Source organism: Eumetopias jubatus, unplaced genomic scaffold (genome assembly GCF_037043125.1).
Source record: "Eumetopias jubatus isolate StellerSeaLion01/CBP00866 unplaced genomic scaffold, mEumJub1_p1.0 scaffold_17, whole genome shotgun sequence".
Lineage (NCBI taxonomy): Eukaryota > Metazoa > Chordata > Mammalia > Carnivora > Otariidae > Eumetopias > Eumetopias jubatus.
This window is the reverse complement of record NW_028274823.1, coordinates 8424338-8556264: the sequence shown is the minus strand read 5'-3', so window position 1 is coordinate 8556264 and position 131927 is coordinate 8424338. Positions and strand designations below refer to the sequence as shown.

Below are 131927 nucleotides of genomic sequence, written 5' to 3'. Positions count from 1 at the left end.
AGGTGCTCCAGACCCACGCAATAGAACAGAAGTGCCCTTCCCGTCCACAGCTCCCCCGCTAAGCCCTCCCTGTCTGACGCTCAGGCCAAAGCCTCCCTCCCTCCGCCCGAATCCAAGTCTCTGGGGTCCCTCTCCCAAATGCATCCAAGTGTGGCCTCCTTCCCTGGCTGCCCTGTTCCCACCCTTGTCCAAGATTCTAGAACTGCAGTGTTCATACGGAGCCTCTAGCCACATGTTGCAATTTAAATTTCCATGAATCAAAATAAAGTGAAATTTAACACCCAGCTCCTCAGTCACACGAGCCGGGCTGCAGTGCTCAGTGGCCACAGGTGGCCGGTGGTCACTTTCCCGGACAGCACGGGTACAGAACATCTCCACCCTGGCAGAAAGTCCTGTGGGAAGCGCTGCTCCAGGACCTCCCAGGGAATGAAAATGGCCAGGATCCCTGCCTGCTCCTGGGTGTACCGCCTCCACCCCAGTCCATCTTCCACATGGCAGGCAGGGTTCTTCCTAAAGCATAAATCCGCTCGCATCACACTTCTGCTTAAACCCTCCTATTGCCGATTGCAGTGGCCAGAAAAAAATTCAAGTTCCTTCCGTGGCCAACCAGGGCTCAAGTTCACCCAACGGTGAGCAGCATCTATGGAGCACAAACTATGTGTCAGGCACCAATCTGGGAGCTTGCAAGAGGAGACATAGAGGGCAAAACCTCAGAACTTCCTATGTCCCTGGAGCTATTCAGGGGGAGGTAGGAAAACAATAAGCCAACTGAATAAGTAAATGATAATTGTATAGAAGATGAAAAGTACCGTGAGAAAAAGAAGAAGAGCAGGAGGGTCAGAGTGGCTTCCTTGCCAGGTGATGGGAGTGTCCCAGGCAGGAGCATCCCAGGGCAGAGGCCCCCAGGTGGGGGCAGGCCTTGGGTTTGAGGAACAGAGAGGGTCTTGTGGGACTGGAATGAGGGAGCGAGGGGACACGGCAGGAGCCAGGTCACAGAGGATGAGAGCAGGCCGTGTAGGGCCTTGGGAGCCGCGGCTGGGACTCGGCGTCCATCTGAGTAGTGGAGAGTCTGGGCAGGGTTTGAGCAGAAGGATAGCCTCTAGCTCGCATTCAGAATGCCTCTTCTGTAAGGAGTCCGGGGTGAGGGCTGAGGGCGTGGATACCATTGTCCAGCCACTCACCAGGAGGATGGAGGCGTGCATTTGGATAGCAGCCACGGAGATGGTGAGGTGGCCAGAGTCCGGATTTAGTTGTAGGATGCACCTACAGAATCCCAGCCAATGGAGTGTGGGTGAGAGCGCCGAGCCGAGGATGGCTCCTGGCCAGGGACCCAGGCCTGGGGGAGGACGGAGGCATCGGGCCCTAAGGCAGACAAGGAGGTGGGCAGCAGGTTTCCAGAGGTGGTGAAGGTCAGCCGGGTCAGGAGTGTGAGGTGCTCACTGCACATCCTAGCTGTGAGGGCAAACGGCTGCTGGATGTGACAGTCAGAGCTTTGCAGAGCAGTCTGACCAGGAGAGTGAGCTGAGGTGATGCCCCCTCCTCTCTCACCCTCAGCATTACCACCCCTGCCCATGCTCACTTCCCACCCTGGCCTCTCCAGGCAGCACTGCCAGCCACCCCCCACCCACTACCCTGTCTCACGCTTTCCATGGCCCAGACCGGCCCTAAAAGGACCTCGATTGGTTCTGCATTGTCCAGCCTCGTCAGGAGATGCCCGGAGCTCCTTGAGGACAGACACTCATCTTGCTCAGGGCTACGCTCCCAGCACTAGAACAGTCCCCGGCCCTGGTGGGCACTCAGTATCTGGAACACGGCTGACCAGCCCCCCACGGGCCTCTTCTGCCCTGGGCCCCCCGCAGCCACTTGCGGCTCTGCTAACACACTCCGAAGGTGGCGGGGAGGCCCCACTACCCGGGGGCCAGGGATCCAGGCGCTCTCTGCTGTTCTGGGGGACCCTAAGGGAAAGGAGCATCCTTCCTGCACCTTGCAGGACCCAACCCTGAAGCCTCAGGGTACAAGATATTTACACACGCACGCACACGCGCACGCACACACACGTGCGCATGCACACATGCACGCAGACGCACGCGCGTGCACGCACACGTGCACGTGCACACACACATGCACGCAGACACACGCGCGCACACACATGCATGCACGCACACGCACACACACGTGCACACTCACACGCATGCACGCAGACACACGTGCACACATATGCACGCACGCACACAGACACACGCGCACACACGTGCACACTCACACACATGCACGCAGACACACGCGCACACACACATATGCATGCACGCGCGCGCACACACACATGCATGCACGCACACACACGCATGCACGCACACACACATGCGCGCACACACACACGCATGCACGCACGCACGCGCACGCACACACGCACAGAGGGTTTGACTCTTTTTCTCCTCCCTCCTCCCCCCATCCATTCTTGGCTGAGAGTTTTAGGCAGGGAGCCCAGGAAAGCCTGAAAAACCAACTATGCCTGACTATATATACTTTTTAAAATGTCCTGCAGTATATTAAGTATTGATTATGAATATGATTTGTGATGAGGAGCGACTCTGAGACTTCCTTTTTAAGCAGCAGGACCAATCAAAAGGGATATAAGGGAAAGCACAAGCTTAGCTCATAGGAAGCACATCTTGTCCTGATTCCAGAGCCAATCCCGCGAAGCTCTCAAGTTGTCAGGAAAACGCTGAAAAATGCTGATAAGTACCATAAGGCACAGTGGCAAGGTGGATCAACCAACCTCTTTGGGGGTGGGGGGAGTGGAAATGACTTTCCTTTTGGTGCTAAGTTTCGGTGTCCTGGCCTCACTGCACACCCCTGGCCAGGCAGGGAAGGAGGCACAGCGCCCAGGAGTCCCGCTCCCAGGGAAGGAGCACTCCCTGGAGGAAGCTCCGTGCCCCTCAGCTCCTCCCCAGAGGTCCCGGGCCATGCTGTAATAGTCTAGTCGGTTGCTCCGTAGAGCCCTGAGGTCGGTTCCCTGCGGAGAGTGGCCTGGTTGGAGGACAGCTGGCGTCTTCATCTTCTCTGCGGAATATGGATAGATGGTCAAATCGTTTGTGTGCTATTTTAATATTTTTAACAAATGCCCTCTAATTCCCAGTCTAGGAAGCAGGGTGGGGGAGGGGCAGTCAAGAGAAAGAGGTCTTCACCATCCCCCCCCAGTCCGTCCTGTCATGCAGGCACGCTGGAGCCGCAGTTGGGGGCAGGGGCGGCTGGCACGGGGTGCAGTGGGGGGTGCCAGGCTCCCCACCATCAGCTGCACCTGGGGAGGGGTCTTGGCTGCAGACCCCCAGCCCTTCTCGCTGCCTCTCTGTGTTTATGGCTGCTTCCCATAACGTTCCTGTCCCTCTGAATATACTTGGGGGCCACAAAGATTTTCCTCCAGGTGTCAGATTGGAAACGGCAGGCCACAAGAAGGGTAACCTCTGTCTCCCGCACTCCTCAGGGACCAGGCTGGCCCCCGGAAGACACTGCAGGTGACCCCAGCTGTGGGGTCTGCACGGAGGCCTCACCCTCGCCTCCCGCCCCACAGCGCAGGTGAGCAGGACTCAGCAGAGGGACAGAATTCAGGGCCCCAGCTTCTGGCTCACCCTGCAATTGCAGCCCACCTGGCCAACTGCGGAGCCCAGGACCGGGGGGGGGGGCGGTGGGTGCAGTTTCTAGAAAGCAAGACTTTCAGTGCTGAAATGAGGGAAGTCCTACGTAAACCAGGACCAGTGGGTCACCCTGATAAGGTCAGCCCCACCTCCAGTCACCCCGACGGCAACTCTCTGGAGGTCTTAGTTCCTTCTCTCCTTGTGTGACTGTTTCTGGATCTTGACATACTCTACGGGTGGCGGGAGGGGGGGCAGGAATACGATTTTGATTCTTGTAAACCCAGAGTTGCTTATAAATTCCTAATCTGGGGGCCAGCGGGTCTCCAGGGCCGCTATTGGCACCAGGCCGGTTCAGCACCTTGAAGGGCAAGGTCACCGCAGACGGTGAGGGACAGCCGCGGCCCCGGGCCTTCTTGCTGCGTTTTGGCAAGTTCTCAACCGTGCTTCTCCCGAGTGCCACACACCTTGTCACCATACAGATGCTGCTGCTACCTTTTGTCTTCAGTGCTTTGGCTGATGCACTTGGAGAAGCTGAGGCTCGGTCCATGAGCCCCTGCTCCCCACTCAAGCTCTGCTGTGGCATATTCCTCACCCCATGCCCCCCAGACGCTCTGCTCCTGGCCATCTGACTTTGCCTTAGCTGGAAGGAAAGGTACTGTTCATGACGGAAAACATTTTTGCAGAGCCTTAGGAATCTTTTGTTTAGCATTAGACCACAGCTCTTGAAGTTACAAGCCGGGGACAGGCTACCTTCCAACTTTGTTTAATTTGTGACATTCTCCCCCACTGCCCCAGAATGTGGTGGTCCTCCTAATGAGCAACCCAGTTAAAGGGTTTTGTGGAATTAGAAGGAGCCCATCAGTTCATTTTTCCCAGGTCATCCTGCAGGGTTGAGGCAGGTGGATTCTGCTTTGTCCGCCCTCCTGGCTAACTGGATGGTTTATGTGTCTTCTCCTCCCTGAAACAGACCAAGCGCATGGATGTTCCCCTTCCTGACCTTTCCTGTACCCTCACCCTCTGCCCTGAGACCTTCAGGGCCCCTCACCGTGCACACAGCATTCTGATTTAAAACATAGGTAGAATTAAAATGCTTCACAATAACAGAAAAGGGTGGGAAAATACAGTGTTCTAAGATCTTCACATTGTGTGGAAGAAATAAAAGTCTTAAATTATATTAGATGGTAATAAGTAGGGGATATATATTGTAATATCCAGGACAATTATGAAAATACAAATAAAAGTATAATTTAGTGCCAAGTTCATACAGGGAAAACAGAGTGACAAAACTATTAACCCTTAAAGAAAACATGAAAACAAAGGTGTGGAAAAGCAACATAAAATAGGTGCAACAAATAGAAAATAAATAGTAAAATTGTAGCTTAAAAAATCCCAATATATTAATAATTATGTTAAATGTAAATGGACTAAATACTCCAAGTAAGACTAAAATTGTCTTATTGGATTTTTAAGAACTTGATTATAAATTAGTTACAAGAGATTCAAATAAGAGCAAAAGATGATAACACCAAAAACTATGCCAGAGAAGTACGGAACAGAAAGGAGGAAGAGACAAACAAACAATAATTTTAGCAAACATTAGCACAGTCCTCCCAACAGACACAGAAAAGCAGTAAGGATAGAAGGCTGAACAGCACAATTAGCTTGACCTAATTAACACTGTATCCAACAATGACAGAAGACACCTTTTTAAGTGCACATTTAATAAAATGAACCATATGTTGAGTTGTAAAGCAAACGCCAACGCGTTTTAAGGGAGTTACATCATTCACAGTTAAGTCAGTCCTCGGATCTCCGCGGAATTAATCTAGGAATTAATAACAGAAAGTCAGTTCCCAAAATTTTGATCACCTCTGCCCTGCTGATCATCTCTGCCCCCAAATCTATGTCAAGTTCTTTGTAAATCAGAGGCAAGCTTGAAAGAAGGAAAGCGAGTACTTCTCGAGCCAGACATAAAGTAGGAACTACAAGTCAGAGGGATCATTCATGAGCCAAGACCACCTACGCCCAGGGAGGCAGGAGATGCAAGTGTGTGTCTTTAGGGCTGGGGGTTATTTATTTATTTATGAAGATCTAATCAGCTTTATTAAACAATTCATGAATCACGCTGCATCTCATTTGACAAGTAGAGGGGACCTCCCTGGGGCTGGGTTTTAATGCTCGTAGGAGGGGAGATAGAGCTCTTGACATACAAGAGACGGAGGTGAACTGAGAATTCTGAACAAAGCCAGGACCCTGGAAGCCTGGCCCTTCTTTCTAAGAGAGACTAGGAAAACCAGAGCTAAATCTCAGGAACAAAGCTTGACAGCTCAGAAAAGGTGAAGGTGGAAAAAGGCTCCCATTTGAAACCGAAGCTCCAAACCTACCCCACCCCAGTCAGATGGAAAGTTTCAATATATCCCAAACCAAAAAAGTCATCACAACATTTGGTTTCAGAAATGTGACCTCTTGGATCCAGGCCAAAGCAAAGACAAATGCTTTCCTGGAGACATTTTCCACCGCAGAGAACATGAGGCCCCCGTAGCAAAAACTGGTAACACCAGCTGAAGAAAGACTCACAATAATTTCTTTAAATCACAAACTACACAAGGAAGCAATATAGATAATAGACCAGTTCAAATGAAATTATAAATCATACTTAAATTTATGACTTACATTTGATAATGTGTGAAACTACAAATCATATTTAAATCACACATAAATTTAAATCACTTATAAATCACATTTAAATAACAGAAGAGTTCCGTTGAGATTATAAATCATACTTAAAGCATGTTTAAAATGATTATGTAAAGAAGAAATAAAAACCATATGGAAGGAACAAGATTCTGTGAAAAAAAACGAGATTTGAAAATGAACCACATTGAAGTCTCACAACTGAAAATGATCCAAAAAAAAAAAAAAAAGTCATTTAAAGCCCAAAAGCAATAGTTGAGCTCGCAGAACTGGTGGTTTAGACAAGCAGCAAGATTTGGTGAGCGGGGAGATAAATGTGAGGATATTTCACAGAGTGTGGTGCAGATATAATGTGGGGTGCTGCTAGAATCTGGAAGGGAGGAAGGAATGGGGAAGGCGGTGAGTAGGGCCAGGCCGGGGGCAGATGGGCAATGAAATGACTGACAGGTGCTCGCCAGCAATGGGCCTCCATCCGGGCACTTGCTAGACCACCTGCCCCACGTGGGCTCTGGCCACCGAAACATCAGCCAACTGTTCTCGGCTCACTTCTCAGAGGATGCAGGGGTGAGGTCTCTCCTCTGATACCCAGCCCAGAAGCTCGAGTGTTCCAGAAACAGCAGCCCCCAGCTGGCGAGGGAGGAGCCCTGGAGCTGCTGGGATTGTGTGAAAGCCCATGAACCCGAGGAGCCAGAGGAAAGTGTCTCTTAGCAGATGCTACTAAACTGGGATCATTTCCTTTGGTGGTTGGACTCTTTCTTTGAAAATCTTGGTGATGTGGAGCATGGGGATTTATCTGGTTCATGATCTGCCCTTCGGAACCCCAGCTCAGCGGGGCGCCTGGGTGGCTCGTCATTAAGCGTCTGCCTTCGGCTCAGGTCATGATCCCGGGGTCCTGGGATCGAGCCCCACATCAGGCTCCCTGCTCGGCTGGAAGCCTGCTCTCCCACTCCCCCTGCTGTGTTCCCTCTCTCGCTGTGTCTCTCTCTGTCAAATAAATAAATAAAATCTCTTAAAAAAAAAAAAAAAGCACCCTAGCTCAGCCCAGCCCAGCTGTGCCCAGTCTAACCCAGCCATGCTCAGTCCAGCCCAACATGCCCAGTTCAGCTCAACATGCCCAGTCCAGCAAACTCCTTGCTGCTGGAGGGACAGCGAGTGGGGAGGAAGGGGGGAAAAGGGAGGGAGTGGGAGAAGGAGCAGAAAGAACTCAAAGGCACGGGGTGGGGCGGACAGAGGGGAGGTCAGGTCTGTTCTGTTAGACTGGCTCAAGCAGGATGAGTTCCTGCTGCCACACGGAGGTTCCAGACCCCATCAGGTCTAAACTGGAGGCAGGACAGGTGCTCAGTTAGCGCAGGGAGGCCCTAGGAAAGGAAGCCAGGGCTGGGAGCCCAGTAGCCCCCTGGACCCCCTGAGCGCCTCCCTCCCCATCTAGGAAGGGTTGGTCCGAGGCCAGGGGTAGCAGAGTCTGCCTGCTGGGGCCAAGAGATCACAGACACAAGACTTAAGGAGGTGGGGCCTGCAGCCAGGCAGGCCTTTTGGAGGGAATAGAAAGGAGAGCCCCAGCCAGGAGACGATGCAGGGGAGGAGCGAGAAGGTGGAAGCGGGACAAGGGTGGGCAGGGATAGAGTTCTGTACGTCTGCGGGCAGAAGCTGCGAGCCCAGGCCCTCCCCATCTCCTACACCCCCACCTCCGAGCCTGCTGGGGTAGGTGATGGCTCCCTCAGGGCCCTCCTTGGCCAAGTGCAGGCTGGCTTGGGACTGGGTGCTTGGACGGGTGGGTTGGGAGTGAGGGTTGGGAAGAGGAGGCATCCCAGACGGCAGGACCAAGGTGGGGAGGGGCTGGGGAGGAGGTGTCTGCACCACGGTCAGGTACAAAGAGGCCTCCCTCACTCCCATCAAGAGCTGTGTCCTGGAGTCTCCAGATGGAGTGGAGGGAGCACTGGATGGGGAGTCAGGCCGGCTCCCGAGGAGCCTCAGCTCTGCGACTGGCCCTCTCCCAGCCTCGCCTTCCCTGTGGACACTTGGGGTGTGATCATGCCTAAAAGCCCGGAGGCCAAGAAGCAGGCAGGGTGCACCTCCAGGGACACCCAGGACCACCCCTTCCTTCCACATCCAGGTGCCTTCAGGACAATGCTCCTAATTGGCTGGACTGAGACCTTGAGTCCTTCCGCCCTTGGACGCCCTGTTGCTGGGGTTACTCTTGGCTCCCGGGAGCTCCCTGGCCTTCGTAAGAGGTGAGTGGGGGTCCAGATGGGTGATGGACATGGCCAGGGCCATCCTCGCAAAGACTGGCTGAAACAGGCGTCCTAGCTGCAGTGCCCGCGCGGCCACACGGGGGCAGCACGGGGCTGCGTTTCGGTGCCTCCCGCGCCCCAGGTGAGCTGTCCGCAGAACCCCAGAAGGTTGGGGAGCCGGTTGCCAGACCCCACCCTCACCCCTTTCTCCACCTCCTCTCCACACTCTAATCTGCAAAACGCCTGAGGATGTTAAGTGTCATGGGGAGAGCGGCAGGTTTTTAAACAATAAAAAGATGAGCAGATCTGAAAGGCCCCCTGACATCCTCCAGGCCCCGACCCTGGTCCGCAGCTGGGGAAACTGAGGCTCAGAGAAGTTAAGCCACTTGCCCAGTATCGTCCAGCTCCCGGTTCGGTTTTCTCTCCAGGCACCTGCTGCCTCCCTCACTCCACTGCTGGGTATCAGGGGGCGGGGGGGGGGGTGGTCCCCAGGCTTCGCTGTCTGGATGGGAGCTGGGAACACACAACTGGCCACAGGGTCAGGTAGAAAGCCATGAATGCCACACTAGGTGGGAGAGGGACCTCGTCATGCTGGTGGGAGGAAGGGTGGAATCCAGGAGGCCATCATGGAGGAGGTGACACTTTAACTTGTCCTTGGGGTGGAGTAAGACGGTGACTCAGTTGAACAGTGGGGAGGGGGGCACTGCTGGTGGAGTAACAGCTTGGGCAAAGGCAGGGAGGGAGAAAATGAGCAGCAGCGAGATACATGCTCTTCGGGGAAGGAGGAGATTAGAGGCAGGACAGAGAAGTTTGCCCACATCCTGATGTCTCTGCCGGCTGCCTAGGTCTCTGTCTTTAGAATTGGGGGTTGGCTTGGCTTTGGAATTTTCCTGAATTCCATTATGTTGAAAGTACAGAAAATGGCAGGTCTCCAGATTATCTCATTTGGAGGTAGGAGTAAATAAATGGTCTCCATGGCGACTGTGGGGCCTAACTTGAGATGTCTGGCTGCCCCCTCTGAGCTCTGGAGGCCAACCCTGAGGAGGAAGGCAGCCACTCCCCATTCCTCAGTCGTGACTCGAACTCACAGCGGAAGGAGCTACTGCTGGCCGCGGGGGGCCTCTTCCTAACCTCAGAACTGGCTGCTGGGACAGCCCAGGATTCCGGGGCTCGGAGAAAGCCTCAGACTGAGGTGGCGGGGGGGCCCATGGAGCAGGCAGGCCCTCCTGCTCACCCTCCCGAGAAGGCAGGGGCTCCTCAGCTCACTTCCCCCGGTCCAGGTGGATGCAGGACACAGAAGGCGATGCAGGAAGTGGGGGCAGGAGGCCAGGGTTGAGTCTCTGCCTCAGTGTCCCCAGGAAGGCTGGGCATCAGGGGGCGGGGGGGGACGTAGAGAGAAGGGGGGCTGTTGTGTGGATCCATTCAGCTGTTTCCACAAGGAAGTGACCTTGAAGATGCCCCCTGGGCCTGCCCACAGCCCCAGTGCCCGCATCAGCCTCCCAGCCCAGACTCCCGAAGGCCATGTGACCACCCCGTTCCACCAGAGGCTCTGCCCTCTCCACCCACCTCTTTGCAAACTCAAAGTTCAGGGACTCAGAACTGGGGTGGGCAGGTAAAGACTCAGGTCCTGGAGACCAGCAGACCTGCGGCCAAGGACCACCTCCGCTGCTTAGTCGCTGGGGGCCCTGGGGCTCCTTATCTGGCCCCTCTCCTGGCTCCGTTGCCCCATCCGTATAATGGTAGGCCGGAATGATGACAGGACCTCCCTTCTGGGGTGGAGGTGAGGATCCAAAGGGCCTCGCGAAGGGGCACTTGGCGCAGGGCCTGGCGCTGGGCATGTGCTCAGTAAACAGCTGGTGCCACCACTACTCTCGCCACCGCTACCTACCCGGCCTTCCCAGGGACAGATGTCTGTCTCTGACTCTCTACCCCCCATCCTGGCAGATGCTCAGGGCAAGCTCAGTGCTCCTGGCCATTCTGCAAAGTGCCCTCCAGGACGTTTTGTTTACCATCAATCAGTCACGTCTGTTCCCAAATCTGTCCTCGGCCGCTTGGGCCTGACCCCAGAAACGACGATCTCGTTAAACAGACAAAGCAGCAGTTCTCAAACTGTGTTGGCTTAAGACTGCTTTGCACTCTTAAAAATTATGGAAGATCCCAGAGAGAGTCTGGGGACGTGGTTTCCGTCCATCCCTATTTACCGCATTGGACATGGAGGCGGACGCCTCCGTAAAGCCTGTGCGTGCTTGAGCCTCAGCTGTAGGAGGACCTGGGGGCCGCGGGACGTCGTCCCTTGGACATTCCAGAAGGCCTGGGAGCGCAGGAGGGCAAATGACACCTTGGCAGGATCAAGACACCGGTTTGGATAGGGGGACCTCCTGAAAGGGTTTCGAGGGTCCCCAGCACGCGGACCCCTGGGGAACCCCTGCTGCAGACTAACCACGTGCGAGAGCAAAACATGGGCTGCTCTCCGCACACCAGCCCGGAGGCTTTGAGAAAGTCGTAGCACAGATGAGGGAGATAATTTGAGAACAAGCACATACGCGAGGAAGGACTTCCCATTGCCCGGGAGCTGCCTCCCAGGGCCCGCACCCCTTTGGGGAGCCCGAACCAGAACCCAGCACTGATTCATCATGAAGCTGCTTCTGCAAGTCCCGGCCCTGAGCTCCTGTCTGCACACTCACGTGTGCAGGAAAGGCTCTGGCCCTTTTACTAAAGACAGACAAATTAATGCGCTTTAAATAGTGTAAGTAAAAACAAAATGTTTAAAAATGCTTATATGGCTCAGTAGGATTTCCCACTGATCCAACTTGCCGGATTAATTCCACAGTTACAGATGCTGCCAGAATGTGGACCCCACCCAGCCAGCCCGTCCTCTCCCACCGCCGATTTCGAGGAGGTGAAGATGCCAGCCTTGCCAAGGCCCGGAAGAGCGTGCCCCGGGCAGGGGACAGGGAGGGCACGGGGTGCAGGGCAGGGCTCGGCATTGGTGAAGGATGGCTTCAAGGTCAACGCTGGCCCGGAGGGGTGAGTGGGGGTGGGTGGGGGCTCAGGGGTCAGTCAGCAGGGCGGGTCAGGGAGGGCCTCGGGGGCACTGGCAGGGCTCCGCATTTTATCCTAAGCGAGCTGGGAGGTTGAGGAGGGTTTCCTGGCAGAGAGGGACATGGTTGGAGGGATGTTTTAAAAGGTTGCCTTGGCTGCAGACTGCAGGGAAAGAGTTGCAGTGGGGGGCCTGGGAGGCTTGGCAGGGCTCCCACCATTGGGGGTGGGATGTTTTTACATGTAGGTGGTTTTTTAAAAAAAGATTTATTTATTTACTTGAGAGAGAGAGCATGCATAGGGAGGGGCAGAGGGAGAGGGGGAGAGAAGCTTTAGCAGACTCTGGCCCGATCCCATGACCCTGAGGTCATGACCTGAGCCGAAACCAAGAGTCAGATGTTCAACCAACTATGCCACCCAGGTGCCCCTTCATGTAGGTGACAGAGTGAGGCCCACAGACCAGGAGATAAGTGCCACCGAAGAGTTTGTTATTCACAGCTCCCAAGAGGAGGGGGCACACATGCCACGCAGGGCCACGTGGGGGACCACCAGGTGGGCCAGGAAGAAGTGGTTTCCAGGGAAGAAATGGGTGCAGAAGGTGATCAGGCTAAGCAGGGTTGGGACCGGCCAGTTTGATGACTTGGCTGGGCTCCAGGCTAAGGGCTGTCCTGGTTGTCTGGCACCTGGCCCTGGGGTGACCCATAAAGGAGGTGGTCTGGAGGAGGGGGCTTCGACTGGCTGGCTTGCATATCAGAGGCTCACGCAGAAGGGACTTGTTTGCCATCTCTAGGACATAGCTGCCCCCTGGAGGGTCAGCGAGTTCCCCAAAAGTCACAGCATCATGAAATACAGAAATTGAAACCATGATTAATACAGGGCTGGGGGCAAGGAGTGGTCAGGATCGGAAGGCAGAAGCAGCAGAACGGTGGCTTCTGGGAAAGAGGAGAGGAGCAACCCCTGGGGGAGGGGGAGGGAGTGGCTGTTCAGTCAAGCTGGTCAGGTAGGTTGGGACACAAGGGAGGATCTGAAGGAAGCAGCCAAGGGGCAGAGCCTTCTGTGCAGGACAGACAGTAAGAGCTGGAGTGCAGGGCAGGTGGGCTCCAGGGTCCATGGGAGACACAGCAGTGACTGGACAGGAGCTCAGAGATTCGGTCTACACAGGCTGGCCACTGTGACTGAGGCGGGACGCGGCGGGGGATGGGGGGGGCAGTGGGGCGGGGTCAGACCCCAAGGGCTCTGGGTCGCTCAGTTAGTTTGGAGATGCTGTGGCCCGGTGAGACACACACCAGCACAGGGCCGGGGTCTGGGAGTCATCGCACAGAGGTGGCAGTTGGGGCCATGGACTGGGGTAAAGTGAGCTCAGAGGGCTGAGGGACTGAGTGTGGGACACCCCCCAACATTTCAAGGTCAGAAACAAGAGGCGGAGCCAGGAAGAAACTGCTCTGGAGGCTGGAGTCTAGTGTTTCCCAAGTGGAGGGTAGCAGCAGGGCCAGGAGACGAGCTAGGAACAGTCTTTACGGATGAACTTCCACAAGGGATGTGACAGGGTACATGAACTTTGAATCTCATTAAGTGAAATGTTACTCCCAAAAAGAATTCCACCTTCTCACAAGTGGACCTGTATTACCAAAACACTGGTATTATAATACTGAATTATTGTATGTAAAATCCGGTCAGGAAATGTTTGTGGAAATTTGTTTTTTCTGCTGTTAAACAGGAACTTGCGTAATCTCTTCTATTTTGCTGGCTCCCATGAGGATCAGGAACCCCAGCCTGGGGGCGCCCTGGCCAGTCGGAAGCATGCTGGGATTGGTGCCCATGCCATCTGGGGGAAGCTGGGTCACCCATTCCAACTGGGTTTCTGCCACTGATGGGGAGGTCACACAGGGTATGCAGTGGCCTCGGGAGCGGCAGAGGTCACAGCAAGAACAGGTCACTGTCCTCAGCACCTCTCCTAGGTGGCACCCGGAGCTGCTGCAGTTTGGCATTGCTTGGGGGGACGCTCCGATTCGTACGTCTGCTGCACAAGATCCCAGGTCCACACGGACAGGGACCAGGTCTGCTTTCCTGGGAGCCTCCGGTGCCGGGCACCCAGGCAGCACTCTGAAAACACTTGGGGAATGAACAGGTGAAAAGCAGCCCCCAGCCCAGCCCACCCCAATGTCTGGCCCAGTGCCTTGCGCCAAGTAGATGTTCAGGAAACATTGGCTAAAAAATTAAATTTTGGCTCTTGCACACTTTCTAGCTGAAGTGTGTCCCTTGGTGCCTTTGAGACAGAGGGGCAGGGCTGAGCCCAAGGGTGGGCAGCGCACTTCTGATGACTCCGCTGGCCCCTTGAGCCAGCCCCCAGGCCTGCCTCAGCCTGTAGGTGGGAGGTCAGGTGACTCCACTGCCAGACCCATTGGGCAGAACAAAGTCATGTTCATTTCCCTTTGTTTTTCCCAAGAAGTTCCAGTCACCACCCAGAGCTCCAGATCGGGAGGTCTGCGGAAACCATGGCCCCATCCCTGAGGGCCTTCCAAATGCGGACTGAGAGGGGAGAAGAGGAGTTCTGGTACGTGAAAGGTGGACAGGCTGGGGAGGCCTGCTGGGGGGACCGTGGGTATACAGCTGGCACAGCAGGTAAAAGCACTGGCTTTGAAGTTAACAAGTAAAAAATGAGTTGCCCTTCTGCTGTCTCTGGGGATCAGAGCTGTGTGACCTCGGGCAGGTGGGCAGCCTCTCTGATCCTGTTTGTATTTCTGTGTACCAGTGTCTTACTAACTCTCACACCCACGCATGAGGCCCCCAGACCTGTGGGTGGGGGAAGGGCCGGTGGTGTCCCCGAGGTGATGATGGGGTGGGTGCATCTCAGGCCCTCCACTGGAGGGCCCAAGCCTTGAACCCAGCCCATCTGGCTCCAGGCTCAGGGCTTTTCCTCCTCCCACACTGTCCCTCTCTGGGGGCAGAGTTTGGTGGGTGCGAGTCGGCCCATCCCTTCTGGTGGCAGAATGGTGAAGAATGGCTCATGACACGGGGAGAAGCTGGACGCTGTCCCATCATGACGCCCTGGACCCGGCCTTTCTCTGCTCCACTGGGTCCCTGCTGTTATGTCACCACGTGGCCCTGGGAAAGCCATGCTACTCAGGGAGGCCCAGGAGTCAGCCTCAAATAGACCTCCCTGCTTCTAGAGCCTTCCTTAAAGGGGCCTTTCAGAGCAGGCAGAGCAAGGGTGCCTGCCAGAAAGCCACAGGGGCGCCAGTGGCCTCCCTGCCAGCCCCATGCTGTGCCCCAAGTAAGGAACCCCCCACTGTGGGAGAAGGGGGTCCCCTTCAGTGTCTCGGCTCCTTGCCTAGCCCTAAGTGCAACAGTGGAGAGCGTGGGGGCGGGCCTGAGTCCCGTCAGGGGCCCGTGGCCCAAGGGTGCAGCCACTCTCAGGAGGGCCAAGTGTTGTCCCTCACGGGCCGGCTGCAGCCGCCCAAAGCGCCACCATTTCAGCTCGGTGCTCGGCCCTGGCCCGTGGCTCTGGGGCAGCAATGTGCACAGTGCTAAGAGACCCAGGGGAGACACAGCCCTCAGAGAGGCTGCGCTGGAGCAGGTCATCAAAAGAGGGGGTGGAGGGCGGCAGGGGAATGGCAGGGTGGGAGGGCTGGGGACAGGGTCCAGACTGCCGGGGGCTTCAGGAGCAGCGACAGAGTAGAGGTCGTGGACTTGAGTCCAGCGTGGGGCCAGGAGGCAGGGCCGAGGAGAGAGAGTCTGGAGGTCAGCCGTCCCATGCAGCCTCTGGAGCATGGACCCACAGAGGTCATGGCCCCCCAGGCTCTCACGGGGACCAGAAACCATGCAAACTATTTTTGTAGCTTTCAGAAGCTGCTCCCCTCGAAGCATGACTAACTCAGAAACAGCTGAACTTCAGAAACTCAAAGCTGCCCACATGGCTGGTGTGGGTCCCCTAGGGAACCGAGAAAGTAACTTTAAAGAAAAAAAAAAAACTCATAAGCCCTCAGAAATCACTTCTACCCAGAGAGGGAGAAACGGTTCTATCTGGGGCTGGGGTGGCCCTGGGCTCACTTGGAGAAACACACAAAAGAATGACTTGCAATGTGACTTTGGGAGGAAAGTGGGTCTTTGGCTCTGCCTGGCCTCCCCCTACCCTACTCACCACAGCCACAGGATCCTGCTGGACAGGAAGATGCACCATCTCAGGACGGACATGTCACGAAGCTCGGTGCTCTGCTAGGCAGCCGCCTGCCCACTCACATCTGCTTGGGCCCCACAGGGGACAGCTGCAAGGTACAGGCCAGGGGCAAGACTCCCCTGACTGCCTGACTGGCTCGCAGGACCACCCTCCTAGGGGCGGCTGAACAATCACCCCCGAAGACGTCCACACCCTAATCCCTGGAGCCTGTAAATAAGTCACCTTACGTGGCCAAAAGGCCTTTACAGACGTGACCCTGATATGGGGAGAAGACACTGCATTATCCGGGTGGGCCCAGAGTAATTACCAGAGTCTTTCTGAGGGGAGGGAGGGAGACAGTCAAGAGAAGGGCGATGTGACCACAGAACCAGAGCCAGAGAGAGATTTGAAGATGCTACACTGAGGACGGGGTCAGTGGCCACCAGCGATGGAAAGGGGAGGCCTCCAGAAGCATCTGCAGAAGGAACAGAGCCCACACCTTGGCCTTGGCCCCATGAGACTGATTTTGGATTTCTCATCTCCGGCACTGCCAGATGATCAACTTGTGTTGTTTTAAGGCACTAAATCTGGCATGAGGTGCTCCAGCAGCGGAGGGGTACTAATCCGGGTCCCCAGGGCCACTGCTGCTCACGCTGCCGGGGTCCTGCCCTCTCCCCGCTACTCAGCAGGAGCCTGGCCCTGGGAGGTTCTGGGAAGGTGATTCTTCCTGCAAGTCTTAACAGGATTTGCCTCACCCACAAGCAGAGTGGCTACCCAGAGGGTGAGATTTCTGGAGCAACAGGGTAACACCCGCCTACACCCGAGACCTCTCTCCCTCCCTGCTGGCTGAGGCCCGAAATTCCTCCGGAGCACAGCCCTTGCTTCGGTTCCCACATAGGGGCGTTTGGGAAGAGGTCGTTCCAAAGGGAGGGTTACGTTAAGATGTAGATGATCTGCATCATATGTTCCCTGTGAGCTGGTTCCTGAGTAGGGGTGGGTGTCCACGCAGGAGAGAGGGTTTCTGGAAAGTCTCCTGGGACAGGGACTCCATCAACCCTCCAGACTCACACGTCCCTCCTGCCCCTCATGTCTCGGCCATCCCCACGTTCTCCTCTCAGGCCCATTTTCTCTGCTGAGCCAAGCTGTTCCTGGCTCCCTCATCAAGAGATGGGGTTCCTCCTCTTTCCAGGCCTGGACTCACTAGCCCCCGTCACAGAACACACCACTACGGGGTGGGGGGCGGTGCTGGGAGAGAGACTCTCCCCAGGGGGGGGTCTTTGCAGAACTAGGGGACCAACCCATGGGCCACACTGGCTCCAGGATCGCCCAGGCCTCCAGAACCCCAAACTTGAGACCCCAGCTCCTCCATCCCAGTGCAGCCAGGGGACCCCGGGTGTCTAGGACAGTGACACACACCCAGTGACACCAGGAATCTCCAACTCACTGCCCCCGGGGCCAGGCCTGGCCCCAGGAATGAGGGAAGCAGCCAGGCTGAGCGCAGCCTCTGGGAGGAGCAGGGTCTGTGATCAGTCACCCCAACCTTCTTCACAGAAGTCCATCTTCACACGCACATACCCACGTGAGGCAGGCTGCTCGTGCAGTCACCGGTCACGTTAGAGCCCTTCTTTCTCTGCTCTTCTCTCTCCCGCCCCGTATGCGGGAGGCCCCCTCAACCAGTGCACGCAGAGTCCACAGGTTAGATCCTGAACGATTTCCCAGACTCATCTGTACGTGGCAGACGCCATGCAGAACCTACCACAGGTGCTCAGGAGGGCAAGGAACAGCATGCGCTCCCGGGACAGGTCACAGGGGTCCACATTTAATGTTAAATATGAATAAAAGTACAGCGTGACCATGGCTCATGTAACATGCCTGCCACTACTAAGGGTGTACAACTGAACACAGTCCAACACGCAACTTTGGGGACACAAAGTCACTTCGATACCAGGTCGTGAGAAATGCTCCCTTTCACTTTGGTTTTGGACAACAGGCTCGAGGGCCGCCATCTGGAACGGTGCCCGGGCCGTCAACGAGAACTGGGCCTGAACGCGACAAAGTAGAGGTGACAGATACGCCCTCCAGAGATGGCTCCTCGAGAGAAACTGGATGGCACGGATGGGCGCGAAGGGCTGGGCCTGCATATACAAAAAAATTTGTAGAATAAACCAAATAATATTGGAAATAATAGCTCCGGTAATACTTCTGTAAGAAGCAGAATTACACTACATGTTATTCACATGCATAGGAGTGTGTAGGAAAAATCCTTTGTCGTCGCGGTGGTTGGAGTAGAATAGCAAAACGTGTACTGGAAGTGACAAGTTTGTAGGCAGAGAAATTAATCCACAAGAAGGCTGTGTCCAGAGCGGAGGCGCCTCATCAGCAACAGAAGCGGAAGGGAGCCCACTCAGAAGAGGCACCCACGCGCGCGCACACACCCTCCACTGCAGATAAATACACATGCACGCTGGAGTGGTATCTCCCGCGGCCCCCCGGGCTCAGGCCAGACTCCCCCGCCAGCCCCGCTCCACCTGCTGGCTGTGAGGGAAAGGGAAAGGGGGCATTGTCCCACAAAGCGGGTCTCAGGGCACACAGCCCCTTCGGGAGCAGAAACGGCTCGGCCGTCCATATGGCCCTCTGCATGCTGTCAGATGGGCTGCGTGTCCCACCTCCTGATGGCAGAAAGACAGTGGTGCCAGGGCTGGACAGCTGAGCGAACCCGCATGTCTGCGAGCGATGGCGGGACACGAAGACACCTGCACTTTCTGACTTTGGCGTTAAGGGACCTTGACCAGAGGGCTCTGGTTCGCAGGAAGCTTCCCTTGAAAACACTCCAGGGCGAAGTCTCATCAAGGTCCCACCTGGGGCTGGGTGCCAAGTGCGCTCCAGGGTCCTCTTCAATCTCTCCCCTTCACTTCCAAGAAATGACGAGAACTTTACTCCATCTATTGGGAAACCAAATTGCCGAAGGGCCCAGAAATTGCCATTAAGAATCCCAGCATACCATGCTCGGCCCACGTATAGCTCGCTCACTGTGTTTCTGAGACAGAACACAAGCATCTTGTAGTCTGTGAACACAGTAAGGGCCTCTGGCCACATGTGGTGGAGAATGTGGTAAAGAGCTCACTCGGGGAAAGCAGAGCAACGGAGTGTGTCTGTGGCCAGAACTAAAACTTAAAACACCCTCCAGGCCTGGTAGTGACCTTGAGTGCATGAGGAGAGTCCAAGATACCCAGATTTCCCACAAAGAGTTCAATTCTTGGAAGTTGCTCAGTCTAGAATTAACAGCAAAAACTTCCCTTCCAATTATAAACTGAAAAAACTCTGGAGGAAACACATTAAGAGGCAGAAAAGAGAGCTATGCCTAACGAAATGCAGAAAGTGGTTTTAAACATTCATTTTCTAGTTAAACCTAAGTAAAGCAAGGACAGAATGGGAGATGGTCCGAGAAACGAATGTGCTACCAAAGTTCGACTGCTTTTTCTCTCTCATACAAGTAAAGGGAACAGGGTTTACATCCGAAGAGAATAAAGGGTGGACTTTGGAGTAAAAGGAAAAAGGGAAAGAGCCTCCATTCTCTGCCCAAATGAAGGTACTGATCTGAATGGTGTTCCAGAACTGAATGGAAGTGCAAGTGACCTCTAGCGTGGGGGCGTGACCTCCGGCATGGTGGCGTGACTCCAGCATGGTGGCGTGACCTCTACCGTGGTGGCGTGACCTCTAGAATGGTGGTGTGATCTCTACCATGGGGCATGACCTCCAGCGTGGTGGCATGACCTCCAGCATGGTGGCATGACCTCCAGTGTGGTGACGTGACCTCTGGCATGGTGACATGACCTCCGGCATGGTGACGTGACCTCTGGCATGGTGACATAACCTCCAGCATGCTGACATGACCTCCGGCATGGTGGCGTGACCTCCTGCATGGTGACATGACCTCCAACGTGGTGGCGTGACCTCTGGCGTGTTCAATCGGATCCCAGCATCATCAGCCCCCAGCCATGCCTCCCCTGAAGCCCCCCGCCTGGCGCCGCCCGCCTCACCCCCGCAGCCTGGCCGCTCTGGTGCAGGAGGGATCAGTTTCCCCAGTGGAGTTTCCAGTGGCCTCGGATGGGGGAGCTCCATGAAGGGTCAGTTGCCAGGTTATTTCACACCACAAATGCTTACACTAAACACGTGCCTGGGAGGGGAAGAAGAATCTCAGGGTTTTCTCCACGCTGTGAGTAAAAGGGCCCCCCACCCTCAAAGAGACTCTTCTGTCATGGTACAGTGGAACCTGCCGCAGGAGCTCGGCCCTCAGGTCTTCCTCCAGGCGAATGCCTCGTCGGCGAGCACCTGTGCCAGCCTGGTGTTGAAGGGCCCGTAGAAGTCCTGCAGGATCCTCTGGGTGACCGGCCACATGGGCCCCAGGTTCCGGTCCTCGGGGCGCCGTGCATTGGATGCGGGGCTCTTTGTCATCAGGGTCTCTTGTTTCTCACCTAAGGGCCCTGGAACACAGAGAAAAACTCCCATGAGGCCGGAGGCGCGGCAGGAAGGAACTCTGCAAAACTCCCAGCCATGCTTCGTGTTGAGACAGGAGCTCCCCTGAAGTGCTGGGAGATGAAAATTGTTTGGCTGGACCCCTCCTGGAGTTGCTGGGGGTGGAAAGTGGAAGCGCCTTCATGAAAGAGCAGGGACTCACCAGCCTGGGGTTGCACACCTGCCCTCGGAAGTGTGGCGGGATCTGGGGGGTGCAGCCTCACCCGAGCCTCACCTCCTGCTTTCGTGGCCACATCGCCACAAAGGGCTGGCTCTCGTGGCCACCAGCCTGTCCCTGGATAACTGTCCGACCTGCCTGACATGGTCCGTGTGCTTAGATTTTCCTGCTAACCAGCCTACCCGAATTCTGCCAGTGTCATTTCTGCTTCAGGCTGCTGATGCAAAGGGCATATGGCTGGGCCCTATTTCACCTTGCGTATTGTGCTGTATGGTAGCCATGGGGGCTGGGGGGAGGCCACCTATGCTCAGAGACCCCATGAGCTGAACCTCCGTCTGCAGCAAGGGGATCGGTGGGGAGTGAGGCCCAGAAACAAGGCAGCCACCCCTATCCCCAGCCCTCTGGACCACAGGCCTCTCATTGGCTTAACCAACCAGATCACTGCTCAGGCCCTTGGGATTTGGCCAAAGTCCTGAGCCTTTACACAGAAAACCCTATTCCAGTGTCCTTGGGTTAGGTGTAATAGAAGGAACAGAACTGGTCTTCACTGTCTCAGGGACTAAAGACAAGCTCATCAATGCAACAGAATCCACCAGTGGCCAGATCAAAGAAAAATGGTTCTGGGCCCTCAAAGGGAAAAGTAATCACACTCCCTCATATCACCAGCTCACCCATGACAAAAGAGTTCCAAGACCAGTGGTGGGCAAATATACTTCAATCAAGAAATATTCCAACAAAATTCCCAGGCCAGATCATTAGACGGGGCCATGGGAGGAATCCTGGGAAGGAATCTGAACTCTGCTCTAGACTTTCAACAAGCAGTCCACGGGTGTCCACCCGCATGGGCAGCACTCCATGTCCACGTTCCCACCCCTACTGGCCATCGCCATGGCCACGAGCAGCAGACCTACCCCGACGTGCCACTCAGCTACGTGGCCCCGACTCCAGGGGTCCCCAAAACCCTGAGACGATACGATGACCAGTCCATTCCCTCCTCCAAGCCTGGGCTTCCGCAGGATTGTTCCAGCCACACACTGACATCTCACCCTCCTCAGGGCTCAGCTCACAGACCATTCTTTCCATGAAGCCTTCCGTTCCACCCTTCAGCAGCTGGGACCCCAAGTCATGTGTACGAACCTACGGTGAGGGCACTACCCTTCCCCCATGTCATACTACCAGTTCCTTGGTTATTTGAGCGGCGCCTTTCCCCTCTCCCTCTGCTGGACTCAAAGCTCCCCGATGAGGGACCCCCTCACCACCTCGGCACCAGGCCCTGTGCTTGGCGAACAGCTACTGAACAAGCGGCCCACCTCAGCCTGGCCTGGCCCAGTGCACGGAGTCTGCACGTGACTCAGCGAGCACCTCGGCCGGCCAGGGTGCACGGGGCCCATGCCAGCTCCATGGTCTCCCGCGTGATATTCCTACCGAGGTTGAGAAACTGGAAGACCCTGTGCATGGTGTATTTGACGTTGGATGCGTGGTCTTCCAGGCGAAGAATGAGGAACTGTTCTTTGTTAAAGACAGTGAGCCAGTCCAGAAGGTACACAGCATACAGACCGACCTGGAGCCTCACCTAGAAACAAAGAAGAAGGTAGGCGTTACTTCAGGAGTCATTCCCCCAACACTTTCCCAAAGTATTATGGCATGTGCACGAGCCAACACCAAAAGAGCTAACCGAGTGAACAGCTGCCTTCAAAGGACGGATTTTAAACGCCATGCATTCTTGAGTCCTCATGGAGGGTTCTGAGCTCCCCACACCAAAGGTTCCTACTACTCAGAGTCGCATGGAATCCTCATGATGACCCTGTAACTAGCGGCGTGACAGGTTTTGGAGCGAAGACTTGGGCGAAGGAAGAGGCTGAGAACGCACGCATGAACAGTGCAAACGTTCTCTGCACAATGACCTGGCTGTTTCAGCTCCTACGCCAGCACACGATGGCCATGCAAAACGCCTCGGGCACAAGCCAGGTGAGTGACCCACCGAGTGCCTGGGGCCACCCGAACACCTGTGACCAGGCAGCTGTGTGGATATCCAAACAGCAGTGTTTGATGTGGCCACTACATGTCCGGGGGTCCCCGTCCTCCTGTGCCTCCTCTCACACCCAGCTGCAAGACTGCACACTGAAGAGTTAACCTTACCCAGAGGGAAATCTGGCCCCTGTCCTTGGCTCCTGGGAGGTGACCTCTAGGTCACCTAGGATGTCCTACCTGATAAGTATCTTTGCTCACCTGGGGCATCAGGCCACCCAACAGTAAACGGTTGAGTTATGATGGGGACTTTGGGTGACACAGGATACAGTGTGACCTGTGGCAGGGGCTGGACAGTAAAGGTGGTATGTGACTGAGCCCCAGGAAACAGTCTGGCCACCAAGGCTTGGCTGGGCTTCCTTCATTGGCCAGGCTTGGTGCGGATCGTCTGCTTCTTCCCTGTGTGGGTTTTAACGGGTCCCCCTTCCCTGCTGTAAGTTGTAACCACGAGTACCATAGTCTTCAGTGTGCCCCATGACTCCTTCCAGTGACTTACTGAACCCCAGAAGTGTTTCTGGGGACCCCCGACTTACAAACCAAGTGAGAGCGGTCTTGGCACATCCCGGCTAACTTCACAGTTGCTGCTAAGCTATTCAGAGCTTCAGGAGAGAACAGCTCTCTCCCCTTCTGCCCTGAGGCTCCTTCTCCCGCCCTCCCCAAGTCCTCGGGACCCTGCTCCCCTTCCTGTCTGCTGTTCTGCCTCTGTGGCCTTCCCAAATGTTTCCCTCTGCTGCCTCTGCCTCGCTTCACGCCAGCTCCCCCGGCAGGCCCCGCTGTCACAGCCTCCTGGGCTCCGGTCTAGCCTCCGAGCAGCCAGCCCTCGCCTGCCACCGGTACAAATTGTCCCCACCGGTGGTCTGGCCGTGCTGCCCCACGCCCAGCCTGCCTGCTGTCCCAGCGTGGAAAGCTCGAGGTCTGGCTTGTGCTCAGCCCCCAGGCGCCCCCTCCGAGCCTCGCTCCTTAAGCTGAGGGCTCAGGCCCCTCCGTCATCCCCTGCCGCACAAGGCCAGCCAGGCTCCGACTACCTCTTTTCCTCTCCTGCTGTTCTTTTCCCATTTCATTATTTTTCTAATCATGTGGGAGGATGCAGAGGAAGGAAAACAGTGAGAGGGGATAAGCTGTCTCCAAAACTGATGAGCTGCCGCAAGCCCCCAGGTTGTCGCTTCCTTGTGCACCAACCCATAAAGACGACCGCAAGCTGGACCAAAGCCACAGAGAAAATGAGTATGTGCCAGCCTCAGAAATCCTGTGTGTGTCGCCTCTAACACAAACAAACTGTGATGAGAAGACCTTCTCGAGCCATCAGCCTCACAGAGCATTTCAATTCTCTGTCAGGCTCACGGGCTCCCTCAGCCTCATGAAGGTCATCTCTTCCAGAGAACCTGCCTTTGGGGCTTGAGAACTTTCTAGAATGAAAGAAGCTGGTGTTGGTGACAGGGCAGGGCCCTGTATAATTGCTGGGAACCCACTCCTGACCTGGCCACAGGTGACAGACTATTTCTCTGCAAGCCTGTTTGTGCCCATCATGGGCAGAGCCCCCACCGCTGCTCCCTGGAGGAGGAAGACCTGCTGGCCGAGGCCCTCCTGCAGTGGGGTCTTCCCTCACGGGCGGCGATGGCCCCAGCGGGGGAGGGGGGCTCTGCAGGGGAAGGGAGGTGGGCTGGCTCCCACAGCTGCAGGCTCCCCAGTCCCCTTGAACACCCCCTCTTCTGACCCGCCTGCCCCTTTACCACTCCAGGAAAACTCTGACCGCCCCGAGTGACACTCCCTGGTGCACACAGCATCACTACCACAACTGGGCACCATTAAGACACACGTAGGACAGGCCCCCTCAGAGTTGTTCGACTTTGCCTTTCCCCCGCAGAGGCCGGAGAATCAAAATGGACTAAAGATAAAAAGGGTATTTAGGAGAAGAGTCTGGTAGATTTAAAATTACAAAACATCAGAGCTGAGAGAAGCCTTTGCAATGATCCACCCCAGCCGACTCTTGATGGAGAAAGGGAAGCCCAGGGAGGAGTGGGGGCCGGCCTGGGGTCAGCTGGCAGCACCACAAGCAGGAGGAGCTGGGCGCCAGGGTCCCCGCCACCGGGGCTTCCCCCCACGTGGGGACAGAGCCAAGGAAGGGTGGCTACAGGGCTCTTCCCAGATAGGTGCCATGCCAAGCCTCTCCGTTCCCAATCGGGGGTTCAGGTGGAGCTCCCCACCCAACCCATCTACTATCTGCTAGTGTTGAAAACCCGTTTGTTGTTCATTCATTCATTCTGCAAATAACTGAGTGCGCGTGGCACGCCAGGTGCCCCCCAAGCCAGTGGAGATGCGCTGCCATGTAACCAACACGGCTCCTAGCCTCCTGGAGCCTGGAGCCTCGTGGGGGACACAGAGCTAAGCTGCTGAAGAAACCAACATCAGGAACCACCGGCTGTGGCCCATGCTACAGGAAACAAGCAGGGTGGGGACAGAGAACAGAGGTCAGAAGAAAGAAAGACCCAAAGAATGAGAAGCCCTGCCACACCCAGGGGAAGGAAGTGGGAAAAGGCACTAGAACCTGTTTCTCCAACCTAAGGGGACAACAGATCTGCCTGGAGGGGGCTGTTAGATAGATTGATGGGCCCACCCCCAAGGTGCTCATTTCTGGGGTCTGGGGTCAGCCTGACGGTTTGCATTTCTGACAAGTTCCCAGGGGACGCTGACGCTGATGCTGCTGGTCCAGGGACATGCTTTGCAAACCCCGGCTCTGAGGCAAGAAGCTGGCCTGAGGACCTAGGAGGAGAGCGTGTGGCTGCAGAATAGCAGGGGAGGGGGGCGGGGAGGAGGAGGCCCGGCTGGCTCATGCCTTCTGGTGCCATGGGTAGGCAGTGAATGTCTGCAGAAGGGTAGTACCAAGGTCCACCTATGTTTGAAAAAGATCGTCCTTCCTGTGCTGTGGTTGAGCTGGGATTCACAGCTGGAGGGAAATCTGCTTCCCTCATCCCAGAATTGATGATTCCCCCCTCAAAGCAGGGTTTCCCATTGCTCCTGACAGCCTGGCTCTTCCTGCTGAGCAGGAACTGGCCAGGGGCCAAATCTGCGATCTGTGACGCCCGCCACCCCCTGTCCTATCTACCCATCCTGCCCCTGGGCATCTCTCTCTGACCAGAGGTGTCTGCTAAGCCATCACCTCGTCAACCTCAGCAAAACCTGAGATTAAATGAAAAAAGCCAGTTCAGACCTTTGCTCTTGGGAGCTAGCCAGCTAAGGTGGAAATGCCTTGAGTCTGCAAGGCCACAGGACCTGGGACGAACATGAGGCCTGTTACCAGCTCTAAGTCTCTGGGTGGGAGAGTTAATGTCTGTGAGCCTCAGTATCCTCATCTGTAAAATGGGCATGGATTTCAGGGCAGCATGGAGGACAGGACATGATGTACCAGAAAAGCTCAAGACAGCGCCTGGTGCAGCATCGGGAGTAAACCAAGGTTAGAGCCATCGTCCCAATCTTATCGGCAAAGGTGCCAAGGGGCTGGAGGCCCGGCAAGCTCAGGGCGGGGGGCGGGGGGGGGCGCGCGCAGAGTGCCCGGCGGCACAGACGTCCACTCTTTATGTCACATTTACGTCAGACGCTCATTCTTCCGTGAGAGACACACAATGTGAAGCCCCTGAAATAAGCTGTACCCCCAGTCAGGAGCTCCACCCGGCACTGCCCGGCCTTACCCATCCAAATCCAGCCAGCGTAAGGGCTTCCTCATAGAAGGCCCTGGAAGTAAAGCCCACACCTATGCCTCCCTTTCAGAGCGTCTGCTAGATAATCTCCTCAAGAGAGAACTCAGTAGTCACGCAGCCTGGGATGTGGGAGAGCAAGACCTCAGTGGGCAAAAGAGACAGTAAGAACAGGAACACACATAAATGACAACAGCTCTAGGCGTGTGGCAAAAGCCAATTCTTCCCGTCACCGGTCTGCGCTGAGAACAGTGATGACAGTGAGTAAGAGAGAGAGGCCTGCTGAGCTCAGTTCTCCCAACCACCACAGCCCCCCCTTTAAGAACTCACTAGGACCCACGCTAGCAGTCTTATACACGGTTCCTGGCTGCCCCTCACGTGACGGCTTTCTTGACTTGTTTTTCCCTCCCTGCTTCCGCATCCTTTACATTCTACAGTAACAATAGTAAAACCGAGAGTCCGCCTGCACTTCTTGCTGGCGCCAGGCCGCGCAGCCCCTTTGGGCCTCTCTATTCCAAATTATTGGACTCTGAGTAACCATCTGATCTCTGGACAAGCGTGCTACATGGCACTGGGACAGGATGGTTCCAGCACCTTCTCTGAACCGTGCTGGCTGGATGAGTCACCTCCACTCTCCCTGTCCTGCCTTGTGCCCTCCCTCCCTTCCAGGCCATGTCCTGGCTGGGGTTTCTTTCAGCACTGAACACGGTGCTGAGCACAGGACGGGCACCCAGTGTATGCCCTTGGAGATGAATCGAGCCTCAGCTGTGAGTGAGGGCAGTCCCCATTCCACTCCACGCCTACGAGTTTTCAGGAAATGTGTCTGGGAAGTGGCTCTTCTCTCCAGCAGGCCCTGCATGGATGACCCTCATAGTCATAAATAATCACAATAAAAAGCAACAGCTAAGGGTCAGAGCCATCTTGAAGCAAATACCGTACTTGGCACGCCAACCAGAAAACACGTGGTTTCCCCTCTGATCCCACCACCTCATCTAATCCATCTGCACATCCTTTCTGCTGTTTCTCCTAATTGTTTCTAGAAATCTCCATCCTTTCCTACCCTGACTCCACCACCAGTTCTCTTCCAGAAATCCCATCCCACCCCAACCCTGGCCTCCCTGTCTCTGGGAGACAGGCCCCCTCTCACCCCTGGGGACCCCGGACACCAGGCATCTTTCTCAAATGCAAAACTGCTGCAACTACCCTCTCCTTAAGCCCTCCTGGGGACCCATCTCCCTCAGGATGAAGTTCAGAGCTCCAAGGCTCACCAGATCCCCGGTGATGCAGGCTCACACCTCCCTCTTCCCATCACCCCACCACCCACATAACCACATGCTGTGGCGGCTGTAGCAAACACTCTCCATGCTCACCCCTCGGCCTTTGCACATCCTGCTCCCCTCACCTGGACATCTCACTAACTCCATGTCCCCAGGAGCCTCATCCTTTAGGCCTCAGCTCAAACATTACCTCTCTTAGGAAGTCCCCCTGATGCCCTGTGTCCAGGTGGCCTCTGCTGGGGGCCACAGCTTCTCTATGTCACTCACCCTGCTAGAGCTGGGGCTGCACCGGGACCCAAGGACATGCCTGTCCTGCCACGGCTGCAGTCCCAGCCCAGGTGCCAGGCACAGACACGGCGAGACAATGAATGCATGTGAAGGGTGGCAGAATATGCTGCCCTGAAATACACCACTTTGGTATAAGGATTATTTTGAGCTGAAGGCAAATGAGAAGAAACACAGATGTAAGAAAATCTCTCTGCCCTCACCCCGTTTACCTACAAGCAGTACCTAAATTTGTAAGGGTGTCCTTCCTCCTCTCTCCACCAGGATGGACCAAAGCTTATCACTGGAGACAACTCTAGACCTTTGTCAGCCTTAAGATAGGACCAAGGATCTGACCTAACAAACCTCACTAAAACTCGCCCTTACCAGCCATTAGTCCCTCATACGTTTATTCGCCTTCTCACAATTCGTTGCCCTAGAAACTCAAAGTCCTTTCCCTTTGTCTGGTCACCTCTCTACAAATGTATTGTTCTCTTGTTAAGGCATTATGTAAGCCTGAGTTCTAACCATCCCTCTGAGTTACTCATCAGGGATGTGTGTATCTGCAACACACCCGTTAATAAACCTGTGGGGTTTTTTCTCTTGTGCATGTCTTCTGTCAGTCTAATTTATGGGGCCCCAACCAACGACTCTATGATGGCTAGAAGAAAAGGATTATTTATTTCTCCCCTCCATGTGAATGAACCATTGCTCTGATCCTTACAACAGCCTGGTAAAACAGTGGTATCACTCCATTTTATGAGGAAGCCACTGAGTCTCAGAGAAGCTAAAACAACTGCTCCGAGTCACACGGCTAGTAAATGCCCAGGCTGGGAACTGCACTGTCTCCCAGTGCAGCACTGCCAGAGGAGTGGCTCCACAGGCCACTCCTCTACCCTACACCCCTGGCCAGATTCTGTATGGATCTGTGCCCTTGTCGGCAGCTTCTCTGACAAACTAAAAACTCCGGCAGGAGAGCCTCAATCAATCCAACTCGTTGCCTGATGCATCCTGCCAGAACTAGTACCCTGCCTTCCACAGAGGATGATCTCGATAACAAGAAAGGGTATGAAACCCCCTGACCTTGAACTCCCCACACCCAGGGGGTTCCCAGCCTCTACCGCCAGCACATCTGCCTTACCACATGATGCGCTCCACAGAGCAGCACTCGCGAACCACACCCCGGGACAGAAAGGCTTTCCTGCTGCACAAACCTACTGTAAAGGCACTCACACAACCCGGAGCTGTGCGGTAGAAAACCACCCTTAGCCAAAGTGTGCTGAATTCACCACAAGCAGCTTCTTTTGCATAAAACAAGGCAAGAACGTATAGCTATATTCCAGAAAGCAAACAAGAGGAAAGAAAAGAGATCAAGGGAAAACATTTTTCCATTTAGGCTCTGCCGAAGAAACACTGGAAGTCACCAGTGGGCAATATTTTAAACCACCGGAACAATCCACCACTGGAGAACATGCTTAAGACTGTTTGAGAGCTGGGTCCCCATGTCTGCCAATTCTGATCTTTTTTTTTTTTTTTAAGATTTTATTTATTTATTTGAGAGAGAGAATGAGAGATAGAGAGCATGAGAGGGAAGAGGGTCAGAGGGAGAAGCAGACTCCCCGCTGAGCAGGGAGCCCGATGTGGGACTCGATCCCGGGACTCCAGGATCATGACGGGAGCCGAAGGCAGTCGCTTAACCAACTGAGCCACCCAGGCGTCCCGATGTCTGCCAATTCTAATTGCAGGGTGCGTTTTCTGAGCCTCACTACATGGTAATCTTCCTAAATGCGCCCTCATTCCCTGCAGAGGGAGGAGCGAGTATTGTACTGGGGAGATCAGCAGGGAAGAAAGCCTGGTGCCAGCTAAAAGGGCCTATCCCTTTACAGTTCTTACATCCGTGCATGTTTGTGTGTGCATTAGCCACCACTCAGGGGTGTGGGGAGATGCATCTGCACATTCAAATTCTTCTCTGTGTTTCTATGCTCCCATCCCATCCACCATGCCGCCTGCATAATAAGCACCAAGGCGCCTGTTCTGAGGGGGCCGGGCTTCCAGGATACGCACAGGCATGGCATTGTTGAGCGTGTTGTTGTAGACGCAGGCACGCAAGGAATAATCGAGCATGCAATTTTCAAACAGCTGCAGAGCTTCCGTCACTTTTTCATGGAAGTCATCGGCAGATTTGTTCGAACTTGCGAAGTAGAGATAGTCGGAGTATAACCTGTGAATAAAATAAATGGATATTTTTACCACCTGGGAATGAGAAATCATGTTCCTTGGGTGACAATGACAATCAACATGCAATCACACCATCTCATCTTATACAACAGGACCCTGCCATTTCTCTTTGTTCCCTTGTGGATGGGTCACTTCCTAACACTTCTCACACCTCCCCACCTCTGCCAGAGCCACCCACAATCTCTTGGACTCAGACTCGTCTACACTGGCCCCAGACAAGCCACCAGTGCTTTTCTTTATTCTTTCCAGCCTCTTGAGCACGCAGCCCTGCTTTCCCTGTCCCAGTAAGCTCAGAAACTGTGTAAGAGCGAAGACAGGCCATGAAAATGTTATGCCCCTTCATCTCTCTCTCCCTCCCATCCGAGGCAACAAGAACATCTGTCGCTCTTACAACATTACATTTCCTCATAAAAATTCCTGCCCATTCCACAGACGTTCCAAACATTAAAAAAAAAAAAAATTATGAGATGTATCTTTCTAGATTAATAGGGACTTATTTTTTAACACAGTATAACCCCCCCCCCCCCACATATGCATGCAGTCACCTGTAACCCTGTTTGTCCACAGTTCTGTTCACACGGATCCCACCACATGGATGTGCCACATCTTCCTGCGGTGCCGATCCCTGACCAAACTTTACTGGGGGTCCTCTAAACCTTCTTCCCAAGTAGGCCTCACCTTGTAGATGACCACATCCATCCCTGAATTGCCCAATTTCAGCAAGAATCCTGCTAGGTCGGTTTAGCCAGAATCCCCCACCCTCTGTTATCTGATCACCCTCAATATGTGGTGGGTTCCTGGTCCCCCACCGCCCCCCATGAGATGTCTGATCCCCCCAGCCTGTCTTCAGCCAGAACCCTGCTAGGTCCGGTTGGTCAAAACCCCGACCTGCTTACCCCGATGTGTCTTCTCAGTCATTTCCAACCCCCTGGCCCCCACTCCTCCTTGGCTACAAGTCCCCACTTTTCCCCGCTGTACCCGGAGCTGGGGCCAGTCTTTGTCCCCATGCCGTGTCCTGACCCCCCTGCAATGATCCTGAATGATGCCTGCCTTCCAGCCTTGAACAAGCATCAGGATAAGGGTCTGCTCTCTTGCTTGCTTGCTTTCTCTTTCTTTCTAACCTTCCTCCCTTCAATAAATCCTCTGCAAATATATTTTACTGGACTCTTTGCATTACACATAGATTTTCTAAAGCATGGGATATTTCTTTTCTTATATCACACAAATGACCAGTAAGACAAGATGAATCATAACAGCATAATAAATGCAGCATGGAGAGTCTTCCTGCCCAGTTTCTCCGGTGGTCCTAACTGGAAGTCCTGCTCCCCAAAGGTGACCTTTGTTATCAGTTGCTGAAATAGCCTTCCAGGAATTTTCTGTGCCTACTCAAGCACATATCTGCATATTTTGTATTTTCGGAAACAAAGATGGCATCAGGTTGTATCGGATGGAGTCAGGTCACGGACCTACCCACAGTGGCACTTTCCCAATCACCTCATTTGGAGGATTCTGAGCACCCATAAAAGCAGGTGAGATAGTACACTGCAGCTTGACAGGCCCGTGATTCCACTGTCACCCCATAACTTCTTCCTTTAACACAACTGAGTTGTGAATTCCCACACTGAATCTTCCTGCTTTCTGCTTGCAGAGAGGGTGAGTCTTCATCTTTTGCTTTTCAAAAATTCCTTCTTCATTTCTGCCTGGTGCCTTTCCAATGCCCACTCCGACAGGACCTCCCCGCTGCACCTTTCCCTCATACACCATCCTCTGCCTGCCTGTGGGAACACGGGGCTGGCGTGGGGCGGCCCCCTGGCTCCAAGGACTCACGTTCTCTCTCCTGCTAATGCCATACTTCCTGCCCCTGAACCCCAACTTCTCCAACGTGGCTTCACTTATTCCAGTGAAGGTAAGTCAGTAAATCTTTACTCCGTACCAGATGTCTGAGGAGTATGTATCTGTCCTGCCGGCTACTCTCTACACTCCGGCCAACGCCAGCGCTCAGCCACATCCACTGGGGCGGAAACCACAGGGCCCCCACGGCACAGGCCTGCTGCAAATGTTCCTCCCACACCCCTCCCTCTAAGGGGAGGGGATGCAGATGTACGGATAACACGAGCATGGCTTCTCAGGGACCAGAGCTGCTTCACCTCAGACATTTGGCACAGGGCCTTTGACCCCTTTAGAATCCATCCACAGCCAGTGTCTACAGAGGACACCTGTGAGAAGTCTGGAGATGCCTGGGATCTGCCCACAGATGGCCTAGAGTCTACACACACCCTGGAATGGGAGAGTTTTGTAGACCTCAGCCTGTTTGGTTAAACTCTTCAAAAGGCCCTGTTTCCAGACCCGTCATTAGTGATGCTCAGTGACTGGTGAGTTCATGCCCCCCAGATCTGTGCCCACCCAGCCACATTACCCAGGATGACACTACATCCACCTGTTACAGTGTCCCCCAACATCACCTGTCCATTGCGGCACCCATCACTGCAGGCTGGTCATAGTATAACCTAGAGGCTGATGGGTAAAGGCCAAAATCAGATTTGCATGGGCCTCAAAAAACAGTTCAGTTGTATGTGCCACCCGTACCATGTGGCCATGAGTCTGAGGAGGTACCTTTCCCAGCTCACACATTTCTTAACAGTCCCACTGATATTACGGCCCAGGCCAAGAAACTATATCCAGGAGAAGTGACACCTTTGAAACCGTCATCAAAATCTGTGTTTAATAGTAAATCCAAGACCAAAGTTCTTACCAAGGACTCCTACAGGACTATCCACGTTCTCTGGTCAAACTGGAATTCTATCATATAAATTACTATCTAAAAACCCAACCACTGGGCCAAGCTTTCCATACTGAGAGTTGATTTTGTAGTAAGAACATTTCCTGTGGATGTCTGGCTCATAAATAAAACAAGAGCCCCAAAACCTGCCTCAATTTTAAACACCAAGTAACTTCATGCTGATTCCATACAATTCTTTAGAAATCAGGAAGGAATCACAGAGCATAAACTGGAACGCGGCTGATGTTCCAACCAGGCCAGGCCAGGCCCGGTAGTGGGCAGGAGGGTAGAGGGGACTACGGATTGTCATCTGTTTGAGGTGAGGTGAGATGAACCCAGGACCCCACCTATGAGGCAGGCTCAAGGCCTTTTACAAACAGGCCAGGCTCACTTCCTCAGGAGAGCGGAGGGCGGTGGCCCTGGCCTCTCAGACCCTCCAGGAACCCGGGTCCGCCCATAGAATGCGCAGTGGGCCTCGGGATTCCCTGGAGCCCACGTGCGTGCCAGGATGTAGATCTGTGACCATACGCCCTTCACGCTCCTCTTTGTCAAAAACATCTGAGCAGAGACTCTATTCATCACAACGAATGGCCATCCCTTCTGTGGGGATTCTGTAGATACCCCCAGAATATGTCCCCAGTAATTGTGAATAGGATCTTATTCGGAAGCAAGGTCTTTGCAGACGAAATTCTGTTGAAGATCCTGAGATGAGATCGTCGTGGATATAGGGTGGGTTGTAAATCTGATGACTGGTGTCCTTACAAAGGACACAAGAGACACAGGGGAGAAGGCCACATGAAGGCGGAGGGAGAGGAAGGGGTGACACGGCCACAAGCCGGGGACCACCCAGGGCTGTGAGCCACCAGCAGCAGCTGGACACAGGCCTGGGACAGTCCCTTCCTCAGAAGTCCCATAAGGAACCTACCCTGCTGACACCTGGCCTTCAGATATCTAGCCTTCAGAACTGCCAGAGAATACATTTCTGTTGCTTTAAGCCACCAGGTTTATGGAAATCCGTTGCAACAGCCCCAGGCAATGTGTGCAGGTTTTAACCTCCCATTGCCAAGAAGGCTGAGGAGTCATTTCTGCCAGCACCTCTCTCCTACCCAGAGACCCTGGTGGAGTCCTGAGTGCGCAGCTGGATGGGGGGCACAGGGTCGCTTTCCCACAGAGATACAAGGAAGGCAAAGGAGAAGCATGAGCTCTCGCTTTCGGGGGAGCGCGATTTGGGTTCCCTGAAGAATTAGGCTCATGCTTCATAAGAATGTCAGCAATACTCACTGCTATGATTTCCCTGCAGCTACTCTCCTGGGGGGAAAGGACCAGGTAGTGACCAAGGATGACTGAAAGCCACTTGGATAGTTTAAAGTCATTCAGAAAATGTTGAGAAGGGCAGCAAATGTATCAAGAATAAGGATCCAAAAGCTGGAGTAGGCACACCCATGTAACAAGAGATAAATCTAAACATCCACTTTAAAATCAACTGTAGAATGATGAAGTAGGGGAGAGAAGCCAGCAGGGATAATACACAACAGGTTTAAGCTGACATAAGCTCATAATGAATCACCACAGAACTGCCTGGACACTTATGCAAATCTCGGGATGCATTAACAAAGGTAGGGCACTGGGAATGAGGAAGGGTGTCGCTCTGCTCCACCCTGACACATGGGGACCCCAAAAGATGCTTGCCTGCTTCAGTGCTGGGGAATGGTGGGGGGAAGGAGCTGTTCCATCTGAAGAAGCAAGACTTAGAAGGAAGAATAAGTTTCAATGGCTATAAGGCTGTCCTGGGCTGGAAGGAGACCTGAACCATGCTCCTGAAGGACTGACTGACGAAGGTTCAGGAACTAGTTTGAAGGGAAAAAGTCTCCAGCTGGGATAGTCCAGCATGAAGCGAGCGGCCCCGGCAGCAGGAGCAATCATGACTGGCAGGGCTGAGTGTGAGCCAGCTGACCCTGAAACCCAGCCAGCCCCCTGGCAGCTTAGGGGCTGCCAAGCCCCCTTCTGCTGAACCACCTAATTTTCTTCCTCTTCAACCCTCCCAAACAGATGGGTGTTACATTTGGCCAGGACTGTTTCCAAGAGCAATTCCAAATATAAGTCCAAATACATTCCGGGCCTTCTGTGCTATGGTTATTTTAGAAGGCTGCTGGGCAGCCCTGTGACGGGGGGTTGGCCCTTGGGAAGGTGTGGCTCAGCTCCTGCCTGGGCAGTGCAGGGATCCTGGGACCCAGCACTGCTGCGAGGGGGAGCAGGAGAGAATGTGTGTGCAGGGGGTGGCTCCCTCAACCTGGTGCCTCTAGAAGGGACCACGTCTCTCCCATGGGGACAGAGGAGTGGCCATCAGGGCCATCACTGTAGGCCCCACCATGTAAAATCGAGACAGTTATACCAAGGCCAATGGTGAATCTCTTCAACGACAGAGAACCTCCGTGAGCAGAGGTGAGGGGACCGATCACCACCACAACAACGGCGGCCACTACTCCGTGGGCTGCCCCCGCAGGCCAGGCTAGTGCAGGTGCTGTGGGCTTCAGCTGCCTCGGTCCTCGCCGCTTCCATCCCTGATGGGACCGCCCCTCCACAGGCCCTGCGCCGGGTACTGCACGCATGTCCTTGTTCCGTGTTCACAACCTGGCCCCCCACCTGAGACGCAAGCTGAGTGTCGTCACCCTGTCTTAGGAGGAGAAGACTGGCTCCTGGAGAGATTAGGGAGCTTCCCAAGGTTAGGCAGCCTGGGCGACTTTGCAGCTGGGGCCCAAACCAACCCAGGTCTGCCTGAGCCCAAAGCCCCGTGACCCAACAGGCCTCGGCCCCTGGCCTCCGAGTTTAGGGACCAAGCCAAATCAACAGCTGATGAGAGCGGGGTGTTAGCCATCTGAGCCGATGGGTTTGGGGTTTTGTTTTGATGTTCTGATTGTTTGAGGTGCATGGTGGTTTGGAAGGCTGTTAGAGAACTAGTTAATAAGTTACAGGAGACAGAAAGCAATCATGACGCGTAATGGAACGGCAAACAAATGCTCAGGATAAACACGACGGGCTTCACTGCCACGATCAGGAAAAGCCGATGTGGTTACAGAGCACTGCACGGGGCATCCAGAAAATGATAGCAACAACAAACAGCGTTCAGGTATTTATTAGAATTTCAGAACTCCCAGAGTGACCTTTGGGCACCTGCATAAGCTGATAGTCATTGGCTGTTGCAACAACTCATTTGATTTTGGCGGTTTTAGCACTTAAATGATGATGTCGGTCGGCCTTCCCACAATGAGGAGACCCAGGCACGTTCTAGCTCAAACATCACTAGTTAGGGAAGCTGGTTTCTCCTCCTTTTGTCATGGTTGTGTTCATATCATTTTAAAATTGGGATGTAATCCACATACCAACAATTCAGTAGTTTTTAGCAGATGCACAAATTCAGCGGATCAGCCAACTCCAGAAGATTTTCATCACCCCCAGAAAGTCACTGTCCGTTTTAACCTGTCAGTTCGCAGGGTGGCTCACGGGAGAAGTCACGGAGATCCCACGCCCACAGGGCACACGGACAGTTCGACCGCATCAGCTCCGTCTCAAGAGCCTGAGCAGTGCCTTCTCTCCAGCTACTGCTCCGTGCATCAGAGGTCTTGGAGAGCTGGGCTCTGAGAAAAGATCGGGGGTGGACGCTGAGGTGGTGGGTGGCGGGGAGCAGCTGACGGCTCCTAGGGGGGCTCACCACAGGCTGTCCTGGCCCCGACTTCGCTGAGCGCCCAGAGCCCCCGCCAGCCAGCTTCTCAATGACACACATGTGAACGGCCTATTTCCTCCACCAGGAGCCCCCAAGAGGTGGGCACACTCTTGTCTTCCGCTTCAGCCCCCCGCCCCATGACATCTCCACCGTTCTACAGCCACCTGAAGGGTGATTACAAAAATGAAACCCAGAGAGCCCCCTCATCATTCTCCATTTGCCGGCATCCACGTCAAATCACTGATCAATAACTTCCTGACCTCTCATATGGTGCCATCAATAATGATTATGTGTATTTTTCCCTACAAGGAGAGAGATAAAGGCCATTTAACGTGGCCGGGAAGGAGGCCCTTCCGTCTCACTGAATCATAAGCTGTGAATTTCTCATCATGAGGAACAATGAAGCAGGACTGACCGGGCTAGCTCACTTGGAGGAGAAGTCGAGAGTCACCCAAGCCCTACACATGGGTAACACTGATGAGGCTCATATCCTGCCAGAGAAGAACATCCAGGTTTGGACCTAAACATGTCCACAAGGATGCAACATCTCCAGCTCACTGAGCTCATTTGGGCTGGGTCGTCTCTTCCCCCTGAGCAGGAGTAGGGTTCTGGGTTCACCTTTGTTTCTTCCAGAGCATCCAATCATGGGTCCTTGGTCAACGTTCATGGAACAAAGGGTAGAACCTCTCAGAGACGATACCAAACATCCCTTTGATCTACAAGCCTGGCATCGTTTACAAAGCACTTTCACACAGTTTCTTGGTGATCCTGATAGCAGGTGTCTGCTGGCAGAGAAGAATAGGAAGTGCACAGGATCACTGGGCTACCCCTGGGTAAAGCAGCAGCAAAGCCAGGTCTGGATCCCAGGCAGTGGGACCCCACCACAGAGTGTGGCCACTGTCCCACACCCTCCCTTGAACAGCTTTAACTCACCAACCTCACTAATCGAGGTCCCTGAAGTGATCTGGCGGTTCAGAGTGGACTGAGCGCCCTCCCCCATGCTGGCCTGGGGGACCCACAGCTCACAGCCTCTGCAGACGGAGCAACGAGGCGGTCCTCTCCCCGGTGTGCCTCGCGCTCTGCAAACAATCCGTGTGGGAATTCTCACGACTGCCGATGACTTTGTAAGCATTTCCCCAAAAAACAAACTGTGTCAGACACATGGGAATCTTCAGCATGACTATTTTTCTCTCCCCAGTAACAATATCTGGCCCCTCACCAGGCGTTACTCCCGAATGGCCGTCGAAGCACTTTCACGAGGGCCCGCGCTGCCGTAGTCGGGGCCTGGCCGGCTCGCCCTCCCCTCTCTGACATCCGAGGCCAACCCCCTGGCCCTAGGGTGGCTCCCAGTTCAGCCCTATGAACGCGACCTCATGCCACTTTTAGGGCTCATTAAAGGCATGCCAGTGACACCCAGACAGACCGCTTCTGAGATGCAAAATGCCTCAGTTTGCCAGGAAACAGGCCTCTGAGAGACACTCGACTATAGTCTCCTGCAGGCTGCCGCTGATCCTTCATCCTCCGGGGTCGTAAAGACAAAGGCGAGAGTGGGAGCTGGAGGGAGGGAGGCAGGGCGTGGAATCGATCCACGGCCGTCATGACCTCTACGTTCCATGGCCTCTTCCCCAACTCCAGCTCCTGCCCACAGAGGAGTTCTCTGAATTTCTCTTTAAGATCACGGACGTTAATGACCGATCCATCAGCGCTGAGGAACGGCCTGCCCTCTAATCCTCATGCAAACATGTGACAGAGAATATGGCATAGGACGCTGACGTGCCAGCACCCCTCTCCTGCTGCAGAACGTGTCCGTGGAGCGACGTCAGTGCTTCCAGGGACCTAGAGAAGTTGAGCTGTTTGGAGAAGATCCTCAGCACAGGCTGAGCGACGAGAGAAATTCCTGCTGCAGGTCAGAGGTCTACAGTGATTCAGCAGCTTCGGTCCGCACGGCTTCCTGCCATCTGAGCGCGATGTCGCCCTGGGATCGGCATCTGGATCTTGCTGATGTGGAGTCCACGTTTAGCCACCCAGGAAGACAGGGGTCCTTACCACTCACAGAGCTTTGCAAAAGTGGGGAGTCATCCTGCTGATGGCTCACTGTCCCGTCCTGCCCAGCATCTGCCCTCAGCTGAAAAGACCTGCTCCACCCATGGTGAAGCCTCCCCAGGGCAGACTGCGCACAGTGGCTGCTGGATGACTCCGGAGAGGTCTCACAGGCGACAGCTCGGAAGAGCCGTCCCAGCCGCATGGCTCCTGATGGCTTCGGGGAAACCTCTGGGTGACTGCATCACGGCCTGACCCTTTGCACTGCCTGGCTTGTCCCACAATGGGCCCCATAAACCCCCTGCACACACACTGCTGTCTCCACGTCTGCATCCAAGGACCAGCCTCTGATAGGGAGGACAGCTCGACCCCTCAGTCAAACCAACACGGGCTCAAATCGAGCCGGGCCACTACTAACCAGGTGACGGCGAGTAGGTGACTTAGCCCCACTGAGCCCACACACCTACTTGCCAAGTCCAAGTGAGGCAATGCCTGAACAGGGCTTAGCACAGAGGCAGCCTGGAGTTAACACTGAGGTCACTTAATTGAGGGCTGCCCCCCTCCCTTCCATTGGACATAGGCTCCAGGAGGGCAGACAAGGATTTTGCCCTCCAATGTATGTCCCACATCTAGTACTTCAAAGTGTCCAATAATTGTTTATAGTGAGTAAAGGAGTGCTCACCCTGGTTACTGTTATTATTTACTACTACTGTGACCTAGTAATAATAGCTAATGATTACATAATATCTCGCATTTGTCCAGCACTGTTTAAGTAGGTTACATATATTAAGTTATTCTTACAACCCGAAAAGCAGGACTATTTTCCTTCCATTTCACCAATAAGGAAATGAGACACAGAGAGGTCAAGTAGCTTGCCAAAGGGGCAGAGCTGGGACTATCTGGTCCCCCAAGGCTATGACTCTATCGAGGTGACCCTGGTTTGCCACTTACTACCCACAGGCCTTACCTTCCCCTTTGCAAATGGAGTAAAATCCATGAAACCAGGACTCCTGTCCAAAGGCTTAGCCTCGCTCATTACTCTGTCCAAATGACCAAATGCATTTAAATGGATGCATTCCATTAAATGCTTCATCCCCTCCCTTCCTAGTGCATCATCATACATAGACTAATTATTGACCCAGTCTAGTGGATTGTTAAAAAGTCAGTTTCTACAAGCAGATAAAGAAAACAATGCCCCAGGAGTCAAGGCTCAAGGTGCCCGCGTCAAAATCAAGTTCTCGCTCTTAACTGAGCTCAGTTCTCCTTCCCGTTTGACCCGCCCATGATAAAACGTGAGCACCAAGCATCCTGTGCTGGTCACTGCCATACCTGGCATTAATATTATGCACAGAATTAAACCCAAAATACAAACACGGTAAAATCCTTAGCAGATGGCGTGTGACCCCACTCCAAGGGTCCCCTGAACAAACTATGTGAAGAGGGCTCAACACCTTCCAGCCATTTGTCCCAGTTAATGAAGGCAGCCTCTGAATTACGAGGTGAACTCTGTCAACCACTCACAAATGAAGAGGTGGGAAGCTAACGGGAGATGTGCTGAAAAGAACAGTCTTTCCCACTTTAGAGTCAAATTAAAAGAAGAAAAATTCTGCTTTTTAATTAACTACGCCAATTTGGCCTAGAAATGCTTCACTTTTTAAACTGTCATTATCTCTTACATAGAGAAACTTGCAGCGTGAAACTAGGCTGGCCCTTCTGGCCACAAGAACCAGCCTACCCGCCTTCCACTAATCCTCTGTTCTCCTCCAGAGCAGGGAACAACAAACTTACCATTTGCATCTTTCTCTGGAAACGTACCATTTGCATCTTTCTCTGGAAACGTAAAAGTGATTGATTTGATTCTGTGTGCAATTGCAACATTTTAAAAACCCTCTACCTCGGATCAATTCTAGAAATAAAGGCTAAATGTGAATCTGAAACTAAAAATAAACTCCACCCCCACCCCCACCAATTTGTAGATGGAAAGAACAGTTTAGCCTAATCCCACTGGCAGCAAGCAACCCCTAGAACCTTCCCCTGCAGAAGAGCAAGGTCACGGAATGACCCAAGCGGGCTGATGGCCTGGGACCCAGTTAGACTAATGGGAACAGGGGTTCCAAGTGTTTGTTTCTTCAAAAAATCTAAACATTGAGTATCTATCATCCTTTCCGGCTGGAATGGCGAATAAGCCAGACATTTAAGACAGGCCATGAGTCACGGGTTTCAAAAAAGAAATTCCTATTGTTGCATACTTTTTATCAACGTTTAAAAAGCAATGGAACAGCTGTTGCTGTCAGTAACCCACACAGAAAATGTGCACATGAACACACACACACACACACACACCCCCCGCTGTACATGTGCGGGCGCTGTCTCTGGACATGGTCATGCGCTGGCAGCTTCTCTTCTCCTGGCCACACCGCTGGGGCCCAGGTTCCTAGACGATCAGACAGGGAAACGGGGAGCAGGTGTGGTAGGCAATCATCCCTGTTCCCTGGCATGCACACCCTGCCATCTCCTTCCCTTGAGTGTGGCCTGGCCCTCGTAACTTGCTTCTAACCAACGGAATGTGGTCAAGGTGATGGGCTGACACTCCAGTGATCAGATTACAAAAGATCGTGCCTTCTGACCTGCCCGCTGATTCTCTCCCTGGCGGCTCTCATGAAGCAAGCAGCCATGTTGGCGAGACCCAGAAGCAAGGCATTTAGGGTAGCCTCTAGCCAACGGCCAGCGAAGAATGAACACCCTCCTTCCAACAGCCATTGAGGAACTGAATTTTGCCAATGAGCTTGAAAGCATGTGAGCTTGGAAACAGAGCCTTCCCCAGTCAAGCCTTTGGATGAGACCCCACTGTGGTGAAGCCTTGACAGCAGCCCTGGGAGAGATCCTGAAGGAGAAGATGCAGTAAACTGTGCCAGATTCTGACCCACAGAAACTGTGCAATACCAGGTGTGGGGTGTGGGGTGTTTTAAGCTGCTGAGTTTTGGGGTGATTTGTTATGCAGATGACTAACGTAGCAGGCAACCCAACAACGGGGTTAGCCTCCTAATGCAGGCTGTCACTATGGCATCCTGCCATCCCCCCCTTGGCACCACGACATCCACCATGAGAGAGTAAGGGCCTCACTTCTAGGTAAAAGTGCCAGCTCCCAGAGGGTAGGTACTGGGTGGGCCTTCATCCCTCAGGGATATGAATATGCTCAGCACCCAGCACAGTGCCCAACATGTGGTCAGGACTCAACAAATATCTGAATTGATGAACTAGCTCTGCTGAGGACCAGAAAGGTAAGAAATCAACAGAAAGGTAAGAAATCTTCACTTTCAGTTCCTATAATAGACAAAGTATTTGTTCCAGAAAGCAAGCAGACCAAACAAAACATGGTGACTACTTGGAAGTGCTATCTGGTGGCCCTTGATCCTCCTAAAGGAAGGCAGACTTTGACAGGTCCTGCTTCTGGCTCGCTGTCTGAACCCGGGTGGCACCATGACCCTCCCCATTCAAAGGCTCGCCTGATGGCGCTTATGTCCTCAGAGGTAGAATCAGGACTGCAGGAAAAGAGGGACACATGTAGGGAAGTTGACGCCACTCTCCAACAAGAGAACCCATGGTCTTTACCTTTGTCCTCACCGATCTCCCTGTTCAGAAGGCTTCTTCCTTTCAACCACGTTCCTTCTTTGTTGACTTGGCAAACTCTTACTTGTCCTTCAAAACCCAGCCTGGCTTCGGCTCCTCCAGCATAGCTTTTCCCCACCTGAAGCTCATTCCCTCTTCTGAGCCACTTCTCATCTCCCCTCTTGCTCCAGCTGAATCCACAGACCGTAACAACCATAGCAATTCCTGTCTTGCAACCAGCCGTGAGTTCCCCATGCCTGGGGCCTAGAACAGGGCTGATACACACCAAACAAGCCCAGACACAGACCAGTTCCCGCTGCTCTATGCCCAGGGAATGACAAAATGTCGCAGTTTTCACTCTCTTGGCCCGCTAAGGTTGAGGTGCAGTGTGACCTTCTTCAGAAGGAGAAACTAGGGAGATGTGACAGGAAGACACTCGGTGAACAGAAAGTGCACTCTTGAGAGAATGTTCCAACCTCGTGAACTGCAGCTGGGGGCTGTCTGGGGGAGGGAGGCAGAGCAGCTGTGAAAACACCTCAGTGGGCGGCAAGGGGTCACTTAGTCCCTGAGCCTTTCCTTTCAAGGCTGACAGTTACATAATCATGTCTACACAAGAGCACCACTGGTTTGTGTCAACTGTTCTCAGACTGAGGAGGACCTGCCCACTCCGTGAGCAGAAGGGCCAAACTCCTGCCTCCAAAGCGTGGGAACTAGCAGGTAGGACGAGGCGAGCTGCTCCAAGGTCAGTGTCTGCCTCAGAACTGGACCAGAGGGATTCCTGAGGCTGAGAGAACAGAACCAGAGTGGAACCATCTGGGGCATATAGATGTGCCTTATGGTATAGCACCAGGAGGGCTGCCGGGATGGAGACAGAGGGGGATAATCCAGCCCCCCTCTGACCAGGTCACACTGAGAGCCACAGGGGCCATTTTGAGAACTCCACGGAAGGGACACAGAGATAAATTCAGGGAGCAGCGAGCAGGGCAGGAGTTTGAGGCATGTCCTTCTGGGGGCAACAACGTGAAACAAACGAAGCAAGATGTAAGACTCTATGTATTTACAATTGTGTGTGTACACACACACACACACAAACACACCACTTAGTTGCACAGGTAAGCAGTCTGGAAGAAAATGTAACCAATACAAATAACAGCTATCTGGTGGGAGGTTGTAGGTGCTTTTTATAATCGTTTTCATTTATAGCTTTCCAGTGTACTTCCTAAAATTTCTACATTTTAGGATAAGAAGACAAACATGTCTTCTTATCATCATTGGCAAGGATGTGAGGCCAGGAATGCATGCCCATCCAAGGAAGGTATTCACAGAGTCTATTAGGTTCCTAGGGCTACTGTAACAAACCAGCACAATCTTGTGGCTTATAACCCAGGAATTTATTCTCTGGTACTTCTGAAAGATGCAAGTCTGAAATCCTGGTGTCAGCAGGGTGGGTTCCTACTGGGGGTTCCAAGGCAGGGTCCCTCCTAGGCTTGTCTCCAGCTGCCAGTGCTAGCTGACAATCCTAGGCATTCCTTGGCCTGCAGACACATCACTCCAGTCTCTGCCTCCATCATCACATGGTGCTCTCCCTGTGTCCAAATTTCCTCTTCTCACAAGGACACCAACCACCAGATCAGGGCTCACCCTAATCCAACAGGACCTCTTCTTAACTTGAGTCCATCTGCATAGACCCTTGTTTTCAAATAAGATCACACTCACATGTATGGGGGGGGGGGGTGGGCTAGAACTTCAGCACATCCTTGTGAAGGGCCTAATTCAACCCGTAACAAGAGGCAGGCAGAAAAGGGAGACACAGAGGATTGGGTCTGCTTCAACATCGGGCAGCCTCTCCCGCATGGGGAGAGTGTCCCTTGGGTCTGTCTCGGTCTATGGGGACAGAATGGATCCAGGGCGGATGCTCCCAAAAGACAGACTTGATTGCAAAACAGGAAGAGTACCGTTACAGAGCTGTATTGGTCTTCTTGGGGACTCCCACTTGAGGGTCCTGGAGCAGCCTGAGGGCCCCTCTCTCTGATGGGATGGTATCATGCAGATTGTCGCGCTAAGTGATTTTCAGGTCCCGGAAGCCCCCAGCTTCTGCGATCCCCACTGGCTTCATCATGATTCAAGCCTCACCAGTGCTGGCCCGGCCACCCCCATGCCCAGTCTCACGTGAGCTATGCCTCAGCCCAGTGGGTGACCCCTGCTTTTTTACGACAGAGCAGCCCTGACCATCATCTCTCCTCCTTTCGGTCTTTCAAGTAGGAGACCGAACTCTCAGAGCTGACAGGGATAAAGGCTCATGCAGGTCGGGACACAGGAATCGTGGGAGCCAAACCCCTTGGCAAACTCTGACATCCCGATTCCAAGGGGGTTTCGCACACCTTCACAGTACCCGAAGAGGGTCCTACGTTCCCAGGTCAAACAGGCCAGAGGCCGAAAGCCCACGGGCCACGGTCAGAAGATCTAAAACACTCCACAATTTGTTTAGACCCAGTGAAGATTGCACCAACAATAACATTTACATAAGAAATAGCAGTAACATTGCAAGTTAAGCTTGTTTATTTAAATTAAAAAAAAAAAGAGGGACGATCTTGTTCATGATGAGAAGGCAGGCTGTTCTTCAAAACTGCCCTTTTGCCCCAAATACAAGAAATCCAAAGTGCTCACCTCTCCACAGGATCCCTGAGCATGACGATCAGTTTTGCGTCTGGCTGAAAGGCGTGGATGAAGTCCTGGGTCAGAAAGGGCGGCTCTCCATCTGTGCTGTTGTCATAGAAAAAGGTCCAGGCGTTGTTGTCCCACATGGTGGAGGCGCTGGCCTCCCCTAGAAACACAGAACATTGCAAATGAGCAGTGCTGAGTTACACGCTCCCACGGGGCAGCCTGTGCTAGGGACCAAACCAGGCTCCACCGGGGGCACACGGGACTCCAGGAAGAGGAAGCTGACAAGGCCCCTCTGCCACGGTGACCTCCCCTGTTCCCGCCCAGAGGTCTCTGTCTGGAAATCAAAGTGATCCAGGCAACACTGAGCATCTGCTTCCTCCCAGCTCCTCTCCAGGATGTGTAAAAACAAAACAAAACAAAACAAAAAACAAAGCAAAAAAACAACCCTCTCCCAGCATCTGGCCTCCCAATTTCATGATATTTGACATTGTTCATGGTGCACAGATCTGTGGCATTTTAAAGGCCCACTGAGAATGTACTAGATGGTTCCCTTTAAAAAGCAGCAGGGATGAGGAAGTAGTTTGCGGTGGCTGACACTCCTTAGGAAGTTAGATGCAATCTGCATCAGATTTTCCATGAAATCACAACCCATGGCTGGTCCCGGGCACACTGTGAGACCAAACGAGAGGAAGAGTTCACGGGAGGGCTCACGGGATCCCAGTCTGGAGGTGCTGTGTCCTGCGTGCCCACCCACCCCATGGCCCTGCGCACAGCTGGCACTCACTCCGTGCTGCCTGGGTGGACAGGGAGTGGGTCCAGCCCTTTCTTATCATGGTCTGTATGAATGAAGGATGAAATGTTAAATACACATTCTAGGACAGCCATGAGGCCAAGATATACACATTTCAACATCTCTTGCTCAGATACTTGAATCAATTCCCTGACTATTTTTTTTAGAAGACTCTTCAGAGATTTAGAAAGAAAGGCAAATCGATCAATTACGTACAAATTCAATTTCCCGACATTTTACATGGGTATTTAATATATCTCAAAGCCACTTATTCAGGGAAAATCCAAGCCAAAAGACTAGTGTCTTTGATCAGTGATGAGTGCATCACAATAATGCAGGGAGTTGGCAGGGCCCTATCTATTCTGTTGGATGTGCAATCACATTCAGGTGAGCATTTCTGTTCTGGTCTTTCCTTTCTTCTCTCTTTTTTTTAAAGATAATACCTTAGGATACAGGAAAGACAAGTCAATCAGAAGTCCTTTGAAAATTCTACTCACAATGAATATAAGAATATTAGAACAAGAGAAGTATCTAAAATGAAGGCACAATTCTGTCAAATCTCATAAACAAACTACTTCTACAACCATAGCAACATTTGTCCATCCGCTAGTGCATCTGTCTGTCCATCCATCCATCCGTCTGTCCATCCATCCATCCATCCGTCCATCCATCCATTCATTCGTCCTCTGTTCATTTCATATCCATCCATCCAGAAAGCATTCATCTGGTGTCTACTAGGTGCCTGGCACTGTGCTTGGCATTAGGGACAGAGGAGGGAAATAAGACAGACAATGCCCTCCCTCCGACCTCACAATCTAGGGGAGGCTGACAACTCCATAAACAATCAGCTCCTGAGGTGAGCACTTAGACGGGGCAGAGCAAGGTGCCATGACAGCAGAGGCAGGGGCCTTTCAGTGTGTCCAGAGCCCCACCCCTGAGAACCTGGCCGCTCGAATCCTTCAGGACTCCAGCCATTAGCCCAGACCACTGAGGAAAGGCTCTCTCTGACCCCTGGGCCGAGATGGAAGACCGACCCTTACGCTGTATCAAAGATCTAACCAGAGGAAGCTGAAGCAGAGCTGAATCACATTCCAGGGCTGGAATGGAGCCGGTCCAACGAGCCCATTGTACAGACGTGCAGGCTGAGTTCAGGAACAGGAAGACAGACTTGTCACATGGCACAGAGCTGGCTGGTGGCACGGGCAGGGTTAGCTGCAGGCTTTCCCCACACCTCTCCACTACATGAAACTCCCCAAACTCTGCTTTAGGTAAATATCAGAGCAGCGAAATGTTTTCTTTTTCCTTTTTAAATCTGGAAGTAGGTAAAATTAGAAAACCAAACTAAGGCTTTCCTTTTTCATTCATTATGTTAGGCTCTATTTCCTAGCCCTAGGATGTATATTTTTAGCTCTTTCATAAGAACATGAAATTCTCTCAGAAGCATACGGTGTGGGAGTCACAGTCAAATATTAATTAGACTTGTGATCTGAAGTGTGTGGACCCAAGGCTGCAAGAAAATAGCTAGTAGCCAATTCACACCAGGGTGGGGGTGATGTCTGATCTCATCTGGCTCTCAGAACTTGATTTCTTTGAGTTAAAAAACAAAACAATAAATAACTCAGGGTTTAGGCATGTAAGCCTATCTCCTAGGAGAGAAAGAGTCAAAAGCAAAGAGCCATCTTTGATTACAATTCCTTTTAGTTGCTAACAGAGTCACTGAATTTGCAGAATCAAAATATAATAGACTTAGGAAAATAAAAATACAGACTGCGGCCTCAGGTACAATTTAAGGAAACTATGTGACCAGATTTCTCTCTTTCAGAAGGTGTAAGTGGATAAATGTCTTCTCCTAAGCTGAATCCAATACAAAAAGTGAACAGTTAGGTTTTTTATAAAACGGTCTTGTGAATTAAAAAAAAAAAAATTATTAATCAAGCCACCTCATTTTGAATGTCTAAAGGCATTAACTTGACAGTGGCTAGGCTTTTTCAACAGCAATTAGTCACCAACAATGCATTAGGGCTGTATCTGTTTCTGGAGTAATTGCCTCTGTCTTCACAGGGCCCTGGGGCCAGGGATTCCAAAAGCCACAGTATTAAATCAATGACTAATTGGTTACCTGTGCCTATGATCCCCCATTCAAACTCAGATCAGTATGTCATGAAAAGAAACCAAGCACATGTGCTTAATTTAAATAAAAACAAAGCAATGTCAGCTTTTAGAAAAAAACCATTACAGGTACACGGGAGTCTCCACAGAACTAAAAAGTCTGCTAAACATTTCTGCTTTACAGAAATTGTGTCAGTGATGTGAACGTTTTACACAGGGGTGAGAGCGACGGCCAGGTGGGGAAGGTGGCAGGCATCCTGCAAATGTTCCGCAGGCCAGAGCAAAAGCCGGGCCGGCCCCAGAGCAGAAGAAGCCCCGTGGGAGTGGGGGCCAGGCCCAGGGTGGGAGCAGCCCCCATGGGGAATTACACAGAAGTCCTACCGATAATGATTCTAGTCATCCTGCTCTGCTCGTTTGCAGAGCCAGCCTGCAGGCCTTGATGAATCTGGTGTGCGGCCAGGTCAAAGAGGTCCAGGTAATCTTCCACGGGGTAGCGGTCCCGAAGCCCATCTCTCAGGCGGACAATCCCTACGAGAACCAAGAAGCAGGAGTTACTGAGGACAAAGCGGCCACTGCTGGGGGGATGGCCTCCTGGGGAGTGACCGAGAGGGATGTAAAGGCCCAGGGGCCCAGATGCAGCAGCCGAGGCTCCACCCAAGTGAGCTGCCGGAAGGGGCTCGCAGAGAGAATGTTTGCAAATTGGCTGTCCTCTTTAACCTGCTCACTTCAAGGGGTGGAAGACCACCATTCAGGTGCAAGTGGCGGCTTCCAGGATTGCACACCTGTTCAAGAACGATCAACGCATCTGCTTGGAGGGCCAGACTTTGGGGCTGGCTGAGAGGTGCACCAGGTGGGGCCCCGAGTGGCTGAGCGGCAACAGCATCCAGAATGCACACTCTGTATCAAACAGGAATGGGAGGGTTTTTTTTTTTTTTTAAAGATTTTATTTATTTGAGAGAAAGAGACCGAGCAGGAGAGGGGCAGAGCGAGAAGCAGGGGACCCGACATAGGGCTCAATCCCAGGACCCTGAGCCAAAGGCAGGCACTTAACCAACTGAACCACCCACATGTCCCAGAAAAGGGAGTTTTTATCTGAGCTTCTATCTCTGGCCTGTTTGATCAAGCAGCTTGTCTGTCTGTCCAAACAAGGGGAATTGTCCCGGAATCCCGAGACAAACGGTTGAACTCATTAGTTGTTCTGCCATTGACCGATGCAGCCGAAATTTGCCCCTTGCCTTAAAAATGGGTCAATCTTGCATGCAACTCTACTAACAACACACTACCCCAAACCACAGCTACCACGGTTAATGGAAAGTGGAGGGAAAACGTCCACGTGCAGAAGAGCAAGAGGTTCGAAGAGACTCTGAGTACCGGATCCCAGAAGCACGCCCCTGAGCTTCCCTCGTCCCTGCCAGCGGGAGGCTGGTTCTCATTAGGGCAAATGGTGAGCTGTGCAGGGAGAGCACCCCACGTTAAACCATGGCTCCCACAGCTGCCTCTGCCAAACCACAAAAGACACATTTACACTTCTGTTCGTTCACTCCAGGAAGAACATCAAAAGGATTAAGTCAATTTGTCAGGAAACAAACGGGACTTGATCTAAACTTAGGCTCTATGAAGGAAAACTTTTAAGATTCCCTTCTAAGCAATCTGGTCCTTTACATGAAAACACGCCCTCGAATCCCGCCCCAGCTTTGGCATTTGTTAAAGTGACCGAACGTCTCCTCGCAGAAGGGAAAAGGTTAAGAGGAGGAAACAAGTGACCTGAGGGCCGTGGGGTGGCTCGGGCTGGGTGGGGGCCGTGTCCACAGTCACCCCTGTGAGCAAGGTCGCCCAGAATCATGTCCATGTGGTTTTCCTTCTGAGCTTGAGGCAGACGGACGAAGCAGGTCAGAGAAAAAAATGAGGCCCAAAGCAGCTCGAAGATGTGTTCACAGCCCTCGGAGAGGCCAGCCAGAGGCTCGAACCTCACCCCGTGTGGCAGCCCTGTGGGGCGGGGGGGGGGGGTGCTCAGGAAGTGTCCCCCTGTGGGGGGGTGCTAAGGATGCCACTGTGCAGAGCTGCGGGGGCAGCCCCAGGAAAACGCCCACCTGGCAACTGGCACTGGCACTTACCACTCACTGCCGGCCCGTGTACCAAAGCTCTTCAGGACAAGAACGGCTGCCATTCTGCACCCTTCCCCTTGCCGTGCACACAGCTGGCACTTAATAAATGCTCTCTGGGTGGCTGGGAGCTGGGTCCAGCCCCATGGATGTTTGTGCGCGGGTGGGGGGGGGGGGCAGACTAGCGAACTGCCTGCTTTCTGTGTCTCAGGGTGTTTCCTCACTTCTGCCCTGCCTCCCCGAAGACCCTGAGCACCGCGCCCGGCGCCGGCCCCGCCAGACGTGTGCGGCTTAAGGATTAAAGGACTGAGGCAGGAGGCGGGGACAGGAAGATACCCTGCGCGCTCACGCACGTCCCGCCCCGCCCCTCGCGGCGGACCCCTCGCGCTCACCAAAGCGCTTCCGGGTCCACCAGTGGGGCTCCTTGATGGCGGAGAACTTGACTTCCGGGTGCAGCCGGAGGCGGTCGTAGAGGTCGGTGGTGCCGCACTTAGGCTGCCCGATGATGTAGAAGCGCGGCAGGCAGCGGAGGCGGAAGTGCTTCCCGCTGGCGTGGGACAGGTGGCCCCAGAAGGCCTTGCGCAGGGCGTCAAAGGTGGAGCGGAAGCGCTTGGAGTAGAGCACATAGGAGTTGGTCAGGTACGGGTCGGTGGTGTTCCTGCCCATGAACTCCTCGTACCAACAGGGACTCTTGCTATTTGGAAGAAATTTATTGGGGATTACTGAAAACATCTGCAATGAAAGAGAAAGAGAGGGAGAGACACACGGAGGGGGGAAATTAGCAAAAACACGTTCTAACCATGGTGCGGTCATGCCCTGATCCTCGCTACAGTGTTCACATTTGAAGTATTATTTGACAATGGCTAAACACTAAAATAAAGCAAAACTTGGTACATGGCCAAGACCATGTTTTTCCTTAGCCCAAAATAAAAAAGCTTACTCAAAATCCATCCTACATGCACACGCCAGCGCACACAGCAATCTAATTAAATTTCACAGTTGGAATCTTTTTACTAGTTGTGTATTTAAATGACCATTAGAGACAAAAATACTAATTAGCACACAATAGAAACAGGATGATGGTGATCTACAAAAACAAGTTTAACCACCATGGCGGTGTTTCAAGTCCTCCAATGGAATTAGGAGAAGGGGTGGTCCTTGGGTATGTCTAGCTTCGCTATTCAGTACCTCGAATTTCCTCCTTGGTGTAAACATCGTGAACAGACAGCCCTCTTCCAGGGCCCTCTGACGTGTGAGGCTGTCAAATTATCCTTGTTACACCTGAGAAATTTTTTGGCCATTTTTCTTTACTGTGTTCCCAAAGATGGTGACAGAAAAGGAAGCATCTATTTTTAAAAATTCAATCTATCAGTCGAGATTAGCAGAAGGCTACTCACGTGCAATTCCTGCTTCTTGAGATCTTCTATGTCTGGGAGCTGCCTGGTCGTGAATTCTATCCTGGCTGTGATGCTGTTGATAATTAATTTAATGCTTGGGTAGTCTTTGACGTATGAAATATTATTTACAGAGGGTTGGTGATGATGCTCTTTCATGTCACTAGGGTTTTCTCCGTCCATCAAGCTGGGATTGCTGGGGAAAGCTCCGTAATGGAAAGGTGAGGAGATCAGAAGCTCTTGGTGGGCCCCAGAAAGGATATAAGATGCCATCACTAAGGTCATGATCATCAGTCCAAACACGAGGCTACATCGCTTCCCCTTCTTGAAGCGCAGAAACCTGCCCCAGCTCTCATTCCCCTCGGCCCTCACCTCGAGAACAGCAAGCAAGTTCATCTGCTTACCGTCCACCCGGAGCACAATTTTGTTCTCTCCTTTGCACGCAGGGCACTCCGGGTGACCATGAAGGGGGCCTCCTCCGCAGCCGACTTGCTGTTTGTGCTCGTTATTGGGCAACAACTGTATGCAGCAATTAATGCAGTGCCTCATGGTAATGCCCTTGGACAGCTGGCCCACAGAGCCATGGGCGAGCCCCTGAGGAGCCCGGATGCATGCAAGTTGTGCTGGAAAAACTTTAAGGATGTCTTTCGATTAGATAAGATGGTTTTAAGGCACAAGCAATGGAAACAAACAATATAAAAATGAGCAGGCACCAAAGCCCTGGAGGATGAGGAAGGGCCTTCTTTGGTTCAACTCTGAAAGACAACAAAAAGAAGTGATCTCCAACTGTCATGTTCTGTAAGAGCTACTGCAATCTTAAGAAAAGCCCACATGTGTGGGAGCAATTCTGCCTGTCCTTCAGGTTTTTCCCATGGCACAAAATGAAATGGAAAAATTCTCGCTGGAGAACATGGAGACACCCAGGAGATTAGAAGCGATCATGGTCTCAGCGAGGGATGGGTTGGCCTGCCATCCTTGGAGAGGTCCGTGAAGATTTCTTCTACATCCCACGCTCCTTTAAAATGTTTCCTCTTCAGGGGGAGCAAAATCTTTAAAATGTCAGATTACCTGAACAACAAAGAAAAGAGGTTTTATTACATGACGTGATGATAGCCATAACCCTGGGAACACCTTCCCAGGAGAGAAGCTCTCTTTTCCACGCCTAGGTTTCAGTCAGTCTGCTGGGTCACAAGCAAGTCATAGAAAATCACATGGGATAAAAGGAGAGCTTTCTGGTCCCTGGTGCTTGGCTTTGGGGTTCAATCTCCGCCACCAAACGTGGCTCCAGCACCAGCCCCACCAGCACCACATCAAACACCTCATATTTTGCACAGCCCATATATCCTCTAATGTCCCAGCCACGCCACAGCTAAGTACCGAATCCCCGAGTCTCAAGACTTCATAGTCATTCCCAGATGCATGAATGGTCAGTGACTGTAAGTTGAGAGATGAACTGAAGTATCTGCGCTTTTAAATCAACAAAATATCCAAGAAGCAGCCTGGTTAGGGTAGGAGCATGCAGAGAAAATGTTTTTTCTCTCCCAATAGCACCCATAGTCTCTCTTTTTATTTTATTTTATTTTATTTTATTTTATTATGTTACGTTAATCACCATACATTACATCATTCGCTTTTGATGTAGTGTTCCATGATTCATTGTTTGCGTATAATACCCAGTGTTCCGTTCAATACGTGCCCTCTTTAATACCCATCACCAGGCTAACCCATCCCCCCACCCCCCTCCCCTCTAGAACCCTCAGTTTGTTTCTCAGAGTCCATAGTCTCTCAGCACCCATAGTCTCTTACCGAGAACTAACCTTTATTATCAGTTTAGGAGGCAAAAGTTAATGAAAATTTAGAAACACTGGAATGATTCTCTCCTTCAGTAGAGTGCATCATATAAAAAAACCATTTGACTTTAAGTTATTAAGCAATTAAACCCAACATGCAGTGTTCCCCTGAGTAACATAACACTCAGACCCTGAAATCATTTTTCACTTTCATCATCCTGGGGAAAACATGATTCTTAAAAATCCATTAACAGAATTCTGTGGTTATAAAATGTATTGTTGCCCAAATGATGACACTTCTTTTTAGATGTTGTAAAAACAGCAAAAAAGGAGACTTAGTTTCCAATAATGGCAGACCACCACTAACTAGCTGTGTGACCTCCAGTGGGCCATACAACGTCTCTGAGCTTTTCCTCCCTGACCAGGAAATTAGGGTGAAACTACCTCCCTTATAAGCTTGCAGCAAGTACTAAATTAGTTAACACACACAAAGAGTTTGCTTAATGTCTACACATAGTTATTAGCGTCCCCTAAAAGGTAGGCAACAATAATAGCATCATCAATGACCATTATGATTATGATTTTTAATTGTCATTGAATGCCAAGAATGTTCAAAGTGGAATCAAAGATGGGCGATCCTATCACATTATTTTTCCTTAGGGCTTGAGAATTACCCAAAGGCAGTAGACTCACCTCCAACTTGACACACACACACACACACACACAGCCCTCAAATAATCCTACCTGTCCCCAGAGAAGGTGGGATTAACCAACCCTGAGTTAAAGCCTCCTTGTATTGGCTGGAAGGCTGAATAATGAGGACTCACCAGCAGGAAACTTCCCTTCCCTTGGACAGAAAGGCCTGTGCTTTATCAAAATACACTGATCAAGAAATAGCCAAGCAGTGCTTCCTAAAGTGTCTCCCACTGAATGTTCTGCATGTTGTTATGTGTTCTGTGCTTAAATTACTCGGAGAAAAGGTAAGATGGAGGCAATCAAATGGATTTCTTTACAACAGGACTTTTGGGGGCCTTTAATATGCTAATGAGCCCTGTGACTCCACAGGAGAGGAATATAAGATGCAAAATTTCCAAAACATAATTGGCCACGGAATTCTCACTAATGTCGCAAGGAACCAGCTTGTGAAATGCTAGTTAGGGGAGGCCGAGATTGGGGTCAGGGCAGTTCTGGGAAGAGCAGAGGAGTGGGGGTGTGCAGGAGCAAACTGTTCTGGAACCAGGCCAACACCCGGGGCTCCGCCACCCGCACATCTCTTGAGAGCAGTTGGAGGGACGTGACAGGAGCCTCGAGGCCAAACCCCTGCCTCCCATTCACTCAACCACCCTTGACCCATCACTTGGTACAAACAATTCTTCCAAACCAAAGAAACAAAAGGGCAAGATCCCCTACTTGGAAATCCTATCGCTAAGCCAAGAAAACATTTTTTTACATGTTAAAAAGACAAGGCCAAGCGGGGCTAAAAGGAGGCTCCAACCAGGATCTCAGTGGGGAGCGTGTTCACACCCTTCTGTGTCTCTGGCTGCAGAAAGTCCAATTAGATTTTTTTTTTAAAACAGAGTCTTGGAAGCTCCAAGACAAGAATGTACAAAATCTGGACCCAACAGAATGGGCGAAATATTCCTAAACAAAAACAAAGGTTTCTTCTTACAAGCCAAGTAAGGAAAGAGATGTGGGTCGTCAGGGAAGCTGACAGGCCCAACAGGGAGGCTCCGGGACATGGTTGAGCCCAAGCATTTATACCCCTGGGCAGGCTGCACCCTCTAGCCAGACCTCTACTCCAGTCTTGCTTCTTAAACATAAAACAGCTCGGGAGCCGAGACCTGGGGCGACAACTCATCACCTGTTTGTTCCTTTGTTGGGCGGATCTCTTCGGAAGGGGAGCTTGGAGCAGGCACTGCTGTAGATGCGGTGGGGCTGTAGAGACCCAAAGCCAACAGAAGATGGGGGGGTAACAGAATAAAAAATAAACATGGTCTTTGTCCCCAGTTCCTGGCAAATAGCTTCTAAAACCCTTGGAATTTCCTAAGTGAAGGGGTGAGAGGAGCATCTTTTTTGTTCTTCATGACAAGCCCCATTCAACCACAGCTGAATTTATGCTAATGAGATGACTCTTGGGGGAACCCCTGATAGCTTCAGGATGGGGCTGGTGCCCAGAAAGCCTAAGCCTCTATTAGACAGAAGGTTAGAACTTACAGCCCCACTTCCCCAACCTCCAGGGAGGCGAGTGAGTTAATCATCAACGGCCAATGATTTATTAATCATGCCTATGTAACGGAACCTCCATCAAAAGCCCCGAAATGACAGGATTCGGAGAACTTTCTAGTTGGTGAACGCGTGGAGGGGCTGGGAGGGTGACTCCCCTCCCCTCCCCCCATGTCTTACCCCAGGCATGTTTTTCATCTGGTTATTCCTGAGCTGTATCCTTTATAACAAACTGGTAATTGTAAATAAGGCACTTTCCTGAGTTCTCGGGAATTATCAGACCTAAGGAGGGCCTTGTGAGAACCTCGGAATTTGTAGCCAGATCAGACAGAAGTTGGGTAGCCTTGGGACCCCATACTTGTAACTGGCATCTGAAGTTGGGGCAGTCTTGGGGGACTGAGCCCTTAACTTGTGGGGTCTGTGCGAGCTCAGGGTATTTACTATGGGAACTGAACTGAATTGTAGGGCAATTCAGCTGGTGTCTGGAGAGCTGGAGCTTGTTTGCATGGGGAAACAATATATAACTATCTTATAAGTTTTACCAAAACATATGACCAGTATCTAGTACATAAAATACCCCTTGATGAGGTCGATTAAAAATAAGTCCTATGACCATATCCCATTCACAGCTGGGGCCCTTGTCAGTGCAGGGCCTGGAGCTTTGAGGCTTCCAGACCAAGCCCTGGCTGACTGGACAGGAGTGGTACAGAAGAAACCACGACAGGGAGGCTTTTCCCCACCTAGAGCTTATATCCCACCAGGATTTAGGGGCTACAGGGCAACAGACAATGGATGTGACAAAGGAATAAGATCATCTCAGACACCAATAAAAGCTATGGAGAAAATACAAAAGGAGAAAACAATGAAACCATGACAATAGGCATTCTCTAATGCAGCACTAGGGCCAGATCATTCTTCGTGGTCAGGGGCCGTTCTGTGCACTGACCTCCCCCCCCAGGTGAGCCTTGCAGCCTGACAGGAAAGGAGGTCCAGCAGCAGGATGTCCAAAGAAGAGTAGTTGGGAGGGGACGCCTGAATGATGAGAAGGAAGCCAGCCACATGGAGATCAGGAGAAGTATTGTGCTGAGATTTGTCCAAGTGCAAAAAAGGATGCACGCCACATATTCTCTCAAAAGGATCTTTACAAGATGTACAACTATCAAGTAATGTAATGCAGTGAAGAAAAATCGAATTAATGTGACTGTATCGAAGGGAAAAGCATTGCTGTTCTACTCCTGAATTGGCCTTTTCCATATGCCACAAATCATCCTGAGAACAGTCCCGCAGAAACCTCACACTCAGGTGGTTCTTCCTTAAAAAAATAAGCAACGCATGTCCCTTGCACTTTACCTATCTGGAATGTTCCCGTTTTGGTGCCAGTCGACTCAGATGAGTCAGGACCCTTGGCGCTCCCATGCAGATACTAAACCAAAGTACTCAGGTATACATTTCAGTGAGATCGCTTCCCAGCCTGGGCTCAGGGCTGTGCCTGATGGAGGCAGACAGCAAGTGTGGGAACCCGTACCCCTGTGCGAGATCAGATGACTGGTCCCAAAATAGAAAGCGTTCAATTACCCAGCCCTGGCTAGGATGCCCCCTATTAACCTATGCACCCCAAGCATCATTAGCAAGCCATTTATAACAAAATTGTAATTGAGAGACCCAGAAATACCACTTTAGAGTAAGTAATTGAATGCCCCCTCGGTGTAAGATCGATAAAGGGCATCCAATTTCACCCTAGGAAAAGCTTATTAAATTATTGTAGCTATGAGCTGATACAGCAGAAGAAAGATGTACAAAACTTCAAAAGAAATCTGGACGGATTTAAATAAATAGCTTCATTTAGGCAGACCATTTACAACTGCCCTCTGGGAGGAGAGAGGAAAAAATAGCTAATTACATTATTTTACTTGAATGTTTGAAGGAAAAAAAAATTTGATGGGTCTTAAGTAATCTTTACTAAAACACAAGGCTTTCTTCTGATTAGCATGTCTAACCGCTGATATTTCTCTTTGGCTATGTATATGGAAATACATTTCTTCAAGGAACATTCATCAACAAGTACAAGAAGGAATATTTTTCATATTTAACTCAAAGATGGAAGATTATCTCTGAGACCGAGAAGCAGTAAGCCTGGAGAGTCCTGTACTAACAAGAGATTACCAGATTCAACCTTATACCTGGAGTTTTATGCTTTTGATCACAATGCAGTCAATCAACAGAATAAAGCTACGACCCTCGATGATCACTCACTGGCTACAGCATAGTGGAAGGAAGCCAGTCAGTCCTGTGGGCCAGGATACCAAAGCAGTGTCCACCTGGTGACGTTAGGTGAGTCACTTAAGTGATCTGGGCCTCTGGATTCTCAGAAGAAATCCTTGACAGTAACAAATCACAGCACTGGAGCCTGGGTCCTGGAGCCAGGATACGAGGCTTTGACATTGAGCAAGTCATTATACTCCTCTCCTCCTGTTTCCCTGCATGTAAATGGGGAATACTTATAGGACCTACACCATAGCATTGCTGTGAGCAAAGTGATCAATTCATATAAAGTGCTTAGAAGAGCAGCCCATAGCAAGTGCTAAATAAATCAGCTCTCTTGGGGGACACCTGGGTGACTCAGTCAGTTAAGCGTCTACCCTCAGCTCAGGTCATGATCCCAGGGTCCTGGGATCAGGCCCTGTGTTGGGCTCCTTGCTCAATGGAGAGCCTGCTTCTCCCTCTCCCTCTGCCCTCCCCCCCCGCCCCGCTTGTGCTCTCTCTCTCTCTCTCTCTCACTCTCGCTCTATCTCAAATAAATAAATAAAATCTTTAAAGAAAATGTTGGCTCTTTTTATATAGACATACTCCCAGCCCACGAGAAGTATTTGGTAAGTAGCAGTTGATTACTATTTACGGTAGATTGCATTATTGGTTTGTTTATCATCCTGCCCTGTATTCTACCTTCTGTCACACGAATGACTGTGCAGCTCCTTCAAGGAGAGGAGCGGAATACACGTCTCCTTCCTTTGGCTTGAGTGTGGAGACTGGCTTTGGCCAACAGAATGAGGCAGAAGTGACAAGGTGCCAGTCCCAAGCCCAGGGCTTAAGACACGTCATATGTACCCACTCGCCCTCTGCACCTTTGCCGTCACCATGGGAAGAACATGGCGGCTTGGCAGTGCTTGGGGTCGTTTGGTATGTGACAGAAGGTAACTGATACACTCTTTCACGGGTTCTAAACACTAGGTGCTACTAAGTTAAACCGGTATAATTTTACGTTTATTAAGTTCCAAAAAGTGTGTTTATATGAGCAAAGCAAATCATGAGCAATTCAGGCCAAAGCAATTCATCCAAAGACCCAGTACACCAACTGAATCAATGCTTTTGCCTAACAGAACCCCTTGGCTAACGCCAGAAACAGATATGCCAAAACAGTGCAGAAGACCCAGATGGCACCTGTTCTTGAACAAGACATAATGGCCCAAACGTCACGCACCAGGTCACTTTCTGGCAAAATGTGTGTTTATGACAACCTCAGCTGTTCTGCTTTGCTATCTGGACAACTGACCCCATTCTCCCCACTTCCTGATAAAGACACCTTCCTCCTTGCCTCGCTCTGGGGCCACTGTGATTTCTTCGGTGCTTCCTTGAGCAAGCCCTTCCCGTAGCCTCATCTTTGCCAGACTGCACCTTTCCTGATGACAGAGACCCCTCATCCGTGCTTTGTCTAAAACAGGGGTTTTCACACTGTGCGACCTGCAGGGTCTTCCTGGAGGGCCCAAAATGTGTGTCATCCAAAACACAGGCAGTTTTTAAAAATTATTTTTAAAGCATACTTGACTGTATAGTAAGTTCATCATCAACATAATTGTTAATAATGACTACTTCCCATGCAGAAAATACATTCCCAACTACTCTTACATCCCATAAAATACATCCTTAAGAAACAGGTGTTTCCTCTGTGATCGGATCTGCACAGGATGCAGCCAGCACCTCCCTTGCATCTGGTCTAGAGGCCCGATGATTTGCAACTAGGTAGAAAGTTGGGATGTAGCAAAAAATGTTTTCTGAGCAATCCAAACCAAGCGTCGCAGGCTTTGGAGTCAGGCAGACCCGCATTTTGGTCCGACTCATCTCCCTGCCAGCTGAATGATCTCAGGCAACTGCCCTGACCATTCTGTGACTTTATTCCCTCATCTGTGAAGTGGGAGTAAAACCATCTGAGTTGCCTAGCGTGGATATGAAGGGGAAATGAGATAATAGATACAAAATGGTTCATCCGGCATCTGGCACCTAGCAAGCCTCAATATGTGACAGGTGTTCTTTGCATTCTTCAGGGGAAGCCCTCAGGCCCTCACTCCAGGCCTACTTGCTTGCCATGTATACATAATTCTAGGCACAGGTGTCCAATTTTCCTTTCTGCCACTAATCTGAAGTAATGAATGAGAAGAGGCAGGTGGCAGTGAGGGGCAGCACAGAGAATGAGGAAGGAAGAGCCAAGTTTTACAGCAGAAATAAGATGCTAATGAGCAGAGCCAACTAGGATTATTTGGGTGCCCCGGTAACGAGGGTGGGGAGCCCTGGAGAGTCTGAGACAGCTGGGGGTGCAACTTGGGAAAAGCTGAGCCCCTTCAGAATGATCATCCATCCATAACCTGCTCAGTGCTTGCCACGGAGGGTCAGTTATCCAGAAATGTGCCCGTCGCCAAAGGTCTAAAAGTCTGGGCTACGCAAGCCAATTCTTTACAGATGGGAGGTAAGAGCAGAAAGGAACTCGTGGAGGGTTCCTGGAGACTTCTACTGTAAAGTCCTTCATCCTATGACAGACCTGGAACATCTCAAGAACGATGGTGTGCAGTCAGGGCCCAGGTCAACACCTGGGCAGGCCCCAGTGAATCCAACCTGCGGGTACCCGCTCATTCAGGCCTGCATTTCACATGAGGAGACCGAGGCCCGATGGGATTCTGTACTTGCCCAAGGATGCACAGCTCATCATAGAGGTCCAGTGTCCTGAGCCCTGTCTCCCCCCCCACACACCTCATCAACGGGGAGCCCATCCTCCCCTCCACCCCATCACCCTGGCCTGGCCTCGGACAGTCCGGTAGTTCCTCCCAGTCCCTTCCCATCCCTCCAAGAAATTCTTTCCTAAAGAACAGATTTGCACAGAGATATAGGGCAGGGGGCACTGGACATGCAGGAGGTGGACACGGGGAGCAAGGCAGGTACCTCCCTCATTCACCTTGTCGGCCTGGGTCACCAAGTCTTAAACCGTCTCAATTCAGACTTTGTTCATCATGCACGGGTGTCTGCTCCAGCTGCAAAGTATGATGGGCATGATGGGCGGTGGGGGGGAGGGGGGTGGGACCAGGGTAGGGACAAGGTTTGCAGAGGCTGGCCTGGTGCGCCAAGTGTGAGGCAGGGGACGGAGGTGGGGGCTGGTCCATGCTCAGAATGCTGAAGCGAGGACAGCAGGGAGGAATGGAAAGGGCCCTGTGGAGGGGAGGCAGACGAAGAAGCCCCGTGCCCCTTTTGTTCTTATGCATCAAAGGGAAAAGCCTGGAAGCTCTACGGCTGAGGTGGCGACTTCCTCAACTCCGTGCTTTGAAAGAAACTTTCTAGCCACAACAGTAGCACCTTCCCGACGAGGCAGCAAGCTACTGCACGTGGCCCCTGAGCAGATATTCCCCAGGGTGTTCTCAGTCCGGACCTGATCACTAACCTGGCTGGTCAGCAGGGCAAGTCACCGCAACTCTGCGCCTGTTTCCTTGCAGGTAAAACCTGGAGCCAGCACTACCTCTTTCAGCCCGAGCACTCGCAGTGTATGATTTGAAGGGAAGGTTTCCCTGCTACAAACCCACTGCCATCATCTCTCTGTCTCGTAAGGCTGTTAAGAAGCCGGTAATGTTGCAGCAAGCACAGAGAAGCCAGTGCATACCTCCTTCAGGCTAGGCAAAAAAGAAGAGAAAAGAAAAAGCTGCACAATTAGCCCAAAAGACACAAAAGTGGTTTTTCCTTAGCCCGCACCCTTAAGCACATGTTTATCAAGCACCCACTGCATTTGGTGAGGCAACAAATATAAAAAACACAGTCCAGGCCCTCTGGAACATTGCAGCGAACTCCAGAACAAAGTCTCCAGAAACGTGGCCACACTCAGAATCACATGTCCCATTTCAAGGGCAGACCACAAGCTCCCCGGGCCCCCCACCGGCCCCGAGAGTCTGCAGACCCCGGGAGAACCAGCACTGGTTCATGGAGCTGAGACGTGAAAGGTCTTTGTGACACCACCGACAATTTTCTGTTTCCGAAACCAGTTGGGGGGAAAAACAATTTCTGATGACTCACTTTATTATTGCCAGGGGTAATGAAAATCCATACTAGATTTAGGTACTAGATTTTCCACTCAAGCTTATAGATCTACCGATGGTGGTATTCTATTAAGATAGAACCTACTGGAGACGAGCTTTCACGATTTGCTGTGAAACCTGCCCACCTAATGCCTCTTGGCGAGGAAGCAACAACAGTCGCATAAGGGAAAACATTTCAAGGAAGCAATGTTCGGTCTGTTTTAATAAGCATTCAAAATTCAAACTTAAATATCACCCTTTGTGCAGACCCAAAATACGGTTTTCAGGGACCCCAGAGGATGAGCGCACCATGTGAGGTCCCTTCCTTTTTTTTTTTTTTTTTGAGAGAGAGAAAGAGTGGATGGGGAGGGGCAGAGGGAGAGGGAGAGCATCTCAAGCAGACTCTGCACTGAGCATGGAGCCCAGTGCGGAGCTCGATCTCACAACCCCGAGATCATGACCTGAGCCAAAATCAAGAATCAGATGCTCAACCAACTGAGCCACCCAGGCGCCCCGATGTGAGTTCCCTTCTTGATGACAACCTTCTGAGGTCAGCACTGCAACCCCTGTGTGATATGTGGGAGACGGAGGCACAGCTAGGGCGAACACATACTCGGAGCCCCCGCCACGGCTAGCCAATGGCAGGACCAAAATGCAACTGAAGGCCTGTTATGCTGCAAAGCCCATGACCTCTCTCCCACACCACACCATCAGGTAAGACAGTGGCTCTGGGAGAAACAGGCTCAGAAATCAAGGCTTCCAGGACGGCAAGAGCAACCATCACCCAGCTCACCAGCCGTGTCTCCCCGTAAGCTCTTCGAGGGCAGAGTCAGTGACGCTCAGCCCCGAATTCCAATCAGTACAGGCACTAGATCCCCCCACACAAGCTTCGATATCTACCATGCCTGGCACCGGGTAGGTACCCACTAAATCTTTTTTTTTTTTTTTTTTTAATTACTGAGTGAAGGAGCAAACGCCCAGCAGATATCCAAAACAAAGCTTTGGCCACTTAGTGACAACAATAAAAGTGACATGAGCTCGGATTTATCAGGGCTTCCTTGTGCCCAGACACCAGGCTATGACTTTTTGGATTACCCTGTTTATACATCATGACAATCTAAGAGGAAAAGCCCAATGAGCATTTCCACTTCACAGATGGGGAAACTGTGGCCCAGAGAATGTTATGCTCTACCCCTCCTCCTCCATATGACTTCAAGTAGAGAGAGAGCAGACCTGGGGATCAACAGGCCTGGGCGGAGCACCTGCCGCACCCCTTAACCAGCCATGTGACTGGAGGCAAACCCCAGCACCACTCAGGCCCTCATCCTCTTCTTCCCAAAGCAGACACATCACATGGTCCGGTGATCTCAGGAACCCAGCTACGGGATACAATCCGTTACTGTTCTTTATGCGTGCTTTCAAGGGTTCCAACACCTGCCACGACAAACCTTGACTACCAGGAAAAAGTGACACGATGTGGGCCGAGGGGTCATTGTGGCTCTTGTACAAGTAGCGTGTAAAGATGAGAGGCAGATTCTGGCTGCCGTGCAACAATGTTCCCTTAACACAAACAGCAAAGTGAATAAAAAGTAGCAGCGGCTCCAAGTATAAGGCACAGAGATGACCTCTCAGGGCCAAAGGGAGGAAGGCGCCTCTCCCCGCCCGGCTGGTCCCCGGAACCCTCCCGCCTGCTCAGGTAGGAATTCAGGAAGAGTAGAAGGCCGCCAAGAGCAGAGAAAGCCCAACCCAGATGTCCTTCAGTTCGAGTGAAGAAGAGAGGTCTCGCATAGACACATAGCTCACATGTTCAAAACCAAGTGCGAATAATGCTTTTGCAGATGTACAGCGGCACCCTTCAGTGCATAAATTAAAGGCGGCACAATTGAATGGAGAGCAGCCGTGTACTCCCCACCAGATGGCTTTGCTGGTCTGAATAGTTTTAAACATTGTTTTATTTCCAAAGATAAGCAAAATAAAAAGCTGGTTAACCCTTGAATAAGAAGAACCTCCTGAAAACACTTCTTTGGAATTTATTACTTTTTGATGGAGAGAGTGAACAATCTGACAGAATCACCATGTCTGCGGGAGGGTTTCAGAACAAGGTGAAATGGGATTTCTCCAGGGTGTCGTCTGCAGGCGATGAACATTCACGTTCGGCCCACAGGTCTGGCCCTTACTAGGTGTGGCAAGAGGCAAGGACCACTCCAGCACCAATCCCAGCTTGGGTGTTTAGACCCCAGGGCTGTGGGCAGGTGCACCAGCTCCCCAGGGGTGTGGGGAGGTTCATCAGCCCCTCCAGGGATATGGGGAGATGTGCCAGCCCCCCAGGGTTTGCCAGCCCCCCAGGGGTGTGGGCAGGTGCACCAGCTCCCCAGGGGTGTGGGCAGGTGTGCCAGCCCCCCAGGGGTGTGAGGAGGTGTGCCAGCCCCCCAGGGGTGTGGGGAGGTACGCCAGCCCCCCCAGGGGTGTGGGGAGGTACGCCAGCCCCCCCAAGGGTGTGGAGAGGTGCGCCAGCCCCCCAGGGGTGTGGGGAGGTGCGCCAGCCCCCCAGGGGTGTGGGGAGGTGCGCCAGCCCCCCAGGGGTGTGGGGAGGTGCGCCAGCCCCCCAGGGGTGTGGGGAGGTGTGCCAAGGGCTGCAGGAAGCTACAAGACAATTTGAAGCTTCCATGTTCAAAATACGTAAACATTTCCAACATAACAAGCATTGTTTTTAAGTAAAGTTAAGCTCAGATATATCACTAAGTGATACAAAATCTGCCCAAAATCTTTTTTTCTTTAAATTCTTTATTGTTATGTTAATCACCATACATTACATCATTAGTTTTTGATGTAGTGTTCCATGATTCATTGTTTGTGCATAACACCCAGTGCTCCAGGCAGAATGTGCCCTCTTTAATACCCATCACCAGGCTAACCCATCCCCCCACCCCCCCTCCCCTCTAGAACCCTCAGTTTGTTTTTCAGAGTCCATCGTCTCTCATGGTTCGTCTCCCAAAATCTGCCCAAAATCTTGCCTTGCCATCTGCACACTGCTTGGGTCCAGCCGGGGGCACCCTAGGGGGAACGGTCTTCTGCCTTCAGGGTACCCTGGAGGTGAGTTTGAGAAATGCTGCTATAGGGCAGGGGGAGGAGAACCCACAGGACCTGAGCTCCTGTTCTGTGGCAGGCACCGTGCTGCCTCCCGTCTCCCTCGATGATGAGGTCACGCTAAAGGCACAGGTAGTTGCTCCATTTTGCAGGTAAGAAAACCAAGACTCTGGGCAGTGAAGTCTCTTGTCCTAAATCACCCAGCAAGTAAGACGCAGAGCTGTATTTAAACACAAGCTGAACCCAAACTGCCCGTCCCCGCACACGCACTTGGACACACCAGCCGTCGGGGTGGGCCGTGGGAGGGATCTGCTCTCCACTTACACGTCTCCGTCTGACTTCTGAGTCTCCTCACATAGAGCAAGTATTCCTTTCGTCACCACAAAGACAGTAAAGATGAAATAATAATAATAAATATTGAATAAAATGGTGTGACCAGTGGAAAACAGACCGGGCCAAGACCCCCCAGGACAGGAGTTCTCATCTCAGAGCCTCGGTTTCCCCTTCTGTGGGAAATGAGTGCACTCTTGTCCCTGTCCCCAGCTCGGGTGGCCGGGGGGATGGCACTGAGGCCACAGGGCCCCTCGAGGCAGGGGCTGGTGGCGCTAAAGGGCTTTGTGCAAAGTACAAACGGGACATTACACGGAAGCCTCACTTCATCCCCTTATTTCTCAAGTTACCTTTGCATTGACAGCATCTTCCCCCGGCCAAACCCTAATGCTCAACTGCCATTTAAAAAAAAAATCCCATCCCCATTTCACTAGGAATGATGTGTGCCTGGGAGTGCACCCTGCCTTCCTGCCACTGCCATGGAAACGCCAGAGTGGGTGTGCTTGTTTATAATCGTGTGCGCGCGCACTGGTCAAAAGAGCACCAAGGGCCCCTGAGCAAAAGGGGACCCCGGAGGACAATGTCCTGTGCTGGTCACCGATGCCAAATGAGACTCTGACGATGATGATCCAGGATCCAGCGTCCTATGGGTTCACAGGCGTGGGAACGGGCACACTGCCCTCGTGGAAAGAATAATGTGGTGGCAGAGAAAAAAAGACGAAAACCCAAAGTGAGAAGTATGTGAGTGTACACATGCCCATCTGGTCGGTGCGCCCCGGGCACACTGCGTCCCCCTTCTGCACCTCGGTCTGTTCACCTGCAGAACGGAGAGCCCGGCTACACCTACCGCATCGCCGCAGGCGCTGAGTGGGGTAATGCACGCGAAATGCTTGTGCGCTTGTGTGATGCTGGCCGCCGGTGCCGAGCGTCCAAGACGCAGCAACTGAACCACCATCCTCATTCCTCCTCTCCTGCCCACCGCTGCCACGGGGATCTCGGCTCAGCAGGAGGGGTGCCCGCCCGTGTAGGAAGACCCAGCCCAGTCTGGCTGCGAGGCAGGAAGGAGGAAAGCTGCAAAGGCTCCGTCACACGGGCCAGGTGTGGAGAGACCTCCCCGTGGTGACACGGTGACAAAGACTCCAGTGCCACCAGGACACCCGGAGCCAAGTGCTACTTTTCGGATGGAAGGGGAGACCCACAGAAGGAACCAAGTTACAAGATAGCGGTTTCAAAGCCTCCTTTAGACGTTTAAGAAAACAGGCCCAGTTTCTGATAACCTCACTCAACTCCGGCATCCACAGTCACAACTCTGTAAAAGAAATAGGTCAAGCAAGTATTATTTATAGACGAGTATTCCCCCCCCCCCGCCCCCCGACACGGGACGTGGATATGGCCAGGCTCTGGAAAAGGAATTCTCCTCTCCATGAAGTGGAGACATTCTTGAAATGTGGAGTGGCCTCTATTTTTCAAAAAACCTCTCCGAGTTTCAATACTTGAAGTATCCTAGCAAAGGTTACGTTCTCCAAGAACACCCCCGCATCTCTCCAGCACCTCTCTGCCCGTCTTGCTGACGAACAGGGGCTGCCTCTTGCCCACCCTTTTTTCGCAAGTAGGTAAAGCAGAGTGGGGAGATAGAAGGAAGCTATCCAGCGTATGAGATCAGACAACTGAGCTGCAAGAGCTGTTCTGGATCCTCAGTTCTGTGTCAACACGTCAACAAAGCAACCTCTTCAAACTAACCACAGAAAAGTGGAATCTTTCTCATAAAGACTTGGGAAGCCTTCAGGACTCATTATAAAGGTCAGGACTTGTCGGCAGAGAGCTAAAAAAAAAAAAAAAAAGTCTCAACTTAATACAACAATTGACTTTAATGAAGTCCCTATAGCTGACTTGCTATCAAGAACTGCTCTGGTCTCTGTTTCAGCAAAATAAATATTTGGCTAAAGCACACAGTTGTTCAGACCTCAAGTCAGCTCACAGACAGTAAGAATTTTTCTTCTACACAACCCGAGTGCCTACGTGATGCTTTCCTCCACCCTCCAAAGGCCCAGCAGAGGCTGTGGAACCAAAGCCCGAGAGTTGGATTAGAGTCCACAGGAACGCAGGGTGAGCGGGGCAGGAACACCCAGCAGGCTTGGTGGCACCTGCAGGCCAGGGACACCACCGGATTCTGAAACCACCACACCCAACTGTATGACTTTGGGTAGGCCACCTAACCTCTGAGCTCTGGGCCACCGGGCTGTAAATGGGGGGACATTACCCACTCTCCCACCATACTGTAGGAAGATGAAGGGAGAAACAGAGGCCCTGGGTGCCCCCTCTACCGTCTATCCTACTGCCACCCCCCAGCTCCCCTGGCCACCTACCACCTTCCCTGACACCACTGGCCTGCTTGGCTCATGAACTCCTATCACCCTTCAGGTGTCAGCCAAGGGCCCCCCTGAACCCCACACCAAGTAGGGCCCCACGCTCATCCGTCCAACCCCTTTCAGCTCCCATCTCTGTGTGTGCTTCCTGGGCTGGCCTCCGCCCTGACCATGTACTGTGATCTCCACGGTGGCCACAGCGCCTCTTCCATTCACTTTTACCACTATTTCCTAAAGGAAGAACATGAGAAAGAAGACAGGTGGCAGGCAACACATATAAAAATACAGCCCATTGCAAATAGAGAATTCCCAATAAATGCAGGGGGTGGTGGTATTTAAAATAGAACTTAAAATTCTGCCATGGTGAAATTCTGCCTCTCTAGGATTAGTCCTTCTGGCACTGAAAACCCACTTCCTGGTGTCTGCTGGGTCTGGAGCTGGCCCCGAGGGCCCCCCTGGCCTCAGGTTCCTGACGCCTCCGAGAGCCACCCCCACCGCCCCAGTTCCGCGGGAGCAGAAGCCTGGGCTGCTGGGGCCCGTGGCTGCGCCTCATTCCTGCCAATGTCAAGCGCCCCCCTCATCTAAATTAGCTTTCATGCTTAAGAAGACACAAAATGATATGTCTTAGTAAAGTATATGATTCTTATCTATGGCCAGAGGTTTGTTTTTTCCGTTCTGTTTTTACCCATCTTCAGCTCCTACACCCCCCCGCCACCCCTTTCAGGCAAATTTCTGAATGCGCTTGGACGCCATGTCTCTCCACACACGGCCACAAATCCCAGGACTGAGGTCACAACAAAAGGGAAAAGAGAGACCCCTCTGCCCTTCAGATCGTTTTCATTCCCTTCCTGTAAAGGGTTTGGAAATGTTTCAAGAACATCAAGTGCGGAGAGTGGACTAAAAATCCAAATTACCTTTCTTTGTCCTTCTTTCTTTCCCTTTTTCTTCTGCGGCCCCTCTGTTCCTCTCCCCTCTTCTCTACTTCAGAAGAGATAAAATACCAATTCCCTCTGTAATTCTGTGCGTTCCTCCATTTCATGAATTTGAGGGACTTACTGGGTTTTACGGGGTTAAAGTCTTCTTGGTGGCATAGCACAGGGCTGGGGCGGGCAGGGCTGTGGGCACGGGCTGGCTCTGCTCCCGCAGAGGGGCAGGCGTGGGGGATGGACCCCGCCGCCTCACACGACCTGGGGCTTGAACCCGGGGCTCTCTCCCACCACGGCCTCCAGGATATGTCCGTCCCTGCTTCTGCCTCTGTTCCCAGGCCCTACCCATGCCTCCTCTCACCACACCAACGGGGAGAAACGACTCGACACTTTCACACAGCAATGGGGGCTGATCTTTTTTCTAAACGTTCCTGCACAGGGATGACCTTCACCTTCTGATGACAAACAGTTTGGACCTGACTGGACCGTCTTCGGCTGACTCAGTTTTTCTGAGGTTTTCACAGGCTTTTTGCAATCGTAAAACCTGAGATGAAAGGGAAGGATGGGGAACAAATCCCCAAGATGCTAGGAATGGCCAAAAGCATTCACTTCACAGTCCGGAAAAGAGATGGAGCCATTTCAGCTTGGACAGGGTGGCACCCTGCCTAGACTGCGGATCACCTCCCTCCTTCGCAGGGTGGCTCCCCCTGGCCCCCCTGTGCTCCCCACAAAACTTTCCGGGACCGCACAGGGCCTTCTGGTCTCAGAGCCTGCTTTATTTAGCACACACCTTGGCTTCAGGCTCCTGCTTTTGCCCCATTCGCCCCCACCCCGGCTTGGGTCTTTGGGTCAAAGGGGCTTTGCAGCTGGAGCAGAAGAGCTGTTTGCATATCCCAGAGTCACCGGCTGGCCTTCTGTGAGCATTGCTGGGCATGCGGGCCCCCAGCCCGGGCAACACGACAGCCGCCCTCCAGACACCACATTCTGCACTCACGCTGGAGGATCCGATAATGCGCCAGGACTCCTGCGAGCAGCATTACTTCAAGCCTCTTTAAAATCCTCTTGGGGGATTTCAAAGAAGAAATTAGGAACCTTGTTCAAAGGTAGCATGAAGCTCTTAGATACTTATCTTTTTTTTTTTTAAGATTTTATTTATTTATTTATTTGAGAGAGAGAGCGCGAGCACACGAGATGGGGGAGGGTCAGAGGGAGAAGCAGACTCCCCGCCGAGCAGGGAGCCCGATGCAGGACTCAATCCCAGGACTCCAGGATCATGACCTGAGCCGAAGGCAGTCGCCTAACCAACTGAGCCACCCAGGTGCCTGATACTTATCTTTTATGGATATTTTCTGGCCGGTCATTTCCCTTCACATGAGTGAAACTGCGGCATCTCGTTCAGACCCAGCTGCTCCGTCACCAGGGCTGGGCAGTGAGGAGGGACTCAGATGAGAGCAGACATCTGTGCTGACCTTCTCAGACCTACCCTTCGGTTGGGCACGGAAGCCACCAGCACAGAGCCAGACACCTGAGAGACCAGCTGGTTTAAAGCTCTCGTTTCACAAGTAAGGAAAGGTCAATCAATCGGCCCAAAACCCAAGTTGACTTTCAAGTCTGACAAGCAGGGCAGTGGGAGGATGTGACGTATTGGGCAATTAAGCTCCTAACTGGAAGCCTCAGCCGTCAGGAATTTGGGGAAACAAAGTTAGAAATATGTTAACATCATTTTCCCCACATAGAGTCGGGTTTTCAAATTTCATTAAAAGTTGCATCCAAACATGTAAAATGAAGCAATTAGCCAGATACTTAATGTCAAAGCTCCCAGAACCTTTGCCTGAGCTATTAGAATAATGGAAGCAAAAAATGAGCATCTGGCTAATTCCAGGGGTCACTGCCTCCAGTCCTCACCTGCTCTGGGGGACACAGGCAGAACCGGGGGGTGGGTGGTGGCGAGGAGGCTCCACAGATGAGCGGTTCTGCATGCCAAGGGCTCAGATGAGGGTGGAGGTTATGAGCACATGGCTCATCCAGCCGGCTGGGGTTCTCGTTCTGGCTCCAAGGCCTGACCCCAAGCCCACCTCAGTTCCCCATCTGAGAACTAGAGATAATGATGATAATGTCTAGTCTAACCGAACGAACTGCAGGGAGGGCTGAGATAACCCATGGGCAGTGCTGAGCAAGGAGCCTGGCACGCCCTAAGTCCTTGACTAGATGGCAGCCACCCTAATTATGTGTATCTTCACCGTAACTATTATTCCCATTCCTATTTTTTTTTTAAGATTTTATTTATTTGAGAGAGAGAGAGAGAAACAGTATGAGAGGGGAGAGGGTCAGAGGGAGAAGCAGGCTCCCCGCGGAGCTGGGAGCCCGATGCCGGGACTCGATCCCAGGACTCCGGGATCATGACCGGAGCCAAAGGCAATCGCTTAACCAACTGAGCCACCCAGGCGCCCCTCCCATTCCTATTATTATTCCTGCTCTTTGGGTCTGTGTTTCGTTGACATGTCAGGTAGGTCTCTGGTCTGTTCTGCTCTGTCTCACCCAGCTCCGTGTTTCATTCTGGCCTCTCCTAGAAGCCTGGCTCACTGAAATGCATCAGAAATGAATTACTTTGCTTTGCTGTCTGTTGCAACAACTGATCCTTCATATTCTAATCCAGGAAAAGAAGATCAAAACACATACATTTTAATGTCTTCTAAGTCAGTTTAAAAAGAATTGCTGTGCTCTTATAAAAAATTCTGCTTTCATATCCATGCCTGGATGGCCATAGTCTTAAAATTAAAAAAAAAAAAAGGAAGCCAGAAAGACAGAGGAAACAGATCTCTTAAAAGTAAGACCTTGTGAATAACTGCAAAGTGTTCCATGTTAATAAAAAACACAAATTCAAGTGATTAAAGCAGTATCATTTTTATCTTAGAATGGCAGGTCTGATTCTGGGCCTCAAGCCCACAAAGAAAACATAGCAAAGAGATAATCCAAGCTAGGAAGAAAGTATCCAAACAGGTACGAGCAAGTCCCTCTCTGGGCTAAACCGCAGTCAGACGTGAGTGCGACACGACCAGTCAGGGTGGGGACCCTGCCTCTCAGAGGTGGGGAGGCAGCCCTTCCCTCCACAGACATCCGGCTTAGCACCATGCCCCAGAGGCCCCTCCCTTGGAAGCCATGGGGCTGAGTTTCACCCGGCAAAGGTGCAAACTCCCACCAACCAAAATCCCATTTGATTTCCCACATCCCTTAAAACTCCCAAATGTAGGAAGAATTGGGGTCGACCGAATTCCACAAGCTCCGCTCTCGTAAAAATCAATGCCACACAGACCATAAATACAGCCAGGAGACACAAGAGTCTAGTGAGGTTCAAGTTCATCCCCACGGTTTTCGGATCCCAGCAGCCAGCTGGAATGGATGACAATGGGCAGAGGTTGTTTCAACGGTATCACACGACACAAGTCCCTGGGTCTGGTCCTCGGGAGGCTGCTGCCGGGGCACCCAAGGGTCCCTGGCAAGTCATCTGGTGCCCCACCCCCACGCTGTGAAGTCACCATCAAAGTCAACCAGTACAGAAGGAGAAACTCGAACTAGGAGACAGCAGAGCCTATGGCCTGGTGACAGCCGAAGAGGGCAGGTATTTACCGGAAAGTCTATGGTTTCAGATGTAGAAATTTGAGTCACTGACTTTAAACGGCCAAGCAGAGGACCCATGAACCAGGACCCAAGTCATCCACAAGCTCCCACTGAGGGACACCTGGGATAGAGCCCAGCCTGCGGCCCTCCCCAGCGAGCCAGCTTGTCCCTGCTCAACCAGTCCCTAATCCTCCCCTCAGAGAGGCACAGATTTCTCTCACTCTGCTTTCCCACTAACATGGGACCGTTCCAACTTTGGACACATGGCCCCACCTGCTTCTTGGGGCAACAAGAGAACGTGGAGGTGGCCCAGGGTGCTGTCGGAAGCAAACAGCAGAGGAAGGTCAAGCAGACAAACAGAACTCTGCACAGGTGGGAAGCTTTCTCTTGCAATGTGTAATGGCTATGGTGTTGTCCAAGAAACAGTTTTTAGAAGGAAAAAAAAAAAACCTGCTTAGAATTTTAGAATAAGGCACAACGGTGGTCTCTGTTTCCTAACTATTCCCAAGTCAGGGCCTCCCAGCCCACCCACTGGGGTATAACTTCAGGGAGACCAATCCCCCACCCCCGAGGGCCTTACTGGATCTTCAGACAGCATGCTCCAAATTAACCTATTTGACAAAGTCCATGAAACCCTACTGTGGGCTGGGCCCAAGTGTTGAGCCAGGGCCACCGCAGTGAGCCACACAAGGCCTGTGTGGTGGGCTCCCAGGCCAGGTGGCGGAGGCATCGAGAATCCCACAAAGGAGGTAATCAGACAGATGGGCTGGGGGCGGGGTGAGAATGAGCTGTTGAACCACAGTGCCCCCTGGCACACGGATGTGCTCCCCTGAGCCCCACTGCCCGCCACACCTGCCCACCTGCCCGGGGCTCCTCCAGGGGCCTCCCACTCCCCTCCAGAAGCACAGGCGCCAAGACCAGGCAGAAATGAAATCCATTTCACTTTCTGGGACACACTTTTGTTGCCCAGTGTTCGGAGTACTATCTTCTAGGGCGGGGCATCAGAGAAATGCTCGTTTCCAAAGGGATCCCCCGGAGAGACGTGGCCGTAGGGCAGCGCACTCGGGCAGCTCACTGAGGGTTCTCCCCCCGACCTTAGATGAGGCCATGTGAAGGGCCAGGTGTGTAATCAGCCCCAAATCCCGCTTCCAGGTGAGCAAAACAACAGGAGACAGCAAGCAGCTCCCACCTCCTCCCAAGACCCAGCGCTCTGGCTCAACTCCCAAGCAAGGAAGAGAGAGAATCCCCAGAGCAGCGTGTCCTAGAGAGAGAGAATGGGAGCCACACGCCCACGTTTAAATGTTCCACATGACGTTCATTCTCACATATCTTAGTCAACCTGACATATCCAAAACATTACCATTTCAGCATGAATGCACTATCAAAGCAATTAATGAAATTGTTTGCAGTATTTTTTTTCATACTGAGTCTTCAAAATTCAGGGTGTATTTTTGCACTTAGGGCACATCTCAATTTGGATGCTAAATTTTCACCGGAAGGACCTGATGCGTATTCAGATTCCATAAAATATACAGTTAAAACGGAACGTGACATGCCCAAGTTGCCCCAAACATTCTTAGAAGTTGTCCAATAACTGAACTGAGTATCTTTTTAAATTTAAATTAATTAAAATTAAATGCAGTTCCTCAGGGACACCGGCCACATCCCGTGTGCCCACTGGCCACGTGTGGCTGGTGTAACCATATGGGTGGAGCAGATACAGTGCCCCTCTGTTGTCACAGAAAGTTCTACTGCACGGGGCTGCCCAGGACCCTGAGCTCCTTAACAACCAGGTCTGTTCCATATGTCCTTATTCCCCTCCTTACCCAGCCTCCCAGCAAAGACATTGGGAAGTCACTGTTTCCTACAATTGATGTTAAGACTCACCTAGGGCACTAGATAAAAACACAGCTGCCTGGCCCAGCCGCAGATCTCCTGAATCTACTGGGGACACGGGGAGGCAGGCGGGCAATCACCCCAGGGGACTTTTAAGCCTTCAGCTAATAGCCACAGAGTGTCCTTCCTTCTGAGTCTCCCACATCCAGCCTTCACTGTTTTAAGTTAGGAATTCGTGGAGCCAGGGCAGAGCACTCCCCTTGGAACTCACCCAGGGCCCCAGCGGGGCTCTGCACTGGGGGACTGTGCCTCGGGGACCCTGCCATAGTCTCTCCCCTTCAGTTTTCGGTCAGCAACAGGACAGCAGCCCACCTGTGCTCAGAGCGCTTGTCAACAAACAGAGACCCTAGGGAAATGCCGACTGCCTTCTCCCCCTGCTTTGGACCCCTGGTCACACTGAACAGCAGCCATGGGGGAAGGAAGAGCTCCTTGCCCACCTTGAACATGGGATGGGAAGGTTTGGCTGGTCAAGCTGCACAAAAGAAGGGCCTGCACAGAACCAGCTCTTTCTGGGACCGGATTGATTTGCAAATAAAACCTTTCCAGACGGAGCCATGAAGTGGTGATCACGGCCACCCATGCTCCTTAGGAGAGAGGCATCCCAGGCTTTATTCCAAGGCAAGAGACACCCAAAGGGTGACAACTAAGATGCTGGACTCTGTGCTCTTTTCAGAGACCAACAAATCCCCATCCCCAAGTTCAGGTACAAAGATAGGCTTCCAGTGACAGGTGACTGTAGGATGCAGAGCCCTGGTAAGGACAGAGGTGTCTTTGTGGGGCATCATAAAGACCTTCTCTCTACCAGTTCCCATACATCCATGCAACACCAACCCGCAGAAGGACCAGCGGTTATCCCCCCAGGGCCTTCCTATTTGGGGCGGGGGGCAAAGGGCAGTCGGTCTCATGGGATGGTCGTTCCAGGCTCTTCCTTCCGGAAACTCGTACACAGCTGGTGGGACTTGTACGTCTGGAAAACTGGCAGCGTCTACGACAGCTGAACATGCTCATTCCCAAAGACCCACAATTCTACCACCAGGTAGGTGCTCCACAGCACCGTGCCCAGAGGCTCATCAAAGACACGCTAGAAAGCTCGGAGCACTAGATGTAAGGCCACAGACTGGAAAGAGCAGTGTCTCCCCACAGTGGAGTGGGTAACTCTAATTCAGCTACAAATAAGAACCAACTACAGCTGCAAGCTACACCTGGGAAGAAGCTCACACACAGTGTTAGGCACATGGATTCAGAAAGAAGGAAAACGCACCGCATGGCCCTGTTTATGTCAATCCCACAGAAGAGGGGCAACCAACCAAGGCTGCGGAGGTCAGGACGGTGGTTCCCCCTGGCTGGGGGTTGGGGGCTTGATTAGGGAGCAGAATGGAACCAGGGGTTCTGGGGTGCTTTCCTATTCTTACCCTCGGCGCTGGTTGCACAGGTGAGTTCTGTTTGTGCAAATCCCTAGAGCAGTATGCGTCTGGGAGGTGCTCTCTAGTGGACAGCATACTCCGAGAAGAAAAAAGTTCATACAAAAAGAAAGTTAGAACGGGTGGTGCTCAGTTTCTGCCCCATACGAAACCAAGAGAGAAGCAAAGGGCACGCAGCAGTTCAACACAGTGCGGATACACCAAGGCAATCCAGTCCTGTCGCCCTGAGGAAGGTGAATGTCCTCCCATCAGATGGACACCATTTCCTTTCAGAGGCGCCAAACACAAGCCTCCTCTGCTTGTGCATTTTAGGATGGTTAACAGAGCTCGTAACCACTTAGGGTTTATTTTATGACCCAGCTCGTAGTCAGACGGCTAATGACCTCCCGTTGCCAGGTTTGATGGGTTTCCAGGGTCTTAAATGGCTTCTCCAGGGTGGATGTGGCCAGAAGGCTGCGAGCCCTGGGCCCTCCTCGGCCGCACCGGGGGCCTGCTTACTTTGGCGGCCTGGCCAGGCACATGGCAGGGGTGAGGTCCGAGGTGCGGGCTTTAAAAGGGCGGGCTCACATGTTCTTTCGGCCTCTTTCCATAGAAGACTTCCTGGGGCAGAGGCTGCACGGTCAACAGCAGGCCCGAGACTTCCTGCCGCACTGCCAGGGGAAGGAACTCACCATTGGGTCCTGAGTCTCCCACTTCATGGCTAAGGGGGCCACTACCCCCAGGGAGGGAAGACACTGAGTCCTCACCTTGGCCTTGGACATTTTCCTCTCTGCAAGTTACTTCCAGAGAATTTCTCAAATCTCCCAAAGGAGCAAGAAGACAAAGAGGTCCCAGGAGCCCTAACTGTCCCCAGAGGAAGCCCAGCTTCCCTCTAGACAGAAGGCAGGGGGCACTAGGCAGGGTGAGCCACCCCGCCCACAGGGGCGCGATGCTGGAGTGGCAGCTCTCCCCAGGAACCCAGTCTCCAGGAACAAGGACTCCATGTTCTCTGAACCTTACGGAGAGAACCGCAAGGCCCCAGCACTTCACTTGGGTTTGTGTAGCCCCCACCCTCACGCCCACCAGGACCACCTTGTCGCTTAACCAGTAGCTGCAGACTCTGCCCCTCCGGAGGCCTGCTGCGGCCTTCCCTCCCTCTGCCCTGGGCCCAGAACTTCCTTCTGCCCACTCTCCTCCAGCTTCATCCATCGTGGCCTGGAAGTCTCTGACACCCTCTGTACCCTGGGCTAGAGGACCCAACGCTTGTTGCGACAACAAGCACGTTCATGCACCACTCCTGCCCCTAAGGTCTCCCCTGTGACACACTCATCACCACTGCAGTTAAATGACCATTTGACTAAGTGTTTTATGTCTAGTCCGTCCACTGGACTCTGAGCTCCGAGTCTGCAGGGCCCAGACACAACTTAGCCACCACTGATTCCCTAGCAGCCAGCATTTTACTTCCTTGCCTGTGGCCTTCTGTGGGTTAGGGCTCACCGAGTGGGAACACCCAAGGCATCCCCAACATCTGGCTGGCCATAAATGTTACTTCTCTCCCTCCCTAACATCTCCTGCCGCACAGCCATACGGCACGTCCTAGAACCAAATCTCAGCCCAGGCCCTCCCAGCTGGTTGATCCCAGGCAAGTTACTGAACCTCTCTGTGCTTGACCTGCCCCTCTACAAAACAAATCTCATGTCATCTACCTCTCAGGGCCAAAGGGGAGATTAACTGGGTTATGGGAAGTACTGACCATGATGTCTCCAACAGGACAGAGTAATTTTCTTGTATCTTTATAGTTTCCTTCCATTTGAGACCACTGCCCAAGAATGCTGGCTCACAGGCCCAAGAGGAACCCAGTCTCTGGTTCATTCATCCATTAACAGATTCCACTAAGCGTGGCTGTACTAAGTGTGGTGCGGGGCACAGGGGGCAGGCCAGACGAGCAAGGTCCCCACCCCTTTGGAGGTTATGGGGTTTGCAGAAGGGAAAGACTATTTTGGCACATTCATCTTTTCATCTCTCTCTCTCTCTCTCTCATTTTTCGCTGGTGCATTGAGATTTTCTTCCCCCATGGTTTTAACCCAGAAGTACTATTTAGGTGATCTCCGACTCCCACACCAGGTAATAAAAATATTGTGGGCTTTTCTCTGATTATTTTTCTTTTCAAAATAAAAACAATGACTGTGGATGTCTTCCCAGGGAAAATAAAGAAAACCAGCTTTTGCTCGCAAAGGATGGTGCTGTTCTGGGCGCCTGGGTGGCTCAGTTGCTTAAGCGGCTGCCTTCAGCTCAGGCCATGATCCTGGAGTCCCGGGATTGAGTCCCATGTCGGGCTCCCTGCTCAGTGGGGAGTCTGCTTCTGCCTCTGACCCTCTCCCCTCTCATGCTCTCTCTCACTCTCTCTTTCTCAAATAAATAAATAAAATCTTTAAAAAAAAAAAAAAAAAGGACAGTGCTGTTGTTATTGACTGAAGAAGTTACGCACGGGCCAAGTGCTCCCTTGAAAGTGAGGAGCTGATTCTAGAACAGCAGGTGCAACAGAGGGTCTAGAGCCGAACAGGGCAGCTGCAGTTCCAGAAGGGGGGGGATCCCTGGCTTGCTACCTCTCCCCAGCCAGGACGCAGAAGAGACAGCTCCTTCTTCCTTCCTCGAGCTCACAGCCCCGTGCAGACCCTTCACCTTGTAACGATGAAGGAGAGCTCAGCTCCGGCTGCTTTGAGCTCATGCCTCCAATGACCTCTGTACAGATCAAGGACAAAAGGAGAAAACCCCAGCACACAGCAACTCCCGAGGGACGAGGCTCTGAAAAGCTGACCTGGGCAGCTATCCCTACATATTCTGAGCCCAGCACCAACCCCCACACTCCCTCCTGGTACAAAATCACTTTAATCCTCAGCCCAGAGCCCCAGTTCCATTTTAAAACCCATGAAGGCCAGCTTCTCCTTTGCTGGAGCCTCCTCTCTCTTTGGCAGCCAGCCCCGGATGCTAGTTTCTGCTTCTCCACCAGCTCCTAAGAGAAAAAGGGACCCACTGAGCGTGTGCAAGTCCTGGCTGGCTGTGCTGGGAGAGAACAAAGACTTCACACAAAGGAGAGCTGGCCCTTCCAAGCCCTGGGGCCACTTGCCACAGAGAAGGATGCTCCGGGCGCCCCGGAGTTCCTTAGCTGAGGTGCACTGGGCCGCCCTCCTCCTTCGCACACGGGGGAGTGACCAGAGTGCCCTGCGGTGGGGTAGCCCTGAAAGCCTGGACACTCTCCAGGGGCCTTCCACGCAACCCAGAGGGCAGAGCCCAAGCAGTGGATGCCAGAGATGAAAAGCCAAGAGAGAGCAGCCGCCCCTCTAGGGACTGAGACACAGGGCCACAAACAAATACACATTATCCATTAAGGTGCACTGGATAATCACCATTTGTCAGCCTTTTATACCGTGCAGTGAAAAGTTACCAGGATTTTAGCTTTAGACACACACATACACACACACAATCTAGAAGGGTTTTACATTCAGGTTGTCTCTTCTGTAACCTGAGCTTCTGACAGTGAGTTTCCTTAAAGGATTTTGGCCCCTTGTGCCTGTCCATTCTGAAGAGCACAGCACTAGATGTTTCCAGATTCTGGACACTCAGAACCCAAGAAAGCCACAGGAGATCCCACCAGCAGACCAGGACAATCGCTCCACGAACCAGCTCAGCTCAGCAAGGCTCTCCTGAGCGTGCACAGGGGTCAGGCACCCCACTAGACCCTGCAGAGCCCACGGAGGTGATACAGCTGCAGCCCTGCCCTCCGGCCACTCACAATCGACCATTCATACAAGTGGCTCTAAGTCGGTCTAGGATGAGCATCCTACACCAGGCTCAGCAGGGCCCTGCACTGGGTTTAATGCTCTGCTGTTCCCGTTTTGAAATTCTCAGGAATCTTTTAGGATGGGGCTCACAATTTCATATTGCACTGAGCCACTGGGCCCTGTAAATTATATGGCCGCTTGCAGAGCTACCTTACGAGTTATGTAATCAGGATTCAAAGGGAAGAGAAATCATGCCCGAAGAGCTTCTCTTCTTCCTGGGACACAAAACCACAAAAGAGCAAATACCTAGAAATGGCATTACACCTTGGGTGTAAGCTCATCGTGGGTCTGAGTAAGGACCTTTCCCAGAGCGCTTCGGAATCAGCATCTGGCATTCTATACCAGCAATGAGGTTAGCACAAGGTGCCTCCAGGAGCCCATTTATCATAACTCTGATCTATAGCACCGTCTCCTCTAATAGAGTTCTGCCTGACAATTTAAACAATACGGGCCCTTTAATTTATCACACTAATGCGATTACACACCCATCCCAGAGTCCAGCCACCGTGCCCTCAAGTGGAGGTCCCTTCTGTGAAATTTACGGCAGAAGCTTACACTCTTCTGGCCCCTTTAAATGGGAAAATCTTTACCTTAGTTGAGCGATGGGCTCCTTCCACAACCTGCAAAGAAAATGAAGCCCTTCGACAAGGGCCCCGCTCTGTCAGTTTTTACAACAAGGGTCCCCAGGACTGCAAGGTTTAAATACCATTTACAAACAAGCTTCATTTTAACCTTCCTTTGTGGGGAATGCAAAATCAATGAAGTATCTGCTGATAATGCCCCCGTATCTCATTTTGGTGGCATCTCACAATTAATGCTGCCCATGAGGCTGACAGTGAGCAGCCTCGCACATGCCTTCTGGTTATTTCGAGCATCACTCTGACCCACAGCTGAGCGTGGGAGGTTCAGACACACATGCCGCACGGGGAGTTTGCATTTTTAAGAAATCAGCTTGTAGATGGTTTAATTAAAATACACTAGAGCATAATTCATTTGGAATTGAGGCTCCCATCAAACTAAAGTAGGCAGCAGGAATCTTCCCAACCTTAAAAGTACCTACTGGTTTTTCACCAGTACAACCAACTGTACTCAGAAACTGAAGGAACATGGAAGGGAGGGAGGGAGGAATTGAAGGGACATGATAGATCTTCTCAGCCAAACCCCTCATGCTACAGTTGAGGAAAGAGGTTCAGAGAGATCAAGTAAGCAGCCCAAGACACAGAGCACTCAGTGAGAACTGGGACCAGAAGTGTCAAGGCCTGAACAAGGAAGGCAGCCCTACAAGGTAAGAGCAGGCAACCTCTGAAGTCAGACCGCCTGGCTTCAAGTCCCACTCTACTTTTCACCAGCTGCCAGAAGGTGGGCAGGGTGAACCTCTCTGGCCTCAGTTTTCCCATCTGTAAGTGGGGGTGTTAAGCGTGTCTATGTCAAAGATTGCTGAGAATAAAGATAAAGGCTAGCACAAGCACCCAACGACTGGTTACCATTATCTGAACTCAAGCTTCCTGATTCCCTGTTCTGGGCTCTATCACACACTGTTCTGTAGGGCCCCTTATCTCTAAGATCTGGGGACCAAGGCTGCCTACATGCACGCACCAAGGGTGATGCTCCCACAGAGCACTGTACGGGGGTACAGAGGACGTGAAATGCACACATCACGGGTCTTCTGGTATCGTTTGACCAATGGCAACTAATTTTAATTGGTGGCCAACTGGAAGAGATCCAAAGACGGTCTAAAAGATAAATGACAACACTGAAGTTTATGAAATTCTAAAGTGCTGTGGATCCCTAGATTTAATAAAATTAAGTGGCAGCAGAATATGGTCTGTAGCTCAGTGACAGTATTTTACCAATGTCAATCTCCTGGTTTTGATAATGTTCTGTGGTTACACAAGATGGTATCATTGCAGGAAGCTGGGTGAAGAGTACGCAGGAACTCGGTACTATTTTTTGCAACTTCTTGTGAGTCTAAAATTATTTCAAAATAAAAAGCTACAATAAAATTATGAGGCAGCATCTAGGAACGCCAAAAGATTAGGGGGATTCTCGGCAAGTTTTCAACATGTCAATACAGTCACAGTTTCCAGGCGGGATAGCCCCACGCGGACTTGGGAAGAGACACTGAGTGAACATCTGGAATGATTCTAAATCAAGCTATTCAGGGGAAAAAAAAATTGTTTCTGTTATTTTTCCATTTACTAAAACTCAGGGAAATTTAGGTTTTGTCAGAGTTTAAAACTAATCACAAACAATATAAAATGGAGTTGTACAAAATGTTGTAGATGTACAACATTTATAGGAAAACTTTGCAATGTTACACCCTTAAGGATGTCCAGGGAAGACCAGAGAGAGATTTAAAGTCTACAAAAATAACTGATAGAAATAGTCTGTCGAGGCCTTCCTATGTGTCCGGTTGGCCAGTGGGTCCTTGGGCATGGTTCCCACAAAAGAAAGGCTGTCATTAACCTATCACTAGCATGGACTGACTATAGGCTGCATGGAGTGCTCCCGGTGTGCACAAGGCCCAGAGTATCCTGAAAGAGAAGAAGTGGAAGATCCAGGGGACCAGAGCACCAAATAGGCCATTCCCATGGAGCTCAGGGGTACCTGGGGGATGGCAGAACCTGGGCTGGGGAGGGAGACAATTGCAAGAAAGGGACCAGGAATGGCAGGGCCCTCAAGGAACAAGGTTGCAACAGATGATGGCAAGGGACCTCAGGAGGGTAGTAGCATGGGGAAGGAGGCAGAGCCTCCATCTGAGAGCGTTCAAGAGGAAGTCAAGTCCTGAGGGAGGGCCCAGGCCTTGGTCAAGGTCAGGCAGAAAAGCAACACTCAAGGAAGGGGCCGCACCAGCAAAGGAATTTGCTCTGCCCCACCGCCCCGCCAAAGGGTCCCCTCTCTCACAAGAGGGCTGCTTGGAGCTCTCCCAAATTCAAGTCATCAGCCGCGCGCTCACCTTGGGGATCTCGTGGTACTGTTTCCATCTTGTGCGGATGCGTGTGGTTTCAGCTGCCCGCCCTAAGACTTTGCCCGCAAGCATGTGCTTACATAAAAATAACCTCCGCTCACGAGCCAAACCCTAAGTGAGAGGACAAGGAGGATGGGGTTTCTCTCCGTTTCCCACTAGGCCTTGTTTCTGAAACTCTGCAGCGGCTGGGGCCAGCCGGCATCGGACAAGTGTGCTTCACCCCGAGATGTACAGCGAGGGAGAAGGCCCGGCCGAAGATGATAATTTGGAGGAAGACAGAAGAATGGGTGCTAGAAACCAGGTCCTCCGACCAGCTCTCCGGTCCCAACAACTGGTCCCCTCTTGGGGTCTTGGCCCTCGCTGCTCCCTCTGCCTGGGACACTCTTCTGGCGCTTCAGGTGGCCGTGCCTTCTTATTCAAGGATCAGCCTCGATGTCCCCTCCTTGGAAAGGCCTTCCCTGATCACCCAGTCAGCCACTGCCCGTCGAGGGCACTTACTACTATCTGTTCTCTGATACTTGTGAACCTGTCCGCTGTCTGCCTTTCCCCCGGAGAATACACGCTCCGTGAGCACAGGGACCTGGTCTGTCCAGCTACTGCTGCATTCCCAGCTCCTAGGACAGTGTCAGGCACAAACCAATTCCTCAGTCAGGCGAGTGACTCTTAAGGGAAGGTACAGAGCCTGAGTCAGAAGCGCTGGGGAAGTAGAAGGGTCAGGCTCCCAAATATTCTTCATTAGTGGCGCTGAACAATCAGGGGCAAGTCGCTTCACCTCCGCGGGTCACGGCTTCCCCAGCTGTAAAAGGGCCGTGAGCAGAATGGGAAAATGAACCAGGAAATCTGTAAGACCTTTGCCATCCCCACACGGTGGGTCAAGGTTTTCAATTATCCAATGTACTCTTGCTTTTCTTCCCTTCACCCATGTGTCTGTCCATCTGTCCATCCATCCATCCATCCAACCATCTTTCCTATAGGCTAGGCCCTGGGAAGGTAACCTTGAGTAAGGCATACTTCCTGTCTTAGAGGGATAAATAACCTTTAGCAGCACGTGGAAAGGAAGCAACTCCTGCACTGACCAGCTAAGAGCCACAGGAGACCCTGGGGTCTCTGACCGGGCCCCTGTAGAGATGGTCGTGGGGCAGTTCACAGGGAAGGAAGACGGATCTACAATCCACAGAAGCAGCAGAGTGATGGAAAATGTACGGTGGTCACATCCAGGGAATCTGGTTAAGAAACCCAAAGAGAGTCACCGTCCAAGTCCCAACACAGACTGAGGACAAAAAAGGCTCATTCCTGAGGATCACTGTCGGGATTATCTGTCCCCCTCTTTGCCATGGAAAAACTCGAAATTCTCATTAGAAGAATGATTATAATCACTGTTAAGTTCCATCAATTGTTCTCAGCTGAAAAGCTTAACACGGCGCCCACACATGCATGCACACGCACGCACACGCACAGATGCCCAGGGCCCACCCCAGAAGGCCTGATGAAGGACCGGAGCGTGTGTATTTCTTTTGAAAAGCTCCATGGGGGTTCTGATGCAGCACCTTGCTTTAGAGCCCATGAGCTTCCTGCAAAGTTCACTCCTCGCTACAGTGTAGAGGTGCATGGCAATGTCAGTGACAACAACATGGAATGTATCCATGAGACTCTTGACAGATGGACTTTCCGAAGCATCCAGAACATTCCAGCCCTAACACACTTCTATCTACGGCATCAGAACTTAAATAGCACCTGGACTCAAGTGTGTGAAAACCTGGTCTGGCGACACCGCTAGACTCCAGGATGATCCCCCAGCCACACACCCCCCGGGAGGTGCCCCCACCGGCCCACACAACTCAGTCAATGCTCTGGCCCACCGTAATGCTTTAAAAACAACTTCATAATGTACCCTGAAGTCACAGCCACAGCCCCTTGTTTATGGGCTCAGCCAGATCAGATAAAATTTCATTCTCTGAATTGGTTCCTAATTTAATTATTCCCCGGATAAGCGTTGGCCTCCTCTTGCCGCAGGGAAGAAGAACGAGAAGGCGCTGGCGCCACAAGTTGTAGTCCTGGTTCGGCAGCTGGGGGCGGATGAGCCACTCTCCGGCCCCTGTCGGGGGCGGGGGGGGGGGGCAGCGGCGGGATACAACAGTGGGCTTGGGCAAGGTGGTCACCAATGGTCTGCCCCAAGCCACGCAAAAGGACGCCCCGGGATTTTACCAAGAGCTTAGGAAGAACATTCAGGGCAAGTGGATGGGCTCTGAAAACCAGGATTCAATCCTGACCCCATGTGGTCTCTTGGGGCCTCAGTTTCCCCGTCTACAAAATTGGGCTATTCCCTGAAGGCCCTTCCAAGCTCTACAATTCAGACAATTCAGAGGGGGAACAGAAACCCATCTGAGAATGAAGCCTTCATGAGGGCCAGGGAAAAAAGTAAAAAAGTAAAAATGTAAATGAATCTTATTATTAAGAGCAAGTAAAAAAAAAAAGAGCAAGTAAATATATCTCATAAACTGTAACCATAGAAATGTGGACACGTGTCCACATAAAAACTTGTACATGAATGTTTATAGCAGCATTATTCATAAGACACCAAAGATGGAGGCAATGTCTATAAATACGTCCATAAAAGTGGTCTATCCATACAACGGACTCCGATTCGAATGTCCAAAGCACTGTATTACTGATGCATATGCTACAACATGGGTAATCCTGAAGACATGATGCCGAGTGCAAGAGCCAGTCACAAAAAACACACGTTAAGCGATTCCAGTCATACAAAAGTCCAGAACAGAGAAACTGATAGGGGCAGAAAGTAGATTCCTCGGTAGCGCATGAGCACAGAGGGGGGCTGAGAGCTAATGGGTACAGGCTTTCCATCTGAGATGATGAAATGTTCTAAAACTGAATGTGGTGCTGCTTTTTGCACATATCTGTAAATATACTCAAAACTATTGAATTATATACTTTAAACGGGTGGATTTAATTTAAACGTGTGGTGTGTGAACTATATCTCAATAAAGCTGTTTAAAAAAAGATTAGATTGAATGGACCAAAAAAGAGTCTGTTGCATAATTCTTAAAAATAAATCAGATGAGAACTTTGAAAGATAAATACACACACACACACACACACACACACACACATCCACTCGCACGCACACACACCCCTTCCCTAAAGAGTTCTGCAGCCTCACGGCTGGTCCAAAAGGTACAGAGCTGATTTTCAGTGAGCAAATCTCCTTCTTCCATAAATCAAAAACACTGCTGACTCAAATGTGCGCAGGCCTGCATTTTTTTCTACCAATTTATTTCAGTTTTAACAGCCGAAAGCAAATTTCCTTTCTACCACCCAAATGGCAACCGAGATTTCACCTAGCTTTTAATACATCATTTTTATTCTCCGAGCCAAATTTTGTCCAATGTAAAGGATCTGTGGATTTGCCACAGGAGACCTGTGGGCAGGTGGGGGTTTTTTTGTTTTTGTTTTTTTGCTTTTTTGCCTGGAAGGTGCTTCTGAGGAGGTCACATCGAGTACCCACTCTTCTCCGTATATCCCTCCGCATCTCATTTCTCACAGAGACTGCTGGAGTGGGTACAAATAGCTTTTTAAAGTTAGGATGACACAAATGTCAGGCTGCTCCCACTCTCATTAATTGGAGCATCTCTTCCTCCTCTAATTTATTCTGACTGATAACTTGCTTAGGCAAGTTCAGCATGTCCTAAAAGCAACTATTTCCTCTGACTTTTGGAACAGTGCACTTGGATTCCTGGCCCACTACGGGGCCGCACAGGGCCATCCAGGGACCGACCGTACGATCTTCATTAAGAGCTGCGACAGAGAAGCAGGGAGGGTCACATCACTGTGGGTCAGGTTCAAGATGACCACAGAAAAGGCAACCGTGAGTTTCCCACAGTTCAAGAACACCCAGACACACGGGAAGTGGTCCTTCCTAAGGGCTCACCATTTCTAAGCCTGGACAATAAGGAATGTTCACGGATGGGTCAAAGTAAGAACCAACAGGATAGCCCATTGGGGCAGTGTGGGAGCCTGAACCCCGGCTCTGCATGCCTCTCCCCCTCAGACTACCTCCCTCCCTCACTTCCTCTCCCACTGTGGGGCTCAGCATCCAGGGAGCCCAAGAAAGGAAAAGTTCCCAACCCCAGGGATGCCTGACATTCCTATAGTCAGGACACTAGGCCCTTTGCAAGGTGGAGATGGGGAAGGCAAGATAGAGGATCCCTGCTACCTCAGCCAAGTCCGGGGCTCAGGTAACAGGTGCAGCGTCCGAGGAGGAGGGGGCCCCACCCAAGGGAAAGACCCTGGACGTCTGACAAGCAGGCACAAATGGGCCCTGGTACCAGGCAACCAGGGGCCAGGAATGCCCATGCCCCCTTCTCCTCTGTCCTCCACCCCGGGATGATGGAGAGGTTGCCAGGTGGGGGCCACACCTAGATTTGGGGCTGGCCCACCACCCACGTTGACTGTCTCCGACAGGCCAGCTAATCTCCACGTCTCCCTTTGTTGAGACTCTGGGAGATGGGGTTTCCATCCAGGGCTGCCACAGAGGGTTTTGAGAACAACTCCCCCCACGCTCACACACACACACACACACACACACACGGAACAGAGGTCCTGGCCCAGCCCAACGGCAGCCCTCACCCTCTCACTCGGGAGAAGAGCAGAGAGACCAGCTATGTGGTAATATTCCGCCTCCAGAAGTATCTGACAAAGCAGGGCTGTTCTTCACAGTAAAAGGAGAAAGCCAAACTGTCCCCAAGAATCTAGTCGAGGATGACATCCGACAGAGGCCCTCAGAGTTTAACCATGAACCAGAAATGAGAACTCCTGGTTCCCTCCACCAGACCACAACACGGACACCAAGCGCCCATTCTTCTCCACATTGTCCTAAAGCAACTGTGGTTCTGAAACCCAGCGTCCGGTTACGGGACCCACAGATGAGCCAGCTGCAGCCAACCCCCCGCCTGGATGTCCAGGAACCTGAGGACAGAGACGCCAGACGATCTCATGGGACCTGGGCCAACACTTGGCCATCCTCAGGGTGGCTGCAATGGAACAGACCGCGTGATCAGAAATGGGAGTTGGGAAGCAGAAGCACTGGGTCCAGATTCCCCAGGGCAGCCCTTCTCTCTTATAATCCTGGAGATCCCTTACGTGCACAAGCAGATATGGTTCTCTGTGTATACATTTGGAAAACTCTTTATATAAACAGGTTCACAAATCAGAGGAATTAATCCTCTGTAGACCAATAGTCTGATTTGGGGCTTGGAAATTATGGTCCCAATAAATACACGCCAGGATATACTTTATATTTTTAATGCAAATATTTACATTCCAAACAAAGGCGCATGGAACTTAAAGACAGGCTATTTATACCAGCTATAAGAAACACTAACAGCCCCCACATTTCTTCCCTGAGTAGATGGCTCCTGTTTATATTTCTGAAACACCAACCAAATTTCCATAACATTTCTCCCCAAGACTCTCAAGACACACACAAAAAAACCTGTTTAATGGCCCAAAAACCTAATGCCAGGAAATCCAAGTTTATTACGTTAGGCTCTTGACTCCTTCAAAAATTTAGTGGCAAGCGTTAACTCCTGTACCGGGCTAACAGATTGAGGGGATTCTTTTATGTCGTCTGGGTGCACACCCAGGGGCCCACGTAAAGTTCCTAACAGTCCAGGAAAAACGGGCTTTTGGAAGAATCACTTTTAACTGATGCATGAGTTCAATAAATGGCAGTCTCTCCCAACTCTGTGTGGACCTAGCTAGGAGCAGGCCTCCCAGACGCCCTCCTCAACCTTGAGAGGCTCCCCGGGCTAGGGCAGCCAGACCGCACCCAGGAAACTAGTGGGATGGGTTCAAGGCTGAGCTCAGCCGAGTAGAGTGCGGAAGCTCAGAGGAGGAAGTTAACATTTGGATGGGGGACGAAGGGACACACAGGGGAGACGAGGTAGACATGGGATGCGTTACTGGCAAAGGTTTCCTGAAGGTGACGGGGGCCGTGGGGTCCCGGGGGGGGCGGGGGGCCGAGAGGAGGCAGACAAGGGTCTCCTGGCCAGGCTCTTGGTCAGCCTGCCCCTCCACTCCATGTGAACTGCCTTCCAGCAAGGAGGTAGCCTTGGAGCCCACCGCTAATCACTACCTCACTGTTGCCATCACTCCCACGTGCTGCAGAAAACAACACAGAGCTGACAGGCCTTGCTGCCTAACCTCAATGCCCCCCCGTCCTCACGGGGCCCCATGTGTCAACCCCCATCAAGGGCCAGGCCCTGGGCTCAGCACTTACTATTCACCGGCAGCAAGGGGCTCTTCCTGCCCACTCCTGATCTTTCCTTCCACGTGGAGTGCACTCTGCCTGTGTGTCTACACCTGGCGGTGTCCACACTGTCCCAGAAGGTGTGGAAGGAGGACCTGGACGTGAGGAGCCCAGTCGCGCCTCTTCACACCCAGAGGAGGCCTTCCGCCCTGCTAGCTGCCCGCGGAGGAGGAAAGCGGCACCCTTCCCACTCTGCCTGTGACCGGGGGGCGCGGGGCGCCGTTGGCCCGACTGCCCAGTGCAGGACTATGACGCCCCCTTGCCCGCCAGTCCAGCCACCTCCCCCAACGTCTGCTTCAGTCACGGACAAACGCCCCACATCTTTAACTCCACCCATCTTCCTCCTCCCCTTTCTCTCTCCAGAGGTTTCAGAACTCCTGCACCGTGCCACCAACTTGGGGATTCTTTTATGCCAGGAAGCGGAGCTCAACTTGGGGAGACCCCTTGAGCCCGAAGTTGTACGACTTCTAATACTCAAAACACAATACGAGGTAGAAATTATTAACCCCCGTTTACCGAGGGGCAAACTGAGGCACAAGGCGGTTAAGCCACTTGCCCGGGGCACGGTAATGGAACAAAGAAACAGAGGAGGGACTCCAGCCCTGGTCAGTCTGGTGCCACGGCAACCCCACCACCTGTGCTGTCCCTCCAAAGGTCTCCAAGGGATTCAACACCCAGGCTAAAAGCACGTCTGCCTGGAGGCCCCAAACTCCTGGCTCACTGCAAATATGAAGGTGCCGGCTGAACGTGGCACGAGGGGCAGAGAGAGCTACCCAGCCCCTTTTGGCAAGGGAAGGACACAATAATCCACCTTCCCAGACCTGCCAGAGTCTGGAATGCTTGGAACCTTCCAAGCTCGTAGCAAAGGTGCCACAGGCCCAGGCCCTTGGGACAGGTCCCTACAAGGGCATGGCAGACAGGACAGAACTTCCGCTGAGACCCAGGGCTGCCCTGGGAGGGGCCAAACCACCACCCCTCAGGGCCCTGCCTCCCGCACCCAGACCAACACTGACATTTTTGCCCCGGGGAGCAAATGGATCGGTAGGAGCATATTCCATTTCAAGAGAAAATGTGAAGCAACCAGGTTCCAGCACACTGCAGGAAAAAATAACTGTGCCCGGTCTGCATCTAATTATTTGCCCATGTTGGGGTATCTTCCAGGCACCTGGGTGACTAGGCTGCCTGCTTCAATATTTTCATCACAAACACAATTCTGGAAAGCGTCCAAGTTTCCATTATAATGACACCCTCTGCTTCTGAGGATCTGCCAACCTCACTTTCTTCGGAGACCCGAAAGGCCTGGACCAGGACAGGTTCTAGAAATGTAATATAGGTGTCAAGGAGAGAGAGCCTGCCCCAGCAAGGGGGCCCCTGCAAGCCTGCTCAGGACTCCTTTAAGCTTAGAGTGGGGCTCAAGATGTAACATTCAAAAGCAAGCTACCCCAGCACGTTTCCGGCGAGACCTGCCCGATCTGCCCCCTGCTTAATTGTGACAAGTGGAAACACAGCTGAACTGATCCAAAGCCTGCCCACAGAGTGAGGTGGAAGGGTCAGAAAGCGGCTGTTTATCTCTCCTCGCACACATGAAGAAACAGCCCCGGGAGGTGAAGCAACCCGTCAAAGAAAACCCACATAGGATCTGGGTGTCCTGGGGCTCCTGGCCTTATGAGGTGTCAGAGAAGCCCTCTGAGGTCGAATTTGCTAGAGATCATGCCCCGCCCCCCAGAAACAGACCCATCTCCCATCTTCATCCAAAGCTGTCCATGCAATTTCAGGGAGTCCAGACACATCCTCTGTCCCTGGTTATGAGCTCTAGAGCTCAAGAATACCCCAAGAGCCAATGTTTCTTGAGTGCCTGCTGGGTGCCAGGCACTGCTCCAAGCACCTGGCAGGTGTCAACGCACGTACAGGATAGCAGGCGTCAGGCCAGGGCATGGAGTCCCCCCGGACCACTCCGAGCGCAGAGCCGCTAACCGGGTCCTGCCACGCTCTCTGGGTGCTGCGTGCTGCCTCTCAGCCCCACGCACCTGGCACACGGCCCAATCCTGGGGGGTGTGCTGCGCATCGCGGCCACGGATGGAAGGGACACCGCTCGAGGTTCCGCGCATCCCCTCTGAAACCGGCCAAGACCGAGAACCTGCTGTCCGTGGCCACCTCCCCCTGACTTAACCACTTGCTGACTCACACCCGCCTTTCCCTTCTGGGGAAGCCACAGTTTTCTTCCCCACCCCCTCTCCTTTCTCTCCTACCTCCGCTGTCCTTTCTTCATCCTCCCGCCTGTACATCTGGACGGCTGAAAACTTGGTCTGTGTGATCTCAAACAGAGATCCCGCCCTCTAATTGAGACAAAGGGGGATACCTGCCTGACCTGCCTGGCACAGGGCCAGGTGGGAACCAGTAGGGACCCAACAAATGACCGCTGTCGTGACCAAATGTCTCCCTCCCCAATCCCCATAGGTTAAAAAAAAAAAAAAAAAATCCGTATTGGGCCAAATCAACACAAAACCTTTACTCTTCTTCCCAGCTCTCTGGATGGGATACACTAACTAGGTAACTGCCCCCTTTATGCTTTGTTTCGTGCTGTGAAAACACAGGTCGTCTTCTCCCCGGGCGTCTCAGGAAGGAAATCAGACCTTAGCACTTGAGAACAATAAAGAAATACATTGTGTGTGTCAAAACATTCCGTCTCTCAAATACCTGGTCGGCTAAGTAACACAATCTCCCGATTCGCAGGACAGGAACAAAATCACCCATGGAAGTAAGTGAGTATCACTCCGAGCCTCCCAGCACACAGAGCGGAAGGGAAGACAAGTTGCATTATTCTCAACAATGACTGAAAGCATCACTTCTAAATGACACGCTGCTAAAGAGGTGCCCGCCGGTTGGCTGCTCACATAAATGACACTCCCGCGCCAACTACTACTTTTAAACATAGTTTCTGCTTTTAGAATTTAAGAAAATTCCTATCTCTGACACATGGTTGCAAATGGCATCTTTGCAATCCTGGACCTATGAAGGTCCCGGCAAGGGGCTGGGGTCCAAACAAGTGGACAGGAAAGGGGAGAGCTGCCTGCCACCGGGAGTGCGCGACCTGAACCGACTTTCCACTTTCCAGCTGTGTGACCTTGGGCAAGTCAGCCAACTGCTCTGAGCCTCAATGTCCACATCTATAAAAGGAGACTCCTCCCCAACAACCCAACCCCTCCAGCACTATTCTTGCCATACTGTCCTTCCCAGCTCGAGGTTTATTTGAAAAGCTGGTACAGGCATTTCTCTCTGCTCCCCTCCTTCGAGGGCTGGGACTAGGCCTGTCTTACCACTGTACCATCCCCAGATGCTCCACCATGGGATCTATTTGGTCAATGAAATTGTATGAAAAGTTTGAGCACAGAGTCTCTTTCCACGCGATGGGAATTCATCAAGTAGCTACCCAATGAGCGCACGACCCACGAGCATGTGAAGGAGCCTGGTACGTGGCCACAGGCACGTGGGCACCCACCAATTCTTAGTCCCTGAGACCCTGGGGGTGTGAGCCACATGTCCTATCATGTGCCCCATCTCCCTGACCGTGGGACACTCCTCCCATTAAACAGACACAGGGCCAGATGTCAAGCCTCAAGCCTCCTGGCACTGCACCCACCCCAATCTTTTACTCCACTTCTAGAATTTGAGCCCACACTTGAATATCCACGCTTGAGAATTCTCTTGAAAATTAACAAGACCTGCCTGCAAGTCTGTTTTTCTCCAACTGGCTGAGGCTGAGTCAAAGTTGCCCCTTATAGGTGGGGCATGGGTTCACCTATTCAGGGTAGCTCCAGCATCTCCCTCCCCTCTCTCTCTCCCTAGGCTTGCGAGGGCGATTTCCGACTGGGCCTTAGATGGCCTTGGACAACCACAGTCTAATCACAACCCAGTACTAATCTAAAGCTTCTGACAGTGCAGGTGCAAAGGGCCTGAGGTTCCCGTGGCCCAGCTGGTTTATCTGGACTTTCTTTCATGCTCTTCTCCAAATGCCAGATAAGCACAATCCACTTCCCAACCTCCCCTGCAAATGTTGCCCCTTCCAGATGCAGAGATTAATCTTCTCTCTTTCTGGCATTGGAAAACCAAATGCCTCTCCTCTCCTGGCCAGGGCCAGCAGCGACAGAGGAGAGAAAGGTACAGAAGGCAGTCCACAGAGACGCCACGGTGACAGTGCTGGGGTCCGCGGCCAAGGCCGCAGTTCAGGCATCACAAGCTCTAGTCATCAAAGAAAAGCAAGGCCTAGGTGTAACCCACTCTGGACAGACCTGACACCCTCCCACACCCCCCCCCCCCATATCCTGGGTGAATTAATGCTGCTTGCCTCAGCCACAAGCTAGCTCACTGCAGTCATGCAATGATCCGAAGAGAAAAGACAGACATTGTTGAATTTCCTTCCCAGAGCCCTAGAGACGGTTCTCCTGGGGAGCTAGACCTTGAAGGGATGTCTAGACCCGCAGCTCCACTTCTGGATCGAATTGTACACTGAGAGGGAGACCATGGCAAGTGGCCTCACCTTGCTGGCTCCCCATCCAGGAAGAAGCAAGAAGAACAGTTTCCTGCCAATCTTCCAGGAGTACTGTAGAGAAAAACTTATCTGATAAAAACTACCTAATTAAAAGATATTTTTATTCACATGCTATTTTAAGCAAAATCATGTATGACTTGTACACATTTAGGTACCAATTAAAACATCCTGATTCAACATGCAGTTTGTAAAATTAATAAGTACCCTGTTCTGTAAGGGAGGATTCCTGATTTCTGCAAGGGGTGGGCAGGAAAGCTCGGAGGGAGAGCCGTGTGGGAAGGTCCTAGAGGAACTTCCGGCAAATCTCCAGACCTCAGTTTCCTCCTGGGCCCCGCAGGGGGTGCAGATGCCCTCCAGGTGGCTTTCTGCTCCGTCGCTGGGTGGCTGCCCTCCCAGCAACCGCGGCTGATAAAGAGGGGCTGGGGGCCCTACAAAGGAACCTAGAACCAGAGCCCCCTGCTCAGTTTCACTGAACGGTGTGCCAAATCCCTTCACGGGGCGTCCTGGGGCTTCCTGAGAATACAACTTCATTCCCCAAACTCCGTGCCATTAACTCACCCAGCGTAGGCGGGGAACGGGAAAATGCCCCCCCCCCCCCCGGCGCCCTGGAGCTAGCCTCAGCCCCAGCCTTGCCGCCTGCTTCTCGAACCTCCCTACGCGAGGCGCAGACGCCCAGCCGCCAGCAGCCGGCAACCGAGCCCCAGCCTTCAGTGTCTCCGCCGGCCTCTCCAGCCGCTAGGGCCGAGCCAGGGCGCGGGGCGGGCAGGCAACGTGGGCACCAGGGCCGCGACGGGGCGGCCAGGCAGCCGCACCCAGGACCCAGGCGCCTCCGAATCCTAAACACACACGCACACACGCGCGCGCACGCCGGCCAATCCGTTCGCCCGGAGGAGTCGGAAGGCGCTTTCACAGCTCTTCATTCATTCCCCAAAGGCGAGGTTCCCTTCACCCGGGCGCCTCCATCCCGCCAGCCCCGGGGGCTCCAAGAGGGCCAACTGCGCCACGCGTCCTCTCCACCCGCACACACACCCCGACACCCTCGCGCTCCAGCACGATCGCCAGCGTCGCCCCCGTACGGGGGCCGCTGCCTCCCCGGCTCCCCACAGCTTCGCCGCCCCGCAGCCCCTGCTCCCCGCCGTCGCCGCGCCGTTCAGACCTGCCGCGCTCCGCTCGCCGCGCCCAGCCAGCCGGGGACGCCACCGCCGAGGAGCGCCGGCAACTCCCGAGTCCCGCCGCCTCCCGAGCCACGGCCGGCAGCCGGGAGGGAGCAGGGGGCGGAGGGCCGAGAGGAAGGAGGAGGGGGCGGGGAGCAAAAGTTCAGGCCGCTCCGGGCCCGGCCGCGCCCCCGTCTCCTCCCACGCCCGCCCCCGCGGTGTCCTCTCCCGGAACCGGGTCCCACCGCGTCGGTGCCTGCCCCCCCCCGCCCCCCGCCTCCTCCACCCAAAGCGGCCGCGGGACCGGAGCGGGAGGTCGGGAGGTGGCTCCCAGCCGGAGTCGGAGAGAGAGAGAGAGAGAGACGCATGCCGGATTACCTGCCCGGGGCTGCGCCTAGAAACTTCCCCGAAGTGCGCGGGGGAGCAAAGCATCTGGCTGGGGGAATTCCCGCCCCCCCCCCCCGAAACCCCCAAGGCGCGCTCACACGGTGAAAGCACCGGTGTGTCTGTCCGTCCGTCCTCCGCCTGCAGCTTCCAGAGCGGGGCGGCGCGGGGGCGCCCCGATTCCGACTCCTGGGGCCGTTCTTCTGGGCAGCCCGCCCGTGCGTACCCCGCGGCGTGCGCCCCCCGCCGGCCTCCGGCTGTCCGCAGCGCCACCACCCCTTCTCCTGGTCCCCTGTCCCCGAGCTCCCGCTGCATTCTCTCGAGCCAGGGAGGGAGCATGCGAGCCCCGGCGCCGCCGGCGGGCAGCCCTTCCCGCGGGGTCCCCGGCGCGTGGGGCGCCCGGAGGTGGCCGGGACCGGTGGCGAGGGGCCGCTCCCGCTGGTGTCCGCGGGGGCCTCGGGGAGGCTGGGCCGAGGGACGCGGATCTCAAACCTGCCTCGGCTCGGCGCGCTCGCAAGTTCATTGTCTGCCTGGGTCGCCGCCGCCGCCGCCGCCACAGCGCCGGGAGCGGCGCGGGGAGTGAGGGGGCGCGCAGCCTCCGCCGGCCCGGACTCCCTACGCCGAGCCCCGCCGCTGCCCGCGCTGCCGGGCCGGAACGCGGAGGGGCGCCGCCGCTCCTCGCCGCCCCCACCCCCGCGCCTGGCACCCAACTTGTACCTGAGAAGCCCGAGTCCAACCCCGGAGCCTCTGCGGCTCCGGCTCCGCGGGAGCGCGCCCAGCCCCGCGCCTCAAGCCCCGCATCCAGGACGCGTCAACCTGACTCCCCGAGCGCAGGAAGGAAAAGTTTGGGAGTGACGTGCAGATGGCGAATGAAACCTCCGAAGAGAACCCAACCCCCCCGCCCCATGTCGCGCTGACACACATCAGCTCGAGTCTGGAATGTGAGATCAAGGCGTGTGCGCCGCTTGGTGGGTTTGGTCCCCGCCCCCTCCCCTTCCAAGTAAACAAGGTTTGTGTGATGCGGTGATTCTAAATAGAAAGCAAACCGAAACCCCTAAAGTCTGCCAGTGACGCTCTGCCGGAGACATTTTTAACGAACTTGGCGGTCTGCAGCCAGCCCATACATTGATATGCAAGGCCACGGCGCTGGTGGGTTCTGCGATCTCTGTTTTGTTTTTGCAGCCAGCGAAGGCTCTGCCCGGCTCTTTGGCCCAGCCAGTTTGCTTCTGCCGGGAGGGGAAGGCTCCGCGGGACCCGGGGCCCTGCCGCAGTGGCCCGGAGGCACCCGCTCCAGAAAACCACCTGGGCTGCCCGAGGCCAGGGAGATGGCACCAGTGGTCGACTCCCTGCCTCTTGACCAAAGATGCCATCAGTTAAAGAAAAGACACTGGATTTTGGAAGACTCAGCTCAAGGGGCGCTTGGAGCACCAAGCCCAGCCTCTCAGGAAACGGGTCCAAGGGACAGAAAAAAAAAATCTTTGTCTTCAACCCCACAGCCTTTTGCCTGCTCATGTCCCCCATGGCCACGGTCCAGCATCCTCGTGCTCAGAGCAGCCAGAAGTGAAGCTGAGAATGTTTCCTAAGTGCTGCAGGGTGGTGGCCCTCGGCAGAGGGGGGCTTCCTTTCTCCTCTTTCCTCTGGTTCTGAAAATCTGATCTGTATTGCCCGAGGCTTCATCACACCCCCCAGAAACTACAGCCTGCCCTGAGGTCATAAACTTGTGCTCAGCGTCCATGGCAGCTAATGCAGAGGTCACAATCAGAAGATTATAACTGCAGATGAGAAGCTGGACGAGAGGGGGGTTCTTCAAAACTGTGTCTTGTTTTCCTGCAAATAAATGCCCCTTACATAAAATCTACGAAGAAAGATTGATGCAGGAGACCAGCCTCAGAATCTCAGACGGCATTGCTCTCTCCATATAGACTCCACTTGGTGACTTGTGTTCATTATTATTTTTTTAAACAAAACCCTTTTTCTGAAAATACAATGAGCTGCTTTTTGCAGGGTTCACAATTCCCAATAGATGATGATGCCATTTTTCAAGGTCTTATACACGTTGTGGCTTTGTGGCTTATTTATGAGCTCCCAAGAAAAGCCTGCCTTTCAGTGAAGTTTATATACTCAAGTAATTGCATCAGGGGACACAGTGCAGGGTGCTATTAAAGAGGGTTAGTTGTACAGGGAGGCCCTGGGCCAGGCAGCTGTCAGACCAGAGTGTGCAATGGGCTTAAACAAACACAGGGAAGGTTCTATGGAAACACGGAGGAGGAAATCCCCTCCTGTAAGGCTGTGTGGAACATTATTCCTCGCCACACATACCTCGATCTTTCCTCTCCTCCCTCCAAGTAAACACATGACCCCGTTATGGAGATGGCGCTGGGCCCACCCGGATCACTTTCAAATTCAGGTGTCAGAAATCACGGCTGACACGGAGCAAATTGTTTTTAAGTAAAATCTCGGTACCACTTTGATACTAATTCCACCAGGGACTTTCCAAAGGTATTTATGCACGTGCCTGAGATTAACTGGAGGGCAATTTTCGCCCTTAACGTTCATTTCACAAAATTACCCAAGAATTGCACTTCACCTGTTATTCTGGAGGGTTGAGAGAACACCCAAATGCCAGATGTGTGTGAATGAGCAGATGGATAGACCGTTGGATGTGTGAGAGAGGTTGGGGCCCACATGACACCGGCAGCTAATGGGTGGATAAATGAAGATCATTTAAGAAAACAAATATCCCCTCCTCCATGTGCACACCCCTCCATAATTCTGGAGTTAAATTGCCCTGGTTCAAACCATACCTCCTCTGACACCCAACTAGCGGAGTGCCCGTCACTTTCCGCGCCTCAGTTGGGACTGATGATAGCACCTGCTAGTGGTCAGTCGAATTACTGATCCCATGGGGGTATCAGACTTCTACACCCTTGTCACAGCCTCAAAGAGCATGCAGTATTTTTCCCCATTCCTTGATTTCGGACTCGGCCATATGCCTTGCTTTAGACGATGAGATTTTAGGGAAGGTTACTGAATGAGAAGATTGAAACATGTTGCGGGGCTGAGCTTGCTCTCTTGTGCTCTGGTGGCTCATAATGAGAAGGTATCACAAGAAGCTGCAGCCTCTTGCCTCACGGCTCCAGAATGAACACACAGGGAGCAGACCTGAACTCACCCACCTACAGCCGGTCACCGCACCGGCTCAGCCAACCTACACACACATGAGCAAGGGCGGGAAATGCTCGTTGTAAGCCACCGAATGCCAGAGGTTGTTACGTAGCTGACTGATACATTCCCTCGGTGGGCTTGTGTGAAGATTCATGACCAAATGTTTGTAAAACACGAAGCACAATTCTCGGGACACCGTAAGAGCTCAGAAATATTTGCTGTGATTAGCTATCAACATTATTGAAAGCTAATTTCGTGCGTAACAATCACATAATAACTTTTTTAACTGATAAATTCAATCGGTGAACAAGTATTGCTCGAATAAAGATTCTATATACAAGACAGTGCAAGGGCATCGGGAACTGGAAGGCCAGGGACCTGCCATGGTGACCAAGTCACATTCGTTCACTCCCTCATCCGTTCAGCAGCCATCCCGTGAACACCTGCTCTTTGCCACACACTGGAGTGAATGCTGGAGCCGCTAAGTTGGCTAAGTCTCCATCCCCTCCCCGGGATGGGGACCTATGGAGCCCCACCGTGTGATAAGCACTCTGCTAAGCACATTCCCATGCTATATCATTTGACCCTCACAACAGCCTCGTGAGCCAAGTGGGAGCCAACATTACTTATCCTCTTTTCTCAGGCAAGGAGACAGAGGCTCAGAAACCAAACAACATAGGAAAAGAACCAAAATCTCCTCCTCTACCATTCGTGTGAGCTAACGCCGATGAATTCAAGTTAATGGAAGGCACGCCTGATGGGAAAGTGAAGTGAGAACCAAGTAGAGGGGTGAATGCAGCTCGGGCCGGTCTCCATGCCAGGGATGTGCTAAGCCCTTGGGAAATAGCGAGGCTCAGAAGACCCAGCTCCTGCTCCTGACACCAGCTGTCTGTGGGACCTGGAGCCCTTCTCTGGCCTTCAGTGTCTCCAACTGGAGGGAGAAGGACCTTGAAAACTACGGCCTGGCATTTTCCAGAGCTATGAATTCAAAAGGAATTGCTGTGGGAAGTCCCTTGCCCTGGGGACTAAGGGGTGAGAATCACAGTTCTGGGAACTGGCCCAGGGATTTGAAAGTGGGGACAGCGGGCTACTCGGAGGAAGGGAGACAAGGCCAGGCCTTGAGCACTGCTCATGATAGGCCCCAGCTCAACAACAGCAACCTTGCCATTCACCATTCTAAAGGTGCCATTCCACCTTTAGAGCACTGAAGACGGGAGCACGTGGGGTCTTCCAAGTGCGTCCTCCTAGAATGCAAAAGCCCCTGAAAGAGAAACCATCTTAGATGCCTGAGGCCCTAGTTATCAGCTAATGCCTCCTTTTTCAATTAGCACTTCAGCAGAGCCGGGGATGAAGTTTCAATTCACTTTCACCTTGTTCCCACATTTGAGGTGGTTTCCAAGGGGACTGCAGGGCTGGAGGGCTGCTGGGAGTCGCTTGTGTGGGGAGGGGCTGCACCTGGGTGTGAGGGGCCCGTGGGGACCAGTGCACAGATTCTCGAATGTGTTTCAGGGGCTCTGCCACCAGCAACGACCTGCCTCCAGCCCTGTGACTTTGACAAATTTAGCCTGCTCGGTAACCTGAAGTGCATTTCAATTTCATAAATTTAGAAATGCTCTGGTTAGATCCCTTCTGCAGTAATGCATCCATTAAGTGCACTTTATGCCAATTTTGGTATGCTAATCCATCACAAATCGACGTGAAATTTAGGTTCTTGTGAAAATTTCCTACACCCGATCCGAAACCTCTACCGGATTTAGGGTAATAACAAATTGCGGTTCCTTAAAGCTGCAGACTTAGGTCTGCATCGAAACTTGCCTAAAGAGAGGAACAGGACCAGTTTGAAACAAACATCAGAACATGTGTATGCATCTGAGAGCTGCCCACTTCCCCCCTCCCCCCCCCCCGGGGGGTGGGACATCTTCCTTACTCCTAAAATGCTGCCACAGCCCGTAGGCATTACAGCTCTATCTCAGAGTTCCCACCTGAGAAGTCTGCTCTGGAGGGCTGTAAGTCCTGGGAGGGCAGGAACAAGGTCCTGTGAAGTGTCAGCATTCCCAGCCCGCAGCTCAGAGCCTGGCCTGCAGACACGCCCAGCAAATATCTGGTGAATGACCCAGCTGGAATCTCCTGGCTTGGTTAGTGCCTTGTCCCCCAGGTTTAACTTCCCATGATTTTCCCTATTTCCTAGAATCAGATGTCTTCCCCACCAATGAAGGCTGGAGATCCTAAAAGAACAGGCAGAAACCTCTGGAGGGAAATCAGTTGAGGACCTCAGGTGATTTGGGCGACAACAGCACCATGGGAAGAACCTCTTCATTCTGCAGTATCTGAGGCCAGGAGTGAATGTAGGGCCAGTAATTGGCAATACAAAGAACGTGCGCGTGATGAGAGAGATATAATGTCATTGCCATCACCGCCTGAGACTCTGTTGCTACCAATTGTTGAAGGGCAGTGCCTATTAACTAGATGTTTTTAGCTGCATAATAGACGTTTTGCCAATAAGGTGAAAGTTTATAGCCCGTAGCATTTTCACTTGCTTCTGTCATAAGATCTACAATCCACCCAACAGCAAAAATGAGCTGTTGACTTGGTGAATGTAGAGCAGCATCGCCTGCCCTAGATGTGAAATACCTGAGCCTTCTACATAAATTTCATTTTCCTGGCTGAGCATTTAATGCAGTCAAATGTTACAAAGCAGTGCTGGGGAGGATAATGGGAATGACACCCACACGCAGAGGCTCGGAGCGGCTGTTCGTGATTTGCACTCCCTCCCTGCCCAGCTTCACTCCTGGGTCCAACCCAGACCCGCTTCACGATGTGCAACAGCCATTTCTGTGAATGTCCCCACCACACCTCCCCAGGTGCCTGACATAGAAGCCCCAGTATCATCCTTAGCTCTTTTACTTCCAGTTAGCCACCATCCATCCCCTTCCCGAGCCTGGCTCACCTTAGAGGCCTGGGAGGTTTTAAAAAAATTCAGATTCCTGGGGCGCCTGGGTGGCTCAGTCGGTTAAGGGTCCGACTAGTGATTTCGGCTCAGGTCATGATCTCATGGATCGCGGGATCAAGCTGTGCATCAGGCTCCGTGCTCAGTAGGGAGCCTGCTTGCTATGCGCTCCCTCTGCCCCTCCCCCCACTCATGGGCACGCACTCTTTTTCTCTGTCCCTCTCAAACAAATAAATAAATAAATCTTTTTAAAATTCAGATTCCTGGGCTTCAATACCAGAGACTCCATTTCCGTAGGTCTAGGGTGGGACCCAGGAAGCTGAATCTCTGGCGTGGTGCCTAGGCATCTGTATAGTTAACAAGCTCCCCCACCCCCTGCCCCTTGAAGTTTCAGAACTGCTAGTTTGGACCCATTTCATCTCTCCCTTGGGACCGCTGCAGTGGCCCCTAGCTACTTTCCCTGCCTCCTCTCCTTGACCTTCAGTAACTGGTTCTTTCTACATATGCAGCCAGGATATTTCCGACACACAAATCTGATCAGGCCAGCCCCATAATTAAATATCTGTGATGCCTCCATGGCACCTGCAAAGAGGCTCATGTCCACATTGCCAGACAGGGTCCAAGGCCATGCCACTGTAGTCCTGCCTCTTCTCTGGGCCCACCTCCCTCCCTGGTCGTGCTCCATAACACTGCTTCCGAAAGTGGCTTCCCATGGACAACAGACATGGGGGCTCTGTGACGCCGGCATCACAGAACATCGGTGATCATTTCTAGGGACTATCTGCTCTTCGGTGGAAACTAGAGAAAAGGCGGCTCCTTAGAAGTTGCTTTGATGACGTTAAAACCCAGTGTGTCTCGTCAGTAAATGGTGTTGGGAAAACTGCTGAGCCACATGCAAAAGAATGAAACTAGACCACTACCTTACACCCTACCCAAAAATGAACTCAAAATGGATTACAGACTTGAGTAGAAGACCTGAAACCATAAAATTCCCAGAAGAAAATAAAGATGGTAAGCTCCTTAACACTGGTCTTGGTGATGACCTTTTGGATCTGACTCCAAAAGCAAGAAATAAGCAAGTGGGACTGCGTCCAACTAAAAAGAATCATCAACAAAATAAAAGGCAACCTACTGAATGAAAGAAAATATTTGCAAATCATATATCCAATAAGGGATTCGTAGTCGAAATATATGAAGAACTCATACAACTCAAGAGCAAAAAAAAAAAAGCCAATATGATTAAAAATGGGCAGAAGTTCTGAATACACATATTTTTTCAAAGAAGACATACAGATGCCAAGAGGCACGTGAGAAGATGCTCAACATCCCTAATCACTAGGGAAATGCGAATCAAAACACAATGAGATATCACCTCACACCTGTCAGAATGGCTAGTATCAAAACGACCAGAAATAACAAGTGTTGGCGAGGTTGTGGAGAAAGGGGACCCCTCCTACACTGCTGGTGGGAACGCAAACTGGTGCAGCCACTGTGAAAAACAGTATGGAGGTTCCTCAAAAAATTAAAAATAGAGCTCCCCTACGATCCAGCAATTCCACTTCTGATTGTTTATTATTTGAAAACTCTAATTTGAAAAGATGTGTGTGCAACAGTATTTACAATAGGCAAGACATGGAAGCAAGCTCAGTGGCCACTGTTGGATGAATGGGTAAAGAAGACATGATACAGGGGCACCTCGGTGGTTAAGTGTCAACTCTTTTTTTAAAAAAAGATATTATTTACTTATTTTGACAGAGAGGGAGGGAGAGAGAGAGAGAGAGCACAAGCAGGTTGAGTGGGAGAAGCAGGCTTCTCGCTGAGCAGGGAGCCTGACTTGTGGCTCAATCCCAGGACCCTGAGATCATGACCTGAGCCAAAGGCAGACACTTAACTGACTGAGCCACCCAGGCGCCCTAAGCATCCAACTCTTGATTTCAGTTCGTGTCATGATTTCAGGGTTGTGAGATCGAGCCCCGCATCAGGCCACGAGCTCAGTGGGTAGCCTGCTGGGGAGTCTCTCTCTCTCTCTCCTTCTCCCTCTGCCCCTCCCCACTCCCACCCCTCACCCCTGTGTGCACCCTTTCTCTCTCTCTCTCCCTAATAAATAAATAAATCTTAAAAAAAAAATAAAAGAAGATGTCATACAGGCTTGGGCAGATTCGGGGTAGATATTTTTGGCAAGAAGGCTTGGTGGATGGTGGTGTGTGTTTCCATCAGGAGCACATAAATTCTGGTTGTCTTTCTTCTAGTGATGTTAATAGCTAACAATGCTTCTAAATCCAAAATTATAATATTCAAAATCCACTATTTTTTCCTCACTTATCGGATGGAATACTTCTATAAAAGTGAAGTTTTCCCTGTTTATTATTGTTTTCACCTTGTGGTACAGTTAGTAAAGAGAAGGCAAGATAAATGCCTAATTCTTTCATTTGTTGTTTTCAAAAGCATGGCTTGGTTCTCCAGCATCCTCCAGTGGTGACCAATTAGATCTACTTTTGTTGTTGCTTTAATGCTATAGGGTTGGTGGCCTGATAAGAAAAGGGAGAGAGAGATCTCCTCTCTCCAAGCATGCACAAAGAAGAGGTCAGGTGAGCACATGGTGGGAAGGCAGCCACCTAAAAGCCCCAAGAAGAGGCATCCATATGAAATCCACCTGGCTGGCACCTTGATCTTTGACTTCCCGGCCTCCAGAACTGAGAGAAAACAAACTTCTGTTGTCTACGCAAAACCGAAGCCCTGAGCAAAGTCCAGAGAGAGTGTGGCTGCAGTTATGGTGTGGTGTGGGGTGCTAGAAGGGTGTGAACACTGTTCGGGGGCCTCCCATCCAACCCGGCTGAACCTTGCTTGGTGCGCTCGGGTACTTGGTGGACGGGCTGCAAGTCCCCAGGCTCAGGTCCTGCCTGCACCTCAGTGACCCTCCTGGTTTGCTCCGAGACCCTGGGTGGGCCCCTTCCTCTCTCTGGGCCTCACATCCCTGCTCCTGACACAAAGGGTGGAACTGATTATCTCTTGGGACTGTGCTCTGGCCAAAGGGTCATTCTTGATTACGCATCCATGAGAAGTGACAGAAAGTGTTTACTATCTGTTATCAGTCTTATGCTGGGAAACAAATCACCCCAAACTTAGCGGCTTAAGACAACATCAGTCTGTTGCCTCGAAGCTCTCTGGAGGTCAGAAGTCGGCGGGCTGTCTGCTCCAGGTCTCGCGAGAATGAAGTCAAGGGGCCAGCTGGACTGGGCTCTTGTGCGCAGGTCCTGGGGAGGAACCCACCTCCACACTCATTCAGGTTGCTGGTAGAATTCATTTCTTTGTGGTCCCTGAGGTGCCCATTTCCTTGATGGGTATCAGCGGGGCTTCTCTGGCTCCTCTCCGGGGCCACCTGCTTGTCTTCTCACAGGGCATCCTGTGCCTTCAAAACAGCAACAACATTCAAGTCCTTCTCCCTCTTGGAACTCCTCTGCCTTTCTCTTCTGCTTGCTTCTAAGGGCTCCGGTGGTTACACTGAGTCGGCCAAGGAGTATCCAGGATGTTAGTAATGCAGGGTGATCTCCCTCTCTTAGGGTTGACTTTGACTACATCTGGGAGGTCCTTTTTGTCATGTGACCGACATATTCACAGGCAGGACACTGGGGGCAAAGGTGATGATGGAGGTTACTTAACACATCTGTGTTAGGATGTGCACTAGGCCGGTTTCTCCCAGGCACCATTTCTTCAGCAAACAGTTCCTGAGTGGGTCCGGGGACACTCTACCCGAGCCTCCAAGAGCAGCCCTGTCTTCTGGAAGCCCCCAGTCAGAAAGGATACAGATGGGAAGAACCAGGTGCCATGCCTGGGCCTGGCCTTTGGTCCAGGGCCCACTGGGGGCAGGTGTCTCATGCACTCAGCAAGAAGTTGGCCCAGCAAGGGTCCCAACCCTCCAGGTATTCCAGCCACTCTCAGTTTTCGCTTTATCTGGATCTCCCTGTTCAATGATTTACTTACTGCGTTCTTTCAGCACACTCACCGAGAAGCAATTTACATCCTGAAACATATACTGACAAAGTTGGGAGTTGCCTCGATAATGAAGTGTGGGAAGAGTCCGAGGAATAGAGAAATGACATTGGCCCCAGGCCAACGGTGGTTGGTGGTGGCAGGTGGGACGGACATCAGGCACTCATCTCAGTTTCTGGTTTGAGTTGGGAAATGTCCATAATAAAAAGAGTTTTTAAAATGCATTTTTTTAAGGGATGATTTTTTTTTCCTCATGAATGGAAAAGCCACTCTCACTTGCCAAAAGAAATTATCAAAAAGTAAATATAATTAAAAGAAAACAAAGTGGTTCAATCCCAGCCAGGTACTGATGGGTGTTTTCTCCTTGCTAACAAGGAGATTAGCAAGTGTCAGAGTTTAAGGACAGGGCTCAGTGGGCTTTCTCCCTGGCATAAGTTTTTTGTTTTTTAAGATTTTATGTATTTATTTGAGAGGGAGAGAGAGAGCGCGTGTATGAGCGAGGGTGAAGGGAGGAGAGGCAGAGGGAGAGGGAGAAGCAGGCTCCCCAGGGAGCAGGGAGCCCCATGCGGGACTCGATCCCATCACCCTGGGATCATGACCTGAGCAGAAGGCAGATGCTTAACTGACTGAGCCACCCGGGTGACCCTCACTAGCATAAATTTTTAAGAAGATTTATCGGTTTTTCTTAAATCTTTCTCAGTAAGCACAAAGCAGTAAGCAACTCAGTAAGTTGTATTTAACGCGGGATCCATGCATCCCTAATAGCCCCTGGGGTCGGAGGAGCGCTGAGTCACCTTCTGAGGCTGCAGTGTCCCTGTCTGTGACTGTGGGTGTGCTGTCTGGGGGCAAAGGGGAGGGGCCAGGGAGTGAAGAGGGACAGCCCAGAGCAACTGGGAGAGCCCCCTTAGGCAAGAAAAGCTTGGGTTCTAAGTCTACCTTTGACACCTCCCCCCTTACCTGGGCACCTGACCTTCTTCTCTAAACTGCCCTCCCGCCACTCTTCGAGATTCGAGACCCCACGCTCTGCTCACTCTCCCACCCTCAGCTGCAAGCTGACCCTGGGGAAGAGCCCTGGGCCCTCCACCTTCACTGAATGACCCGTAAAGACCTTTGTCCTCCCGTCCCACAACCTCCCCTCCCAGATCTAAGAAGAGACTGCAGGTGGCTTTGTCACCTACTTTTTTTTTTTTTAGATTTTATTTATTTGTTTGTTTATTTATTTATTTACTTTATTAATTTTAGAGAAAGAGAGAGTGTGCGTGCGTGAACATGGGGAGGGGCAGACGGAGAGGGACAAACAGACTCCATGACAAGTACAGAGCCCAACGCAGGGCTCGATCCCACGACCCCAAGATCACAACCCGAGCTAAAATCCAGAGTCGGCCGCTTAACCGACTGAACCACCCAGGTGCCCTGCTTTGTCACCTTCTAAGTCTAAGGCATCCCGAGCCCTGAAGAGGCTAAATGGGAGGTACTCAGCCAGGGCATGACTTGGGGACTTAAACCCATGGGCCACATCACTGGAACTCAGACACCAGCTAAGCTGTGACAGTCTGCGTGAGGGTAAGAGGATATTGCCCCATTTTACAGGTGAGAACACTAAGGCTCATGTAGTTGGCCAAAGGCACACAGCTTTGCCAATGGCAGAGCAGGAGACAGGTAGGGCCCATTGCCCCTTGAATCAGTGCTCTGTTCGAGGTACGCCCCAACCCAGAAATGGGCCAGATGTCACCCGAGAGTCCTACCCCAGCAGGTAAGCAGTGGAAGGGCAAGAGCGCTCAGTCAGGGGTCTCTTCCAGGAGGCTGAGGGGCACCCCTGCTCCTGATCCACACATTTTTACACAGTGAGCACATGCCAACAAGGACTGTGAGCATTTTCAGATGAGGACGTTATGATTACAATCCTCTGAGCCATTTGTCATCTCTTGTTTACTCCTTTTATTGCCTAGCCCACGCCAGGCTGTATCACGGTAAATGTGATGTATCTGGCCTCTGGTTGGCCCCTCAGGAGGGAGAATTCTGGGAGGGAGGAGCCCGGGACCCAAGAAGACAAGAAGCAAGAAGGACCTCTCCTGGGCCAAGAGGCCTCTGGGCCTGAAGTCCCTCTTTCCAGAGCCAGGAAGACCCACTGTCTTTGCACCAAGAGGAGGGGGTGCTATTCATCCTCAGTGCTGGTCCTTGCCTGCCTGCCACATGTGCCCACCGGGGGGCTGCACTGGACATGAAGCCTAGAGTCACCCTCTCCCACCCGAGGGGCTGGGCCTCTGCGAGTCCTGGATGGGGAGCTCACCTGGACGCAGCCTTCACATGGGACCTCCCTCCTGCCTCTCGGGGGCTCAGGGCTGAGGAGCCTGTGCCTTCAATGTCTGCCTCCAAAGGAGCTGAGTGGTGCTTCTCTCCCTCTCCTGGAGCCACTGACACCGGCGTTTACATCATACATCTTGGCAACCAGACTGAGGCATTAGTTTTCAGGCTGTGACCGGGACCTAGAGCTGCCTCCCTGGCTCGGGTCGTTGTAAAAACAATTATTCCTTCTTTGATTTCAGCCTGAGAGCTGAGCTGATATTTGAAGATTCGAGAAATCAAATATTCATAGAAGCGACTGTATAATTCTTATTTGGAATATTAATTATGTGAAGGGACCGACAGAACCAATCCTTTCCTGTGAAGCCCCAACCAAGGAGCTGTCCCCAGTCTGGGCTAAAAGCCTCACACAAATAGACAAGGTCCCACCTGCAGCTGGAGCCCCAGGCAGGACCTGCTCCGGGCAAAGTGCTTACAGTCTCAGCAGCAGCAAAAAACCACTACTTTGAGTATGCCTAGGGCTTCACAATTTACAAACTGTCATGTTGGTACAGTTCTTTGAGCCCCCATCCCTAGCTGGCTCAGTCGGTGAAACATCTCCCTCGGCTCAGGTCATGATCTCAGGGTCCTGGGATTGAGTCCCCCATCGGGCTCCCTGCTCAGCCTGGAGCCTGCTTCTCCCTCTGCCTCTGCCCCTCCCCGCCTTGTGTGCAGGCTCTCTCTCTCAAGTAAATAAATAAATAGTCTTTAAAAAGAAATAAAATAAAGATCCATGTAGGAAATATGAACGCACCATTTATAAACGAAGCGGTAACCTCTGAAAGAGGACCGGTCTTGCTTAGACTCAGCTAAGAAGTGTAACGGGGAGGATTGACTCCCAGGCTAATGCTCTCCCCGTAAAACCCTCTTTACTTTGCAGAAAATCTCAACCTCCCTCCAGCCCCGAGGAGTAGACATTCTTCGACCCATTCTATAGGTAAGAATCTGAAGTTAAGGAAGCTCTATTTTGTACACCTTTCCAAGTCCCCTGTAACGCTCATGCACCCAGCCTTCCACCCACTGGATGGTCCCAGCACCCCAGGCTCCTGGCCCATTTTTCCCGGGATCCGGGACCCACAGAGGTGGTGGCATTCACGTGTGTTCTTCAGTCGTTGTTGCTCTCCAGTCCAGTATTTAAAAAATAACACCCCCAAACCACAGAAAGCAAGGTTTTCTGCACCTTGGCTAATTTCCTGCTGACTCAGCCAGGCTGGGCAGGCGCCAACTGTGGTAACTTCCCTGGCCCTGTGTGAGAAATATTTATTGTTGAATAGTCCTCTGTTTAATAAAAGGCACCCGGGCCTTTCTACGAGGCAGAGAGGCTCAGACAAGTGTGGCTGTATTTCCCACGCCTGCCTGCCGCTTCTGGGCAGGATTATGTGGGTGGAGTTCTCTGCTCTTCTAGCAAGGCTTCTGTCTTCCCTCCTTCCCACCTGCGGCCTTGATTTACATAAGCCAGAGCCTCACTTCGGTCCCTCGCTTCCCCCTCATATGTGAACCAGGCAAATGACTTAATGCCTCTGCACCTCCGTTTACCCGTCTGCAAAATGGCTAGAATCAAATGCAAGTACTGATTGCATTGTAAACTGCCCACTTCTGATTCATCCTCAGATAGCTTCCCTGTTCAGGGCCCCAGGACTCCTCCCTAGAGGCCGATCCGTGGGTCTCTGCTGACTTGAAAGGAGGCTTTGAAATGCCAGAGTGCAAGCAAGAAATCGGCAAAGGACTTCAGGGCACTGGAAAGTACCTTGCTACTTAATAATGCACGAGGCTTTTTATGATGCTTATGTGAATAGCTTCTGTCTGCGGAGGCCGCGCTGAGAGAGCCACTTCCAGGAGGGAGCCCTTCACAATATACTGGAGTCCACATCCCAAAGACCAGAGACCAGGGGGGCTGATCATGTTTCAATTACCTCGACAATTACAAAGCAGGAGATTGACGTGCCAGCCCAGCTGTGCCCCGGGTGTCCCCTGTATGAAAGTGTACTTCCCCTTTTACTTCCCCTTGCCGTAATTAGCACCTTAAAATTTTTGTCCTCCCTCTGGCCCTGCCACCCCCCACATTGGAAACTCGCAGACCGAAAATGGATCAGAACTTCAGTGGCTGAGATAACAGATGGTGCTTTTTAATCCGTCAGCCTCCCTCTTGTTCTCGCAGGACTGGCGGGTGGCTCTGCCTCCCCCCTCAGTGGCGCCTTAGCGGGGCTCTGCCAGGGAGGGCTGTGGTCTGTGGGTCGTCCACTCTTGAGCCGAATAGAATGTTGTCTCCCACTGCATCCTGGGCAGATGCACCACTGAGCCCCTCATCTTCCCCCAAAGCTGCCTCCCTGATGCCCGTCTCCCAAGTTCAGAGGCTGGGAAATGCCCTGACTCCTTCCCCCACCCCGAGTTTTAGCTGGTCTCTCGATTCCACTTGTTGACACAGCTCAAGGATTCGTCCCCTCCTCTCTTGTCCCATTGCCTTGGCCCCAATCCAGGCCTCTACTCCCCTCGTGCAGGTTCGTGCTCTCTGGCCCCAACCGGGCTCCTGACGTCCAGCCCTCTGAGCCTCTGCAGCCAGAGCTCTCTAGCCTGACCCATTGTCACACCCTCACCACCACCCAGCCCCCAACCCCTCCTTCCTTGCTTGCTCTCATTACTGCAGCAACCCTGAGCTGCTCACGGCTTCCCAGACACCCTTCTCCCTCTGGTCCCTGGGCCTTTGAATATACTGCTCCTCCAGTCTGGAAGCCTCTCTCCAGCCCCTCCCTCTGGGCAGCGAACATTTATCGCTGACTGAGTAGCCGCGCACTCCCCTGCAGCTCCCAGCACTCCTTGCAGTTAGACTGGCTACGGGATGAGTTTCTGGCCAATGCACAGGCAGCAGGATGACATTTCTGGCTGAAGCCTAGAAGAGTGGTGGGAGCTCCGTGTGCTTGCTGGTGAGGTGGGGGACCCCAAACGGCAGCAGCCTCAGTGACTGAGTCATTACAAGGAGGGCAGCTGGATGTTGAGTCTCTGGACATACAAGGTCTGTGTGTGAACAAGAACAAATCATACGTGTCAAATCCCCGAGATCTGAGGGTTGTGGCAACTACAGCAGAGGCCCAACCCATCCGGACTGATAGCCTGGTGGGCTCCCTTCCCTTCACACAACCAACAGCCACCTCCTCCAGAGGTCTGCTACCCAGGCCCCTAGTGAAGCTCAGGGCCCCTCTGTGTGCTTCCCGAGTGTCCTAGGATTTCCCCAAGGGGAGGAACTTTGTCTTCAGAATCTTCACCATGGTCACGGTCATTACCATCATTCAGCAGCTCTCGTTTCTCGGCTACTGTCTAAATGTTCTACACACATTCCACATCTCATCTCGTCCTGATAATCACCTTCTTAGTCTGTACTCTTTATTGTTCCCATTTTGCAGACCAAGAAACCAAGGCTCAGAGAGGTTACAAAGCTTGTTTGGTGGCTCAGCTGCTAAGGGGCAGTCTGTGCAAGCCTGTAGCCAAGGTGCCCCACCCCTGCTGGACCCCTCCCTTATCCACTTTCATATCCCCAACACTTAGCACGGGCTCTAGCACACAGTAGGTGCCCAGTGAAGTTTGTTGAATGTATGCCCAAATGATGCTCTCTTTCTGACCTTCCTTTTATGCAGTAGAGCCTCAGGGGGAAAGGCGGACCTGCATACTGAGTGCTAGGGACAAGTGGCAAATTATGCCCAGAAAGATGTTCCTCAGGCCCCTCTCCCTCCAGGGCAGTTGGCTCTAGACATTTCCTCTCGATTCATTTTGCAGATTTTTGTGATGAGCCTTTTTTTTTTTTTTTTTTTTTTTAAGAAAACTAAAGAAGGCTGGGATGGTCACAGCCCTCATCTGATGCTTCCACCCTGACACTAGGATTCCAAGGCTTTAGTCCCTCCAGTCCTAGAATAGCTTCCTGCCCTCTCCTGTGTGCAAAGCACTTTTCAAATGCCTTACATTATTTAATTCTGAGATATGGGGTTATCCCCCTCCTAGATGAGAACATCCAGGGCCAGAGATGTTGGGCCATAACCCCTGCTCGGCCAACTCATAAGAGGCCAAGCTGCAGGTTCTCTGGCATCGGGGCCGACATGGTCCTCCCACCCCATGCTGCCTCTGTGCTGGGGGGCAGAGGAGGCAAGGTGGGCCGCTCATCACGGACACCGGGAGTGAGAGCGAAGAGGGGAGCTTGCAAGCAGCTCTGGTGGCCTCTTTCTGGTGTCACATTCAGCGCAAGGGAGCCATTATGCTGAATCTCCTCCTTTCTGGGCAAAAAGAAAAGCAAAGCCAAAGTAACAAGTGGGAAGACTATGTGAAAGACATGGGGAGGCCAGTTGCAGGAGGGACACGGATGTAGGGAAGAGAGCTGCCAGGTGAGCGGACAGCTTGGATTTTGTCCTTTAATGGCCGGCTGTGTGATGCCAGGCTCTGGGGAGAAGAAGAAAGACAGTGCCATCCACTGTGTTGTAATGACTGTTCAGCTGACCAGTCTCGAGGCCTCCAAGAATCAGCTGAAGGTAGTATTTGTCTTTTTCCACCAGCCTGGCCCGATCTGAGATCCCCTGAGACAGCCAGTTGGGTTTGAATTCACTTCTCATGATTGGCTCGTGGATCCCAATCTAGGGACTGGAAAATCCACAACCGAAGGCTGTCAAAAGAGACAGAAGAGTGGGCCCCTCTTCTTCCTTGGGACAGTGTCTTGTCTGTGTCTGCCCAGAGCTGGGGCAGTGGAGAACAGATAGAAAATGTGCTGGTGGATGGATGGATGGATGGATGGATGGATGGGTGGATGGGTGGATGGATGGATGGATGGATGGGTGGATGGGTGGGTGGATGGATGGATGGATGGATGGATGGATGGATGGATGGATGGGTGGATGGGTCGATGGGTGGATGGGTGGATGGATGGATGGGTGGATGGGTGGGTGGATGGGTGGATGGGTGGGTGGATGGGTGGATGGGTGGATGGGTGGATGGATGGGTGGATGGGTGGATGGATGGATGGATGGATGGGTGGATGCATGGGTGGATGGATGGGTGGGTGGATGGGTGGATGGGTGGATGGGTGGATGGATGGGTGGTTGGATGGATGGATGGATGGGTGGATGGATGGATGGATGGTGAGACAGAGAGATACTGCCTGGTCAAAAAGCATGAGGTTCCTCTAAAGGGCTCTTCAGAAGGGGTCTTCAGGAGTCAGGAGCAGGCAGGGCTAGAGTCTGGTAAGAGCTGAGGACCCTCCAGTCCAGGCCACCCCTCACCCTTTCAAAGAACCTTCACCAGGTGCGGGAAACCACCTACGGAGCAGTCTGTCCATCCAGCCTCTGAGAGCGCACCACGGCCTGGAAGGACATCAGACATCCAACACAATAGGGCACCCACCAGAGGCACAGTGCCCTCCCCTCTCTGCCCTCGGAGATGGCACCATGCCTGTTTTGTCAACGCACAGTCATTGGAGAGCTTGCTTACTCGGAAAGAAGAGCATGTCATCACAGCCATCCCTTCCTTATCCCCTTCACCAGTGAACAACAGGGGAGAGCTCAGAAGCCCGAAGCCCAGGAGGGACCGGTGTGGGGACTTCAGAGAATACAACCGATCTCAAAATTAGCACATTTGGTCTCATGCGCGCTACGCAGAGGAGCCATGCAGCCCGAGGCGGTCATCTGCTGTACCCTGAATGCACATTAAATGTTTGCTAAACAGACCACCGGCTGTTCTGGGCCCTCACGGGACACTTGTGTGGAGTCATCTCAAAATCTCTTTGGCGTCTCTGTTGGGGGGAAGTACCTGAGTTGGTACCGAGGCTCTACGGTGTCCTGACCAGATGACCGTGCAGGGGTTACCTTACGTCTCTGCACCTCAGTTTCCCCGACTGTAACATGGTGGAGGAGGGGGGAGGCTGTGAGATGGCGTCAGGCAGAGAGGAGGAGCCTGGCTCTTCAGAGGAATTGGAAGCAGAGCATTCAGATGCGGTGGCCGTGAAGCCTGGAGGAGGGGACTCAGGTCTGTAGTTAGAAATGAATGTTCACTCACCGTCCCTTGTACTTCCCTAGCATTTTCTTCTCTTCCACAGATTCACTAGAACACCTTGGGCTGCGGCTCAGCTGGGTTGTTTCTCCAACGCTTTCTGTGTTAGCTCAGCTAAGCTACAGCCCTCCCGAATCCCTGTCATCACAAACTGAAACTGGGAGCGATCGGATGGATTCCCAGCACCCTCATGTTCAGCTGGTCATAGAGACACTCTGGCCATTTGCACCTGACAGCAGACCTTTAAGGATTCTAGTTCCCTCCTCTCCCTTCCTGAGAGGTACTTGTGTGGTAGTGTTTCCATCAGCTTTCAGAACTCCCACAGCGTCCCCAAGACAGCAGCCTACGCGGCCAGCATTGCAAATGAACCAAAGGTATGGGACATTCAGCCTCTCTCAGAGGTAGAGGCCGCAAGTGTAGAAATTACATTGGTTCCAGTGAAAATTGGATCTTCATATCCAAGAATCCCAATGCGAAGGATGTCTTTGTTCTAGAACATTCTCTGCATTTCCCCCATGACCTCACTGCCCTACAGTCTTCCTCACCCTGTTGTATGTAAATGGAGGTCTGAGATCAGCTGTTCCTATTAGCATATGAAAAATTGTCCCCTTCTACTGATTGCCATTATTTGAGTCCCCTTCATAATTCCTGCAGATGAGAGCAGAACACAGAAAAATGGTGGGGGGAGGGCATAGAGAGAAGAGGAGCCAACAACAAAGCTTTGTTCTGAGTGCCCATACCTATAGCTCCCACCCTGGGGAGGAGCCCAGCAAGAGCTGAATCGGACGTCAGGGACCTTGCCAAGCAGGCAGAACATGAGTCCTTGTGACGGCAGGGAAGCTGAGGCAGAGGCCAGCCCTGGAACTGAACTTGCATGGCAGAGGGGAGGAAAGATCCCACCAACTACTCCCTAGGTGCTCCTGAGAGGGTGCCAAGTCCACGGGCTCTGGGGACTTGTAGGACGCATCACCTAGTGTCAAGGTTAAGGTCTCATATTCCCACCACAGACCCCAGAAAACCTGGTCAGAGGCTCAGGGCAAGGTGGTAACTAGGGTTCCTAACGGCGTGAACATCGCCCACCGTCCCACTGGGCAGTCCTGGAGGACTCTGGAGCTGACATGGAGACAGGCAGTAAGAAAAAGCCGTATAGATTTCTGTGTCTTTTTAAAGACTATACGTAAAGAATGCGGCTGGGGGCTTCTGATGAAGATGGAACTAGAACGGACCCCTCTGGTTTTAAAAGTACCAGAAATGAACAGCCTCCCGAAGTCAGAAGAATGCTCTGCTGGGTAATATTGATTATCTTTGGGGTCAGAAATTGTTTTGCAGTTGTTCCTGATTGAAAGGTTTTCTATTAATTCCTACCGGCAGGCAGAACAAGAAATATTGAATACCTAATTGCCTTTGAAATAATTACACCCCCAAATGTAATATCTTAACCAACGCATCATGCAATCGATGCCGTGCTGGACTAGGGAGATTCGAGAGGCAATGGAAGGTTGGCCCTGGATGTGGGGAGGGGATTGCTAGGGGCCTGGGCTCCGGGGTTAGAGCAGGTCGTCTGCTTGAGACCTGGCTTCCTTCTCCCTGGCTCTGACCCATTTGCAAAGCTGGTGGACAGGAAACCCTCCCACCAAGACACCAGCATGGGGACAAGGATAGAGCCCTGAACTGGGAGTCAGCCATGAGCTGCACCTGCCACCATCCTGACCCGGTGACCTTGGGGAAGCTAATCAACCTCCTTGTTTCTGTCTCTCTCTTCTGCAAAATCAGGCTGACTGAGAGCCACCCCAGGGAGGTCGGTGAAAACGAGTGGAACAACTCACTGATGCATGTTGTCATCTGTGAATGTATCCGTTCACTCATTTAAAAAATACTTATTTAGCCCCTGCTCTACAGCAGCACGGACCTAGGACCTAAAGTGACAGCTGGATAAATAACCAAGACTGAATCCCTGCCCTCAGTGAGATTAATTCTAGGGGGACTGCAGGCGACAAGCAGAGGAACACGTAAGATGTGTAGCACACTGGTGTCGGGTGTAAGAAGAAAAAACAAATCAGGGAAGGGCAAAGTAAAAGGTTGGGTGCGGGTGCAGGTATAGGCATAGAGGAAGACAGATTGCGATTTATTATGAGCAACTGGCTCATTATGGAGGCCGAGAAGTTCCACAATCTGTCATCTGCACGCTGGAGACCCGGGGAAGCCGGTGGTGTAAATTTCAGTCCAAGCCCAAAGGCCTGAGAACCAGGAATGCCAATGCCGCAAGTCCTCGTCCAAGGGCAGGAGATTAATTTCTCAGCTCAGTAGTCGGGCAGAGAAACAAAATGCAGCCTTTCTCCACATTTTTGTTCTATTCAGCCCCTCAATGGATGGGATCATGCCTGCCAACCTCGGGGAGGGTAATCTGCTCTGCTCAGTCTATGGATTCAAATGCTAATCTCTTTTAGAAACACCTCACAGACACACCCAGAAATCACGTTTAACCAGATAGCTGGGCACCCTGTGGCCCAGGGGAATTGAAAACTAACCGTCCCAGCTAAGATTTCATCAAGTACAATTGGCAAGACAGAGAACATGATGGGCCGCCCCACCCTCCAGGCACCTGTGGTCTCTCTAGAAAAAATCTCGGGGCATTTTTTCAAATCCACTCAGGGTCTTGGAGATTCTGACAAGTAGTGCTTGGGGATTATGCCCCTATTTGCTCATGCCAGGCACTGGTCTAAATCCTGTGCATGGATGCTCCTTCTTAATTCTAGCAATCGGAGAAAGAGGGAGGGAGAGAGAAAAAATGCCATCATTCCCATTCCATAGATTCTATGGTACTATGGCTTGGGGAGGTTAAGCAATCTGTCACACACCCCCCCCCCCAGCACAGAGTGGGTTTCAGAGCTGGATCTGTGGCCAGACAGTGTGACTCCAGTACCAGACTCTTACCCACTCCCCAATCCCCTTTCCACACCTGGGGACCCCTGCTCAGCTTTGAGGCAGTGATCCACGTTGACAGACTACTCATCTATCCCAACAAACCCAGTCGCCAGATAGGAAAACAGTCTCAAAGATGAGGAAGGCTTCCCCAAGAATGACTTCCGCAGCACGTTGGAGTGGGACCCCGTGCGATTTAGAGCCAGAAGTCCAGGTCCAAATCCTGGTCCCTCCATCACATGCCAGCACTTGGGGCTGTATTCCTAAGGACGGAGAGGGCTTGCTTCTCAGACAGCAACGTGACCTCCTTCCCACCTACCTCTAGGGCTAGAAAGGGAGAGGACACATTCTGTAACATCGCAACCATGTCATGTCGCAGGGGTGAGGGCTCCTACCTGCCACCATGAGGTCTTCCAAGCCAGATTGCCCACCAGAGCACAGAACCATGAAGCTGTGCCCTTCTCTCTCCTTCCAGCGGAAACCCTGCTAGCCCAGATAATGCCATCAGCACGCCACTTTCAGGGCCCTGGGGGACAGCTGGAGTATTTTAAGTGACTGTTCTAATTGTCCCTCCCTCTGCCCCTGGATACAAAACCCTCATAGTCACATGTTCCACGAGAATTTGAAAAAAGAAAACAGAATGCTTCTTAAAAACCTTTCGGCATTATCCTCGAAACACCTTCTATTTGAACTTTAACCTCCGCCTGAAGACGGATGGGGCTGAGGACGTGGGGCTCTGGGAGGAGGGCTGGCCGGGCCCGGAGGACGAGGGCGTACCCGAGGGGCCTGTTGCTTCTGAGCAGCCCAGCTCAGGCGTCTCTTCAGATAACAGACCCGGCTCCAATCCACACGTGATAGAATCAACACCCTTCCAGAAAGATGCTTCAGAGCACTGATGTCCCGTGGCCGAGGGCTGGGAGCCACAGAGGAAGATCCATTTTCCTCCTCACCCGACGGCCGCAGCTTCCGAAGAAGCTCGAGAAGGAGCCGGTGCCCTCCGCTGTCTGAGACCCCCGGCTCTGCAGAGAAAGAAGCTGCAGGGGAGCACGGCTTCCCACAACCGGCACAGGGGGTGTCCTTCAGCTGCGGGGTGGGCCTCTGGCCACCAGGGCCCAGGGCAAGGGCACAGATGTCCTCTGGGACACATCCTGGCGTAACAGGTCCCGCAAGACAGGATGCAGCCCAGCACCGACTGGGTGTCTGAGCAAACACGGCCCACCCACACCAAGCCAATAGCTTTGGCCTCACAGCCCTCGGGCTCCATGCCACGGACTGTCCCCCAGTGTCCACTTACACTTTGGTCCCTATTTGGGGCTCTTGGCAGCATTAGGCACTCGTGGTTACCGCCCTTGGTTTGCCTCCTACAGCTCCCGCCGTTCCTTTCCTCCTGCTCATCCTCCACCTGCTTTTTTAAAGATTTCTCCTGCAGCCCCTCTGTGCCTGCTCCCTGCCCAATTCCATCTGCCTTCCTGATCTTCATGTAGTCAGTCAACAAACATTTGCGCTCCCAGTGTGTGCCAGGCATTGGCAGGGGTGACCAGACATTGAGCGTTACATTTTAGTGGGCGAGGCAGAAAGTCAGAAAGAAAAGATGTGGATCTGGAAACCTTCAGTCCCAAAAGCCTAAAGGCTTTCCTCAGTTCTCTTCAAGGGGAGGAGCCAGCCCGGAACGTCAGGACCCCAGGGCCCCCGCCTCAGTGGGCCTCAGTTTCCCCATCTACAAAATGATGAGGTTGGACCACAATCTTGTCTGTCGATCGGCATCGTCCAGGAGAACTTTCTGCGATGACGGACACGTCCTTTACCCACACTGTTCAAGGCAGCGGTCACCAGTCACATGGGGGTATTGAACACTTAAGGAACTGAATTTCTAATTTTAGTTCACTGTTATCAGTTTGAATTTAAATCAGCCCACATGGCTGGTGGCTACCGCATGGGACAGCGTAATTCTCTCTGCCCTAGGCTTCCATCTCCAATACTCTGCAATTTTAGGAAAGAATTAGCCATTATCTCAGTAAGGTACCTACAGATTCTCTGAACTCGTCATCAAAATAAAAAAACAAATGGTCAGAAGTGAAAACAATTTTGATTTTACAGTAGATCCGTTTCTCCTTCCATAGGCAAAGACCCGTGACCCTGTGTGAGACCTGGAGGACAAGCCGAGCATCCTCTAGCCCCACGCTGGGCATTAGAATCTGCTGGGGGATAGTTTTAGAAGTGCCAACACCCAGGGCCCACCTCCAGCAAGTTAAGTCCGAGTCTCAGGGCCTGGAGCTGCTGTGATTCTAATGGGCAGCCACTGTCTCAGCCACAGCCCTGCTGAACTACAGGAAGACAGAGGGCGGGAGGAGAAGGCAGTTTGTCCTGCTCGTCTAACAGTTCATCTCAGAGCCTGAGCTGGACCCCAGGTCCCCAGACTCCTGGGCCAGGCCGGCCTTGATGCAGGGCTGGTGGGACCGGGGTGCGGTGCCCGTGGAGATGGCCTACCTCCTGACTCCCTCCAGTACCTGAGCTGTGGCCCAAGCTGGGATTCCAGCCACCTGAGACCTTTTAACTTCCCAACAGGGGGTGCATCCATCGGCCATGCTGACTCTCTCAAGGATGGTGTAAAGCCATGTCCCTTTCCCATTGGGGTATATTATTCAGGGCCCCACAAATTTGAGAAAGCTAACCTCCCTCTGTCACATTGTAAAAGATGCAATTTTCTGCTCCTGGGGAAACAGATTCACCTATAAGGTCATTCCAGACATGGGGAGACCCGGCATCACACAGCTTCTACCAGCTTTGCCTGAAGGGAAGGAGGGTGAGGCTCGGGGCGGAGAGGGTTGGGGAGAGGGAGCAGTGTGTGTTGGGTCAAAGCCCCCTTCAGGCCCTAGAGAAGGCCCCCAGTTCAGGGGGGGGGTCTGCTCAGCCTCCCCCACCCCTGTACTAGGACCTCTTTCTAGAAGCCACTGGGCGGTGATGAGTGTTCCCACCCAGACACTTCTCGCTCGGGGGGCTTTCTCTACCCGGGAGCCCTGTCTTCACTCTTGGCTACTCTCGGAATCCTTCCGTGCACCTGCAGGTCCAGCAGCTGCCACACTCCCATGTCTGGTGGGCAGGGATTGCTTCTTTTGCTGGTTTTGTTTATTTCCGAGGTCAGCCTGGTCTGGTGACCCAGCCATGGCAGACCTGGACTCAAATCTGAGCTTCCCCTCTATGTCATGTTCTAACAGAGCTTCAACTGTCTCATCTATAAAACGGGACCCACCCTCTGGGGGCATGGAGGAAGGGGCTTACTGGGGGCAATCCCACACGCACAGCAAGGGCTTGACAAACGTTGGTTGTCTTTCCTCCCCCGACACCTGCAAATGGGCGGCTGCCCCCAGACTTGGGTCTCTTGAGCATTTTGTTGTCTCTTGAGCATTTCTCAGTGCCTGGTAAAGGGCTGAGTATGGTGGCCATTTGGCAAATACGTGCTAAGTGCATTGCAAATGCCCAGGAGGAGAGGACACAGGATTGCCTCCCCTCCCTGTTTCTTTCCCAGGAACTAGAATATAAAATTGCTTTCCTCTCACTGATAAACCTGACAAAGAGAGCATCTTGCAGCCATTTCCTCAGTTACACACACACACACACACACACACACACACACACACACACACACCCAGCATCAAACGCAGTCCCTTCAAACAATAGGAGGAAATGAGAGGAACTGGGAATGCTGCCTGACTATTGCGGAATTATGTTCGGAGCACAAACCCACACAGAGCTCAGGGAATGCTGCCTATTGCGGAACTATTGCATTGAAGATGTTAGGAGTGTGCATTGAAGATGTTAGGGGTGTGAAGAGGAGACCCGGGAGCCAGGAGGCTTGATAGTGAGAAAAACAGGAAACGGAGGTGGGGTGTGTGTGTGTGTGTGTGTGTGTGCACGCGCGCGTGCGTGTGTGCGCGCGTGTGTGCGCGCGCGTGTGTGTGTGTGCGCGCTGGTGTACTATCTGTGGAATGCACTCCGTTCACAGATGCAGATGGAACCAAGGCCACTGCAGCCCGGGGTGCTTTCTGACCCCCAGGTGTTCTCCAGGCAGAGGCGCAACCCCCAAGGATGGGAAGGTGGATCCAGGGGAGATGTAGGGGGTTAGGAGCTCTGTAGAATATGCAGAACACCCAGGATTCAGGAATGCTCTCTCAGGAAGCCCGGTTTCTTTTTCTCTCCTGGGGGAGCCTGGGTTTTCAGTATGGTTTTAATGGATAAAAGGGGTTGGGAAGTGTTGATTAGTAGAACAAGCCCTGGGACACCTCAGGAGGCCTGAATCCTAATCCTTGCCATACCAGTGCCTTGTTCGGAGCACAAACCCACACAGAGCTCAGAAGGAGAGTTGACTTAAGGGTGAGCAGAATTCAGGTGGGCCTGGGAAATTATTAAGACTCAGAATCTCTCTCTCTCTTCCCTGGACCATGTGTTCTCTCTGCTCTCCCCTTCTCTCTTCTTCTTCTTCTTCTTCTTCTTCTTCTTCTTTTTTTTTTTTTTTTTTTTGGCTCTGCTACAAGTATATATGATCTTGCAATTTCAATGTCCACCACACACTGACTGCTTCTAGGTCACTTGGTCTAGTGCTTCGTTTCGTAAATATCTATAAAGTGCCCACCGTTTGTTTGCCAGGCACTGTGAGGCACTGGGACACAGGGTGAGCAAGGAGATTGACCCTCATGGGCCCACCCCGTCTTTCCATTTCTCTAGGGAAATAATTGGGTTGGTCCCTAGTCTTGGGTGACGGTCATCCCATCCAATCAGCTACAGCAAGAAGAGTCACATGACACCAGAATGATGCCTGAGCTTGAACCTGCTGTGGAGCTAGCAGCAGGCCAGATCCAGCCTGCTACCTGTCTTGGAAACAAGGTTTTCCTGGAGCATGGGCACATTCATTTCTTTACATACTGTCTGGCTCTTTACAGAGAAGTTAGCTGAGCCCTGAACCAGGACCACAGATGTCAAAAGCCGATGAGTGCCACAAAGTACTGTATAAATGTAAGGAATCATATAGTGACATTATGCTGCCCGGACTTCAAGAGGCAGCAGGACCGCCCGGCTAAAGTACCGAACATTCTAGGTATTCTTTTCCGTGGTGCCAAACTTCTAGGCCATTTGCAAAAGTAAATGGAGCCAATCTGTTCAGGTCCCAGCTGCTCATGGGTATGACCTCCGCTGAACCTGTCTCAAGATGGCATGAACCTGCGCGGAGACCAACGGAGGTACAATTAATTGTGCACCCAGCTAATGCACTCAGCATTTCATGACCATTCCCTCATTCATCCTCACCACGGCTTCATGAGCTTGCTACTGTTGTGGGCCGATTTTACTGAAACCGAGGCTGGGGGAGGGGCTGCTGTTTAGTAAAAGAAGCAGGACGGAATCTGGGTCTGCAGATCCCAGGGCTCATGCCTTTCCCCCCAGGGCTAACGGGTTTGTTAAAAAATCACATATACAGGTCATCCAGTCAGTTAGCATTTGAGTGCCTAACCCCTGCAGAATAGTGAGCGGAGTGCTTTGGGGGACACCCTCCAGAAGCTTACCCAGAATGATGCATACAGTGTAGCACTTGCTTCAGGGAGTGTGGAGGGGGGGGGGCGGGGGGCAGGGGACATTGATGCAAAGGAGCCTGGAGGCCGACTGGACCAGTGCTGCAGAGAGGTCTGTCCCTGTGATTGTGGCAGTAAAAGGGGACCACCATTCAGGAGCTCGGCTCCTGGAAGGAATCTGAGCAACGATGCCCGTGGTGGCAGACCCTGGCGCTGATGACCAGACCCGGTTCCTCAGCTCCCTGCAGAAGGTGGGGCCGCGCGCTACTGTGACTGCACCCCGCCGGGGGGATCTCCGCTCCACGGATCCTCCAGGCTCTCCGCCTTCCAGCTCACTGGAATGGAGATGATACCCCAGGGAGCCCGAAGATGACAGTGACAACGGCAGAGGCACTAGACAGGAGTCAGGGTGGCCAAACCTCCACTGCAGGGTTGCTGCTGGTGCACGTGCACGTGCACGGAGGGGGACGTGACCGAGAACACACACGATCGCGTTGACCCAGTGAGATATGGGGGCTTGTTTGTTACAGGAGCTAGAATAATCTAAGCACCTGGTGCCCAAGTGCGTCTCATGACTCAAATCACATGTGGAGCTTATTTGACATCGAAGTCCCCAGTTCCACCCTGGATGCTCTGAGTCCATAGATCTGCCATGTGACCTGGCCATGCACGTAAGGAGAAAGCATTCTGGGTGATTCTGATACGGACTTGGCTTCAGAGCCACTGGGGTCTAGAGTGACTCCCAAAACCTTGCAGATTTTGCAGAAAATGAAACCCAGTGAGGTGACTGTACCAGGTCACCCAGCTAGTCAGGTGCAGAGTCGGGACCAAGAATTCAGTCTCCTGATGCCTGATTGATTATACGACAGACCTTTCTGTTCAGGAACCACATCTACAAGTTCCTTGTCACACTCTTAAACCTCCAAAGCCACTGCTGGGATCTTTGCCAAGGAGATGTCTCTTTGTTGACAGGGTTTAAATGCAACCAAGTTGTGTGAAAATATTTTGAGAAATCAGTTATCTGATTTGGGGAGAGTCAAAACAACAGGTTCGATTGCTTCTGCCTTGCCCGCTCCCAGGGCCCTTGCCCTTCCTCTGAGGTCAACAACCACACACACACCACACTCACACCATATACACACCTCACACACCACACACACTATACACAGCACACGCACTTCACACCCCCACATGCATCTCACACACACCACACCCACCTCAGACACCACACCACACACACTACACACAGAACATACACTTCACACACACCACACACACCTCTGATACCACACACACACCACACACACCATATGCACCCCTCACGCATCTCACGCACACCACACATACCTCAGACACCACAAACACACCACACACACCATATGTCACCTCACACACCACACACACCTCAGACACCATACACACTACACACAGCACACACACTTCACACACCCTCACACATCTCACACATACCACACACACCACATGCACACCTCACACACCACACACACTACACATACCATATACACACTTCACACACATATCACACACGCATTACATGCCCCACACATCTCATACCACACACATACCACACATACATCTCATACACCACACACATCCATGATATACCACACTCATACCATGTGCACACCTCACACATCACACATTACACACACCACACGCACCTCACACACCACACAAATCTCATACATACCACACACATACCATATGCACACCTCACACACCACATACACTACACACACATCCTACACACCCACACACATTTCATACATTCCATACACACACACACCACACACACACTCACACACACCTCACACCTCACACATGCCGCATGCATCTCCTATATACCACACATATACCATATACACACATTGTGTGCACATACCACACACACATCGCACACACATCACACACGCCACACACATACCAGACACAGACTTCAGATGCACCGCACATACCACACAGTCACACTTATCCAGCATTCTGAGAGAATGTGTGTGAAATTAAACCAAATATTCCAGGTCAATGATATTCATCCTCAGGACATGAGTTTTTAGAATTTCAACCACTTTGGTCAAGAGCCTTGATGAAACTTTTACGTGCTTCTTGGACTCTTCCATCGTGGTCACTATAGTTTTCTTGATTTAAGATCCTCATTGTGAGCCCGCGTCCGCACGGCCGTGTCTGCTCCATCTCACGTCTGAGGTGGTCTGGTGGGCTCTGAGCTCCCTGGCTGCAGGCCCCTCGGGGGCTCTTTCTCTGGCTCTTCGGCTGCTCTCTGATGGCAGACGTACTCCCGCTCCTCAGTCAGGGCCCCACGAGGAGTGCAGATGTCGAAGCAGGAACCGCAGAGCGAAGTGCTTGCCTGGGCAGATCCCACGTCGCTTAGGAGCTCCGGTCTCACGTTTGTTCTGGACCCAGGTTTGCTACATGTTCGATTTCTGGATGGTGGAATATTAGAACATTTACATCGTGTAACACCTTAACTCGCCCTTGTCCTACACTAGCTTGACCTGGTTACACACCCACTTCCCTGGCTGGACACTAACTCAACCTGGTTGCACATTAAATTCTCTCATCGGGAGACTAGTCCTGGTTGAGCCCTACCTTGCCTTGTTTGACACGCACCTTTTTCAAATGGTCTCCGTCTCCCAGACCAGCTGTGAGCTATGGGATGTGAGCACACCTCAACCATCTGCTGGTCGCCCTGGCCTTCCCTTCCCCTCCTCTGTGCCCCTGGCTCCACTGGGGGTGGGTCCTGACACACAGTAGGTGTTTCTTAACACTCACGAGCACAGATGTCAGTTCTGTCCCAGGGCAAACATTGTCAGATTTTCTGCTAACATTTCTGAAAACATGATCCTAGCTGCAAGTCTGTGGATGGAGAAGGAGTGGCAGCCACCTCTGGGAACATTATCCTCAATGAGGAGATTTAGAGTCATCAGATTTCTGCTTTTACAGAAAGAAAAAAAATATACCCGGGGGCTCCGAAGAAAATTCCATTCCCTATTTTAAAGTCACAGCCTAGATTTTTAATTTCCTAATGGATTTATAACGGGAGGAAAATTACCCCTTAATACAGTATTCTTGCCAGACACCAAATCTATCCCCATTTTGAGTTTGGCTGTGTGACCTCCCAGCGACAGAGGCCCTGGCTTCCTTCCCGAAAGCCTCTTCCCTGGAGTGAGCTCATGGGGCGAGGCAAGCCCCCCCGCCCCGCCCTCCTGCCAAGGTCCATGAGGGGCCCCCTCCGTCAGCCATGTGCTCTGGGATGGCAGTGGATGCCAGCCATCTGGGTTTAAAACCTCCGGAAGGAGCCTAAGAGAACTCCTTGCTCAGCTTCAGGTGAAGGATAAGGATCCGGAGGCCCAGAGGCGGCTTGGAGGGTGAGTTGGATGCCAAGCCCAGACTGGACTTCGGAGCTCTTTCTCCACCACGTTTTCATCCATCCAGCTCCATCTGCACAGTGGAGAGTCAGCAGACCACCCTAGCTGCTCCAGCCCTGGAATGATCATCTGCCCCAATGCCCCCCATCCCTGTGTAACCCCAGAAGGTTCCCAGTCAACCCTCCAGCCTCTCCTTCTCCTAGCACTGACCAGCCGTCAGCACACGCCCTCATCTGGTCCCCTTCCCTACCTGGCCCTTCTTATCCCCTCACCAGACAGGGCCGCAGTGTCTGCGACTTATCTATGGCCTTGGCCAGACAGGGTTGGGGCACTCAAGGGCGTGGACCCTGGCCTCATGCACGCCCAAGAGGAAAGCCCCGCAGAGCCAGCCTCAGGACCACGTGGCGGCGTGGGCACTGGGGGGCTCTCAGGCTCCTCCCGAGCGGAGTGCTCCTTTGCTGGGCTCTGTCCCTCCTCCCAGCAAGGGGCAGAGGCCTGGGCCGGAGAGGAGGGGAGAGGCTCAGTTGGTTAAGTGTCTGCCTTCGGCTCAGGTCAGGATCCTGGGGTCCTGGGATGGAGCCCCATGTCAGTCTCCCTGCTCAGTGGGGAGCCAGGTTCTCCCTCTGCCTGCCACTCCCCCTGCTTGTTCTCTCTCTCTCTCTCTCTCTCTCTCCCTGTCAAATAAGTAAATAAAATCTTTAAAAATAAATAAATAAATAAAACTGAGGCCGATCCCCAGAGTGGACCGAAAGCACATCACCGTTCTGATGCTGGCCTAGAGAGCTGATGGAGGGCCTTGTCTTCTCCTCTTGGAGGTGGGGGGCTTGAGGATGGAGCCAGGGTCAGGACTGAGCTGCCCAGTTCCCAGGGGCAGGGGTGGGACAGAAGAGGTGACTGAGAACCATCTGGAACCCACCGGAGAAGACAGAATCGGTGAATATCTGCCCAAGGGAAGTCCGAGGTGCCAGGGCTCCAACACCCTTCATTGCCCAAATGGGGCAGCACAGCCCGGGGAGGGGAAAGTGCTCAGCAAGGTCAGAGCCTGCCCCTTGCTGAGGGTGCACGGTCCCCTCTGCCGAGGCCTGCCCCATCCCGTCCCTTTTTCCATCTCTGCTCCCTGCGGCCCCCGACCTGTCCACTTCCTTCCTCACTGCTCTGCTCCCTCTTTCCTTCTCCAAACCCTCAAGGCAGGCTGGGGAGTGTGGGGGAACAGGAGGCAAGGCATGGGGGGGGTTCCACTGCCCTTAACGGTCTGGCTGGTGGGGAGCAAGCAGCAGGCATTTCGGACGCCACAAAAAGTGGAGGAGCAAGTGTTTTCTCTCCCCACCCAACCTCCCGGGCTCTCCCCAAGCGCCCCCTCTGTTCCACCATGTTTTGCCCTTCCACGCACCCCCTGTGCGACCTTGTGCACGCAGGGGCGGGGGGAGGTGTCACATTGCCCTTCTGTGCAACCTCATCCACAATTTGACAGCATGGAGTAGGCACTCTGTGGCTTTTCCAACACAAACCTTGTGCCCATCCAAGCCCAGGGTCCAGCACCTGCAGGCTGGGGGCCTGCCAAACCTGGAGAAACCAGCTCTTCCGCTCCACCGTCACACATTAACCAGCCCTGTTATGCACAGATCTCCCAAAGATTATCTTCCCCTTTTCACCTTCAACCACTCAAATGATTTCTTCTTCACTCTGAGTCACTCCCGAGGGGAGGGGAGGCACAGTCTAGGTGGGGCGAAGCGGGGAGGGGCAGCCTGGAGATGAGCCAAATCCCATCGCCTCCCCGGGTGGGGATCGTGGTCCGAGGCTCAGCCGCCACTCCCGACCATTCAGGGCCGAGCTGACTCCCCTGCTTGCACGCCTGGGCCATGGATAATTGACGAGCCCCGTTCTCCCCGAGTGCAGGCCCGACGCGTCTGGGGCCATGATGTTAAAAGCTTCCTGGGAAGCACAGCTCTGTCTCCAAGTTGGGTAATTAATGTAATACAGGGCGTTCCAATTCGGATTCTGGCTGTGACTTTGACTCCCTACAATTCCTCCCTAGATGTTTCCAGAAGCCCAGGCCTTTAAGTATCTGTCAACTCAAAGGAATTCCATCCACTTGCACCTGCTCCTTTTGTTGTTAAAGGAAGAGGCCCACGTCACTGTGTTTCGGGCCTTGTGCCAGGGCATAAGAGTGCGGGACACAGCCACTGCATCCCCCATCTCGGAGTGCCGGCCACCAATCCTCAGCCTCCGCTGTTTACAAACAGCTATTCTTGCCCTCCCAAGGAGAGCCTGCTGGGAACTAGCTTGCCCGATCCAGAGGACAGACAAGCAGCCGGCTGGTTTTTGGTGTCGAGCCCTGCCTCCTAGGCAGACACTGACCCAGTGCTGTTCAAGGCTCGCAGAAGCTTTGAGAAGCAGGTTGTCAGCAGTGCTGTGGTTTTACAGGTGTGCGGTCTGAGCCCCAGATTGGTTAGGAACCATGCACACATGCACGTGCACCCACCCACCCACCCACCCACACACACACAATGGGCCGGGCTTTGAGATGTACAGGGACCTCAGAACTCGAGGCTAGCCTGCTGGGTCAGAAGGGCACTCAAAGGGACTTTGGGAAAGAACCCTGCAATGCAGGAGGCTGCTTTGTCCAGGCTGGCCAGGAGGAATAGGGAAGAACCTAAGGGATGCCAAGTCACCCGTCAAGGTTCCAGCAGCTCAGGACACGTTTCAGGACGGGGCTAAGACCTGGAGTACTGAGCAGGGAAACTGAGGCAGCCCCCCAGGAATGCAGCACACACCAATGCCTTAGGGTGTGGAAAGGCTGTGTGACTCTGTACGTGGCTCCCCAGGGCTCACCGCCAGCACATCAGATGCCAGGTGAGTAAGATTCTCCCAGCTACTACCCCTGTCTCCAGCAGGATGAAGCTGCTGGGCGGAGAGACCCCATGACCGGCGTGCTGGGGCAGAGGGTGGGTGGAGCAGGTAGAAAGGGCCTCTTCCTATTCTCCTTCCCTCTGTGGCTTTCTGGTTTCTCTTGCTCTCCTCTCTCAACCTCCCTGGTGCTCCCCAGATCTCAGGTCCCAGCCAGAGAGGCACTGTATGGTCTAGTCCCTGGAGGACTGCAATGAACCCAGATTATAGGAAGGAATGAGGGGTGGCGGAAGCCGGAAGTGGCAAGCAACAGCCTGACAAGATAATGAAGGAAACAAAATGGCACCAAACACCCCGATGTTTATAGCAGCAACGTCCACAATAGCCAAACTGTGGAAAGAGCCAAGATGTCCATCGACAGATGAATGGATAAAGAAGATGTGGTAGATATACACAACGGAATATTATGCAGCCATCAAAAGGAATGAGATCTTGCCGTTTGCAACGATGTGGATGGAACTGGAGGGTGTTATGCTGAGTGAAATAAGTCCATCAGAGAAAGACATGTATCCTATGACCTCACTGATATGAGGAATTCTTAATCTCAGGAAACAAACTGAGGGTTGCTGGAGTGGTGGGGGTTGGGAGGGGTGGGGTGGCTGGGTGATAGACATTGGGGAGGGTATGTGCTATGGTGAGTGCTGTGAATTGTGCAAGACTGTTGAATCACAGACCTGTACCTCTGAAACAAATAATGCAACATATGTTTAAAAAAAGAAGATAGTAGGAAGGGAAAAATGAAGGGGGGAAATCGGAGGGGGAGAAGAACCATGAAAAACTATGGACTCTGAGAAACAAACTGAGGGTTCTAGAGGGGAGGGGGGTGGGGGGATGGGTTAGCCTGGTGATGGGTATTAAAGAGGGCACGTATTGAATGGAGCACTGGGTGTTCCACGCAAACAATGAATCATGGAACACTACATCAAAAACTAATGATGTAATGTATGGTGATTAACATAACATAATAAAAAATTTTAAAATGGCACCAAAAATTAAATAAGAAAAAAAGTCTTTTGAAATAACATCGCTGATAGCATTTCACGAAGCGTTTAGGATTTCCCTGAAGACCCTTGGGCAGAAGTCATTCTTACCCTTTTTCTGCTGTCACTTCAACAAATCTCTCCAGAGTCACTGATATTTCTGGTTAGCCTCGGGCTGAGACTTGGAGGTTCCTAGATATTAAACATTAATATTGGCACATGCACTTTTCTTAAAGCAATAACAAGCTAAAATAGAGAATTCAGACTCCAGCTGTCATGTGATCCATTTTTCCTGCCTATGGTTCAAGGATTTGACATTTTCATTCATACACTGCACAAATGTTTAAGAAATACCCACTGCATTCCTGGCTTGGTTTTGAAGGCAATGGCACCATTTAAACCTGGTTGAGTATTTTCGACATATTTTTAACATTCATTTGCTTCCCAAAGCAGCAGTCTGCTTAATCCCACAATTTGCCATCTCAGAAGAAGAAACAAAATTGTTGCCGGGAAAGGAGAGGGTGGGTCTGTGGCCTCTGGCAGTTATGGATGTCAGATCCCCGGGCCAAGGGACAGGGGCTGCATGCCGGGAGCGCAGTCTGGTGACCCCAAAACACATAGCACTGCATGTCTGCAGAGACTGGAGCATCAAGCCGGCCCAGGGCTGGGGTGCGGGGTGTCCCAGGGAGGGCCTGACTTCTAGGGCAGGTGGATGCCAAGTGGGTCACCCTCCAGAAGCTTTGTGGGGAGCTTCTCTGCAAGAGGTGAATCCTCCCCCCTACCCCCCCCCACACACACGGGGGCATCTCCCAGGCGCAGGTAAATCAAGGTCTGAGGTGGGCACTTGATGGGTTTTTCCCTTCACCCAGAACATCATGATCTTACCAGTGATTACTTTTTAAACACCCTTCTGTAAATTGATGGCTGTAAAAAAAAATTTTTTTTATAATTCTACCTCAGGGTTTTAAAAGCAAAATGAAGAAAGCACATATTTGACCCATGCTCTTTCATGCAAAGTAAAGCAGGATGGTAGGAGGCAGCTCGAAGGGAACTCCAAGAGGGGTCCCAACGCATGGGAGGGACCCTAAACCAGGAGTCGGGGGCCTGGCCTCTCCCCTCCGCTCTATTCCCAACTAACCACAAAAACTTGAGACCCTTGTTCCAATTTTGGATTTTTTTTTCTTCCGCATTTGCTTACACATGAGTTCAAAGCCATTCGGTGAGCCCCTTGCTCCGTGTCGGGCTGGTGCAGACAACTGAGACCCAGTCCCTGCCCTCCCATGGCCCTGGGGGATGATAGCCCCATCTGCTACCGTGACAGCACCCTCAAGGACAGCTCCGCAGCTGTCCTGGGCCATAGAGGAACCAGGACAGATAAAGCTGGAAGCACAGAGGGATGGGATCGCTGGGGATTCCAAGGGCAGGGACGACATGGTGACCTGTGATCTCTGGCAACAGCAGTGGGGATGAAGAAGAAGGCAGCAGGACTAGATGAGGAATCAAATTCGCGGGGCCTCAGTTTCCCCATGAAAGCAATGGGGTAACAATGTCTGACACGCCCTAACCAGGACACCTCGCTGAAGAAGAGTGACAAGCAAAGACGGTTTTGCAAAATACCCAGCGCCCAGCAATGGTAAGCTCAGTGCAGAAGTGGAGAGGAAATCCTGACTCTGCCCAGAAGGACAGATTTTGCTTAACTTTCATGCATAAGGCTAGTTTATAAAGCTATTTAAGGAGGAAAAACTCCAGCTAAGTTTAGTTAGAAGAAAAGGTGGGTTGCAAGTCTCCTCAAGAGATAGGTTGGTGGTGGCTCCAAGGTAAAAAGGAGAAAACTGGGGGAAAATAAGAAAAGCAACTGTCCCAGATTCTCTCTTGTTAGTTTTTATGAGGTCTGCCTCTTCTATGACCTTGTTGTTCACTTGCTGCTCTAGCAGCCAAGCCAGGAGAGTGCTAGACGCTGGGCGCCACCGGGAGCCAGTGTGGACGGCTGTGGTAGCCCACCACAGGGTGGGCAGCGACGGTCCCTCCCGCAGGAGGATCCCGATGGGCCGCGTGCTGCTGACCAAGGCTCTTATCCCGGCATTCCGGGCCACCCGTGTGGCCTCCGGCAGTTCCTGTAGGAATCAGGAAATGGCTTGCGTGCAAAGATTGGGTTTGACCAAAGAGTGCTGGTTGATCACTGGAGAGTTTTGAGAAGGTACCTGCTTGATCCTTCACATTTGTAGTTCTTTAGATTCTGTCCTAAATTGTCCATGACTTTCTTTATTAATAACAGTTGGAGACTTCTTTTTAATTTTTGTTTTAGTAGAGGAGAGTTCTGTTATGCTCAACATAGGTAAGCCCTTCTGAGGAGCACGTGGGAGAAATTAGCGGGTTCTAAGTTCTCGGAAACCCATGCTCACAAGGCATAAGTAAATATTGAAACAAGACATTGTTATTTGCGTATTTTAAAAGCTTGTTTTTCTGACTCCTCCAAATGTCCGCTGCCCTCACGAGGCATTAGCCAGATGATGCAGATGCCCAGGCACATAAACACATTCCTGACCCATCTGAGGACAGCTGCGCGAAGCGATCCAGCAGAAAATGCCATTGGGACATTGCTGCTCAACCAAGAACCCTGGAGCTGCCCCGTTAATTCCAGCTGCTGTCCCAGTTTTGATGACGCATCTCCGAGGAGGGCATTCTTCTCCCTCTCGGAGTGCAAATCAACCCATTCGCCCTACCAAGCTTCCTGAGACAAGGAAGCAAGGGCTTATGTGATCTAAACAGCGGCAACTGGATGGCCCGTGGGATATCCCAGTGACTTTGAATGTGCAGGTTTGTGTGCCCAGGCAGCATCTGCAGTACCCTCTTCTCAACAGGGATGGGTCGTCCCCTGCCATAGGTGAGGAACCCAGCTGCCGGGTCCTGCGGGCTCACCTCCCAGTGGCCTGGTCACGGCTCAGATCCATCTCCAAGGCCCTGGGCTGAGGAGGACCCAGGCTGGCTCTAATGCCGCATCCACTCTTCCGTTGCACGGGGCTGGCTCACCCGGACTTTGCAACACGGGCTATGTAGAGACACAGCCCCTGGCCTGCTGCCACCCCACTCACCGGCCTCCCAGTGCTGGGGCTGCTTGGGGTCTATCGTCTGTCCCCCTTCTGGGCTGTGACACCTCGAGGGAAGGTCTCCCTCACCACTTGTAACCCAGGACCAGCCACTGTTAGCATTTGGTGAGTAGACTATAGCTATTTCCTTTATAAATGGATTCTTCTAGCCCATTCAAAAATAAACTTCTAGCCCATTCTAGGGTAAGATTTTGAAAAGATTTCCTAAACCTAACAGTTCAGCACACGGTAGTTGGGC

At 52.3% G+C, this 131927-nt stretch overlaps 1 protein-coding gene across 10 annotated transcripts; it reads right to left on the bottom strand.

The window, feature by feature from the left end:
- Window positions 1-17558: 17558 nt before the first annotated feature.
- On the bottom strand, window positions 17559-95210 carry CHST15 (carbohydrate sulfotransferase 15). Of its 10 annotated transcripts, none has more exons than XM_028119913.2 (10): window positions 93961-94067; window positions 51159-52223; window positions 50154-50493; window positions 48041-48187; window positions 44764-44920; window positions 29774-29930; window positions 21874-22021; window positions 19796-20239; window positions 18614-19672; window positions 17559-17890 (listed from the first exon to the last, which is right to left on the bottom strand). In XM_028119913.2, the coding sequence occupies exons 2-8, from the start codon at window positions 51702-51704 to the stop codon at window positions 20049-20051; spliced, it is 1686 nt and encodes a 561-aa protein (XP_027975714.1). In that variant the 5' UTR covers window positions 51705-52223; window positions 93961-94067; the 3' UTR covers window positions 17559-17890; window positions 18614-19672; window positions 19796-20048. The 10 variants fall into 10 exon arrangements, with proteins under 10 accessions (XP_027975714.1, XP_027975717.1, XP_027975718.1 ...); XM_028119916.2 differs by having other exon boundaries at window positions 17559-18697; window positions 19392-19672; XM_028119917.2 differs by having other exon boundaries at window positions 19392-19672.
- Between the last annotated feature and the right edge of the window lie 36717 nt (window positions 95211-131927).

Excerpts from the sequence above, each read along its gene's own strand:
- CHST15 (XM_028119912.2), bottom strand. The coding sequence starts at position 51,704 with ATGAGGCACTGCATTAATTGCTGCATACAGTTGTTGCCCAATAACGAG. Across the intron at positions 29,931-44,763 it reads CTCAGGGATCCTGTGGAGAG|GTTATACTCCGACTATCTCT; the intron begins GTGAGCACTTTG and ends TTTTATTCACAG. Across the intron at positions 22,022-29,773 it reads CGCTCAACAATGCCATGCCT|GTGAGGCTCCAGGTCGGTCT; the intron begins GTGCGTATCCTG and ends CTTTGTTTCTAG.